We start from the raw sequence: 144179 nt of genomic DNA, 5'->3' as shown, positions 1-144179 counted from the left end.
AATTTCTCAATGAGTTTCCTTCAACAAAAAAAAAACACAAAAACATCAAATAAAACAAAAACTCTTGCAGTTCTAATTCTCATTTTAACCACCTAAGCCGTCGCGAAGATCCACTGATGCTGGGATTTAATGATGATATATCCACCAATCAGCCTTAACTTTCTGCTCAATACTGTGTAGCTCCACCTGTCTAGTACTGCCAAAACAGCTCTGACCCATCGTGGCACGGACTCCACAAGTGTCCCATGGGATCCGACCCCAACCATTTCTGATCGGTGTAAATCCATGTGGCTCTAGTCTGTGGTAAGAACACTCTGCATTACGTCAAGGCGAATGGGTAAACAATTTGAAGTGGGGGGGGGGGCATTTCATGGGGGCCATATCAACCCAACCATCACAAATCGCATCTAAAAGAATCAAAGGAAACATTTCGTAGTTACAAAATATCATTTAATCACATGGTACGCATTTTTGTTTTAAGTTAACTGTAGCAAAAGACAGAAAAGCTAGCCACAGCACGGAAAAGAAAAAAAGAAAATGTCCAGAAGAGAAGAAAGTAAAAGTGACCTGACTGGAACTGCTTGGGAAGTGTTAAAAGAGAGCAGAGAGCACAGTTTAGTGAGTGTATTTCCGTACATTAATTCAAATCGCAGAGGGAGTCTGGAGCCCACGTTCAAGACAGAAAGGAAAAAATAAAAAAAAACCCACTCAGTAAACAATCCCAAGATGTTCCTCCTAAATGTATCGCGAGGTCGTCCGAGCGGAAGCCGTGCGGTCTGTCTGTGTCTGGCCGAGTACACTCACTTATTCCTATAAGCGAATAATCACTCTCAGCTGTTAATCGTCTGAAACCACCACCACCCCCCATAACCTCCGCCATCCCCCTCCCCCCAAACCTCCCAACCTCCAGCATCCCTTCCAAACGAACTAAACACAAACAAATGTGGTGGAGCCTAAATAGTTACAAGCGCAGCGAGGCTGCCCGAGGCTGCCTGAGGCTTTAAAAGCAGGGCAGGAGAGATATTGCCTGGTAGCACCTTCTACCATCTCAGTATGACTGCCCCTAGCAGGCTGACCTCTGACTCACCTAGCTTCCACTCTGAAGATTACGCTGCACTCCTATGATGGACAGACGGGCTGAAACTGAGCTAACCGCAGCGAATCGAGCAAAGGTTACTGACGTCCAGAAGACGGAGACGTTCCTCATCCACCTCAGTGCTTTTTCTGCGATGAATAAAATTAATAAATAAATAAACAACAACAAAAGAGAGAGAGAGAGAGAGAGAGAGAGACAGAGACAGACAACTATTAGGACGTTAGAATCCACACACTGTCGTTAGAAGAGTTAAGAGTTATTCATTTATTTCCATTTTAATAGAGTTCTCAGCTTAACCTCAACGCAGTCGATCAACAAAGACAGGTCTGGTGTTTAACCTGCGCTGCATGCAGCCAAGAAGCTCTACTAGACTTTCTTATGTGGGTTCTGACACGACATGAGACTGTCAACTCATGGCTACAGCTACTGCCTTGACTGATCAACCACATAAAGGGTAAAACTGTGAGAACTGGATTATGGAGCGGAAGCTAATGAAAGGGGAACTCCACCCAAATTAATAATAATAATAATAACAATATAAATAAATATATAAACATATATTTATAAAAAAAAGTCTGACAATGAATGCATTTGGCTTCTTTGAGCTGCGCCTGTTGCTGACCCATATGTGCAAAAAGCACACAACCGCAGCTCGTCTAGTCTCTGTAGAGAACTACTGCCAAAAGATTAGGGGACTCTGGAGCCGATCTGGGATGAGTTGGGGTGGTGATGATTATCATCATGACCATCATCATCATCATCATCCAGCATCCTGACCTCCCTGAACGCTTTGGTCGCCGAATGCAAATCAAACCCTCACAGCAACGCTTCCCTGGACAGTAGCCACAGTTACTCCAACAGCAGCAGGATCTAGACTGCGAACAACGACACATGAATGAGCAGGTGTCCCAATACTTTTGTCCGTATAGTGTACATACAGGGTGCTCGAAGGCAAAACTCATACTCATAACCCCTTAAGTCAATGTGTTGGGTTCACTGGTGGTTCGTATAGTAAATAAATATTTTTAGATTAGACCTAGATGGACACAGTCATGGACACAGTCATGGACATAGCGTCCCCTGGTCCAATTCCGGTTTCTCTACTAAGGAACCATTCCCACACCAACCCCTACATTCTAAAAGTATTAACATCTCTTACACTGAATTAGGCAGAAATTTGGAAATACGGTGGAGTTCCCCTTTGAAATAAACAGAGAGCTGGAGCGTGGGGGGTGTTTGGGTGTGGGGGGGGGGGGGTGTCCTGGACGACGCTTCTTGTAACCAGACAGAACCCGCAAGACTTCCCAAGGGGCCTCTGCTGACTCTTCCCATGCAGGCTGCAGTCACGTAGTCTGACACATGGATCTGTGTGTGTATGTGTGTGAGGTCATCATGCCGCCTAGAGTCCAAAGTTCTGGTACCTCCTGGTCTCTCCTTTGCTTTTCTTCGTTTTCCTGGTATGACAGTTGCTGCCAGAGACAAGACATAATTCCTTTCCTACTTTTCACGCCTCCTTCAACGCATTCCCCCCCCCCACCACCACCCCTTTTCATACGTGCCTGTAAACTGTGTCGGTAATGACCCCCCGCCCAGGGGAGGCTTGGCAGAGTACAGCAGTTTAGTGGTCTCATTTAACGACAAACAGGATTGGAACTGATAATTAACACAGCGCCGAGAGAAGATCTAAGAGCATCGGCGGCACGTTAGTCATGATGAGAGAGACGGAAGGAGAGAGAGAGGTTGAAAGATATACGAGGCTCTGTAATACTGTGACGGCGGCACGGGCGCGGTGGCAGACAGTATGAAACCTAGGTACGCAATGTAAGGCAACACGTAGAGGGCATGCAGGCCGAACTCTGAGGTCAGACGGCAGAGTGACAGCAGATGGGAGAGATGCATACCAGGGATGTAAACGTCTTAAAGGAGCAGTTTGGTGAAAAGTCAAATGTATGCGATTGATCACTGAGCTGGTCAGTGCCAGACAGTCAGTCTGGACATGTTTAATATCTGAAATGTGTTTATTTACTTCACTTTACAACAAGAGACGCTAGGCTAGCGTTGCTAACAAACACTGGATTCAGACAGTCACCAATCTCATTGTTGTAGACAAGCCTAAAAACGGCCCTCAACAGTCTCTCGAAAAGCATCTAGATCAGGCAGCAGCTAAAGGTTATCAACATTGTTTTACTAAACTGCAAAATTAGAGATAAAACTGCTAACAGTCCAAGTCCAGCGTTTGTTAGCAACCTCCGCCTAGCATCCCCCGCTCTAAACTAAAGCAACATCTATCAGATATTTAACATGTCTTGCTTAATCAGCTACTTCAGGGGAAAGTCAGCAATCCTGCCAACTCACTCCCTCCGCCCCCAGATTACTCCTTTAACAGCTGGTGTAACGTTGTGTTCATTAAACTCCAGTAGCAACAAATAACTGAACTCTGGTTACATCTGTTACGTATAAAGTATTTAAAAATGCCGCTCCGTCGTTCCTGTCGAACGTTTCCTCTCAAACGGATACAGAGGTGACAGGTTTTCCAAGCAGTGACGTGCACGTTACTGTTACTACTAGGCTAATGTGTTACGTGACGGATACTCCGGTAGCTGCTGGATATTGACAGTGATGACCAGCAAACAGTATGTTGTTTACATCCCTACGGCATGCATAATAAATCGGTCAGGTGGTTTCCCATCATTCCGATGATTCGGAGGAGCTTTGCGTCCGAGATTTTCGCCTACTCGGAGAGACGGACAAATGAATATTGACCCCCAAAAAATGGGGAAAAAAACAAAAACAAAACAAAACCAAAGTTTTTCTTCCGGAAAATTCCCTCAGGGACAAGGCGGAGAGAGGCAAAGCCACGTTCGAGCCATCTGTTGATTGTCCACAGCTCCCGACTCTGGGGACACCGGAGCTCGCGGCTCAGTCGCTCGGTGCCGGGACGATGCAGATGTGGAGGAAGTTGTCCGGGTGGCTCAGGTGTTCGCTCAGCCACTGGACGGGCGTCTCCAACAGCGGCTCGATCCCGTGAATCACCACTTGGTACTTCTTTGGCTCGTCTGATGGCGAGAGAGAGATAAAGAAAAAAAGAAAAACAAACATTAAAGTTCACTGGGAGACCACTGGAGGAACGACGGGTGACTTTTATTGACCTGTCACTCAGGGAGGTGTCCATTCCCCCCTTTTGTCCCCCCCAACTATCTCTGCAAGACCTCTATCCATCATCTTGTCTGGGAGACATGAGGGACAGCCAGGAGTTCAAATGGTCACAGACAAGGACTAATGAGTCTCCTTCGGCCTGAAGCGTCCACTACAGCTTGTCGTGTGTGTGTGTGTGCGCGTGTGTCAGCGAATAAGACGTGCAACACTTTCTAGGAAATAAAAACAAACGTTATTATATATATATATATATATATATATATATATATATATATATATATATATATATATATATATATATATATATATAGCTGCAACTTCCTTCTTTCATCACTTTCCCAACTTTCACGCACGTTCCTCGGACAGACCAAATCTCAGCGAGCTGGCAGGCTTGATCTGGTATGAGGTCATGAATGGCTCCACTGTTTGTTGTCTGCTGGCAAGAGCAGAACGTCCACATCGTCCAGCGTCTCTCCATCATCTTTTAGTCATCGCTACCCGTGCTGACCTCATGGAGTGGCGCTCAGCACTCTGGAAAGTGGAGGGAACCGCTGGGAGCAGTAACATTAGCCTCCTGACCTATGAAGAGGAGGCGAGGTTAAACAGCTAAGTGAGGGGTGTGAGGGGGGTTTTGGGGTCCAGTCAAAGAGACGTAAATGCTGGCTCATCCGCCAGCGCACACACGGGTTCACTTTCGGTATTACTGAGCGTGGAACTAGCCAGGTGGGTCCTAGTTTTCTGTATGGCCAGACTGATATGAATATTTAATGGAAATGGAGATGATGTTTGGGGCCAAAAGGGTCCATATAGTGATAACCAACTACACCTGCTAGAACTGTAGTGTTTATTTCCCCAAGTCTAATTTAACAAGATCCTACATGTTAAATCTAGATGCAACAGACATATCAGTTCAGTATGTACTTCTGTGGTGGGTGGTGTTTTCACACTTTCAGGTGGTCTCAGACAATCGACTCATGTTTTTTCTTCCCCTGAGCATCTGTGAACATGGTCCCTTTAAACGGAACCAAAAATTAACCACAAATGAATGCTCAGCTCTCTTTTAAGCTTTGTGCTTAAAGAACCTCAAGGCTTACCGCACACATACAGCCTTAATCTTCCAGCAATTAGCCAGAAAAAAAAAAAAGTCCCAAAAAACTCCTCAATCAGAAGAGCAGCTTTAGGTGGGGTAGGTAGAGCGATCTCACAAAGAGACTGCCGGCATATTAAAGCAATAAGCCGCACAAATTATTCGTGGTCAAATCGGTGGTTCTTTCTACAGCTACAAATGACCTCCAGTAAACCACAAGGTTATAACTGCAGTAAGCAATTCCTCTGACAACTGTGTTGTTTGGAAGCAACGTTATTTCATGATCAACAGCTTAAAAAGTGCTTCATACACTGTATGTCCGAATATTTATGGACACCCCTTCTAATAAAGAATTCAGCTTCACCCGTTGCTGACACAGACGTGCAAATACACACACACAGCTTGTCTAATCCCTGTAGAGACGTACTGGCAATAGAATAGAGTAGGACTATTCTCTGGGGCAGATAAACATGAACCTGTTGGCACCATGCTGTCTAATGCCAGGCAGGCGTGGGCTAGAGGGGGCTGTGGAGCAGTGGAACTACTGTGTTTGCTGGATGAAGCACCACCATCATTCCAGCTCTTTTAGAAGGAGTTGGGGGGGGGATGAGGTGAGGTGGGGTGGTGATAGTCCACATGACCATCCAGAGCTCTGCCACTGTTCCCGTTACAATTCCCACAACCTGCAACAGTGAGCAATACTTACTGACTTAGCTGAGGGCCATACGCAGGGTCAGGGGTTAACACTAGGGCAAAGACAGTGTGAGAGGAGCGAGGGAGGGACAAGGATAGGGACAGGAACACACACACACACACCTGTCAAAGGAATCAGCATCACCACCACCACCACCACCACCACTTTTTCTTACAAAAGCCACGCCCCTCTCATCCACTCATACCAAATCTCATTCTGGCAGAGCGGGCGGGGAGAGAGATGCAACTGGGCGGAGCTCGAATCGTGCGGCTCAATATGACTAACTGCCTTGACCGTTAAAATCCACAAAACAAGATGCATGCGTACACGTAATAACAGGATAACCGTTACCAGGGCGGTTTCCCCATTTAAACAGGGCACAGCAGAGAGGTTACACAGAGGCAAGACAACGGACAAAACCCAGCTGCAGCACAACATAAACCTAAGCTAATCTACAGAGATGACGTCCTCTTCTAAGAAAGCTTCAGGCGGGATGATGTGCTCGAGAACCTCTCAACAGTCCACTAGCCTGAGGCCTGGGACTGACACAGGGGCCCTCATCACGTTCTGCAGGGACCAAATCACGACACTCCTGAGGACCGCACCTGGCTGTGATGCACAAACACACAGAAAGTAACAGGTGAAGAGCGGCTGTGAGGGCTGAGCACGTCCCTGGAAGCCAGGGTTCATTCTCTTGCGCTCATGGAGGGTGGGTGCATCCCCTTGATCACTCTCATTATGACACGAGGGGGATTTCACCGAGCGCAGAAACAACATGGCCGTACAGTGGATCTTCAGAAGTTAGCTCAGACGTCCACAAGAGTCTCCTCATACACACACTGATCACAGGGGTGAGCTTAGGAGCAAGAAGCACCATCACTTTTAAAGGGCTAGCTTCCCCTGCTTCTTTTAGTACGGCAGGCAATGCTCAGGCCTTTAGGCTTCAGGCTGGTTTTAGCTGTACGGTGCCCTCTTGTCCAGTTTCACAGGTGTACAGTACTGTGTGGAGGGTTAAGGGACCTGCATACATTGTTTATCTTGCTTGACTGTCATTAGGACAGACGCCAGACTTCCGGTTCGCCGCCGGCCACCGCATGGATCTGCTGGATTCCAGCACCGGCTCGCCTGATTCAACATAATAAAATACAGATTAGCCGAATTAGTTACATATACTAAACTCTTACATCTCAATCACTCAAAACATTAAAACCACCAGCCTAATATTGTGTAGGTTTCCCTCAAGTCACCAAAATCGTCGCTCGGACGAGACTCCAAAGGAGCTAAGCTGTGGTGTACGGCCCAAAGACATTAGCAGCAGATCCTTAAAGTCCTGTATGTTGTAAAGTGGGGCGTCCATAAGTACCAATGAGCTTTAGGTGCCCATCACCCAGTCACAAGCTGGTTCACAGGCGGTCATGGGATATTAGAACACCTCACAAGACCTGCCTGATGTTTTGGAGATGCTCTGACCCAGTCATCAATTTGGTTCTTGTCAAAGAGCCTCAGATTCTTAGGTTTGGTCAGTTTGACCAAACAGTTTGACTGTTCACTTGATTCCAACCCCCTGACATTGATGGCACTGAAACCAATCAATCAGCGTTATTCACTTTACCTGCCGAGGAAACCATTCTGAATAGTCTGTCCGTTTTCGTGAACAAAAGTTGTTTGACGTAAGTAATTGGACAGGCAAGTAACAAGCATTAGTGAGGTTAGGATGTTGAATGATCAGCACTGCACCTCATCATCCCCAACGTATTGGATGGAGCACAGTTCTTCCACTGCTCCACAGCTCAATGCTGAGGGGGCTTTGTACTCCTCTAGCCTACACCTGGCATTAGGGCAAGGTACCAACATCTTCCAATAAAAGGGCCCATATTTTTCCAATAGAAATTCCACCCAGCACTGCAATTTGGTCAAAGACTAAGCTTAATCCATGGCTAGAAAACCAGCCCTTAGTGTGGTACCTTCACTAAGAGTCTTCTCAAAGCTTCAGGTTTGCTAAAGCAGCATGAAACTCCTAACATTCAACTGGTAAACGAAACTGCTAAGAAATGAAACCAGTAACATTCACCTTGGTGGGGGACCGGGTTTCTGCTCATTCTGAAGCCCACACACTTACCTCACGTGGGTGGGCTAGGGTGAAGTTTGAATTCAGTAAGCACCAGAGACACCACTGGTGGCACTCTCGCATCAAGACATTGGTGAGATTGACGGTACTCTAAACCAAAACAGGAAAGCTTCAAGCCTTAACAGGAAGCCCTAAAAACCATCTCTGAAAGAAGGGGGATGTTGTGGCATCGGTGCACTATTTACAGCATGTTCAGGTAGTTTCACAGCAGAGTGCTTCCACTTGGGCTGAACCATCAGGACCTGGTTCCCTTTTGGGCATTTTCCGTGTGATGCAACCAAAACCTTTCAAGGATGACAACAATCATCTACCGCGAGGTCTTCTAGCACAGGCATGACTGAAAACGGAAAATTAGAAGATGAGCTGATAGCAAAGGACTGATAACCTGGAAATTAATAGGTCAACTCATCGCTGTGGGTCTGAAAAAGATGTGGAGCTGATCACGAAGCCCTTACTGAGAAAAGCAAACCAAAGACGACAAAAAAAAGAAAGAAGAAGAAGAAGAAGAAGAATGAAACAACTGCAGCTGTTCTCAACAATGCAGTGAACGCCCTAGAGTCCAGACCTCATCATCACTGAATGTGTCCTCACAAATGAATGGAAATACAGTTGTCCTGATAGACGTCCGGAATGGGGTTCGTAACCTCAATGCAGACCATATTTCAAGTAAAAATGACGGGTTTCAAGTTATTTCCATTTAAATATTATATCGAAACTAGCTACACTACATGGACAAAAGTATTGGGACACCCGTGTATTCACCAACAATACTGGGGGTACTGTGGTACTGTGTTCTCCTTATTGACTTATGTTTAATTGAGTCTAAGATTAGAGGATCTTTACATTTTTAGTCTATTCAAACTAGCTGAGGTTCTTCTTGAGAGAACAGTGAAGCACTTTTGCAAGCTGCTCTGGAGAAGAGCGTCTGCTAAATGCCTTAAATGTAAAGGTGCGTTGATCTTTACTTCTTGTTTAAAAGTCAAGGCTGGAATCACAGGGGACCAGGCCAGTTTCATCCTTTTCAATACTTCCGCAGAGAGAGCGCGACTGATTCACAGTCTCGATTTAACAGCACCTTTCACTGTCGCCTACTTACTACAACACCTCTGACTGACAGGGGGGCATGGGGGAAGAAGCCCCCCTTAACAAAAGGAGCCCATTTACTGTAAAGCTAAACTGTATTCGTGTAAGACTCCAGCACGTACAGTAAGACGAAGCCTACACCAACATACGGTACAGGAAACAGACCGGAACAGCAGCCAACCTTGCCAGGGTAGGATGCATCCATACCTCCTAAAACGTACACTTACACATACGTTCTTCACTGGCTGAAGCTTGTTTAGATGAGTGTTAAAAATACGTCCAAAGCAACAGCATTAGAACATGTCGTGGTTTAAAGTCTCAGTGCAAATCACCAGCTGAACAGCTGCTAAACATGATTCACAATAATTCAAACATGAAATAATAGGTCAGGGCAACCTTCTGCCTCTTGACAGACGAGATTTCCTGTCCCCAAAGGTCTAAAGGTCTAACATTTAATGATATTTCGCCCCCCCACCCCACAACCAAACATACTGCCTATCCAAGAATCCCAGCATGTTGTCATCCACATGACATTTCAAAATTAGTTAGTGTACAGCCTTTCTGTAAGCTTACTGAGATTAGATTTGGCCCAACCATTCCATCAGGAGAGAAAGCGTGGAAAGTTAAGGTAAAGGTGCATGTATTTGTCACTGTGCAGCGAAATGTGTCCTCCGCATTTAACCCATCTGTGGTAGTGAACACACACACACACACACACACACACACACTAGTGAACTAGGGGCAGTGAGTACACACACACCCAGAGCGGTGGGCAGCCAACTCCAGCGCCCGGGGAGCAGAGAGGGTAAAGGGCCTTGCTCAAGGGCCCAACAGTGGCAGCTTGCCGAGCCCGGGAATCGAACCCACAACCCTGTTATCGACAGCCACCACTGCCCCACTTCATTACCACTTTAAGTTACATGGCTCAGGTACAGGTAAAGCATACTTCAGATAGACCCCATGGAATCAAGGTAAGCAAATAAACACATCATTTCAGGTATATTCTAACATATGCCTCAATACTTGGGTCCAACTGAACAGCTGTAAACTACCCATATAAATAAATAAATTCCTGAAGTGCCACCATTCAAAACCACTAACTCACAATTCCATCATATACACGCAGACATATACATACATATATGTATACACACACATACATATAATAATATATGATATATGTATATGATAGAAACTAACTATGTACCTTTATTATGGTTATTATACTTATATAAAGCACATCTCAGCTTAGAAAGCTGGGGTCCGCTGTGCTAGGGCACCCATGGAGCAGATACAGTAAAGGTACTTGATCAAGTGCCAAACAGTGGTAGCTCAGCTCAGTAAAAATGATACACTAGAGATGCGATGGTCATGAATTATTATTATGTCCGATTCCAAAAAAATTAAAAATTCAAATTGGCCGATTATGGATTATTTAGGCCAATTCTTCTTAGTCTTTATTATTATTACTTGTTAATCCAAAGCTCAAACACACAAAACCCCAGCACGTTCTATTAGACAAATTCATAATTATATTTGTTATTTAATGGGATAACTGGGCCTTTTAAATACTTAAGAAGAAAATAAACACTTTAAATATTGAAATAAACTATTTAAATAAAAGGAAATCAAGTGAACTGTAAGCAACTGTACACAGATCTGCCCGAAGCAAAAATAAATTGGATGATAACTAATTTTGAACAAATACTGTCGGATTCTGACTGTGGTTTCGACTACTTCTACTTAAAGTCTTCACTGTTAGAGATCATATGTGATTAAGGTGATTTGGTTGTTACTGCTTGTTCTTATGATGTTTCTGATGGACATGAACGAATAAATGAAGAACTACAATAACTACAATTTTTCCTTTATTTTAATCCATTTAAATGTTTACGGTATCACAGTGTACAGTGTTTCACTATTCTGTCTCTTCTTCTCTAGATACAACTACAAAATATAAAGTTTTTTGGATTTCGATTTTTTTTTAAACTGAACAAACGCTTTACTGTAGCTAAAATGATTTTATAATGGAAGATTACGTAAAAATCTTCCTTTGATATTAAAATAAATAAATAAGAAAGCTGCACATGAAGCATAGCTTTTTTAAACCATTCTGTCTCCAGGTAATGATAATTTTATTACAGATTAATCTGATGATCATTTTCCTCCATTAATTAACTGACTGGTTTTTACCGGTATTGTAGACGGTGTGATAACCATCACTTTTAATCCTACGGTATACTTAAAACTGCATGTGTAAAACTGCAAAATATACTGCATGTGGCATCCAGTCCCGCCCTCGATTAGTATCGGTCATAGACCAATTGTACTGAAAAATGATTGGCGATTGGCTCCAAAAATAAAGAAAAATTATATTAAATATAAAATTATATTATATAATATATTAATTATTATGTTATATAATAATTGTATTATATAAAATTATATTATATTAAATTTTAAATTATAATAAAGTCAAAATATAAAATATATAAACAATTAAATGGAATAAATTAATTAAAGGAAAAGCCTTAAAATGTAGTTGTTCATTCATTCATATCCATTAAAAACATGATAAGAACAACTCTAGTCTTCTAAAATGAAAACTTAAGTACACAAAAACTAGAGGGACAGACATTTACATTTTTATTATTACTGAAGGGGTACGCAGTCGGAATCGGACAGCATTTGTTCCATATGAGTTATCGTCCAATTTATTACTTTGGTTTGGGCAGATCTACGTTCCAGTTGTTCCAATTATTCCATAAAATAACAAACATTGTTATAAATTTGTTTAATAGAGCTTGCTGGTGTATGTATTATATATATATATATATATATATATATATATATATATATATATATATATATATATATATATATATATATATATATATATATATATTAAAATCTAAAAACTGTACAAGAGAGGGGAAGATGTCTTAATTTTCAATGGAAAAAATAACTATTTGTAACTAACAGATGAAATTTTAAATAACTAACAGATGTGCTATCTTTGGAGCACAAACCAGGTTCTAACCCCCAACCATAAATCAAAGATGAATTCGGTGCTACGACTGCTCGTCTGGAGCGACAGCAGAGCACAGACACCGCCAACAGCTCGTGTTCAGGTTGTGCCTGGGCCCAGGCCACATTTCCAGTGGAACGAATTGGGCAAGTGGGCAACAGGGGAGAACTCAACATTTCCTAGAAGTCTCCAGGGCAGGCCTCCTCTTTCTACAGAAACGCTAATCAAAAAAATCCAGAGGAAAAAGATAGCCCTCGGTGGAGGAGAACTCGTAGGCTGGCGTGGTAGTGCTTTGAGGTTGCTGACAACACACAAAATAGCTTACACCGCGGTCGAGCACAGCAACGGCAGCGGCAGCAGCAGCAGCAGCAGCAGCAGCAGCGAGATTCCGAACATTAAGTGTTCTTGCTGAAGCATGGCCAACACTTTATTTATTCAAACCGCAACCGCTCATTTCTGCCCAATTACACGGGCAGAGAGAGGCCAAAAGTTGGGTCATAGGAGAAGAACAGAGGCGTAGCTCTGAATGCTCAGAGGTTCTGAATAAATCTGACTTGATTGTTCCAGTGACTCGGGCAGTGATTCTTCTGAAAGTGACCCCTTTCCACTGCTATGGTCTGAGGCAGTGGCTGAAACGCTCTGAGAAGTGAAATGGAATGCCCCGATCTGCACACACACACACATACACATACACACACACACACACACACACACACACACACACACACTCAATCAGTCAGTCACTCAGTCACAAACGCAGCCTCATCTGAGAGCTGCGCTCAGTAGTGATACTGCGTTTGTGGATAGGTGGGTGGGCCAGCTGTAGGTTTCCCCACTACGAGCGTGGGCTGATGTGAAGGTTTGATGGGCGGGGGCTTTTTTTGAGCAATTCATTTATTTGAAATAATACCACCGCAAAAGCTCTTAGAAGAGGACTAAAAAAAAAAACACAAAAAATAAAGAAAAAAAAAAAGGACAAATCTTGTCTTTCTGACTGACTGACTTCTAAAGCCGAGCGCGGGGATTTCTCAAAAAGATGGGCTCTCTGCTGTTTCGAAATCTCGCTCTGGAAGATACGTAGGGGAGACGGTACACATATGCACACGCACACACACACTCACACTCACACTCACACACTCTGCTGCATGTCTCTGCGTATCCACTTTAACTGCTTACAGCCAATGAACAGAGTGTTCTTTTGTGTCTGAGGCCAGATGCTAATTAACAGGAGATGTTGATGTTAGCCTTGGTGGGCAAAGAGCATTCTTGGCCCTGTCTTGCTTTTTTCATGGGAATCCCCCGGTTAAATAAACCCAGTGTGTTGTAGTAAGTCACTCCTGCGGCTTTGTCTACTTCAAAGCTTTTCTATGAACTACAGACATATGAACAGTACTGTGCGACGGTTTTAGGCACATTAGAGGAAAACTAGTAGTAAAAGCTCCTTATCTGGACGGGAAGTGTTTGTTACCTCAGTTAAACATTAATATTAGAATAGAGACTAATACGATTCCTACAGAAAGTCGAAGATCTCCATCACTGTGTTCATTAGAACATCTCCAAAGCTCTCCTCCTGGAGCCTAGTATTATTTATCAACACCTGGTTTGGTAGATCAGGGCTTAATGATGGTAACCCTCTAGATTTGTACATATCTTCTTTATTCCGCCTTTAAAGGCACTTACCTATAAGTTAATACCCACATGGTTTATAACTAAACTGTTTCCAGCAATCTCAGCTCTCTCCATAATGAGAGCCATGTGAGCGGGAGCACTGTGTGGAGAGATGATCTGACCCTAAACGTTACAAACTCAAGTCCGATTGATACCTTTGCTCACGCAGGCGAACTGTCTTGGTGCTGGAAACGGCTTTACCAGAGCGGTGGACTGCATGAATGAAGTAGCATAAATACGGCGAGAGGCGGACGATGAGTTTCTGAGTGTTGGCTGGTCAGTTTCACACAAACCTAGGGCTGGGCGATGTGGTAAAAACATTGCATCATGATATCATCACGATACCCAATATTTATTGCGATATTTTGTAATGAGCGTAAAATTGACCAGTAGTTGCAGATTTTAAAATGGCTATTAAATATCTTCCCCAACGCAGTATAGTGATTTTTATAAAAAAAAAAAATAAATAAATAAAAAAATATATATATATTTATTATTATTATTATTATTATTATGATATATATCTCCAGTAGTAGTCGACTCATCACATGGGCCATCACTGTGTATTTATACAGTTATTGGCGAGACCTGAAAAGACAGGAAATGGAATCAAAAACTGTGGCTCTTCTATTCTGTTTAAATTTCAAATGACAAAGCCACCCTACACTTCCTGTTAATCAGGCTCCTTTTTCTCGGATATTTGAGATTATCCTACGGCACAAGAAAAGAAGTGGTCAAGGAAAAAACAAGTGGAAAAGACTTTCCAAAACTGGAGCGTCAAAACTGATTCAGAAATACAGAGCGAGAACGGGACCCCTAACTCAGCCCGGGCACGATAATTATGTTATTACCTTCTCATACAATAACAAAAACATCTGTGCTGAACTCAATGTTGCCTATTGTGTTTACTAAGCGAGGTGAGCATGAACGAGCAGGTACTTTGACCTTTATTAATTATGCTTAATTATTTATTATTATTATATAATGGTGTAGAACAGTGGTCTTAAAACGGCAATAATATTGTTTATCGCGGTTATATGAAATAAATGAAGGGGGATCTTTTTTGACTTTTTCTGACTGAGCCAAACACACTTACAGCCTCCTATCAGTGCACATCTCAGAGCCGGAAGTGAGGGAATCCAAACGAATGCCAGGATGGAACAAAGTGGCACTTTCACCTGAACGCCACCACCAGGCCCCTCAGATGGAGAGTGCGAGAGATAAAGCATGCACAAGAGAGAGAGAGAGAGAGTGTGTGTGTGTGTGTGTCTACACACGTGCGCGGTACCACTTTCATGTGCCATGCGACGATGAGCTCCACCATGCAGGCTGTTCCACCTGCGGGTTCTGTGTTCCTCACTGCCATTGTCTGCTTATCTGACTTCCTCCGAGGAGAAATCCCAGACAGCTCCTGTTTTGGCTGTGGATTTCTTTCTGCCTTTGCTCCTCCGTTCCCCTTTCACCCGGTTCATCCTCTTAGTCACGCATATCTCTAATCTCTAGATAGAATCAGGGTGGTCTATTTGTGTGCTATAAAAACCATGATCATATTCCTTCAAACTTCCTGCAAAACAAAACCTGCCTTAGCAAAATAAGCTTCACCTATCATCAGATGTTTGCGTCTCTCTCTCTCGGTGTGTGTGTGTGTGTGTGTAAGTTTAATTGTTATGACCTACCATCCTGGCAAATGGCAGCAGGGAACATCTCCTTCAGCAGGTCTCCCAGGGTGAGCACATGGCCGTCAGGAGAGACGGGCCGGAACAGCTTCTGGATGAACGGCCTGTCGCTCAGCGTCTACAGTAGAGAGGCAGGAAGGAGACTGTAAATACACTCTCTGACAACAGTCCATAAAAACCATAAAAATCTTAATTGTGATTTTGTGAAATGTGATTTCCTCAGATGTCAATATTCATAACTTGTAAACGCTTGTAAACAGTTGTTCAGAGCATCAGAGCGGACAGACTTTCCGAACCGCTAAAGAAAGAATGAATCACAAAGACAAACCTAGTCTTATCTTCTTCACACGGTTCGCACCACAGCAGCACCAGCAGCTTTTCTTCAAGAAGGCTAGCTTCACCTCAGATAAGACAAAACACCAGCAATAGGACCGCATCTCCCCAGGGGAGCGTCTAGGGTGTACTTTGAGCTTTTCTGGCAATACGCAAGTCAACCCCGCCCAAAACCGTGCCATTTGGCTTAGCAATAATAAGCTAAACAGTGGAACCGTTGAGAAAGTGAGAGCCAAGTCTGTTCGAAGTCATGGCCGACTGCCCGAACATCATCTAACACGAACAACATGTCAAATGAAAAGAACAGAACACCACAGCCCAATCTAAACAAGCCATATCAGGACTAGAACACCACCATCCTTCAGTACAAAGTAACACCACCCAGCAATTGATTTGGAATTTATCAACAGTATTCATATTTAACCTGATTTCCTTCAATACCGCACCAATACTGAATTTTAATCAATACCTCCCAGCACCGACTCAGTCCTGTCTTCACAGTTTTCCCGTTAAGACCGACCCCCCCCCCCCCCCACACACACACACACACACACACACACCCACCCACCCTCCGGACGTTGCTAGTAGAAGAGAGACCTGTTTGCTTTCCAAAACACCGAATGGCATCGGGATGACCCCGCGCTGCCTGTACATGATGGCATCCTGAGCCGTAATTTGAAAAGTCATAGGGGAAAAAGATCAACTATTAGTGGATTCACATCGTGCTGATGTGCCAAATCCGCCCACACCCGCAGGCTGAGCGGGAAGATGGGGATCCCCACAGCTGCTGCGCCTGCATGTTGTCCAGCTTCGAGCTGCAGCAATGACTAAACAATGCTGAACGCTGCGTATATCGGGCCTTGATTCACAGCGTGTTGGAAAATGTAAAAGGAAAAAGGGGAGAGAAGAGGGGGAAAAAGGACTCGTGAAACAGTGAAACAAAAGCTGACGTAAGTGTAGTTTCATAGACAAATATCACAGAGGAGTCCTGTCCCCTTCATAAGCATTCATGTCACTAGTGGAAGAGGTACTTACATGGCAAAAAAAAATAAAAAAAAAAGGGGGGGGGGGGGTGATATACTTTCAAGTTGACAAGTTTCTCAGTTACAGTGACAAATTACAGCACTTGCCGGTCGCTCCTACGACTCAGCACATCACCCATATTCTTTAACAAGCTCTCACAAACATATATAACTGTATACAACAGTGCACAAGGGTGGTGTAGCTGTCTAAGCGTTGGCTGCCTTACGAAGAGATCGCAGGTTCAGCCCCCACTAATCCCTCGGCCGTCCATGGAGAGCCGTCCGCTCTCTAGGTGGACTTCTCTAAGGACATCCCCCAATTGTACTGTACGATTCTGCTCTTAGCCGATGCCAGCCTAGAAAGCCAGAGCCAGCCATGCTATGGCACCCCTGGAGCAAGACTCTCTCGTAACCCTCTCTGCTTCAGAGGTGCCATAGCGTGTAGTAAAATACAGATACCCAGATATCCGCCAAGACGCCCCTCGTGTACTTCAAAAAGCCAAGGCCAGCTGGCATAGCAGAGCTTAGCGGATACCTGGGTTGGATACACCTATCCAACCCACAACCCTGTGATCAATAGCCATATAACAGTTTAGAAAGCCAGGAATGGCCCCTGGAGCAGAGAGGGTGGCTGGCATAGCATGGCTGGCTCTGGCTTTCTAAGCTGGTTTACAGAATGGCAGCTTAGTGGATATTTGGCTATCGAACAAACACTGATCAATAACCCAGTGCTCCAACCACTGAGCCAGCACGGTCTGTAACTGCTGGCGGACATACAAACAGAAATAGACAGTGTGGACTGCTGTCGAAGGAAGTTAGCATATGGCTACAAGTAAGCAAGCTAGCTAATAAGTTCCTGAAGAAGGTTTATGCTGGTCTACCAAAGCTACTTCACCCATGATGGAACATGAAGTTGTGAACTCGGAGCACTAAGTTAGCAGTGGTAGCTAATCTACAGACTATGAAAGCACATTGCCAAAGGCACTGGCACTAAGGACGGGCTTTCGGTCACTGTACAGGCCAGCCCCACAAATGACCGCACTGTCAACAAGCATTGCTCTTTTGACAGCTGTGCCAGACTGTAGACTACAGACTATATATCTGCCACTGGATGCCATTCAACATGAAACGGAGAAGGCTGGCCGTAAATAGCCCCGGGCGGGCAATCGGCGCAAGGTGTCGAGTGTTGGCCAAGGTCCAGTTTTTCACACGGCTTCGCATGCGGTCAGCGACCGACCATGTCTGATTCTCCCGGATCAGGGTCCTGGGTGACAAATGAGAGGCCTGGCGAACAATAGGGGCCAATCGCCGAGCTCTGAAAAGGAAACCGGTGACATGGGCGACTCGAGTGTCGGAGCTGTAACTAACACCGCCAGGCTCCAGGAAGCGAAGGTGGCTCAGGCTGCTTCGCCGCCCGATCGGTTTACCAGAAAAGCTGACTCACCGGGCAAGGAAGCGGCCACTCGCGTGCGATTAGCCCCGGAGCCGGAGCGGAGAGAGTGCGATAAGTGACAGCTACTTTGATGCATTTTTAAATGCAGCCATCAATTATTGAGGGCGGCATCGTTGAAAAGGCCCATTAATACTGATGAGGAGCGCGATACTCTGGACGCCGACACTTTCTTTTCAGTTCGCCTGACACCTAAGCTGGCAGCTGACCACATGGCAACGAGGCATCGCTAGCCTTTCTCCGAACCCTGCGGGCAGTGAAAAGACGCAGGGCGTGTCTCGGATTGACCCCTTGTGTTGTATGGAGAAAAGTAACAGGCAGTTCAGCCTTTTTTTTTTTTTTTTTACGGGTGTCCCAATGAGAGATGGGCAGTATAAGGGACCTGTGAGCATTCTCCTGATAAATTGTGATGATCCTGTCAGAGTAAATATTGGGTTTTGTAAATACGTGTACAACACTGAATAACTGATTTTAAAGTCTGTAAACAAACAGTAAACAACAGTATATAGTCAAGTACTGTGTTTTACAGTTTTACAGTAATCACTAGTTGTCTTGACTGGCTGTGTGCACTCCAAGTCTATTTTTGATTATTTCAATGCGTTCTGGCTAGAAAAACTAAATTCAGTCATCATACCCAACTGTCTAATCTAGCTTCATAATCAAAACCACAAACACCTACAGACAGCTGGCCACTGGCATGCAAAAATCCTTGTATCTCCAAAATATTTATTAAAATGAAGAGGGGGGCTTGACTTTCAATGGAAGTCAACGTAAAAAGATCATAAGTAAAAGTTGTAAAAGTTCATTTTAAAGCATTTCTATTGGTCCTTTTATCATGACATTATAATAACATGTAAAGAACAGCTGCCAGATTCACATCATATCCAAAACTGAAAATCAGCAAAAATGCAGGTTATATGAACTTAATAATCATAAAAAAAAACAAATGTGGAGAGAGAAATCTCCTCACTTTGCTACAGCACGCCCTGCAGTATCCAAAATACAACTTTGGCCTCTCTGCAGAACTTCACTGTGGCCTCTTTGTAGATATACAGATAGACACACAGGCAGATATCGATATATAGCTCCGGGCTATTGATGACAGGGTTGTGGGTTCAATGGCCCTTAAGCAAGCCCCTTCACCCTGGGCACCGCAACAATGGCTGCCCACTGCTCTGGGCATGTGTGCTAAGTCACTATGTGTGTTTCACTGGTGTGGGTGGGTGGGTGCGTGTGCACGGATGCCAAAAGTCCAACACTAATGGTGAATAACTACTAGTAAGACAACTAACGGTTGTCATGTCTTGCACCAACAGTATATATAGTGTGTTTGGATAGGATTTTTGTATTATATATATATATATATATATATATATTGCACTGTAAAGCAAATGAGCAGACCAAATACTGCCTGCCAAATACATGCCTGTCTTATTGACAATACATTAAATATTCAAATTCACATTTTTAGGGCTTTTTTATTGTTGAAATGAACAATATCTTGTGGCCATTAAGTCGTCTGTCGCACGTCTGCTAATGTCTGCGTAGACAGGCAGCCAGTTAGCTGCTGGCTTAATGCTGCGCTACTGAAGTTGAGCACGCAGGTTGTTTACATGTGACGTCAAGAGTTTTCCAGAAGGATTAAGTATCCCAACGTTCCAGTAAATCTAGTCCCTTTGTGACCTTTTCAGATCAAGTCCAACTCTTTCGGCTCGGAACAGGCAGCGGACCTTGCGCCACAATGGGAAGCAGTCACAAGGCGTTGAAAATCAATTAGGACAGTTGGGGAAAGTACAATTCATTCATGCAGGAAATAAATCCAGTTTACTACAAGAACGTATCAATTAAGTTTTGCGATACAGTTTTACTGACGCAGCGTTTAAGAATATCGGAAACAGCAACACAAACAAAACAAAACAAAAAAAGCTACAAGTGTAACTAATTAGTATTAGCTAGTTTACGGGCTTTTTTGGCGTGTGTAAACATGCATCACCCCAAACAGATTAGAGTCAGCTTCCACTAAACTTACTCATTGCCAATCACCACTGAGCAAACGCCGTAGTCATGTCTGATGGGATCCGGCACAGTGTAATTTTCCCTTTCTGCCATTATGCCTCCAGCATTTTAGGAAATTTAAGGGCTGTAAGCTGGCCAAATACCATTGTGTTAAACACTTCACAGCACACTCCATGTTGAGCCCCTCCACCCCTTTATCTTTACATCTGTCGTAAATTTTTGGCTTCTGGCAGGTACAAGCAGAGCCTAAAGGTAAATAAACGGTAAATATGAAGCGTCTCACAGTAAAGACACTGTATCTGGACTGCTGCTCATTTTTGAGCTTAGCCTAATTAAAACACCAGAACTTACTGGCAAAGTTCCTAATCGATAAACAGGAAGTTTACTAAATGCTAAAAAAAAGTGTTCCATGGCGTGCAAACTGCATACATTTCTCATAAACCTAAGACCTGAACTCGGTTTCACCATCACACAAACGCTGGATGGCAAAATGACTTTGTAACTTTAACGAAGCACAACTTTCAAAACACGCTGTACGAGCGAGCAAACCCGCACAAAGGAAACTGCATCTGCTGGCCAGCAGTGAGCACTTCTATAGAACTGCTCAGGTTTCAAAGATGTCATCAAAATTTACATTTACATTTTCAATTACAGTCAAAAATAAACATTATGGTTAAGCAATATTTTCCACCTACAGTGCATTTAAAAGAGATAGCAAAAACTAGCATACATGGTAAACCTTAACATAGTTTACCAAGTACAGTTTATTATTTATATATAGTTAATTTGTATAAATAATATATATTTATAGTCAAAATTAAAGTAAAATAAGAATTTATTCCAAGTAATAGGAATTAGATTTATATTGATCTATTCATCCAGAATTATTTTCACAGGGTACAGAAGCAGCTACAAGGTTCAAATGGCAGAGAACCTAAAAATGGAGATTTATGTTTGGACAGCAGCTATATATATATCTATGAAGACCCACATGGTAGAGAGCTCAGAGAATACAACTAATACTTGACCAATGACCAACTGGGTTAGATTCTATTATTTAAATTCATTAAATCATTAAATAATAATAACAATATCATGTAAATTAATGTAGTTAATTGTAATGAATTAAATGCAATTTCTTTTAACCAACCATAAATGTCTTATGAAAATGTTGGGTCACATTACAAAATGTTTTCTGCTCTAAAATGTGCAGAACATTGTTCAAGTTTGTTTCCTGCAAAGAAACAAACTTTTATGTCAACTTAGAAAATCAATAAAATATCACTTGACAGAGTGTGAATTCCAAGTCTGAAGATGTAAATGCAAAGAAAATATTTAAATAAAGGAGAAATAAATCTGCGACATGTGTAACTTGCATGATATCAGCACTTATTTAAATATTCACAATACTTGATCAAAAGGTTAGTAAACTTTTCAATTGTCAAGAAAACTGCTACCACATGCAGGGCAAGTCATTTTTGAAAGACAATAATTTGTTATAATTTGTAATTATTAATAATTTGAAAGACAAAGTACCAAAATTAGATATTTCAAAGGCTATTTGAAAGCCTTCTACTGTTGTGAAACTCTTAAATGAATAAACTCGCATTATTTAGATAATCAAATACACTAAAGGAATTAAGTACAAACAAAACCTAATATTTAAAAATGTCAGAGACCAGCATTTTAAACATGCTGAATCCACCACTGGACGAAACCATTTCATTTATAGCCAAACTTCATCTAAAGTGTACTTTAGGAACAAGCTTAAGCTGTGTTAGGACGACTAATCCCAAGTGCGCAAGTTACAAGATTCCCCTCCTCTTCAATAAAAGTCATCCGTTCATGCCAACAGAACCAAATTCCGACTACGACCCCCTCTACTGCCAATTCATTTACTGCTGTGCGTACATCCCGTGCTAATCATTCATAAAAGGCATCCAAACTTTCCAATACCTGATATATCCTGAAAGGAATGTAGCGGAAGCCGCCTTCTTCAGTTGGATACTCCATCAGTTTGCGGTTCATGGCCCAAAACTGGTCGAATTTGTCTGCAGAAAAGAGACAAGTGAGTGAGGAGACCCAGTCAGTGCCGTCAGTTAGATACAAAGTTCATTTGTACTTCGTATAACTACACGAACTTTCAGCAAAGCAAATTAGCGGAAAGATTATTCTTAAAAGGTTGAGCAAGCTTCGCTCTGAATATCTCTCTCTCTCTCTCTCTGGTAAATACAGTGAGTCCAAGAAGTATTTGATCCCTTGCTGATTTTCTTTGTTTGCCCACTAATAAAGACACTATCCTTCTGCACTTTTAATGGTAGATATATTCTAACATGGAGAGACAGAATATCAAGACAAAAATCCAGAATATAATTTTAAAGAATATATTTTAATTAATTTGTATTTCAATGAGGAAAATAAGTATTTGATCCCTCTTGCCAAACACACTCAATACTTAGTGGCAAAGCCTTTGTTTGCAAGCACAGCGGTGAGACGTTTGTTGTAGTTAACCACAAGTTTAGCACACACACCAGGGGGAATTTTGGCCCACTCTTCTTTGCAGATCCTCTCTAAATCATGAAGGTTGGTGGGCTGTCGCTTGGCAACTCTGACCTTCAGCTCCCTCCATAGATTTTCGATCGGATTGAGGTCTGGCGACTGGCTGGGCCACTCCATGACCTTAATGTGATTTTTCTTGAGCCAATCCTTTGTTGCCTTTGCTGTATGTTTAGGGTCGTTATCATGTTGGAAGACCCAACCACGGCCCATTTTCAGATCCCTGGCAGAGGGGAGGAGGTTGTCCCTCAGGATTGTGCGGTACATGGCTCCATCCATCTTCCCAGTGATGCGGTGAAGTAGCCCTGTACCCTTGGCAGAGAAACACCCCCAAAACATTATGCTTCCACCTCCATGCTTGACGGTGGGCACAGTGTTCTTGGGGTCATAGGCAGCATTTTTCTTCCTCCACACATGGCGGGTGGAGTTGAGGCCAAAAAGTTCAATTTTGGTCTCGTCTGACCACAAAACCTTCTCCCAATAACTTGGTTCATCTTTCAAATGATCATTGGCATACTTGAGGCGTGCCTCCACATGTGCTCTCTTCAGCAGGGGTACCTTTCGGGCACTGCAGGATGTGAATCCATTGTTGCGCAAAGTGTTGCCAATTGTTTCCTTGCAAACTGTGGTCCCAGCTGCCTTCAGGTCATTTGCTAACTCCTGCCGAGTGGTTGCAGGACGATTTCTGACTGTTCTCAGCATCATTGCCACCCCACGAGGCGAAATCTTCTTTGGAGCACCGGGCCGAGGTCTGTTGATTGTCATGTTATACTCTTTAAACTTTCTGATAATTGCACCAATAGTTGTTACTTTCACATCCAACACCTTACTAATCTTTTTGTAGCCCATTCCAGCTTTGTGAAGGTCAACAATTCTGACTCTGAGGTCCTGTGACAGCTCTTTGGTTTTACCCATGTTGGAGACTTGAAATCTGTGTGATCTGTCTGATTCTGTGGACAGGTGTTTTTCACACAAGTGATTAGTGAGAACAGGTGGCTTCAGGTCAGGTAACAAGTTGATTGGGAGTGTCTAACTGGTCTGTAAAAGCCAGAACTGCTAATGAATACTAAGGGATCAAATACTTATTTCACTCCATGAAATACAAATCAATTAATATATATTCCTTAGATTTATTTTCTGGATTTTCTTTTTAATATTCTGTCTCTCCATGTAAGAATACATCTACCATTAAAAGTATAGAATGATCATGTCTTTATTAGTGGGCCAACGAAGAAAATCAGCAAGGGATCAAATACTTCTTGGACTCACTGTATAGATTAAAAAAACAGCTAAAATAAAATAAAGAAACAGTTTAGATGAAAATTAATCATTTAGTGATGTCCAAATTAGTCATTATTGAACAAACAATGGGATCTTAAACTAAAAAAATAATAAAATAGAGTTATCAAAGTCAAAATTCTGCATCCAATTATAAACCCTGACAGAATTACAGTGTAGAATTGATCAATTATGTTTTTTGCTCCCAAAACAAGTACAACCCATCTAAAATAACCAAACTACTATGACAAATAACCTTAAATCTTTGAACAGCTGTGTATAAACTACAGTAATGGAAACCTCCACAGTGGAAAGCACTCGACCCAAATGTCAAAAACTCCGGTTCTTATTTCTTGTAATACTCGCTCTGCTCTACTGACACTATTCATACTGGCACAAAACTCTGTGGTGTTCACTACCGGGCCATCAAGTTCCATTACATCTGAACGTGTGTCTCCAGAAACATGCATGTTGTTTATCACTCGTGCACTTGTCAAACTGCTAAAGCATTCGGTTAGTGCAGGAAGTAGATCAGAGACGGAGCTCTGAGATTTGTGCAGCAAAGATCACAGCATCTCCAGGGTGTCAGAATTCAGGACCAAACAACTGTTACTTTCTCTCTGGCTCCCCCACCCTACCCCACCCTGACCTCCACCTCCACAGGGTCAACACCGCGGGCTCCCTCAGCCTCGCCGTCATGCAGACAGTTGGATACTGAAACTGAGTATTCAAAGCTGTCGCTCGTCTTCTCCTCACGGCTTTTCATTTTCACCTTTAATTAGAAACGAAGACTTTTCTGTTTTCTCGCTTCAGCTGCCTCACTCTCACATTGGAGTTTCAGCTGTGCACGCCTTCTGGTTTCCTCGTTTCTAGCTTAAAAACACTCTCTGCACTAAAGAGCAAACCTCGGCCTCGTGCAGAGTGCGTGACTTGTGCTGAACGCCAGCAGCTGGGCCATCAGTGGCGTTAATGCTTGCTGGACGGACTGAATGACTGAGAGGCTGCTGAACGTACACCAGTCAGCATCCAGTCAGAATCCTCACTGGGGTACTGCTGGTAATGGGACGCCCCAATTCCAAAAATCAATATTGTAATATTTCATATTTTAGTGTCAGCATGCACAGAGTTTCTCTTCCAACTTGGAAATGGTATTAGGTCACCGTTACAAATGTTATGGCAGCATTTATTGTGTATTTGGTACCAATGTTATTATGATGGGAACCGTTATTATAGAATTAACACAAATGGCAGGAACTGTTATTATGTAGTTGTTACACATGTTATTGCAGTAATTATGTGACAATGTGTGACAAAACTGTGACAATTGTTTTTATATCAGTAATTCTTACAAATGTTATTATGGCAGGAATTATGTAATTGATTTAAATGTTATTATAACAGGAATTATGTAATAGTTACAAATGTTATTATGGCAAGGACTGTTATGTAGTTGTTAAAAATGTTATTATAACAGGGATTATGTAATAGTTACAGATGTTATGGCAGGAACTTTTCTGTAAATGTTACACATATTATGGCAGTAATTTTGATGTAATTGTTATTATGTAGTTGTTATGTGTTTTTATGGCAGTAATTCTTACAAATGTTATAATGGCAGGAATTGATATGTAACTGGTTTAAATGTTATGGAATAATAATTCCTGTTACAATAACTGTTACAAATGTTATTATGGCAGAAAGTGTTTTGTAATTGTTACAAATGTTACAGCAAAAAGTGTTATTATGCAATTGTTATAAATGTTATGGCAGAAATTGTTTTTCTGTAATTGTTATGAATGTTATGGCATAAATTTGTTTTTGTAATTGTTACAAATGTTACAGCAGAGAGTGTTATTACATAATTGTTATAAATGTTATGGCAGAAATTGTTTTGTAATTGTTACAAATGCTAACACGGCAGAAATAGTTATGTAATTGTTATAAATGTTATTATGGCAGGAATTGTTATTATGTAGTTGTTACACATGGTTTAGCAGTAATTGTTACATAATTGTAACAAATCTTATGGCAGTGATTCTTTCAAATATTATGGCAGGAATTATGCAAATGTTACAAATCTTATGACTGGAATTACGTAATTGTTACAATTATTATGGCGGTGTTTGTAATTTTTTTGTTACAAATGTTATTACAGCGGTAACGTTATTATGGACGTAAAAGCCTTTGTTTATTTGGGAGCTCTGGGCCTGTTTTTTTGTTTACTTCTCTACAGGGACTACACAAGCTGTGTGTGCATTTGCATGCCTGTGTCAATCAGCAATGGGTGCAACTTGAAGTAGCTGAATGCGTTCAATTAAAGGGGTGTCCACAAACATTTGGACATCTAGTGTATGTACTACTATATTTATTGGTCAAGTCTCAAAGCAATATTGCGCTGGTGGACGTTGCCATAGGTCTGCCGGTACATACACTTAGATTCTTTTGGAATCCCATCAAGTAGTTAAGTGGGTAAACTCTAAAAACAAGCAAGTCGGGGAAGGAAAATCCCATGTTTAGTGAATTCAGTGCAGTTTTTGAGAGCAGTTTGTAAATCTGGCACCACATGATAGACCACAGCTGCCAAATTTCATGAAAATGTTTTTAAGGATCATGGTATCCTATTCCTTAAGCCCTAAATCAGCCCCAGAACTAAGCTACTTCCTCCTGCAGTCAGGTGACCCTTACCGTTCTGCAGGCCCATCCACAGCTGCTTGTGATCTTTCTTCTGCATGTCGTTGATGACCTGGCCCTTGTGTTTAAGTGCATCTGCTTCTTTAATGCTGGACATGAAATGGGCCTCGATCACAGAGCTGGAGGAGCAGTGGAGAAGGTCTCTCTCAGGAAAAGTCTGCAAAACAAATCCTGTTTTAAAGCTGTGATCAAAGACGAAGCCACTTAATGAATTAACAAATTAGTCCACATACCTTAAAGTGCACAGTGACACTCCAGGGGAGAGCAGTATTTGAGGCGTGTAGGTCAAACAACACTCCGATGGGGTAGTGCCTTAAAAAAAATACAAATAAATAAATAAATAACATGAACAATCTACAATGAACACATACAGCTGCAGGCTTCTCCAGGCACTGTTAGAGTTCGATCATTAGGCTTAGCTTGCACCGCCACCTAGTGGTAGTTTTTAGGAACTGTATTAATCCTGAGGATGACACGACTTGTCACAACAGTGAGCCATGTGCCATAAAATATGATTCAAAATCTTCAGTAAACTGAAGTTTTCCAGCAGCCTACGCACTGCTCAGCCCTTTCTGCACCTACATGTAATGTTTCCCTAATACAGTTAGATAATTCATTAATCCTCAGCAGTTCAATATGTTTTAGTAGAAGTTTTATCCTATTGTACTTTATTTAAGTATTAAAATGAAGCAAAGTCCAGCTCTAAATCTGCAGATCAGGTTTTCAATTAAATTCCCCAGGCTCCTTCCTCATTTCAACTGTATTCACATTCTAGTTCTGCTGTAGAAGAATTTCCATACTGAGAAAATGCTTAGCTTAGTAAAAGAATATTTACTTACAACTTAGTAAAGGTGTAATATATATATATATATATATATATATATATATATATATATATATATATATACACACACACACACACACACACACGTAGATATACACACACATAGCCTGACAAAAGTGTAGCCTACCCAGTTTAATTCATTTTAATTTAGTTAAATTAAGCAAGTCATTTATAAAGTAAATAAACAATGTTATCATGCTTTAAAACAACATCCAGGCATATTTCAAAAGATTAGGGTTTTGGCCATTTGAGTCCTAATCCAGTTTCTGGTCTTTGCTTTAATCATGTGTGTTCAGAGCGCCATCTGGTGGCCTCAAGGCACCATTAACGCATATTACTGCCACAAGTGATTTTGACTGCAGTGTGTTAAAAGAGCTGATTGGTCAGGGAGGAGAGTCAGACTGGATTATAAGATATTAAAACAGTCACTCAGAAAAGTCTCGACTAAACTAAATCAATCAGTCCAGAAAGTCTGATTATAGAAACTGATACTGAAAATAAAGGATTTTACAGAACCAATTAATCAGCAGCTCGTCTGATCTAAACTGTGGAGCTGGATTATTTATACAAACTCAAAGATCTGATCAGTATCAGCTGATACTCAGCATTAAGAGACAAGGATTAGATCGGGGGGGGGGCTTGATCGGGACGTCAGTACCAGATCCACCTCAAAACTCTTTGTTTCACATAAAATGCATGTAAGGGTTTTTAAGACTTGATCATCAATTTTTTGAATGTTTCTCAAAGTCATTTGTAGCTGGTTTTGTTCTGCGTGGACTATTAGAGGGACACACGTAGAAACAAACAAAAATAAAGATCATACAAAATACTTTCCAGCAAGTCGAAAATTGTGCAGTCACTTACCATTTAAGAGGCGTCCCTTCATATTCAAACCACATCTCCTCGACATCCTCTGCCTTCACCACTTTCAAAAAGTGCTTCTTAACCTTGTCGGTCACCAGCGTCAAATAGCTGACCCTTGGAAGGAGGAGCTGAAGAAATGGAAGCAGAAATCATGATGTAATATAGCTCAAACTATAACAGTTGACAAATCTAAAGCAAAAGCAAGTCAGAGAAACATTGCGACTAACGATCACTGAAAGACTAGGCCTAAACCATTCATATGAAATGAACTGGTTTCCTATTGGATTCATTACTAAAGAGCCTAAATCCTACATGTGACTTTCCCCATTTACAACGTTTGTGTGGTTTATGCACCAACAGCAGCTTTCATTCAATTTCACATGACCACTAAACATCCTCTCTTTATCCCTTAAGATTACCGACTGATCCGATCCAAGTCTCTTAATGTTTGGCATCAGCCGGTACCGATCCGAACGAACCCTTGCATTTGTTTAAATAATATACTCACACAGTTTAGATCAGACGAGCTGCTGATTAATCCGTTCAGTAAAATCCCTTTATTTTCAGTATCAGTTTCTATAATCAGACTTTATTGATTATTTATTTTAGTCGACTCTCCTCCCTCCTGACCAATCAGCTCCCAGCTCCTTTACAACACTGCAGCATAATCACTTCCTGTGTGTGTATGTGTGTGTGTGTGTGTGTGTGTGTGTGTGTAGTGATACACACTCTGGATTGATATCTGGGGTTGTTGGTCTACTGGTGTGTAATCCCTGGTTTAGTGGGTGAATGTGCTGTGTGTGATTGGGGTTTCTATAGTTTGTGTGTGTGTGCGTGTGTGTGTGTGTGTTAGCATCAGCCTGATTGGGCTCTTCAGTGCTGGTTTATAAACAGAGGTAGGCGGGTGAGCGGTTCTCCGGTTCTCCCGCTGGTAAAACAGAGCGTTTCAGTGGGAGTTTTATAAAGGGTCAGATATTATGCTCTGTTTTCAAGTTCCACACTACAGAACCTCAACTCCTTTATTTACCTTCTGAGACCTCCACACCACTGCTGTAGTGTCTGTTAATGGTGCCTTGAGGACACCAGAGCTCTGAACAGCATGGTTAAAACTAAGAATCTGAACTGGATTGGGATTAAGCTAGCCGATACCCGCTCCATTAAAATATGCCTGGATCGGGACGGGACGGAACATCCTCAGTGATAGTTTAGGTGGTTTTATCAGTTCTGTTTCTATGTAAGGATTGTACGGATGTGTGAGAATGTTATGCTTGAATCTGTGCATGAATTAGTTTAGACCCATTGTTGGTTCACGGTTCTCACATAAAATGGTTCTGCCTCCCTCTCGGTGACCTCGTCCGGGTACAGCATGAAGCATGCTGGTATCCGTCCGAACCAAACGTCTCGCAGCACATCCTTGTCATCTGCCATTATCTCGATCCTCCAGGTGACACATATGATGCTTTCAGTTCGCACACTGTCCAAGAGAAAAGACTGGCTTTAATTTTCTATTACAGAACAGTTTTATAAGACGATTCATAGAAATCTGACGGCTTCACGTGACTAAGCTGTAACACAGACACACATCTCACAAATACTTGGTTACAGAGGTTTCATATCTGTTAGTTCTGATATAATGGCACTGATTACAGAGAAAGGCTCTCCATGCCCCAAATTATTTCTGATGTCTGAAAAACGCGTCCTTCCGCAACACACCGGTCATCTATCTGGCTGTACTTTACGTTGCCCCGAGAGCCACGTACAGTTTAGTTAGCCTCTGCTAATGTAAAGGGTTGGGAACTGGTAAGCTTCTCAGCATTGCTTAACCCCTTAAAGAGCCTATGTCCCGCGGGCAGGCCGAACGTGTTATTACCCTTATAACTTCTATAACCAAAGATAAGCACCACCAGTTTGTACAGAAGTCCCTGTAGTTGCTGAGTAATACACCCTAGTGTGTAATAAGCCTTTCTGCATTTAGGGGTTTTAAGGCTATAATTCTCAAGCCTGGTCCTGGAGAACCAGCATGGACCAAAACTTAGAACCAGTCTTACTGCTTAAGCCAGGGGTGAGCAACAGGAGCCAGGTCCTGGCAATTAACAGGCGAGTTGATTTAAGTGTGCTTGACCAGGAAAAGCACAAAACCGTGCAGAAATCCAACCCCCTCCGAGACCGGACCTGCCCACCCCTGGCTCGCAGCAGTGGCCCGCAATCTTTTTGAGGAAATTTCTTCAGCTAAGTAAAAGGAATCAAGCAGGGTTGATTCTGCAGCTGGGTGGATCTCCGATAGGAGGGCTGGTGACAAGGGAAGACACATCCCCAAAAAGTGTCAGAGTTGAAGATGTTGTCAGATTAGAGCCTCATACACTGGCCTGCGCCCCCGTTTTACCGCTGCTGCTGCTGTCAGGACTGACACTCTCTTGTAACTGACATAAGACAAGACAAGACAAGCATATTCACCATTAGAGTTAGACACAGATTCAGGAATTAGGCCTCCACCTTTAACCCATCCATTTACATTTACACTTATGGCATTTAGCAGACGCTCTTATCCAGAGCGACTTACAAAGTGCTTTGCTATTTACCCAAGAAAGAAACCTTAGCTAGTTAGAATAGACTAATAATTCAAAGATACCTTTAAGCTTAGACCTTACTAAACACAATACAATAAGGCGACCATAGTACTCTATTCGCCCAAGTGCTCTCGGAAGAGGTGCGTCTTCAGTTTGCGTTTGAAGACAGCGAGCGACTCGGCTGTTCGGACACCCAGAGGAAGCTCGTTCCACCACTTTGGTGCAGGACAGACAAAAGCCTGGACGCTTGTCTTCCGTGCAGTAAACACACACACACACACACACACAGTGACAGTGAGCATACGTGCCCGAAGTGGTGGGCAACCACTGCTGCAGCGCCCAGGGAGCAGAGCAGGTGAAGGGCCTTGCTCAAGGACCCAACAGTGGCCTGGGTATCGAACCCACAACCCTGTCACCAATAGCCCGGTGCTCTGGACTCTCTGGAGAAGATAAACACGAATCTATTGGCACCATGCTGCCTAATGCCAGGTGTGGGCTAGAGGGGTATAAAGCCCCCCAGCATTGAGGAACTGTTCTCTAGCATGATGATGATGATGATGATGATGGTGCTCCACCCAATATGTAGCTAGCTTTATGTAGATATTATATTCAGGCACATATATGCTTTTAAAATGTGAGGTTTTACAAACCTAATAACCCTATTTGGGATTTCATATTTTCTCACTATGAGAAGCACTCTATATAGAATATTATTATAGATTATAGCTAGACTTCATTTCTCTTATCTGGCTTAAATTAGATGAAGATTTAGCTACAAGTTTACAAACAGGTAAACAGGTTGGCTAAGGAACTAGCTATCTAGCTAAGCTAACCTGCTAGCTAGCTGTGCCTAATTGTTAGGACTTCTACAACAATACTGACCAAACTGAACGTTACTACACAATTTACACCAGCTTATGAATATTAAACTACTGAAATATCAGATTAGACGACGTTAAGTGTTATTCTCGACACATTAACCTGTTAAAAACAAAGCTAGCTAGTGCTACCGTTAGCTAGCTAGCTACAGTAGTCAGCGCTAGTAGATAGCTTAGCTACCTAGCTAGCGCTACCGCTGTGGTTTTAGCTATGCTAGCTAGCTAGCTAACAGCTTATTTCCCCACAGAGCCACACCAGAAGGCCTTTAGGTCAATATTTCTCAATTCCGAACGAGTAATGAAGGCTAGCTATGTAGCTAGATAGGCACCCTAAGTTTAAGTTAGCTAGATAGGCGCCCTACGTTTACGTTAGCTAGCTAGGCTAGGCTAGGCTAGCAGCGCAGCGTCAACCCCCAGACAGACCAGCGGGTTTGCGGCGCAGCCTGGGTTCATACCTCCAGCTCTCCTCCTCCACCTCCTCCTCCACCTCCTCCAGCACCTCCTTCTCCTTCTGTGAGCTCCTCAATCACCGGCTGGCACAGAAACCACGCAGCCAAGTCCGAGACTTTTAATGGAGGGTGAAAAACGTCCTGGTTGTAGGAGATAAGAGTCACATGTCAGAGGGAGCCGCTGCCTGGGCCGGGCAGCAGAAGCGGAGGGAAGGCAGTGTCAGCTAATGCAGCTACAGTTAAACAGCTGTTTATTTCTGCTGCCTACATTTTCTCAGCAGTCTCTCTTCATATGCCTCTTCTTCCTAGTCTCCGTCTCCTTCCTCTTCTTCTTCATCACAGTTCAGTTTCAGTTCGGTTGCCAAAGTCGCCACCTAGGAACCGTAGAGCGCACAGGCATGCCCGGGTTGCCAGGTCCGTGAGAAAGGTTCACGGCAGTGATGGCTGAGGCCTAAATGTAGTGAGGTGGAAGATAATAATTGCTCATATTTCGCTCAGATATGCATATTTAAGCAAGTTTGTGTGGTGAAATGTCTTAGTTAAAATTTGTTGTATTTTTTAACCCCTATTTTTTAACACCTTATACATAAAATCATGAAATTATGAACTTTTAAAATGACCAAATGTGTTCTTCGGTTGAAGAAAATACAAAATAAAAGTCCTATTAAACCTACAGACACAGTTTCCCTGTCAAACTGATCAAATCAGCCCTAACACTAATTTCCACACACACACAGAATTATGAAGATTATTCATATTTGAAATTAATGACATGCTCATTTTGTGCTGGACAGTTTTTATTATTATTATTAATGGAGAATTAAAAATGTCCTGGTGATTAAAGATTATTTGAAGAGTCGCATGTCAGAAGCAGGGGTTCGAGCAGGGGTAGCAGAAGCTGAGGGAAGGCAAAAAAAATGACAAAAAAAAAAATTATATGAAATTAATGATATGCTAATTTGTGTCTTATGTATGTTAAATACCACATTCATGGACACTGACAATAATCCCCAAGTTTAGTACAGTGTTATAGTATTAATTGCTGCTCACTGTAACAGAGACAGCATACCAAATGTAAACCCATGGACCTCCCAATGTGGTACTGCCGCCAAATTGCCCACCTGATTGGATCCCTGCTGTTATGTCTACTGGTCCACACGCATAATGATTTGAGGCAGACCTCAGTGCTTCAGAAGGCTGCCTGCCCTTGCGGGTCAAGCCAGTGAAAGCAGGAGCGGCAGCAGTAGGAAACTTTATTGGTATTTTATTTATTTAATATTTTATTAGTATTTAGTATTAAGTCACTGGACTTTTTAGGGGTCATTAAACATTTGTGAGAAATGTGATCTGGAGATGTGATGACCTTCAATAAGTGCAGCAGAGGGAATGGTGAGGGAAATTCTTGTATTTATTGAATATTTTAAATAACGGAGCCTGTTAACGTAGCATTCAGCATGCATGTGATATTTTATGACCAGCTGAGTTCTCACTGGCCTGCTTTCTCTGCGGCACCACTTGGGTAGCTTGGTGTTCCAGTTTCTTCAGGCTTTAGCTGATACTAGGTTTGCTTGCGACGGGCATAAACACCCCCTGTCCACTAGATGGCACCCCAAGCTTGTGAACCTGGGCATTGAGGAAAGTGACCTCTCACTGTTTTATCCAGTCAGAGACACGTGAGGGGGCAGATGAGCAGGTGTTAGTATGTCAGCCCATCATGACATGAAAATTAGGCCTCATGCAGTAGATTAAAATGACCGCTTGTGCAGCTGTTAGGGGATGCCGGCTGAGAAACACCATGGGCGTAAAACCAGAGGTGGAATGAGTACTGATTCCATACTTAGTACTCTGGTTAAAAATACTGTGGTAAAAGTTGAAGAAGGGGTTAGTTTTTAGACCAAAATAAAAATATAAACATATTAAATGAAAAGTAATTTAAAACATTTACTATGTTTATATTATTTTTTTTATAATTTATAGTTTCACTGTAAGTGTGTTTGTGTAATTATTTGTATGTAATTAAAGTAAATACAGCCTTACTAATGTATTTACCCCCCCCCCCCCCTGCTTTCTAAGTAGTTATAATACTACAGTAGTAGTACTGGATAGCTCATAGTGAATACTCAGTTATTCACAGAAGTTATTGAATATTCCAATGTATTAACTGAGTCATTTGTAGGAGTAGTTTGTTCATAATAAATTATACATAATAAATAATAAATCCTAGTAAATGCACAATAATTTGTTGTGGGTACTAAATAATTCATAGTGGATATGCAATAATGTTTAGAAATGATTAAATACATGTAATTATATTATCAGTAATTCATAGTGGTTAGTGAGTAAATCCTAGTGGATATTTAATAATCTTTTGTGGTTACTAAATAATTCATAGTGGATATTCAATAATTCATCGTAGTTATTGAATAATTCTTACTGTGTACTCAGAAATTCATAGTGGTTAGTAAATACATCCTAGTGGGTGCTCAATATTTCATTGTGGGTACTGAGTAATTCATAGTGGATACTTAATTATTTATTGTAGTTCATAGTAGCTATTCAATAATTCATTATGGTGAAAGTCCTATACTTACTAAGTACAAGTCATTGGCATTCTTGCTTCCTTGTAGATATAGAATTAGCTATAGAATAATTCCTAAGAGTTACTCAGTACCATCTTCTGATCTACTCTGGGCCGTTTTTCTTCCAGACACTATGAGGAGCTGTTCTTGAACAAATCGTCCCATTTCCTCCAGTGTGAGGCAGCTGTATCACTCTGGAGTATTTCCTCTGGTTGATGGTGTCATGTCTGCTGCATCTCTCCAGAGACCTTTTCACTCTCTCTGGTTCTGTGTTTCACCTCCAACCCTCAGCACTGCAAAGGTCAGCGTGCTAACCACCTGATTCACTGTGTGATGACTGTAACCCTCAGAACACATTGGCAGTGGTGGTTTAGCGAAGTGGCTCACACTTTAATTATGCACGGGTGCCTGTGTGTGTGTGTGTGTTTGTGTGTGTGTGTGTGTGTGTGTGTGTGTGCATGCTTAAGTAGCTTGAAATGTGGTGTCAAGTGTAGAGAAAGTGAGAAGGAAAGGCAAGAACAGCACAAGTGAGCAAGTTAACCCCCTAAATCCCACATTTTATAGGACTGTACTTACTGAATCATTTATTGTAGATACTGAATCATTTATAGTACATACTGAATCATTCATTGTAGTTACTGAATCATTCATTGTAGTTACTAAATCATTTATAGTACATACTGAATCATTTATTGTAGATACTGAATCATTTATAGTAGATACTGAATCATTCATTGTAGATACTGAATCATTTTTTGTAGATACTGAATCATTTATTGTAGATACTGAATCATTTTTAAACAGATATAACAATAATTTACAGTAGATGCTCTATAAAGTATAGTAAATATTACTTAATTTAGAATAGATTTTAAAGAATTTATAGAAAATATTAAATAAATTAGGGCAAAAACTTGGTTAATTTTGGTAGATATTACATAATTTCTTATAGATACTAAATAATTTGTATAGTTACTAAATATGTTTATAGTATGTTGATCCTTTTGAATAATTAATAACATTTACTGAATCATTTATAGTAGATACTGTATAATGTATATAGTTACTGAATCATTTATTGTGGATACTACATAGTTATAATAGTCAATAGTAGTTAATTAATATTTGGTAGTAATTTAGTAGTTAATGTATCATTTATTGTAGCTACTGAATATTTTTATAATTTATCATAGTACCTTTATAGTTGCCCTTCAGTAATGAATAGGTGATACTGAATAAGTAAAGTATAACAATATTTATAGTGTTCTTTTTCAATAATTATATATAGTAGATATTCATTCATTTATAGAAGTTACTGAGTATTTATTCATAGTAGTTTCTGAACAGATTAATTTATATTAGTTCTCCTGAATAATTCATAATGGATACTCAATATTTAATAATAATTACTGATTAATTGAAAGAGGATACTTAATAATGCATAATATTAATGTAATAATTTATAGTAGTTTCTGATCAATTCATAGTAGTTGTTAAATGATCCATAGTAGTTCCTGAATAATTCATAGTGGATAATCAATAATTATGAATAATTACTAATTACTAATTCATAGAGGATCCTTAATACTTGTAAAAACCTGAATCATTTATTTAGTATCAGTATTTATGGATTCATTCATAATAGTTCTAGTAAAATAATCCATAGTAGTTCCTGAATCATTCATAGCAGAGACTCAATAGTAGTGAGTGAATGCGTGTGTGAGTGAGTTACAGGCAGGTACTCTGAATCTAACACAGCTGCAGCTTAAGGGGTTAAATCTGTGTACGGCGGACTGAGCGTAATTTCGATTTAAAACATATGAGGGAAATCCAACCTCTTTAATGGAGCAGGCCGGTGCTAGGGAACGCTCAGGCCGAGCGAAGTTTGTACAGGGGCCAGAAACCATCAGGCCTGCTGTTACGCAACCACCCCCCTTATGCCCCCCTCCCCTCCCATTCAACCTCTGAGGCGTCTGCGAAAACCTTGAGAGGCCTGGAAATATTATGTCAACATCTGAGACAGACGGAGGCTCAAATCTCTCTGCCTCTCTCTCTCTCGCTCCCTCTCTCGCTCCCTCTCTCGCTCCCTCTCTTTATCCCACTCGGCTAATTTACTATTTAAATAGGCAGGAATGTGAAGCTACAGAAGCATTTTATTAGGGGCTTGGAAAGCAGCACGGAGAGAGTGAAGCGCATTAGCGATTCCTTTTTAGATTACGAGGCTTCCTATAGACTCTGACAGACGGAAACATATGAAAGCAATAGGAGGCTGTCACGCTGTAGTAATACACCGTTATGTCATGTCTGTCTGTCTGTCCCTGCTCTCCATCTCTGACTCTTTAGAGCTGTTCCGATTACGCTATTTATGTCTGAGCCATTTAATATCGAATATCTGCTCTGGCCTGATTTCTGGGGGAGGAATCAGTCATGATCAATTCCACACACTTGCTAGAGATCTCTATAGATCCCCCCCACCCTCACTTGATGCCACCAAGCTGGGGAGGGCCAGCGCTAGCACGCCAGTTCTGCTACATCAAGTCACAGACAGCCTGTCTAGCTAGCATTGGACTGAGGGATTGGGAGAGGGCCCTTCATCATAGAGAGTCATGCTCTCTTGGGCTCCTGGCCATGGGTGGCTATTGCATCTCCAGGGGATCCAACTCACAATCAAGCAATGATAGGGCCATCACATCTCATAATACTGTAGACAACGCAACTGGACAGTGGACTAGCCAGGACTCTCCATCACACAACGCTAACCAAAGCCAGGGCTGGGAGGGTAAATGCTAGCATGCGCTTTCCTTGAGAAGAGTGAAGTGCCAAATGTTTGTGGACACCCCTTCTAATGAATGCATTCAGCTACTTTAGGTGCACCCATTGCTGACACAGATGTGCAAATGCACACACACACACACACACACATACACACAGCTTGTCTGGTCCTTGTGTCTAGAGCAGAGTGTAGACTGCCAGGACTCTATGAAGCAGATAAACATCATGAAGCTATTGACACCATGCTGCCTAATGCCAGGTGTGGGCTAGTAGAGGGGTCTAAAGCCCCCCAGCATTGAGCTGTGGAGCTGTGGAACTACTGTGTTCTCTGGAATGATGGCTGGCGGTGCTCCTTCCAGTACTTTTCGGATGAGTTGGTGGTGGTGATCATCCAAAATTGCTGAGGGCAATCAAATCCTTACAGCAATACTCATCCAAAATCTAGTAGAAAGCCTTCAACAAGAGCAGGATGAGCTCTTTTTAATACCTTTACATTTAAGAAGAAACAAGTAATGAGAAGGTGTCCCAATACTTTTGTCCATGTAGTATACAGCTTTTTAAAATATCTGTGTTACCGTGTCCCAAATTCCATCATTTCTCAATGCCAAAGTCAGATCAAGACACCCCCCCCCATCCACCCTCCACTTAAAAGTAACAATGAGCTCATGGTCTGACCCCTGACCCCCAAGGCCCTGCCACTCATCCTCGCATTCTCCTGGCCGGTTCTCGGATCGATAGGCTGAGATGCCTAATGTTCTCTGTTTTTCATTGCGCTGGAAGAGCAGCAGGACCTGCTTTTAAAGCCTGTAATGTGGGTCACCTGGGCATTCTTTAACGCAAGAGGTCCATGTGCAGAGTTCACTTCCTCGAGTCCCGTCCGGAGCACAGGTACAGGACGAGCCGCATCGACGGCAGGATGCTTTTTGCGGTTTTGGCTCCGACGGAGAGCCTGACTAGCTCGCTTCCTTCAGCCACAGGGACAGAACCTTCTGCACTGAGAGAAACGACCTGAGTAGAGCTGGAGACGAGTGGAGCTGGTGACATCATCATCAGCATATACAAAGCAGGGGTCTCGACCAGGCAAACTGCAGACGGACCCTGTGTTATATAAGTAGTAGTGAAATGCTTTGGTAACTGTCTGGTCAGATGAAACAAGAAGATAAAAGACAGAATGGATCAAATATAAAGATCAAAAGTTACAAAATTAATAAATAAAAGGAAAAAACATGTATGTATTATTAATACTAATATTAGTAATTATTAATATCATGTATTAGTAATTATTATTATTAAAAGTATCAAAATGATATAGTAAAAAACATGAGAAATTAAAATTACACTATGTCTATATATAATATTATTGCTATCCATGGACAAAAGTATTGGGACACCCGATAATTAATTGATTCTTCTAAAATCAGGGCTATTAAAAAGAGTGTACCCTGCTTTTGTAGGTGTAACTGTCTCAACTGTCCAGGGAAGAAAGCCTTCAACTAGATTTTTAGGTGCATTGCTGTGAGGATTTGATTGCATGCAGCAATGTTGCCATGATCACCACCACAAACCTCATCCCCTCAACTCCACACCTCATCCCAAAAGTACTGGATGGAGCACCAACCACCATCATTCCAGAGAACCCAGTTCTTCCACTGCTCCACAGCTCAATCCTGGGGGTCTTTATACCCCTCTAGCCCACGCCTGGTATTATTAGGCAGCACGGTGCTGATAGGGTCATGTTTATTTGTCTGCTCCAGGGAGTCCTAATCTATTGGCAGTACTTCTCTACAGGGACTAGACAAGCTTTGTGTGCATGTGTGTGCCTTTGCACATCTGTCTCATCAATGCTGAATGCATTCCTTAGAAGGGGTGTCCACATATATTTGGACATATAATGTAGATACAGTGTATTATTGATCATTTGGCCAAACTAATCAGTCTATGAGCTCTGAAGTCCCGCTGAATCTGTTCGAACAGTCGGTCGTACAGCGGCTCTTTCCCGGTTGTGAGCTTTAGCGGCGTTCACACTGAATGCTAACGCTGCCACTTAGTCATGTTAGCATTCAGTGTGAACACCGCTAAAGCTCACAACCGGGAAAGAGCCGTTGTACGACCGACTGTTCAAACAGATTCAGCGGGACTTCTGAACTTCTCTTTAAAGACTTTTACAGATGGGAAAAACCAAGTTCACTGTAGTTGCGAATTTAGCGACATGCTAAGTTGGATTAACAGTGAAGGCTAGCAATACCTGGATTAGCGAGTCTACTAAACAAGCCTCTAAACTGGGTGAAATGAACGAGGGGCTTTAATAAAAGGGTCGTAATCCAAAAGCGAAGTCAATAGACAGCCTTGTCCAGTAGCTTTACCACCACGGAAGCCCCCAACACCTCAAGGCGAATGTTCTTGGAGATCTTCAGGGGCTCGCTGTCTCCTAATATGTCAAAACTATGACTTCTGGTCATAGAGAGAAGCCGGCTGCACCTTCAGCAGCATGGACGGGGCAAAGATATCACCCTGTATACATTTTTAAGGGCCCCTGTCAATCACAGGCCCTTAGAATCAAGACCCACCCCAAGTTTAGCATCTAGCCTAGCAACCACTTGCTTCATGTGCTTCCTCATGGTGTGCGGCCCTCACGCCCATCTCCATCCCTCACGCCCATTCTCCGTCCTCAACAGCTGATGTTCGTTGCAGCTCTCCGCCAATCGGCTCTTCGTTGAGTGATGCTTCACCTGATCGACCTAGCGCTAGCTTTTAGCCTTTTAAGCCTCGCTTGCATGTTCTCCCGAAGTAGCCATCATGTTCAGGCTCCAGCTTTCTCTCCTGCTGGAAAACACCCAGCTTGAGCTGGAAGCTGGTATCAGGTGGTTTAGCGACATGCTAAGTTGGATTAACAGTGAAGGCTAGCAGTACCTGGATGAGCCAGTCTACTAAACGAGCCTCTAAACTGTAACGTTCCACACAAGGTGAAATGAACGAGGGGCTTTAATAAAAGGGTCGTAATCCAAAAGTGAAGTCAATAAACAGGTAAGGATCAGTTCCGGAAGGCAAAAGAAGGGAATCGTCACACCTGAACACGGATTAATGCCCAGTAAGTCGCCAAAAAGGTACAATACTTCGCAAGTGTCTACGTCTAAACCCGGGCTTAAATACTAAACTAATCAGAGGTACGACAGGTGGTACAGATTAGGATTCAGGTGACTGAGAGCATGAATGGCTGGTAGGAGTCATAAGATCACTCATAGTGTCTCCCAGAGGAGTCTGGGAAACGTAGTCCGGAACAAAAACACTCCTAAGACCGTTTACTCGACTCTGTGCCATCAGATTTGAGAGGCTTCAGAGGCTTTTGAGCCTCAGTTAGCTGTTAGACGTTCCTGGCTGCACGCTGCCGTCCATGGGCCTGGATGGATCGCTGTCGAGTCCAACTGCCTTCAACTTCTAAGTGGCTTGTGTCAGTCCCGGTTTGGCCGTTTTGCCAGGCAGTCCGACTGAAGGGGGCGTATTCCAGCGGGAACATGGCACGTCAATGCATCCCCTCTATTCTATACCGAGGAGGGCGGAGTTAAGGCCGGGTTTCACAGCCCAAACAGCTCATTCTACGATTAGGCAATAGAAACCTAACCTATATTAAATACGTGCAGCTCACTAAGAACACTTTCCTTCACTGACCACACACACAACACACACACACACATGCGCACACACTCACACACTTACAGACCAGGTTTCTGTTAACATAATAAGCTGCTGTTCTGAATGTGCAGCGTGCTACATGAAAACTTGGGGGATTTATATAAAACAGAATGTCCGAGCTGTGGTCAGGGTAGGAAATTCCTCGGTGTTTACTGCGCCGCAAACTGCGGAGGCACTTCCTTGTGGGCCCGCTGCGATTTGTACGGAGAAGGCCAGAAGTGAAGGGTATTCCGAAACGATTTGTAATGGGTCACAAAATGTTTCTTATGGTAGCGCTGAGCGGAGATGGCGGCCGTTTAGTGTGGAGAGCGAGAAGCAGACAAGGCAAGATGAGTTTATTCGTGAAGAACCACGGCCAGTCGTGATTCGTAGCGCTTCCCGTTATTCCCATGGACGGTCCAAACGCTGGGTCGCAGTCCAGCAGGCCTGCGCATGGAAAGGTTTGACCGCAGGGCTGCTCGCTACGAGCTCAGGAGCCGACCCGGGTTCGGTCCCGGCGGAAAAAGCTAGCGTTCTCAGTGCTGTAGGTTCCAGCGAGGCCTTTGCCTCTCTGGCCGTCCATTACAGGAACTGTTGAGTGTATTCTGTCAGCGTGAATGACAGGCAAAAGAGGATAAAGGGTCATTACTCCAGCCCGCCCCGCCTCCCTGCCTGCTAATCAATAAGGACGGATCATTAGAATGAATAGATGGACACTGGCTTCACTCCGGGTTCTCTCAGGGGGAAGCGAGGAGCGAGCGAGGGAGTGTGGAACAGCTGAAAGGCTCCTGGAACGCTCCACCACTCATATCTAACGCTGAGCGCCCCCGCGCTAGTCTATGGCTGATGGTGCGCGGTCAAGCCGAGGCCACTCCACTGCTGCTTTTAAACCATTAAGAGAGAAGCTGGCTGTAATCAAATACTCACAGGCTCCCGCAGCCTGTAAAACGCTGTTAGCAACACGCAGGTGAGAGGACAGCAGAAGTTTGTAGACGTATTGTTGTCAAAGTACGGCTGGGACTAGCTCCCATCAACGGTTTTCCTGCTAATGGCTGAACACCACTACGGAGCTCCACTGTGGAAGTATCTACACTGGACTTTAGGTCTTCAGACAGAGTTTGGGAGCCAGGGAAACTACTGAGACCATGCTAACTGGTCACCACTGGCCTCATCCAGTAGCTTTACCACCACGGAAGCCCCCAACACCTCAAGACAAATGTTCTTGGAGATCTTCAGGGGCTCGCTGTCTCCTAATATGTCAAAACTATGACTTCTGGTCATAGAGAGAAGCCGGCTGCAATCAACCACGCTTCAGCACCTTCAGCAGCAAGGGCAGGGGTGAAGATATCACCCTGGATACATTTTTAGGGCCCCTGTCAATCACAGGCGCTTAGAATCAAGACCCACCCCAAGGTTAGCACTTAGCCTAGCAACCACTTGCTTCATGTGCTTCCTCAGCGTCCTCAACAGCTGATGTTCATTGCAGCTCTCCTTCGATCGGCTCTTCGTTGAGTGGTGCTTCACCTGATCGACCTAGCGCTAGCTTTTAGCCTTTTAAGCCTCGCTTGCATGTTCTCCCGAAGTAGCCATCGTGTTCAGGCTCCAGAGGCTTTCTCTCCTGCTGGAAAACACCCAGCGTGTGCTGGAAGCTGGTGTCTGGTGGTTTAAGCTGGTCTATGATGTTCAAGGTGGATGGTCAAGGAAAAGCTGGTCATCCAGGCGTAAGCCAGCTAATGACCAGCATAGTGTAATGTTGCCTGACCATCATGACAACCAAGCTTGTTGACCAGGAAGACCATCTTGGTACATACCGGCACGACCAAGATGGTTGATCATGCTGGTGCTGCTGGTCGACCAGCTTAATCCAGCTTGGTCAGGTTGGTCATGCTTGTAGACCAACCCGGGCAGTAGGGTCTGGGTGGAGGTCAAATTTGGGGGTGTAAACAAACTTTAAACCCCCTTATGAAGGAGGAAGAACACTGCCGGAGGTTCAGGGTTCATCACTTCCATGTACTGACCACGTACTGCTAACTGCCCGGCACTGCTAGCTTCAGCGCTCTGATTGCCGCTAGCTCCTCTTTCTTCTCAGGAATTTCTTCATACCCTTGAAGCCTCCTCATCCGAGGCCGAAGAGCAGAGCGCAGATGGAAAAGTCATTGTAGTTGGGATATTTCCGAGACATCTGGATGACTTTTAATTTTTAAGTGTCTTTTAATATGTCTTTTAAATGTGATTTGTGCGAGTGACTTAACGGATGTCGAACGGGCTAAAGATCATTTCGCAGGGGCGAGAGAGCAGCTATTGCACGTGCCAGACAGATGGGTCAGCTTTACCCACACCGGAGAGCGACTCCAGGGCCTCGGACTGAAGAGGTTAGCGGTGTGTCTCCTGTGTGGGGAGCTCAGCTTGTGAAATTGAAATCAGGAGCTGATTGGGAAAGTGTTTGAGCAGTACAGTAAACACACATGGCGACATGGCTGTGCTTACCTGTGAGTGAGCTGGCGTGCTAATTAGAGAGCGAGCTGGCGCGCTAATCTATTCCCTTTATTTATAAACCGGCAGCGTTGGAAGGAAGTCGGACGGATTTTTTTAAACAGCCGAAGCCGGGGGATAAGCTGGAGCTATAAACAGGCGTCAGCGTCTTTCCAGACTTAGGTTTGGGGTGGGCTTGGGGTGGGATTTACACTAAATTTGGAACAGTGTAGGAATATGGTATTAGATTAAAATTGCAAAATACAAATATGAAAAATGATACATTTAGTATTAACTAGTATGACTTGATGTATGATTGTCTTACAGTGCTTAGCAGTCATATATATGCGTATACATACATATTGTTTTTTTTTGCTTTAAAACGTAAATATATATATATATATATACACACTATATAGTTTGGGCACCACTGTATAAACACACACACACACACACACACACACACACATTGGGGGAATCGGGGGTTGGTGTGTCCCGCAACGGGTAACTCCAATACCTCCCAGTGAGCTGCCACACTGGGGTTCGATTCCCAGTCCCAGTAATATACTTAAATTCATTGTCATATTAAACGATATATAATACATTTTATTTTTTTCATACAGTTTTATTTTTCCAACACATTAAATAAATAAATAAATAAATAAAAACAAAACAAAAATACAAAAATAACAAAAAATAAGAAATATATATATATATACACACACACACACACTATATAGTTTGGACACCACTGTATAAACACACACACACACACACACACACATATATATATATATATATATATATATATGTTTATATATATTTATATATATGTTTATACGTATATCTAACCATTCTCATGGTATGCACTGTAGACATATAGAGCAAATTTGGGAAAGAAGCCCCACAGAAAGCTTCCCTCCTCTGTTTTTCTACTGATTAAGTAATTAATACAAGTCTAAAGACTTTTACAGTCATGTGACATAAATTATGCACGGAAAATATACATTTATTTTACATCGCTAGTTATTTTATATATATATATATATATATATATATATATATATATATATATATATATATATATATATATATATATATATCATTTATATATAATATGATAAATACTAACTATTAGTACTAATAACAAATTGAATCGGGGGTTGGTGTGTCCCACAACGGGTAACTCCAATACCTCCCAGTGAGCTGCCACACTGGGGTTCGATTCCCAGTCGGGGTGACTGTGCTGCGCTATACCAATAAGGGTCCTTGGTCAAGACTCATGAGACTACGCTGGCCCACCTCTGTAATACGAGTAACCCTGTGAGCTGCTCTGGATAAGAGCATCAAGTAAATGCCAGTAATGTCAATTAAATAGTAATAATACAATTACATTAAACTGGTGACAGTCCAAGTCCTCTGTTTGTTAGCAACGTTAGCCTAGCATCTCTTGTTCTAAACTAAAGAAGCCAGAAGTCAGAGCTCCAACATGTCTGGTCTGATCGACTGCATCTCAGCTCAGCCACACTCATGTTCGTTTGATTTTCCACCAAACTGCTCCTTTAATGCTACCACCCCCCCCGGCATTAGGGTGGTCCGGACTGTGCGGGTCATGGGAGTGAGTTCAGGCTGATACTCTGGAATAGAGGACGTCAAAAAGCAAAATAAATAAATAAATAAATAAATAAATAAACGGGCGCCCGGAAAAAGAGGCGTGACTGAATATTGAAGTAGACGTTATTTTTGGAATGTCATGGGCGAGCGAGAGGAGCACCGCCCAGGCCTGCCTTCTGTCACCATGGCGATGGCTGTTTTAGAATGCAGCTGGATGGAAAAAGTCTGCAGGACAGACAGGTGGTACACAGGAGAGTCCCGTGGCACAGCGCCGGCGGTTTTTCCCATGATCACCCCCCTTCACTCCCTGCTGGCATTTCAAATGCTCAGATACATACACCACCCCATCTACACCATCTACACCATCTACACCGCCCCCTGCACCCACCCCCACCCATGCCTGCCAAACAACACCCTCAACTTACACACATGGAACAAGGAGTCAAACAGGAATTATAGGACCTGACTGTTGATGCTTTCATCCGTCCACTACCTGCACTTGTTTGTGTATATGTGTGTGTATATATGTGTGTGTGTGTGTGTGTGTGTGTGCTTAATAAAAGGAAAGTTCAGTACTGTAGTCCGTTAACAGGAAAGTTTGAAGCAAAGCCCTGAAGCGAAGTGACAGAAAAGTAAAAAAAGAGGGGGGGAGGAATATTTTCAGAATTAATTAAAAATTAATAAATAATAATAATAAAAAACCACTGTTGAATCTCTGCTGCTCTTTTAATGGTGGAAATTCAGCTTTCAAGTTGTTTCCAGTCAGATCACTCCTAAATCTAGGTCATCAAAGGCGAGTTGGAGGGTTTTAGATGAATCATATCAGGAGGAAAGAGAGTGTGGTATGAATGCTGAATACTGAATCACTGAGAAGGTCACATAGAGAACCGCTCTGTTCAAGAAGCACAATCTGGCCTTTGGTTATTTCCATTAATAGCGGCCTATTTTTGTGTCATTTTTAATATTTGTGACATTTTTTATATTGCCCTCTGAGACAACATTGGCTTTTCTAATGAAGGGGTCAATAGAAATGACCCCAAATTGGCCTAAATTTAGAAATCTGGTTTCACTGACTTACATTAGCATAAGCAGGGTTTTTGCTTCTCCTGTAAACATGCTTATTTTAATTCATTTATTATATACAGTGAGTCCAAGAAGTATTTGATCCCTTGCTGATTTTCTTTGTTTGCCCACTAATAAAGACACTATCCTTCTGCACTTTTAATGGTAGATATATTCTAACATGGAGAGACAGAATATCAAGACAAAAATCCAGAATATAATTTTAAAGAATATATTTTAATTAATTTGTATTTCAATGAGGAAAATAAGTATTTGATCCCTCTTGCCAAACACACTCAATACTTAGTGGCAAAGCCTTTGTTTGCAAGCACAGCGGTGAGACGTTTGTTGTAGTTAACCACAAGTTTAGCACACACACCAGGGGGAATTTTGGCCCACTCTTCTTTGCAGATCCTCTCTAAATCATGAAGGTTGGTGGGCTGTCGCTTGGCAACTCTGACCTTCAGCTCCCTCCATAGATTTTCGATCGGATTGAGGTCTGGCGACTGGCTGGGCCACTCCATGACCTTAATGTGATTTTTCTTGAGCCAATCCTTTGTTGCCTTTGCTGTATGTTTAGGGTCGTTATCATGTTGGAAGACCCAACCACGGCCCATTTTCAGATCCCTGGCAGAGGGGAGGAGGTTGTCCCTCAGGATTGTGCGGTACATGGCTCCATCCATCTTCCCAGTGATGCGGTGAAGTAGCCCTGTACCCTTGGCAGAGAAACACCCCCAAAACATTATGCTTCCACCTCCATGCTTGACGGTGGGCACAGTGTTCTTGGGGTCATAGGCAGCATTTTTCTTCCTCCACACATGGCGGGTGGAGTTGAGGCCAAAAAGTTCAATTTTGGTCTCGTCTGACCACAAAACCTTCTCCCAATAACTTGGTTCATCTTTCAAATGATCATTGGCATACTTGAGGCGCGCCTCCACATGTGCTCTCTTCAGCAGGGGTACCTTTCGGGCACTGCAGGATGTGAATCCATTGTTGCGCAAAGTGTTGCCAATTGTTTCCTTGCAAACTGTGGTCCCAGCTGCCTTCAGGTCATTTGCTAACTCCTGCCGAGTGGTTGCAGGACGATTTCTGACTGTTCTCAGCATCATTGCCACCCCACGAGGCGAAATCTTCTTTGGAGCACCGGGCCGAGGTCTGTTGATTGTCATGTTATACTCTTTAAACTTTCTGATAATTGCACCAATAGTTGTTACTTTCACATCCAACACCTTACTAATCTTTTTGTAGCCCATTCCAGCTTTGTGAAGGTCAACAATTCTGACTCTGAGGTCCTGTGACAGCTCTTTGGTTTTACCCATGTTGGAGACTTGAAATCTGTGTGATCTGTCTGATTCTGTGGACAGGTGTTTTTCACACAAGTGATTAGTGAGAACAGGTGGCTTCAGGTCAGGTAACAAGTTGATTGGGAGTGTCTAACTGGTCTGTAAAAGCCAGAACTGCTAATGAATACTAAGGGATCAAATACTTATTTCACTCCATGAAATACAAATCAATTAATATATATTCCTTAGATTTATTTTCTGGATTTTCTTTTTAATATTCTGTCTCTCCATGTAAGAATACATCTACCATTAAAAGTATAGAATGATCATGTCTTTATTAGTGGGCCAACGAAGAAAATCAGCAAGGGATCAAATACTTCTTGGACTCACTGTATATTCATATTTTATTTATAATTCAAGTTGTTTCACTTAAAAAAAATTAATTCTTCACTATCAGCTGTGTGCACGAACTGATTCAGTGTCTCGCAGTGATTCAGTTGATTCAGTTGGGAACTGTAGGTTATTATATGGAACTGGTGGCAACCCTTGTGTGTTTATGTTTGGCAATTAGCCTAATTTGGCCAAAAGGTTAGAAGGTGGACATTGGGACTTTAAGACTTTACCTCAAGTCTTAATTGCTAATGTGTAGAGTCAACAATAATGCTAATATAATAATAATAATAATAATAATGGTGGTACAGGGATGGCCAAAGCCGGACTCCTGCACAGTGTTTTGCTTTTGCTGCTCAAGCTCACCTGAATCAACTCACCTGCTAATTGCCAGGTTTGGTAGGCCTGATAGAGCTGGGAAACTGCTCTGCAAACTGTGCTGCACTCCAGCCCTGGTGGTGGAGGGTCACGGGTCAAAGGATGACTTGTGAACCTACACTCTTGATCCCAGCTTAGAAAGCCAGGGTCAGAACGCAGGGTCAGCCATACTACAGCACCCCGGAGAAGGTAGGGTTAATGGCCTTGCTCAAGCGGCCAGCAGGGGCAGTGATGCTGTTGAACTCCAGACCCTGAATCCAGTCGCCAGTCCCAGATTTTGTGGTAGGCAGTAGACTGCCTTGAAACCTGATACTTCTTTAAGGAAGATATTTATTAGTGAAGTTAATTAAAGCTCCAGGAAGCTCTAGATAATGGAATGATTCCCAAAACAACCCAAAACAACATCAGTATGGAACCTTTCCAATATGTGCACGTCCACAAAAGCTGTCAAGGGAACCAACAATGGCATTGCTTGAAGGTTCGGTTGTGGCACCTTTACTTTTCAGGACTCCCTTTCAGTGTTTCTCCAGAAGCAATGTTCTGCTTCTCGCCAGAAGTCCTCCCAGTGATGCTGAGGTCTGAGGACTCTCACGGCTCTGGACGACCGCAGTTAAGAAGTAGAGGGACGTCTTTCTTTAGATGTTGTTTAGACGGCATGCAAAGGCGACTTTTTCAACAACGAAACAAGGTTTTGCTGGGTGGGTAAGCTCTCGAGCTCCACCATGGCCCTGAGCTTGGAGAAGCCCATGAGAAGGTGGATGGATGAGTGGATGGATGTCTATGTTGGCCTACAAATGAATTGAGACACAAATATCTTTTAAATAGTTGTTTTTTTATTCATTTCATTAGCAGAAAGCATACTGTATACATAAAATACCCTTGAGATTTCTATAAATATTTCATATTAGAGAAGATAGGAGATTGAATTCACCGTGTGCCTGGACTGAGGGGTTGGGGGTGTTGGGGTTTTAGTGGGAGGGAAGAGAATACAATCAGCCTGTTTAGCAGAGCCAATGCAAAATAAGGCACAGGGGACAAGGTCTCTTACACACGATCATGCATTCATATACAAGAAGGAGGAAACATCCCAAGGTATCCATGTCACAATAATGAACGAAACGTCGGACAGCGATAGTAGGTGCATGCGTTAGAAAGTCGTTGTTTTCATTCAACGAGAAGAGAAGTGAGCCTCTCAGTTTTGGTCTTCCGTGGAGCGTTTGCACAGTCTTGCATGTCTGAGTATTAGTTTCCTACTTCTACTCCTGAAGAAGTCCTTCATAGGCTTGGTCGGCCGCTCTGAAATGGCGAAAACACAAAACTGTACACAGACTGGAATTAGGAAGCAACTACGAGGGGTTAGAGGAAGAGGCTAGTGCGCTCCTCGATTGCTGAGAGAATCTCTACACTATAGAAAACGTATTGATTACATGGTAAAATTCCTTTGGTGTCGTTGTGTCACTTATTGCTGGTCTTTGTCTCCGTCAAACCCCCCATTTATGAGCAAATATGAGCTTCGATGGATTCTTGTTGGTCATGTTTGTGAGCCAAGAAATGAGTCCCAGGATAGAACTGGACGCACGATATGGGAATTCTGGGCCGGCCCCACAGCCAGATTAGCATAAACTTGTAGATGGTTACAAGTGCAGGGATAGCCTAGCGCTGCTCCAACATTCGCTAATCTGGAGTGTCCGCAAATATCGGTTGGAATAATCGGTCAAATCGACACGTCCGATATTCGGATATCACTCTGCACCCCTAATTCGAACAATCTGTGGTACTGTTCCCAGAGGCAACCATAAAGTGTCCAGCCTCAGTGGTGGTGTGAAGCCCCAGGCTTGGGTGGCTGTGAAAGGGTTAAAATTAGGATTAGCGTCGCTAATCAAATTAGCAAGCATTAATAGCTTCTTCTAAATGAAGGGGGTAAAGTTAGTGCTAGGTTCCCCAACCGAGTTAACAAGAGTAAACAGTGTGCTCAAAATTAAAGGGTTAACGTTAGGGTTAGCATCTCCAACCGAGTTAGCAAGCATAAAATAGCTTCATCTAAATTAAAGGGTTAAGGTTAGTGCTAGCTTCCATAACCGAGTTAGCAAACATTAATAGCTTCTTCTAAATGAAGGGGGTAAAGTTAGCGCTAGCTTCCCCCAACCGAGTTAACAAGAGTAAAACAGTGTGCTCAAAATTAAAGGGTTAATGTTAGGGTTAGCATCTCCAACCGAGTTATGCAAGCATAAAATAGCTTCATCTAAATGAAGGGGTTAAAGTTAGCGCTAGCTTTACTCAGCAAGTTAGCAAGAGTAATCAGAGTGCTCAAAATGAAAGGGTTAAGGTCCGGATTAGCATCCTAAACCAAGTTAGCAAGTGTGGACAGCATGCTCAAAATAAAAGGGCTAAAGTTAGAGTTAGCTTCCCCAACAAAGTTAGTGGGCATAATCAGCTTCTTCAAAATAATGGCTGGGGTTAGCTTCCCCAACCTAAGCAAGCTAGCGTAAACAGCGTGCTAAAAAAGAAAGGGTTATGGTTTGGATTAGCGCTAATAAACCAAGTTAGCGAGAGTAAAACAGCTTCTTTACAATAAAAAGGTAACGGTCAGGACGAGCTTCTTCACCCTCACATTAGCTTGCTAACACAGTTAACCAGATGGCTAACTTCATGCTCAAGCTGGGGCTTCTCTTGTCCAGGCCGAGGATTAGCCCAGCCTGGGGCTTGGCCTGTGGGCTGTGGCTAGACGTCACTCAAGCAATCTGAGCGTGGTCAATCACAGAGCCTTTTCTGACCCTTAGGGCTGAGTGCCATTTCCAGCGCGATTCTAGTCAAAGCTCTTAAACCATTGGACTCCTATGGAGCGGACTGGGGTGCGAGGGCGTTGGGGAGGTAGAGGTGGTCCAACGTCACTGAGAAGACTACACGCTATACAAGGGACGACGACAGATAATTAAGGCATATTTACAGCGGATTTAACATAGATATTCAAACAAGAAGCACTAGAGACATCGTATATGTGTATGCCATGGTATAAAAAATGGAAGAAAATAATAATAATAATCATCATCATCATCATCAGCATCATAAAACATGGTCTAAACACTGCTCTAATTATTCACACATTCCTACACATTTCCAGCCTTTCATATTTACTGTAAACAAATGAGTGACTGAATGAAAAAAGGTATAAAAACAAACAAACAAACAAACAAACAAAAAAACAAAAAAGAAGAAGAAGAAGTAAATAAAAAGAATGGAATTGCATCCTGGGTTGTGCTCGCAGCAAGGCACTGCAGTGTCCGTCCCGCGTGATGAACAGGTTGGGACGCTTCCGCTACTCTACGTCATTCTGACCCTGTCAAACAGCCTTGGTCCTAAATGCCAATACACACACACACACACACACACACACACACATACACACACACACATACACATACACACACACATCACATATCAAGAAGAGACGGGAGGAGAAAGTCTCTGGGAGATCTTGGTCCACGAAGGATCAAAAGTTCTGTTTAAGGCAAGAGCAAAAAAAATATAAAATAAAAAAAAATAAAAAAATAAACCCAAATAAACGTAAAGGAACAGTCACTGGTGGCGCTTTCCGACACCTCGTTGAGTTTAAGGCCTTTCATGTGAAACATTCAGTCAGGTTGTTGCTGCTGTGGAGTTTCTTTTGAATTGTCAGGACTCAGGACTTTTCGGGGGTGGGGGTGGCGGGTGGGGGTGAGTTTGGTGGGCGGGATCAGAGGGAAGACGTCTTGGTCCCTTCTCTCGTCAGGCATCTCGGTGGCCATCTATGAGTGGCCGTGAGCCGAAGTGCTTGACAGGTCATTCCTGATAATCTCATTAACTGTGAAAACAAGGAGAGACAAAGATAAACATTAACGTGTTAATTATGCGTAACATTTTGGAGCATTTCTATTGGTCGGCCCATCACAAGTGCCTCAGTCTACATGCTTGTTTCACTTTCTAGGACAGTTCTCTTTATCCCAGCTTGCCCAGAAATGCATGTGTAAAGCGTGTCCTTTGTTTGTGGTGGCTCAAAACGCAAATTGCACTTCCCGACTGTAGGGGGAGCCCAGGAACAAGAAACGGCAATTCTCGCATACTGCTGCTTTAAATATATTTAATTTAGGAGGCACCTTTTCAGGGACTCCTGAAAGTTAGAAGTCAATTTGGAGGCTTTCTATTGGTCGATTGATCACAATCGCCTCAGTCCATGTTGCCTTCTTTCACTTTCAGGGCCGGTTCTGGATCTCTCAGCTTGTCCAGAAATGCATGTGCGTAAAGCTGTGACTCAAAGCGCAAATTACACTTCCTAAATATAGGGGAAGCCCAGGAGTACGGAAACGCCAATTCTCGCATACTGCTGCTTTAAATATATTATATTTAGAAGATTAATTTCGATCTTTTCAGGGACTCGATTTTCCATTTATGCTAAATGTAAAATCATCTTTTGCGTCAAACGGCGATTGGAAATGTTTTTATTTGACTAATCCATTACTACAGACGAAGCTGTGTGTGAGTCAACACCACAGTGGCAGGTTTCTCCTAGTGTGTGTTAAGCGCCCGCGCGTTTCCCACACTGCTTTAGCCAGACTTCAGAGTGTCTTTTATCAGCTGTGTTCTTTGGCTGGGTCTGGGGAAGTGACTACAGAGAACCTCTGCAGGGTGACCTCAGGAATGTGACTGCCCCTAAAAGTCATCAACTGATAACCATTAGCAGGAACACCAGAAGCCAAGGCCCTGGCCAGTGGAGATGCTAACCGCCCACCACCACCACACCCACCACGAAACTCCAACAGGATGTACTGTATATAAACATCTACTGATCATCTAAAACATTAAAACCACCAGTCTAATATCGTTTAAATCCTCCTTGTGCCTCCAAAACAGCTCCGGAGGTGTCTGGCACCAAGACTTTAGGTCCAGTAGGTTGTGAGGTATCCAATGAGCCCTGGATACCTATGACCTTGTCAGGTGTCGTTCTTTAGAGCACTTTTGGTAGCTACTGACCACTGCATAACGGAACCCCACCCCCCCACAAGAGCTGCCGGATGTGTTGGAGATGTCCCGACCCAGTCAGTCAGATCCGTATGCTTTAATATTTGTCCCACTTCCAATAGTTCCTTCAAGAACTGACTGCTCACTTGCTGCCTAATATGTGCACCATCAGGACAAAAGTATTGGGACACCTGCTCATTCTTTGTTTCTTCTGAAATCAAGGGTTTATCCTGCTTTTGTTGGAGTATCTGGGAAGGAAGCCTTTCTACTAGATTTTGGAGGAGCATTGCTGTGAGGATTTGATTGCCTTCAGCGACCACAGCGATAGTGAGGTCAGGATGTTGGACGATCACCACCCCACCTCACCTCCAACAGTATTGGATGAAGCCAGCATGCTCATGTGGGGCTCACGCGGGTGCGGCGTTACTGGGACCCAGTTGGGCTTCCCAAAACAACCCATCCCATTCAGGCCCTTGCAGTGGACAACCAAAATGGTCCCATCACTGACCCTGCTGGGACCCTGGTCTGATCATCCAGATGTGGGTGGGGCCAATGTGGAACCTACAGACAAAAGTTTCCATTTCCCAGTTGGACTGCCCACACAGGCCCAACATGGGTCTGATATCTGGGCAGATAATCAACATTACTCACCTCACAACTGGTCAGTGGTTTTAATGTTATAGCTGATCAGAGTATATAATCAGTGATATGTTTGCTGGCTTTTACATTACTGGAGCGCCAGCAATCATGCCTTATCAGCTTCACCAGCCACACATACAGACACACACCCACACACACACTCTTAGCATGTACGCACAGAGCTCTCAGTCCGTTTTCCTACATTAGGGTAGTCCCAGTGGAAAAGTGCAGGCTGAGCCAACACTGCTGGCTGTTTGTACCTGCTGCTGCCGCTCGGAGCAAAACAGGCATTTACACGCCAGGCTCATTTCGCTCATCCCCTCTGCATCACACAAAACAAACCACAAAACCAGGGTCATAATTACATGATCAAACTTTAATGCGCCTCTGGAAAGGAGAAGTGCAAAGAGCCTCAGGTAACACACACACACACACACACACACACACATACATACATACAAAAAAATCACCACTTCAGCAATAACAAAACACACCAAGGTTTTTGTTTCAAAGGAAAGGCGCTCGCTTCCTTTTCACCCCAGTCAGTCGCGGTAACGGTCGGGCCTTCTCCGAAATATTCACACCTACGCGGCGACCGCAACACTGCGCTGTTTTGCTTTATCAACTAATAGTTTCCATTTCCAGGCCCTCAGCTTTTCCACTGATACCAAAAAGCATGAGAGCTGGAAAGAAAGCGAGAAGAGAACGAGAGATTTACACCAGCGAGGTGTCCAGAGGTCTCTCATCAGGCCCCTGTTGACGTTCAGAAAAGCCACCGAAACAGGATGTTGTAAACTGTTAAACCTCAAAGCTGCACTGCAGGTCTAATTATAGCCCTCTATTAATATTATCGGCTTGTTCGGCGAGGCGGTCGCGCGTGGCACAAAGGAAGAAGAGGGGGGGTGGTGATATTGTGAGGGCACAGAAAGGATTGTTATGGCAAAAGAAGATGAAACTGTCAGAGCTTGAAGTGTTACAGGAGCTGACTGCAGTCACTCGGGGTCAAGTCGAGTCTTGCTGCCATGCTAAGCTCACCTGACGCAATCCATTGTAACAATCTCTTGCATTAATAAGTAATAGGAACAGGTTCATTCTTACGGTGGGCCTGGACAAACTGCTCTTAAAGGGCACATATCGGGGAAAAAAATGGAAAAGAGGGTCTGCAGGGTTGGTGGCTCGTCGCTGATGAAATACTGTATGTGTAAAGGGATCCAAAGAAATCGTTCACAAAAAGCTCGTCAGGCGGCGCAGTTTCACTGTATTTCAGCTCGGCTGTCGTATTCACTCATTTTAGTACTGTTGCACATGCGTCTCTCTGGGTGGGATTTGCGGACGGGGGTCGGGGGTGTCTGATGCCAAGCTTGTAAGCTTCCGGCTGCAAAGAAAACACACATTCTGTATCTCCACCTATGAAACCTACAGCAGTTTAGCCCCGCCCCTCCACAATGATGTCATAAAGAGATACCGCAGATACCACAGGACCCCTTCTAAAGTCTTGATGAGTCCAGGGTTTGAATGGTCATAGCCAACAGCCAACCACTGCACTGCCGAGCAGTCGACACGGGTCCCCAGTTCCACCTGGGCCGGCCAACGTTGCTTAAGGGGAGAGACGAGGGGAGAGAGCGCCATCTAACCACTCGGAAAGAGCACGGCACATTGCACATTGTGTGCTCTCAGACTCTGGCTGCTGATGGCAAAGTGGCATGGCTCGGGACCCCCAGCCAAAGTGCACTGAACCATCGGAGCCCCAATATGACTACGGTGTGTAGAGATTTTACCGGAGGTTCCCCACTTTCTGTTTCATCCTAATGTTTCCTATTAATAATAAATCAATGCAAGTTGATGCCCTGCTTTGTTAATTAAGTACTTAATTTATTAAATTCATAATTTAATTGGCTGATTTTTGAAGTCAAAAAAGGACAAAAAGTCTTTAAACCTTAACAAACAAACAACTGGGAAGACAATCTGCATTTTTTACTTGTAGGAAAAAAAACAGTAAATATGAGATTTTTCATCTTTTAGGGTTACTTGCTGTTAGACAACAGCATAAATTCACACCTACGCCCACACGCCTACACACACATACACACACACATGCAAGCCTGGCTACAGCCTGAGCATCTCTGAGTGTGACAGAACACAGAAGGTTTGCTTTATTAAAACATGCTTCATCCCTGCAGTGTAGCAGTCTGTGATAATGTCACTGCCAACACACACACACACACACACACACACACGTGAGTACAGGGAGTACAGCCAACCCCTCCCAGCCAGTTTTCCCTTTGGGTGTGGTCCACCAAACCTGTGCCCGTCCAAGGCATCTTTAATCTCCTCCTCCACGCAGGGAGCCGTGACTGGCGACTGACGTTCGCCCCTCTAAAAATACACCGCGCGGGAATTCCGCTTCTGCTCCATCTGACCTAGGCGACTCTGCAGCGCTGGGGCACTGGTGTTGGCGCTGATGTCACTTTCCTCAGTTTCCATTGCAGTTTATCACCTGGGTACCAGCAGGAGGGCCAGCTTTCAAAGCACCGGAAACACTGAGAACAGCACCAGCAATTAGCGACCAGGAACTGTTCCTCTTACTACTACTGCAGCTCCGATCCTACAGCGGGGTCTCTGTCGTCGTGTGGTCTGGTTACACAGCAGCTCTTTGTAATAGTCCGACCCAACGCAATATCAGACCTACGGCTGCAGAGATCAGAGTGTGATTACAACATGGCTTGAGACTGGCTGGACCCCCAGCAGGCCCCCACCCACCACCAGCGGCACACCCTCCCACCACTGCTACCTGTCTAATGACCATGTTAAAACCTAAATGAACTCTTAACTATCTGCCACTATTAATATCACCAATATTAAATATCTACACCATGATTATTATATTATGATTATAATCAGAGCAGTTTAACAGTATAGATGGTTTGGTTACTTTTATCAATAATTTATTAATAGTTCTGATCAGAGGAGGATGGGTCGGGTCCTCCTTGTGAGTCTTGGTTCCTCCCAAGATTTCCTTGCCACTGTCGCTGTTGGCTGCTCACAGGGGGTCTTTGATCCTTCATGTCTTCTTACGTTATTTCTTTTTAGTCTTTTACTAATTACTAATCATGTAAAGCTGCTTTGTGACGACAACAGTTGTAAAAAGCTATACTAATAAATTTGACTTGACTTGACTGGCTTTAGGATCAGTACGGCTTATTTTACACCTCCCCCTGCCAACAACTCCGGAGTCTGAGAAAGAAAGAAGGTGAGAGGGGAGTGAGGGGAGAGCCTGTGGTTTGGAGGAGATGGATGGTCATCATGCCTGGACAATCCTTAGCATGAAACCTGATTCTGATGATGAGGGACAGGGGGAGCTAACTGAGGCCTTTTAAATGAAGCAGGATGAGATCAGCAGCTAAGACACAAATCACCAGGTCCATCCCAGTGTGAGGGGGATGGATTTTACGGCTTGAGTGAGAGTGCGCGGCTACCATTTTTTTTTTTACGCTTAGCTTCTATTTCCTTTGTAATAAATAATAAACAAGAAAGATGCCTCGGAATAAGCAGGAGGTGGAAAACACAAGAGTAACTGCACTTGGTTACTGTACCTACTGTACTTATTATTTTGGAAAGTTTCGTACTTCCATCTGTCCTAAGAAATCATGATCAGCTGTGTATCACGTCATCCGTTAAACATGGTGGAGGTAGTGTTATAGCATAGGCATGTATTTAGGCATATTTTGGCTATGAGTTCCTATAATCTCTGCAGAGTACTTTTTTGAGGTACACTCTAAGCAAAAGCGGTTCTATACAGGACTGAAAATGGGTTCTTTAAGGGTATCACAACAGTGGAACCCTTTTTGCCGAGATATAGAACCTATAGGAACACTTGATTTGAATGGTCTCTTGATCTTAACCCTCGTACACGTAAGGTTTAGGGTTGGGTTTTAGGCTTTATTATTAAAGCTTAAGTTTAGTGTTAGGGTTAGGTCCCATAGAGAATTATTTACATTGCCTGTACTGAAGAACCCCAGAGGAACTTGAGGGGCACACTATATGGACAAATGTATTGGGACACCTGCTCATCCACTGTTTCCTTTAAAATCAAGGGGGGTATTAAAAAGAGTTTATCCTGCTGTTGTTGTTTTTGTAACTCCCAACTCATCCCAAAAGTATTGGGTGGAGCTCCATCATCCATCATTCCATAGAACACAGTTCTTCCACTGCTCCACAGCTCAATGCATTCTCTACAGGGACTAGGTGCTGGCACTGGGTGCAACTTAAAGTAGCTGAATGCATACATTAGAAGGGGTGTCCACATATTTTTGCCTGTGGTGGTGCTGAGTGGAGGTTACTAGAGTGGTCAGAATTCTAATCACAGCATTATCCAAGTGTTATCATTCTAACTGATCTTCTCAATGATTTCATTCTAATTACTCATTAATTTAGTCAGGAATCGCAGAGAGAATCCGTCGAGTTCTCAAACATCTCCCGAAATGCAGCAGCATGCTTCCAGCATCGCTGGAGATCACATCGCAGTATCCCACCAAGGTTTTGCCCTGAAATCGTATATATGTTCAATGGAAGGGCAGCTTTCACAGAAATGCTTTAACCTTGTTTGAACTGCCCGTGAAATTGATTTGGCAAAGGAAGCTTAACTCTGAATTTGATGCTGTAGGAGAAGGGCAATTGAATTTCCTGCTACATATTACTTATTGTTTCCCCACAATATCAAATCTGCTCTCGCTTTCAGCTGAAACGCTAATGGGCTATTCACAGCCTCCCACGCGCTGAACCGCGGCAGGGAGGCGGCCCCGGGAGCCTGCATGCCAACTCTTGCCTTAACCCCGTAGAGACGAAGAAACGAAGTAAGGGTTAAGGAAGCATACACACACACACACACACACACACACTCATATACACTCACACATGCATGCACGGCTGCCGCAAATTCTCCAGGATCAGTCAGCTAATCTACTGCGGCGATACGTTTCAACAGAAACAGACGTCCGACAGACATGTGTGTGTGTGTGTGTGTGTGGACAGCGGGTCACGTTCAGGAAAACTGTCGATGCGGAAAAGCCTGTGCTGCCCATGTGGAAGCATTCAGCCTGGAGGCTGACAGCATGGAGTAAGGGACGAGGGGACGGGGGGACGGGAGGGTTATGGGGGGTGTTTTAAAATGGCTTTAAATAAACTGAGTGTGTGAGAGAGAGAGAGAGAGAGAGAGAGGGAGAGAGAGTGAGAGTGAGGGAAAGGGGTGTGAGCCACGCTGGCAGGCATTAAAACTCCTGGATCTTGGAGGAGTTTCCTCAGGCCTCGGCTACTACTAATGCTCCTTATCAGACAGCTGAGGAGGGAGCGAGGTAGAGAAGTCTCCAGCAGCTCTGAAGGCCAGGGCGAATTGACCCAGTCAGTAGAAAAGCATGGGTTGCCTCTATGTCGATGTTCTACAGCATTCCCGCTGATCTAGACGGAGATCAGTATGGAGCAGGAGAAGGTCAACCCAAAGCTGCTTCTGAGAAAGTCCCTTACTCCATGGCACACTGGCCCAACACACACACACACCCCAGATATTTATGAGCCTGTTTACACCTGACCTTACGTTTCCAACCTGGATAACATCTGGATCGACTCTGTCCGAATTCTGTTTACACTTTGCACTAAATTGAAAATCGGATTTTGCTTTCTGCAATGGGGGGCTTCTCTTTAAGCTGGCCTGACTCCCAAGAGGGGTTCTGCAGCGCAGTGGAGCAATAGGTGGTTCTTCTCCCAGGTGGGCAAGTGAAATCCGAATGTGGTCCGATCACCAAATCCGAGTGTAATTGCAAGGTGTAAACAAGCTCCTTGTGGTGTGTTTACGTTGCGATGGCAGACAGATGCTGGTAAACTGAACCGGATATTCCAACAAGATTCTTAACAGAGCAGCGGCGCACAGGTCAGGAGCTGAAACTGGTGCTGATTACGGAAACACAGGCCCTAAATGCTTAGAGTCGAGGGCTAGGAGTGCTCGTTTACACACAGAAAACCAAAAACACATGACAGAGGCATTAACCGGATAAAATAGCAGCTCACATAGCCAATAGTACCTCGAGCAGAGCCCAGAGCCGCACTCTTACATCAGCAATTCTACCGCCACGGCCGTATCATTATCCGCATACCACACAGCATGACTGCAGTTTGAGAAGTGTAGCAAGCTAGCTAGCTAGCAAACCCAGCTAAAGGTAATGGGTGTGTCCCAATTGCGTACTAATGTATGTAGTATGGATGAAAGCGTCAAAGTGGAGGGCAACGGCAACAGAGGCAGGAGAACTTGCAGTGATGTATGTTGGCATAGCGACGCTTCATCACTTCCTGTTAGTACAAAACAGGTCAGTACGTTAATATTTCGTGCACTAAACTGCCATGCGATGAAGATTAGCATCTTATTAGCTTATAAAATTAGTGTGTAAAACTATGTGGTCGGTGTGCCGCAACAGATAACCCCACTATCGGCCTCTGCGCTACCACATCATGTGGGAGACTGGGGTTCGATTCCCAGTGACTATGCTGCGCTACACCAATAAGAGTCCTTGGGCAAGACTCCTAACACTGCATTGGCCCTCCATCGTAATATGAGCTACCTTGTAAGTCGCTCTGGATAAGAGCGTCAGCTAAATGCTGTAAATAAAAATATAATATAAATATATGCAATTGGGACACGGCCTCTATGATGTTGCTAACATTAGCGTTAGCCGGAAATAATAACCAAACAATGAAATACACCTAAAAATAAAAATAAAAACTTGCTAGTTAACATGGTTTAGGAAGCATCCTAACCTCAACCCCTTTAACGTCAGCAGTAGCTATCGTGATTGAGGAGGTACCCAATTAAAACCCGACCTCTAAAATGAACTGTAGATTTTGCTAATGGCTAGTGAAGCTAACCCTGACCTGAACTCTAACCATAGCCTTTCCATTTGATGAGCCAGTTTTTGTCCACCTGAGTACCGCCCATCCTGGAGCTCCACATTCACCGGTCTGTGGTGTTGCAGGATGGTACTTCTGGTCAGCTGGTAAATGCTTAGGTAAAGGTAAGTGTGCTTTAGCCTTACGGGATGAGCTCTGGTGCTCCACCTGTTTGAGTCAGGCTGATGCTGAAGTGGTGTACCGTACGAGGTGACTAAGAGCACTGTGGGTCCCCTGAGCCTGATCAATTACAACTGTTGCCAGGGTGAGCGAGGAAACCCAGGAGACACCGGAGTCTGCCCGACCCAGACAAGAAAGAAAGAAAAACAAACCCCCACACAACCCACACACACACACACACACACGCACACACACCCAAACACAGACTCTGCGAATTAGACTCTAAACCGCTGAGAATGGAAGAACACTAGAAAGACCAGGCGGCCAAAATTAGACGCCCAATCTAACAACAACAGTTTCCCCCTTTGCGCCGCCGCAAAGCCCGACCTGTTTAGGTTGGCTGGGTTTGAAACAGGCCAGCCTTTTCCTTTGATCGGCCGAGCTTTTGCCGGGTCTCCCTATCGCACTCGTCGCTCCCTCCCTCCCTCCCTCCCTCTCTCCGTCTCACTGCTATCTCAACTTGCCTCCGCTGCTCTGCTCACTTCCTCTCTGTCCCGAGGGACGGTGGGGTGTGTGTGCGCAGGGCGGCCTCCTTGGGAGGGTGTGTGTGGTGGAGAGGGTGTTTACATGGTAAGGCCTAGTCTCGTGTGCCCTAATCAGAGATGTGCAGAAATGATTCACAATTTTCAGAGTCAGAAGTTGGCTCCTTTGTTTTCGCTCGGGCTAATGAAGCTAACCAACTATGGAAGCTGATTCCCTTGGGCTCTTTGAGCCTGAATCGTTGGCTTTGGTTGATGGTTAATGGTGGGCTTAATCTGAAGTGTAGTGTGGCCGTGCTGGGCGGTTGACCTAGTATAAATAGTATTAACTAAGAAAGGCTATAACCCAGTATAACCCAGAAAGGCTTATCACACACTAAGGCGCATTACTCAGTAACTACAGGGACTTCTGTACAAGCTGATGGGGCTGTTCTCTGGTAATAGAGGATTGGATGGACCTGCTGGCAGGACATAGAATTTTTTGAGGGGTTATTATACGATTAGATAAGCTGGTCGAGTTGCTCTGACGGCTCGGTCGGTGTTGCTTCCGTGTCTCAGACTGGTTCTGAACGTCGGTTTCGATACATTTATGGTAAATTGCCCAGCTCTAGTGTGTGGTGGTTCATTCTGCATGGGGGCTAAAAAGTGGTGGACGGCTTTCGTGGCTCCGCTGCCTCGTTCAGATGGGCCTAACGGCATGTCTGGGTGATGAGATATGGGTTAAAGATTAAAAACGTCTGCGCTGCCTCAGTCAGTGAAGGTTCACGGCAAAAAAACACTGCGGCCATCAGATAAGCGGCGTTTGATGAATACTGACCTGGAAAGCTGTTCGGCAACAGCAGCCGCAAGAAGAGGATAGTCATCTCACGTTCAAATATGGTGGAGAAGCAGGAGCATATTGAAGCAATCAGGTTTTGGTACGCTATAAATGTCTGAGTGAGAACCTGGCAATGCACCTGCGTTTAAATGGGATTTATGACATCAGCATTTGTACTCTGCCTCTTTAAATCACCTGTAGCCTGTCAGTCCTAATGTCAGATTTCAGATCATACCTTCTTTCCACCTTGTATATAACACTTATATACGCTGCAACTTCTGCATCCAAAAGGGCTTACATCAGAGTGGGCTTTATTGGTCTCTATCCATCACAGGGGGAGTGCTCGGAGGTGCCTTAGCCGTCTCGCTGAGCAGGAACCCTTGGCTGGGAGCCTCATGCCTGACCGCCTCTCTCTTTTTTTCCGTGCTGGCCTGTGAGAGAGGGGGCGCTACAGGGGCCGGGTTTTATCACATCAGACCTGGGGGACTCTGTGAGATCTCCTCCTTGGTTGGGGTCGCGGCTTCTCGATGAGGCCACAAGGCTGTGGTAGCGCTACGAGCTTGCGGTGCCCTGAGTGACCGCAAAGACACTGCATATAAGAGGGGCTTCAGTGGAGGGCTGATGTTTATTTGCATTCATAGCCGATCATTACAGGTTGATAATTGGTGGAGGAAACGTTTCGAATGGTCAGGACAACCCAAGACCGCCACAGACAGCCCTGCCATGAACTGGAGGCTGCTGAAACACCGGTGTCACTGTCTGCAGTCAGGCCAGCTGTACATGGCCCTGAACTGAGAGGCTGTCGTCCAATAAAGAAGCTCCTGCTCCAGAATTGACACCTTCAAGTTGGGCTAAAGTTTGCAGCTGACCACATGGACAAAGTAAAAGCCGTGTTATGGTCAGATAAAGACCATACAGAGACCGAGGTGACTAGAGGTACAGTATGTTTGAAAGAGTAAAGGTCCAGGAACTAAACTGTACCAACTGTTAAGCACGGTGGTGGTAGCACCAGCTCCAGGTCCAGGAACTTAACTGTACCAACTGTTAAGCACGGTGGTGGTAGCACTAGCTCTGGGGCTTTATGGAGTGGATGGAATAATGAAGAAGCAGGACATAAGCCCAAAAGCAACAGCTAGGTGGATCAGTATTGATCAGCTATCGTAGCTCCTACTATGGCCCTGGGCCATGCTGCTTTGCCATCAGCAGCCAGAGTCTGAAAGAGCACAATTAGCTATGCTCTATACGTGCTCTCACTCGTTGGCCGGCACAGTCGTCTGTTGGCTGTTGGAGCTGGGGACCCGGCGCTATCCACAAGTCTGTACCTCCAAGTGTCATAGTGGGTTCACTGGCAGTACCAAACGGCAACCCCTAGCTCTTGCGACGGATATTTCTAAGCGCATGGCAGATCAATCAACGCTACAGAAAGACGTTTAACCGAAGCTGTGCTTAATGGCTTAAAAAGCCAGGCTACAGTCGTGGATGATGAGATAGAGGCTGGGATATTTTAAGGCCATCTGCTGGTGTTCCCCCATAGTTTTCATACCACTGCTCTTGGATGGGCTTTTTCCACTGCTCTCATCAGCCTCTTTTTAGGATTGCTTTTAAATGCCTATATCAGTCCTACATCTGGCCCCTCTGAAATACCCATTCAGCATTGCACAAGCGTTGGAATCCACGAGAGACTACTGAGCATCTGCTCCAACTCCTGCACACACAATCACATGCCTAGATAAAAACTAGGGATAGACGTATCCCTGCCTATCACGGCTCCTAACGGAGACAACAGACAACTGCCTTTTTTTTTAGTTTTCTTTCTTTTTTTATTGAACGCTCTCGCAGATACGCGCACATCTGCATCGATATGGCACTGTCGTGTGTAAATCACAGCCCTGCCTTCACCAGGTTATGGCCATACGATTTCATCACCTGCAGATTTAATACTGATTCTGGCTCTGCGCGCTCTCAGTCTGAGTGCCTTAGCAGAGGTAGGAACCACGACTCCAGTATAAATCTTGCAGATTTAACATAAACACCAATGACAAGGCTCCACGCTCCCAGATTTCCCCACTGGCCCTATTCTGAAAAAAAACTACGTGCTCAAACTCTTGCCGCGATTTCAAGCATTCCATTTGGGAAGATGGATGATTGGACTGTATGTCAACTAACTGTCTCTAACGACCCGGAGAAGCAAAGAAGTTGTGGATTAAGAAGTCAAAAGTTGCCGTTGGCTTAAATGCTGCAGAGATTGCAAGAACATAGTGTAGAAGTAAAAATCACTTCCTTTTTCAACATTCAAGACCAAGTCTGGATTTCCCAGCTCTGTTGGTTTCTATTAATTACTCCAGTACTCGGGTGACGTCTCAAGGTTACAGTATTCGAAAGCTGAAGCCACCACTTTGAACATAACACGCCTTTATGTTTTCTCCAGGTAGGACTTCGTAAACACAAGGTAAAGAGGTATAGCTTTACTCTAAGGTAATGTGGCTGAAATCCTAGTTTCTCTCCAAATCTGATTGTTTTGGATCTTTATAATCTTTTTAATGTGACTGATATCCAGCATTCGTCGACATTTGTAATCACTTTTTGAGTTGGGATATGAGACATATTTCACTGGACGCTTTGGTCTCAACACAAGCACTATCATTAAAAATAAGCTTACAGCTTCATGTTAATTTATCAAGCTGGAAGTCTGACTTTCCCCCCGTTGTTTTTGGCCATCGGCAACCGATAACCTGTTCTTTTACAGGGTAATGTGGCCGAAATCTGAGTTTCTCTCCAAATCAGAAGGTTTTGGATCTTTTTAATGTGACTGATATTCAACATTCGTCTGAACGGTTCACGATCCTTTTGCGTACGAATCAACAAAGTTGTCCGATCTATTGAGACTCGAATCGGATATGTATTGGATTAAAGTGGCCCAAATCGGACGGGAAAGTAGTTCTGCCATTCCCGATGCCCGGACGGCAAAGACAAAGAAGTGGAACTGGATTGGGATTAAAATAGCCAATACCTGATCCATTAAAAATAGCCTGGATTTGCCCTGATCCTGATCCACTGGATAGGATCGAGACTAGTAAATAAGCTGGTTAAATAGTTAGCTGGGTTTAGGAACAGTTAATATGTATGTAGAGTCCTCATTAGCATCCATTACTGTACTGGTTAGTTGTGTTAATATAAACCTAACCTGGTCATGGCCTGATTTTTAAAAAACGAGAGGAAGTGGAGGCTCAGTGGTTGGAGCACTGGGTTATTAATCACTTTTTGAGTTGGGATATGAGACATATTTCACTGGACGATTTGGTCTCAACACAAGCACTATCATTACAAATAAACTTACAGCCTCATCTTAATTTATTAAGCTGGAGGTCTGATTTTTCCCTAACCTGTTCTTTTATAAAATTTAGAATGCCTGAAAAATCCCTGAATTTATCATTAATACAAAAAATAAAAAATAAATCAAACCATTCAAGCCAGGAAAAGCCATTAATTTCATCTTCTCGCAGTTCTATAGGCCTCCTTTCTATCTGAACTTCAGTACAGACACACCAGCAATTATCCAGCCTTGAAGCAATTCATATTAGCCAGTAGTTACAGAACTGGAAGCAAGACGAAGCCGAGCATATGTGGACGGGACACTTTTATGAGCCTAAAGACTGATTGGGATTTGAAACATGCCTGATTCATGAGCAAGCCATCATACATTAAACCACCGCTGTTAGGAGCTGTCCCGCAAAGACAAGCCCGCTGAACTGAAGCCCACCAACTCCCTATGCTACAGATGGTCCAAAAAAGTGTAAGAAGGAAATGAGTGTAATCATGTCTCTCATTTGGAGAGTTTCTGCTTCAGTAGCTTTAATGGAGTTAGTAGCTCACCCTGCATGCACATAGATGGGTGAGGATCAAAATGGCTCTAATACAATAAAAACACTGGGTTATGTCGCATGAAAATACAGACAACTGATGTCCAGATGTAGTTTTTACAGAGTGATAAAAATAGACCTCACTTGATCTCTGCTCATTTCTGACTGACTGCTTCAATTCTGCATCAGTATCAATCAGGCTGCCCATGCCTGGTCCTGTCAGGCTATCAGAAACACCTTCCTTGGTCAAGGCTGAAAGCTGAGAAATTGCCATTCGCTATTTCTCATCTGCCAGATTTAGCAGCAGCAGCAGATTGTGCTGCAAGAATGATATGAGTGTCTGCAAGGAGCTGAACGTCTCTATATTCACCCCTGTTAAAACAGGCAGATGATGTGGGCAGCACAGCACTGCCCTGTCCTGAGAATAGCATGCTCTGATGGCAAAGTCCCATCCCATGGACTATCAATCAGGGTGTCATTACAACACTGGTCCTGAACACACAAGTTCGCACCCAGGGCTGATTCTGGCTTTGTTTTGGTTCCATTCGACTGCGGATCGATTGATTGCGCAATTCAGTGAAAATAGTGGGCCCTAGGTTCCTCGGTTTATTACTTTACCTTATTTTCCTTGGATTTAAACACTCTTTCTGCAGTCACGGCACTTCACTGTGCAGGAACACCTGCAAACGAGGAGACGCTCATGTGGTAGATGGCTTTTTAAGCCATGCAGGCGATAAGTCAAAGCAGTTACATTAAGAAAATAACAATTAACCAATCACACAGTGCAGACAGCGGATAGTTTCCACACAGAGTTCACTGGAAGCCAACCAGAGGACCAGTATTGACCACCCATATCTAGCGCCCCCTAGTGCTGCCAATCCTGCCCACTCTACACTAAAGACATATGATTCCAGCCACCGCCTCTTTTCAAACATTGCCAGGCAGCTGGCACACTCCACCACACCAGTGCTGGCCAGAGTGGTGAGGGGAGAGAGCGCCATCTACCCACCTGGAGAGAGGTGGGACAGCATGGCCAAATGTGCCCTCTGACTCCACCGATTCTGGCCCGGCTCGGATTGGGAGTGGTATCTCATTAGACAGCTGAGCCACTGGGAGCCCTGACCCACCACATAGTGTTTAAGAACTGTAGGAGTGCAACAGGAACCAGAACCAGTCCTGGGGAGCCTGCTGGAGAACGAACCATCATCTCAGCACATTAAACTGGCAAATGTTTTACTGTGTAAATCTTGTGTGACTTTTGGAGGCTCTGCGCCACTCCTGATTGGTCCACACCAAATCAGGTAGGTGTGAAAGTCCACAAACCAAGCTTCTAACTTGAATCAAGCTGAATCAAGCTGAATCAAATCCATCCATGGTCTCCCATAACAAACAGACGTAGATAATAAAAGAATGGTCATTTGTCATTGACAGGATCCAGGGATCCATTTAGATGTGACCAGCACAGACGCTGGTAGATTTCAACCAGACAACATCCAGCCATCTTTAATATATTATGTCTAAACGACATCAGATGGCAAGAATAAGGTCCTATTTTCCCCAACTGTTTCCTCGGTTGCTCCAACTTCTTCAAAATCGCTCAAAAAGAACTTCTAGGCCTGGCCAGTACAGCCAATCCGACTGCGAGTCGTATAATGAAACCCAAGCTGAAGCTAAGATTTCCTCTTCCTCCTCACTTTTTCCTATCAGTCTGCCGGTCTTTGCGTATATTGCCGTCTGGGAGTCTCCTCGACATCTCTGACGCAAGCTCCCTCCGAATCTAGAGGCTCAACTGTGCGTCTCTGGAGTTGGGGTCGACTGAACCGAGGCCATGGGCTCATTCCACTCTCTTTTAGCATGAATGGGAAGGAAAGGCCGAAGGGAAAAAGACAGTAAATCGATCTGTGAAAACTCTTTCGGCCTCATTCCTGCAGCGATCTAGGTCAAGGCGGCCTGTGTGTGGTTTTGCTCTGCGGAAATCAGGAATGCGCAATCACAGGCGGCTTGCCTGTGACGGGAGCTACCGGCAAAAGTTCTTGTCCTTTAAGACTCTTTCTTTCTTTCCCCTCCCTCCCTTCCTTTCCTTTCGGTGAGGTCTAAACGGAGGCGGAAGGTGAGCCAAGAGCAGCAGTCCTTGGCTTCCGGGAGTCTGGGACTTCGCCTGTTGACAACCGTCACTACGGGATACTTTTTCCCTGCGATTATAAATGGGAAAAAAATGTCAGGCGAGCTGAAGACGACGTAGTTCCTCGACAGGTTAAGCAATAATCTTCACGTAGATAAACAGAGCCTTGCGACGACGTGTGAAGCTGTGTGATCAGGTGTTGAAGGAACCTCCAGAGGAGCTTTCAACTGGAAGGAGCTCGAAAAAACAAAGTACTCCTCCTCAGTCCAGAGGAAATAGTCACGGGGGTCTTGCGAAACGCTGGGCGATATACAACGTCAAGCAAGCCAAGGACGCATTCATCATATTTAGGTTGTGGGTACCAGAACGGCTCAGGGGCATTGTACCCAATTCAGGCCAAACTCAGGCCAGTCCAGGGCCAAGCCACAGAATGCACCCAGGAGCACATTCAAGTCGCCATACCACAAACCCAAACCCCCCGCCTCCCCCTCAGCACATAAACGCAAGGCACATGCTGCTATCCCCACACAGTCCAAGAACTCCCGCTTCCTCAATCTGATGTTGTTTTTCTCCACAATGGGAGCCACCACTCCATCATTCCTCCAACAGGCATGTGCTCCTGGATGCCATGGAATGGTTTTGAACATTTGTACCGAATAACGCGGACAGCATGGATTAATCAGGGTACAAAAAACAAAATATGCTTCGGTTCTTGGGGCCAGAGCGTGGCAGACGAGCTATTTCGACCACTATCTTGGCAGAGAAAAAAAAGAACACCGGGACGACCTTTTTTTTCCCCCTCTTAGGAAAGAAAATCTGGTTTCCGATCTTAAGGCATCGAGGTTCAGACATGAAGAAACCCAATTTGTTTAGACAGCGACGTAGTTACGCACCAGACGGATTCCATTGCAGTGACTGCAGATATAATGACGGAGTGGCTGAAATTGGACGAGGCTGAATGAAATGGCCAAGGAACGGAGCCCCACATGAGAGGAGACGGCTATGCAGCACTCTGCATCTCCTCCAGGAAAACAGCCTGTACCCAATTAAAAGGACGCAGCGCCGTTGCGACACTGATAACATCATCATGAAATACTTTAGCACCACTCGGTGTCCTTTCATTCTTCAAAGGATCGTAATCCCCTCGCTGCCTTTCACTGTTCCATGTGATGCAACTTCGAAGTCATTACCATATGTAATTAATAGGCACTGCTGAGCTGATGCGTACGGTCCTGGCTAACTTCGGCCGATAAATCAAGATTAGCTCGACTTCGCGGCTGGCTTCTGCTTAGCGTCCGGAGTTCCCTCTCGCAGAGACCACCGTTGCGCTGACCTGCAGTCTTCCACTTACTGATCCAACACAATGACGTCTGTTCCGAATTACCACCAATTTCCAGATTTATCATCGTAGCATCATAGCTTCCTACCATTCCTACTCCAGACCAGTCTAACCATTCCTATCTAGCACCATTGCTTCTTCTAAAGAACTTGTGAGGAACCTCGTTTGTGTAGGAATACACACATCAACCATATCAGTTCCCATAAGCACTTTCCTAATTTTGAGCAGGCCGCCCAAACAGCTCTGACCCACTGGTGTCCATGGAGGTGTCCTGCGGTCCAGCAGATCAGATCCTTCAATTCTAGGAGCTGGGGCCTCCATGGATCGCATCAATGAGCCTTGGGTTGTCCTTCCTTTAAGCACTTTTGGTAGGTACTGGCCACCACATACCAGGAACATCCCTGCCAGATGTTTCGGAGATGTTCCGCCTTGTTACAGGTGCCACTGTAAGCAGATCCTCAATGTTATTTCGTTTATAGCATCTCTCCCTCATCTCAGACTCAACCCTTGCATAACAGGAAATGAAAATCAGGTCAAAATGTAACGTCCAGAGCTGCTAATAACAAAAGCAGAAATGAAGAAGGAGTACCACTGGTGTTCTTGAGTGTTTCCAATAACGGCAACCCTGCAATGTGCTGCTGACATTAGCTGCCTGACATTCTGGTTGCCTTCATAGTCATCTAACCAACCCTAAGCCCTCTGAGGCCGCTGTTTCAGCCGTAGGTTATTTTTTCCAACAATTACAAAAGTTCCCAAAAGCCGACGTTCATTTATCCGCCGGCATTCGGAGGAGTGCCAGGAAAACAAGATTCCTTATACGAAAAGGTTGCAATAACAACAACAATAAAGAACCTCATGTTCTCTCTGGTCATAAATTATGAAGAAAACCATCACCCTTCTGTTTTGCCTGTCAATACAGACTGATGGCAGACCGATTCGGACTCTTGCACTTAACCAACAGAAAGCCCCTCACTTCCTGTTCGATTGGCTCCACCTTTTCACAGCAAGCCACAGGGGTTAAAGTTGAAGGCGGTAAAAGCCAAGACTGTAACCGCAGGGCTGTTTGGAGCTCCGGCTAGACGCTCTAGCGTCCAGCTCTAGGCGCTCTAGTCGTCCAGCTCTCTGCACGGGAGCAGGCTCTGATATTCCCTAAACGTCGGTGACCCCAACCCATTTAATACAGAGCACAGACCCCCCTTCACTAGAGACTCGCCCCATGCCCCGACCTCCACCCCCTCCCCAATTGCACCAGGCTTGCGGCGTGCGGCGATGTTAGCGACTCAGCATGTTTCAGCGCGGAGCGGACGCACTCTCAATCATCATTAGAGGTTTGAGCGGAGTCCTGCTGCCCGGGCCTCCTGCCAGCATGCGTAAAAGTTTCCATGAGAAAAGCCGCGAATCGCCCGGCGAGGCCAGGGGGTGGCGGGACGGAGGAGTGCGGGGGGATCCTCTGAAATTTAAGACCTTTGCTCCATTAGGAGAAAGAGAGAGAACGAGACGGCGGAGGGAGAACTGTCAGAAGTATGTGGAGGCGAAAAAATCCAGTGGAAGCGCCTCTGATTCGCTGAAAGACAAAAAGGCCTCATAAAAGGCCTGAGTGTTGTCCCATCAGAGCCAGAGGTTAGAGGTTCTCACAGTCCAAGGCTTTATGGCATGAACTCAGCGTCAAAGAAAATGAGACGCGTCCGGGCCTAGGAGTCGCCGAGCGCTCTGCTCGAGTCCTGTCAGTGTCAGGCTGCTCTGCGAGACTCTGGTGAATAGAGGCCCTGTGTGTTCAGGAGCACAGCTGGAGAGAATCTGCTGCCCTGATTAGTGAACCCAAACCTTCGCTTCATGATTTCACCCCTCATGCTGGTAGCTAATGGGAGAAGACAAACATCAGGGACTGCGAGGCAACCCGACGCATACACACTCACACAAACACACATTTGAATTAAGGCGAATTAAGGCGGTAAAACCCTGGACGGGGGTTAAAAAAAAAAAAAAAAAAAAAAAACCCACCCACATGGAGCTTTGCTAACATAGATCTGTATTGGTAAACGAACTGGAAGCACATCATTGCCAGTTGTGAAATGAAGGGAAACGGCCAGTGATTTAGCTCATACTCCCTCAAAAAACACACACACGCATATATATATATATATATATATATATATATATATATATATATATATACACACACACACACACACACACGCAAGGGAGCATGATGTCACCCTAGCGTCTCTCCTCAGCAACTGTGACCGAGTGCTCCAGCATCTCGAGCCTTCCAGCCGGCCTTTTATTGCTTAATTAGTGAGGAAAACGAGGCTGACGCGAATTCCGCACTCCTGTTTTCGAGCGCCGCGCTATTGTTCCCCCTGATGCCATGTGCATGCAATTGTTTTTTCTCGCTCTGTGCCATATGCATTGTAAACTGCTGTGGAATACAGAAGGGAACGACCCAAGAAAGGCTGCCATTGGACGCTGCCCAGTTAAGAGACCGCAGGCTGCATTACGCAAGTGCTAGACACAGGAACAATGACACAGAGCAATGCCATGTTATAAAAAAAGATATAAATTTATAAAAAAGAAGAAGGCATGCTTTTGATTTGCCAGCGACAGAATTCTCAACTGCATCCTTTCAATTCTTGGCCTCGGCCCCTACCAGCCTTCAGCACTCGACTGGATAAGAATCTGTTTACTTGGATCCTTTCAACAGAGACGCTACTACTGCTGCAGCGACAAGAGCAGGACCCACAGAGCCGCGAGAAGAAGAATTACAGGGCCAGTGAAAATGGAGAGCGGTGATGATAACCCGTACTCTCGCTCCATCACATCACAGCCTTTCCAGTAGTTAGCAACGCAATCGCTGGAGGCCTAAAGGCGGTGCTGAGTGGTGGGGAACCTTTTTTCAGGGGCTCAAATATATTTATATATATAACTGCATCCCCCCCCACCCCCCGTCCAACACACACACACACACACACACACACACACAGACACACATCATCCCCTCGCTGGTGCAGTAGCCAGCCGTTGAGAAGTTGAGTAATTTCTCATGTGGCTCTTTCTCTGAGCGAGGTTTTCCGCTGGCTGCGGTAAACGGGAGGCCCGCGAGTGCTCGCCTGGCCTCTCGAGTGTCCGGCAGCAGACGCCCACGGCAGCCTGGGGGCCACCCCGGCCCACGCCGTGACGCCAGGGGCCTCCCTCCCAGCAACCCCAGCCCAGAAGCAGTACCTTGGCAAAGGAAAACATCTGAAATGAAGGCTGTGTGTTTAATGTTTGTCAACATCAGACTGCTGAATTTACTGAAGACTGCTGGGCTCTGGATGTATGTATGAACTCGCTCGCCAGTTTACGCTGCACTTGGCCTGTGGCTTAATCGTGAAGTACTTCCTGAAGTTGTATATATAAAAAATATCATTTGTCTTATAAAATAATAATGAAATGATATATTTCTACTAAAACTACTACTAATAACAACTCTATATATATATATTTCAAACATTTTGAGGGTGAACTGCTGGTGTTCGGGGAGCTCCCTGCTGCAGCCATGTTGTTTATCCTGTTTCGTCGCTCATTTGAAAAAGTGCGGAGGCAAGAGGAGGAGGGGGGGGGGGGGGGGGTGAGGAGGGCTGAGGGGTTGGGGCGAACAGATGCCTTCGGAGGATGCAGTTACCACCGCACACTTACCGGGACTCCAGCAGCCGACCACAGACGCTTATTCAGGCATTAGAGAGCGAGAGATGGCAGCCTGATCGAGGTTTTACGAGACGCGCTCTGGAGGGCCCTGGCCAATCAATACGCATTCCTGCAGTTTGCTTAATGCAACTGTAATCACAGGCTGAATGCATTTGGCCACCGAGGTGGAGGTATGGAGAGAGGCACGGGGAGGGGGGTGGGGGGGGATGAGCTAAAATGACTGGAGATGAGGTACGAGGGGAAGCACGGAAACGAGGTTACTCCTGGTTTTTTTAAGTGCAGAGGAAATTCGGAATACTTTCACGTCGGGCCGAGGTACCAGGTAAACCGATCCAATAACAGGGCTTGGGTTTCAGCTCTATTCACTTACTACCGCCATAGTTCACGACACAAGAATAAACATGTCATTCGGCGTTGTGGAGTTTATGCTTGATGAAGTTCTACTCCATATCTGAGGGGTTTACCCGGTTCCTTTTGTTCCCCACTCAACGAGCAGATGATAAACGCTAGCAGAGCGAGTGCGAAGTGACACGGCTTTCAAAACGTCACATCTGACCAAATCTGAGGCTATTAACGGGCGGCTGGTGACAAACAGGTGACCCTGGATCCCTCCGTGTTGTTTATTTATGAGCTGAGGACACTAAGATGACGGATTTAGTGAACGCTACATTCTAACTCAATTTCTGCTCAGCCCTTAAATACCCTCCCACCCACGCAGGCAGACGTACACACACAGCATCATACAATGTCCTCTCAAGAGCACAACAGCCACCTCTAGCCTCTCTTTCATTGTTAGCAATAAAAGAGCCCTGTTTATAGCTGAGCTGTGTGAGGCAGAGCTGCGGGGAAGGGGATGCTGTCCTTATGTTGCTCTGCCTTGCCCTGCCCTGCCCTGCCTTTCCCTGCCCTTCCCTCCCTTTTAGCGCTTTATTCCTGACCTCATGCGCTTCCCCGGTCTGAGAGCCAGCAGCCAGGGGCAGGTGACCAGGGGACGAGGAGCTCAGGCAATTATTAGAGGAATCGCAGGAGGGCTCGGGGCTAAACATCCAACGCCCCCAAGGGTGTCGCTGGGCACACAGCCAGGGGAGACCTGGGTGACCCCCCAGGCTCCCTTGATGACGCCAGCTCAGCGCAGGAGGCTCCGCAGGGGAGGCCGAGGGAAAACAAAAAAGCCTCGCCCCCCTCTCCGCTCCTCGTGCCCCTCAAATCGAATTCTGGAAAAAAAGCCGGCGGCTCTCACCTCAGGAAAACCCTACCCATTGTTTTGCTTCCTTCATTAGGGCTGGTGTCAACAGGCTAGCCCGCCGTGCGTGTGCCACTGTTTTTCGGCCGGCCGCTCCCAGCCTGACCCGTGACCTCCTGCGCGCCCGCCGTGTTTGTACAGATTGCTGCAAATCCCGCTGTGCTGATGTGCCGCCGGTGCATAACAAGTGGATCCGTAATTCCCGCATCTACGCACAGCCAATGCGCCTGTGCACCTGCAACTGTTGGGGCTCAAACTGAGGGGGGGGTCCTAAAACCAACACATAGCCCAGAGGACACCCACAAAGCCCACAAGGCCCACACATCTGGGGAGGGCTTTTGAAAAAAAAAGCACTCCATTGAATGAATGCCACTGTGGAGCATCTTGGCTTGTTGTGTGAAAGATGTTGATGTGGGGAGGGGGTCCGGGGGGGGTTGGGGGGCCGTGTAATGTGAAAAAGTCGTAATGAATGGGAACATTCTGACAGCTGGGATTACACTGTGTAGAAACTAAAAGACAATAAGCCAGTGTGATGGAGGAAGAACATCCTAGGCTCTCCAAAAATCACAAACAGGTCTAGCACGCCAGCCGGATCTTTGGTTGTGTGTGTGTGTGTGTGTGTGTATGGGTGGGGGGGGTTCTGAGTTGGTCCGCTCTCACTCAGGGATTAACAGTATGTAACTTTGAAGCACTCAGCGTTGTGAACGCTGGATGAAACGACAGCGCTGGCTCTTCAAATTCATGACTGCTACCACAAATTCACACCAGACACGACACGTCAGCTGCATGGAAGTGTAGCATAAGTGAAGAGCAAAGGAGTATCCGACCGCTCCGCCTCCAGATGGGCGGCGCATCTGTCCAGTACAAAAAATGGATTGAAATGGAAAGCTGAGACATTTTTTTTTACTCTGACCAACCAGAAACATTTATGACATTAAGCAGACGCTCTTCTCCAGAGCGACTTACAAGGTTACTCATATTACAGAGGACCAGAGGGCCAATGCAGTGTTGGGAGTTTTGCCCAAGGACTCTTCCAAGGGACCCTTGGTTTTGCCCAAGGGTCACCCGGACGGGGAATCAAACCCCAGTCTCCCACACAGTGTGGTAGCTCAGTGGCAGGTAGTGGAGTTATCTGTTGCACCACACCAACCACCAAGGCTGAGACATGTGACTAATGAATTCGGTTAAAGCCAAACCCCGACAAACCCAAATGTTGGGTCAGGGGTACTCAGAGACTGCCGGCACTGATATCTCCTCCATTTAAACTGCCATCACCTGACTGGTCAGCAACTGGAACGAAGGCCCTCAGTCTACCAACAACCTCTTTTAATGTGAACCCCATACCAGTGTGTAATTTCTGGGAGCCTCGAGAGCAAAGCTGGCAAACATACGGACTGTAATGGGGGCTGGAACCAGCTTGCTAAACCCTCTAACCCGGCATCTGGCACATGTTCTTCACACAGGTTCACAGTTTTGGGCTTGTCAGTTTTTATACTGGAACAGCATCAACTACCACCATCAACCACCAACATCTACTACCACCCTCAGACCGTTGGGTGTTAATTATGGGGTGCTGGGTCAGGGTGCACTGGCATCAAGTCAGCAAAGTCGTAGTGACCTACCATCATCCAGGTACATCTGGTCGAGCTCCTGCGGTTCTTGTTTGATGGTGACGGACAGCGCAGGGGAGCTACTGTCCTCCGCCAACAGGCTGGATGGGCTTCCGCGTGGCTGGGCCGACCCGAAAGGGGGCAGGTAGGAGCTTTCTGACGCAGCGCCGGGCGTAGAGGGGTGAGAGGCAGGAGAGGAGGAAGGGCTACTGCTGGGGTAGAGAGGATGGTAGGAGGGGCTGCTGAGGTGTGGACTGCCCTGGGGGTGGGCCATGGCGAGGGAGGTGTGGTCTGGGGAGCTGGGCAGGGCCAGACTGGGGTGTGCAGGTGTGTCTTGTAGAGAGGCCACACCGCCGGGCACGGTGGGGTGAGTGGGGCTGCTGCTTAGGCACTTGGGATAGGGGACAGGTGACAGGTCGTGGAGCTTGGGGCTGGAGCCGGGGGAGGAGCAAGGCATGGTGGCGGGGCGGGGAGGGCAGGGGGAGTAGCTGCCCACCATGCAGGAGTCAGCGTCACCCAAAGGCATCATGGGAGGCAGTCTCTGTTGGCTGTAGAAGGGCTTCGAGTGCATGGGCATTCTCGGAGCTCCCTCATAGTCATCGGTTGGCTCCGTTTTGATCATAGGTACTGCAAAAAAAAAGAAAAGGCGAGAGTGGGAGAAGAGTGAGCGAGAAAGGGAGTTAGCAGTTACCGAGGGAGTAAGTAAGGGAATACGCTTTCTCATTATATTACTGAAGGCTTTTTCGTAAAGCTGGTGAGTCTGAGAGGCTTACAGGAATACACGTGAGGCACCGTGGCCGGGATACCCTCCTATACTGACTCAATCGACTCCAACCCCAACCAGTGTGTGTGTGTGTGTGTGTGTGTGTGTGTCAGCAGTACAACTCGGCTATCCCACCGAAGAGGGGAGGGGGGGGGAGAAAACAGAGAAGAAAATGACAAAAAAGGGAACGAAAAAGGGATGAGTCATCAGAGGAGAGCTCCACAGCTGGCTCTAATAATGAAAAGGCCTATTTTCTTTGGACTGGGCTCCAGCTCTAATATGCTGTAAAAAAAAAAAAAGCATTTTGAAAGAGGGAGCTGCTGCAGGAGCCTTAGACCCCAGGGGCTCAGTGCAGGAGAAGCAACTGTTGCTCTAACGGACATAAAAAAAGGAAAAACAGACGCAGAGAAAATGATTTGATTTTGATTAGGTACTTAGAGCTGGGTGATTGAGTCCGCCCAGCCTGAGGCCTCAGAGAAAGACAACGGCAGGAAGTCCGCTGACCACCCATCTGCTTTCAGAATTGTTCTCCCTAAAAAAATCCACCAAAACTGGCTCTCGGAGAGGGTCTGAACGAGCAGTTTCAGCTGAAACCTCGCCAGCGTCCGTCAAGATTGGGTTCCTGCTGTTCCCTCGCTGTTTGTCATTAGTTCTTTAACGAATCGGATCTTTCGCACCCTCGGTCCGCGAGTGCCGTCTCCGTGTCCCCAGCGCACCGCAGATTTACGTCATTGCTGTCTGCTCTAAGTGGCGTGGGAGTGCTCAGGGCGTCCCCCTGCGACCTGCCTGGTGCTAGTGAGTGGCTCCCTGGACCCAAGGCTGTCCCAAAGCCCTTCCACTGGAGCTCAGCGCTGGCGCCAGGAGACTACACCTACCAGCCTCGGCTGGGATGTTGTTTGGTGTGTCGGGAACGAGGCTCTTTGCCGAAATCACCTTGGAAATGATGTGGCCTGCTTACAGAAGACGGCTGGACGACTCAACAGCATGCAATACGCTGCGCTGCACCTGCAATGGCGAATGGAGTTGAGCTTATTCCGGCTGGTCTCTGCTCGATCTGCTCGTAAGCCCTCCTGTGGCGAGATCAGCCTGGGCCGCATGCTAAATCTTTAAATTTACACATCAACAAATACTCGGCTGAGCTGCGGCTCTGTTGATGTCCCGTTCTACCGACACCCTCTCGTATTTCTCCTGCAGCCTTCAGGCCGAGGGCCCTGGGCCAGGCTTGACGAACGCCTTCCAGCCTGCTCTAAACGCTGAGAGTCTGCAGCGTGGCGTGAAGATTCACCCTGTTAGCCTCATCCCCAGCTGCCTCTGATTTCCTCTCAACCCCCAGCCGGTTATGGCCTGCAGATAGTTCACACTGTGCTTTTTTACTGTGCACTTCTTCTCTCATTGTGTTCGGCCATCTTTCCACCCCCCCCCCCCTTCCGCCCCCCCTCGTCTGTCTCTATTAAGTGTATTCTGCATGGATTCCTTGTCATAAGAGCAGATATTTAATCATCTGTCTTGATCTGATCAGTAATTTGTACTCCCACCCAGCTCTATTCTAGCACAATACTTAGCTAGCTAAATAAACATCAATCAGCCATAACATTAAAACCACTGACAGCTAAAGTCAAGTGAATGATGATGGCAGCATCTGTCCATATATGGTGGGTTGATGTGTTGGAAGCATGAAAAATGAACCACATGAGTCCAGACTGGGATGTCTAGACTGTGTCAGAACATCTCCAAAAACATCTGGCGGGTCGTGTGGGACCTACGAAAAGTGCTCAAAGCAAGGACAATGAGTTAACTGAGTCAGTGACTAGAGTCGCTGATGCTCATGGGGGTCCCACCTCACAACTTACAGGACCTCAATTAACTGCTGGTGATGCTGGTCTTGGTGCCAGGTACCACAGGACACATTCAGAGGTGCTTTCACGGCTCAAGGCAGGTAGTTTAATGTTATGGCTAATCGATGTCTTTTTTAAGGTCATATTAAACAGGGATGCAGCGATGCCACTCTTTACGCTCCGATACCGATGCGATAACTGATCCTCACGTTGGTACCGATATCAACTCTAACGAACTGCTCGATAGGTGCTGCAAATTGTTCTGGATCCAGAAGGAGCCATATTTGATTAGAGATGTGAGTGTGAACGATATTTAAACTGGTAAAGAGGTTCTTTAGGACTTAAAGAGGTTCTTAAAAGGTCTTTAAAAAATGGTTCTGAGTGTTTTTATATTCGAGACAGAAGGAAAGGATCAAGGAGTCTCCATGTGACACAGGTGACTCTTAATTACGTCACTAGGGCCTAGCCATAATTACAAGCCCCCGGGCAGAAACAATCTGGCAGGCAGCTGGTGGCCAGTATGGACCAGTTGGTTGTGTCTGTCACTGGCCTAAACCTATGCCAACTCCCACCCTGCAAAAGATCAGCCCAGTTCTCTACAATCCCAAACCACTGTGCCAAGAAGCAGCACGCCCCTCCCCGGACTGGCAAACGGTCAGTTGCTAAAGCCGGACCGCCACCCTTGCCATCTTCGTCCAGTAAGAGATAAATGTCGTCACTGGAAAACCGTCGTGCTCTGTGGCGTGGGCTTGATACCTCACGTCGAGCCACACGTGGACGGTTTTATGATGCTTAGTCAGGTTTTTGGGTTTCGCTCGAAGTCTCGGCGAGTTGGAACATTACGCAGCAGGTGGTCATCCAGCCTTCGCTTACCGCTTATGCGCTATGTGTTGTTCTGCCCCTCCCAACACACACACACACACCCACACACAATAGCCCCAGCTTTCAGCTGAGGAGCTTCTGCCACTCGGGTTATTAATAGCGCTCGATATTGTGAAGGAATCTTCGAAGGGCTTGTAAAAATAAAGGGATTCCGAGAACCGACTTCAAGTGGGCTTTCCTCAGTGCCAGCAGTTCTAGCCTGTGCTGTTTTATGTGGTTTGAAGGAATGCTTCTCATTTGAAAGTGCCGAAAAAGACGCCGTGTCACGACTTCACACACGCAAGAGCTGCTGGAGGCTTGATTGGAAAAGCAACGCTCACATCGGGAGCGAGAAATGGAGAAGCGCTCTCGCTCACAGACGCCTCTCGGTGTCTACTGATTCAGATTATTAACCCTCAGATACAGAACAGCCCGTTTCTGCTGGTTCTTGATGCTTAGGTTTAACACTGAAGGTGGAAACCTGCTAGAAAGATCCAAATCTTTTATGTTTTTACGTCAGAGTTACTCTCTTAAAAACTGTTTTTTAAGTGATACCCCAGACAAATTCATTTTAGTTCCATAAAGAAGCATATTTGTAAACTTAAAAGACTTCTGATTGGTGTAAAGACTAAATAAAAGACTTCTGATTGGTGTAAAGACTAAATAAAAGACTTCTGATTGGTGTAAAGACTAAATAAAAGACTTCTGATTGGTGTAAAGACTAAATAAAAGGCCTCTGATTGGTGTAGAAACTAAATAAAAGACCTCTGATTGGTGTAAAAACTAAATAAAAGACCTCTGATTGGTGTAAAGACTAAATAAAAGACCTCTGATTGGTGTAAAAACTAAATAAAAGACTTCTGATTGGTGTAGAAACTAAATAAAAGACTTCTGATTGGTGTAAAGACTAAATAAAAGACCTCTGATTGGTGTAAAAACTAAATAAAAGACTTCTGATTGGTGTAGAAACTAAATAAAAGACTTCTGATTGGTGTAAAGACTAAATAAAAGACTTCTGATTGGTGTAGAAACTAAATAAAAGACTTCTGATTGGTGTAGAAACTAAATAAAAGACTTGTGATTGGTGTAAAGACTAAATAAAAGACCTCTGATTGGTGTAAAAACTAAATAAAAGACCTCTGATTGGTGTAAAAACTAAATAAAAGACTTCTGATTGGTGTAAAGACTAAATAAAAGACCTCTGATTGGTGTAAAAACTAAATAAAAGACTTCTGATTGGCGTAAAGACTAAATAAAAGACTTCTGATTGGTGTAGAGATTAAATAAAAGACCTCTGATTGGTGTAAAAACTAAATAAACAACTTCTGATTGATGTAAAACTAAATAAAAGACTTCTGATTGGTGTAAAAACTAAATAAACAACTTCTGATTGATGTAAAAACTAAATAAACAACTTCTGATTGGTGTAAAAACTAAATAAACAACTTCTGATTGGTGTAGAGACTAAATAAAAGACTTCAGATTGGTGTAGCGATTAAATAAAAGACTTCTGATTGGTGTAGAGACTAAATAAAAGACTTCTGATTGGTGTAGAGATTAAATAAAAGACTTCTGATTGGTGTAGAGACTAAATAAAAGACTTCTGATTGGTGTAAAAATAAATTAAAGACTTCTGATTGGTGTAGAGATTAAATAAAAGACTTCTGATTGGTGTAAAAATAAATTAAAGACTTCTGATTGGTATAAACTCAATAAAAAAAAACACATCAGATCCCTCTAGGAAGAATTTTCACTCTCTTGTTTCCTAAAGGAAGGGTCTCCTTGATAAATTGGCATTTACATCAAGTCTCTACACCATATGGGCTTAAAGTTATTAAACGACACGTAAGGCACAGTTTCAGACAAATCTCCCCTTCATCTGAGTTTAAGATTGTCTATAAATCTATACATCTTGAATCAATTACTTGCAAAACCCTCCCTCGTCAAGACACTGTGGCTAAAAAACTGGGGAGAAGGCTCACTAAAATCAAAGAACTGCCAAATAAAATAACAGTCATGTGTGACTAAAAAAACGACTTGGAAAAGCAGAGCTGTATTTCAGTGTGGATCGAGCTTATCTCAGTCTAGCTGAGTGGACAACGTCATTGCGTTGATGTGTGAGGGTTTACTGACTCACCACAGAAACTGCTTTAGATAGGATCATCAGTATTGCATATTCTGTACACCACCACACACCGATAAGAAACAACTGTGCTGACATGACAAACAATGCATCTCTTTGGAGATGAACAAGTTCAGATAAATAAATGTAGCTTAGGAAAAATTACAGCATGGAAACCAAATCCATTGGTGAGGCATATGGTGTGAATATGCAAGCAAAGCTGTAAGGAACACAAAAATCTGACATGGTCTATCACTTACCTCAGAGGCAATCAGACAAGACATGTCTGAAGTTTACTTCTTTAGCTTAGTACAGGAGGAGGAGAGGCTAGGCTTACACTGTTAAAAGAAATCCAATCTCAACTCTGTAAATACAAGCCTGTGAAAACATATTTCAAGCCACTCAAAACTCCTCCAGACCCTCATTTGTTTGACACAGACAAATTGGAGTGGTTTCGTAAACGGTATGACATTCTTTACTCTACAAAACCAACACTAAACTTCCCTGCCAAGCTGAGGTTTCAGCTGAAATGTCTGCCCATCCCAATAAATAAAGATCTGGATGTGTTTTGTGTTTGTGGACGGTGGAGAGATCGGATGCTAGTGTTTCAGATTGCTCCCGTGTCTGTGTTACCTTCTGGCTCTCTGCTTTTAGTTAGGCTATTCTAGTCAGATCTGCTGAAGTAGACATTCTTTAATAATGTTCAAACTCTCTGTCCTCTCTATAAATCCAAACAGAGCTAATTGGTCTACACGGGCAGACCATCTGCCCACCTTCTGGCTACTGCTATCTGCCCTGGTTGCCCTACCTCCATTACAGACTACGGTGAAGTTCATGAAAATGAATTTGATTTGATGATTTACGTAGATCAGATTGGTGATCTGTCCATCTCCAGTGGTTGTTAGCAACATTAGCCTAACATCTCGTGTTGTAAACTTGGGTTGCAGCGGTATAATGGTTTTAGGGATACCATGGTCTGAAAATTGATGGCTATTATACCGTGAACATTTGCTTAACCCTGGTTTCTTACTATTTTCAATTTAAAAAGCAAACAATCAAATAAGTAATCAAAAAAATAATGAGAAGATTAATCTAGAATGAAAATGATCACTAGCTGGAATCAAAATATTGCAAAAAAGCTTCACCTGATGTGCAGTTTTCTAATTTCTTTATTTTCTGAAGGGAGATATTTGACATATACTTTTATTAATCAACTGTTTTAAGCCTGTTTTTATTCTTTTAAGGCTCGGTGGATAATAATAATCATGATATTAATAATAATAATCAGAAGAAGAATTGTGATATACCATAACTGTGATACCATAAAACCGTGATATTATCTGAGACAGTTTTCATACCGTGACAATCTACTGTAACCTGGAGAAGCAGAGCCCAGGTCTCAAAACCTCTTCAATGAAGTTCTTGTAATTTTTTTAACCAAACTGCCCCTTCACGCTTGCTGTCCAGCTAACCAGAGCCAGACAAGGGCTTCATTGTCTGGTGGGTGCAAATAAAACTCAGTCAGTCAGTATTGAGTCTATTTGCATGCTGCCATTCTGACTACAGGGCATCAGCGCACGTCAGATGAATGGAAAGTGAGGGTTATTTTCAATACCTCCCACAGACCGCAACGTGTTTGTGTCGTCCTTCCGCTTTTTAAAGAAAGTGACGCTAAATTTAGAGGCGGTTTTCACAGCCAGTGGCTTTTAAGTGTGTGTGTGTGAGAGAGCGTGCTTTTGTCAGATGCTGGAGTGTGTGAGATGTTCTTTATGAGAAACATCAACAACCACAAGTTGTGCTTGAAGTGCTTGAAGTGGTCCGCAGCAAGCAGGCAGGACCGATTCACAGGAGTGAGGCAGGAAGTGACGGCAGCAACCTCACCGTGCCCCTCCCCCCCTCTCTCACTCTCTTGTGTGCATGTGCACACGCGCACATGCACACACCTACACCACAAGGCCAAAAGTTTGTGGACACCTGATCATCCCATGTTTCCTCTATAAAGCGAGTGTGCCAGCTGCCAGCCTCTGCCTTTCTGAGAAGGCTTTACACTAGACTGAAGAACATCACTAGAGCATCAGTGAGGTCAGATGCTGATGCTGGATGATTAGTTCTCTTACTCCAACTTATCCCAAGCGTATTAGATGGAGCACCATCTCTCCAGTGAACACAGTTCCACTGCTCCACGGCCCAGTGCTGAGTGGGCTATACACCCCTCCAGCTGATGTCTGGTATTGGGCATGGTGGCCCCAAGGCTTCTGTGTTGATGCTCCAGAGCTCACACAACAGGGTTGGCCAGTTTCACTTTCCAATATGTGGTGAATAGAGTTTTTGATTTATTTATTTTTGTGACTTGGTAGAAAAAAAGCTTATATTTTCTAGCAGAAATTAATAAATAAACCTTTTTTTTGCTTTTTAAGTTTTTATTTTCTAGAGAAAACTACTAAATAAACCTGTTTTTTTTGCTTTTTTAGTTTTTTTTTCTAGCAGAAACTAATAAATAAACCTTTTTTGCTTTTTAAGTTTTTTTATTTTCTGGCAGAAATTAATAAGTAGACCTTTTTTTGCTTTTTAAGTTTTCATTTTATAGCAGAAACTAATAAATAAACCTTTTTGTTTGCTTTTTAAGTTTTTATTTTCTAGCAGAATTTAAACAGTTTTTTTCTGCATTAAAAGGTTGTTTTGTTTGTTTTTAAGCTTTTTTGAAAGAATTGAAAAAATTTATTTTTTCTTATTTTAAGCTTTTATTTTCTGGGAGAATTTTAAACTGTACATTTTTCTACAGTTTAAAAAAAAACTTAGTTTTTAGTTTTATTTTCCAGCAGAATTTAACTGGTAGATTCTCTATTTTCTTACGGATAGATTATAAGGGGTCGCTTTTCTGTTTTTGACAGAATTTAAACAGCAAAATTTTAAACTAGTTAAGCTTTTGTTTTCTGGCAGAATTTGGACTTTGAAGCTGTGTGAGATATTGAATCATGAAGGTCTGCTGGCACATTCATCCGAGTGCAGTGTGTTTTTCCCCTCACTTTTTTGCTTACAAAAATCTTCTTGAGACATTTGTCTTGTAGGGGTATGTTAAAGTTACTCCAACAAGGTCATTCCAATTGTCATTTACTGTTGGCTGTGTTAGCACCTCTGGCTGAACTGATCTCGCACTGGACCAGAACCTGCAGCTGCTTGCTTCAACAGAATATTTGGCCCCTGGACCACCAACATGAGGCAGTGTAAAGCTCATATGGTGCATGGCTATAAAACTACACATGAGTTCAGATGATGCATCTGTTACGTAAACACTGTTCTGCTGGAGTCACACAGCTTTAGGAATACGTGGCCAAAATTCAAAGTTGCTAAGAATGACTGATGGAAACCTGGTGTGTCAAATCACTGCACTGGCACAAAGCGAACTGGTCCTCGTTTGCTGCCGTTCACTACAAGCAGCATTCAAGCTTTTTAGCTGGAGTATTCCTTTAACAGCTGTTCTACTAGTGTGTGGGCTCAGGGAGTGAGGAGTCACACTTCTTCAGGTTGTGGCTTGTCAGGAGGCGTGAGCAGAGCTGGACCTGCGGGAGATGTGTGGATGTGTGTGTGTATAAGCGAGAAAGCGACTCCCCTACATAAACACTGCCTGCAGGCTCCGGCAGTCAGCTGCTACACCTCATTGCCTCATTGCAGGAAAATGCAACACCGCAACAAAATAAACAGTGCTCGCACTGCACCCTCGCTCGAAGTTACGGCCCAGTTGCGCTAAGCTGTGTGTGCCCTGTGCTGGCTCCTGGCCTTACAGTGGGGAGAGTGGGGCAGCGTGGTTATGATATACCATATAGGTCAGAGGGTCCAGTCTTGAGATCTTCCACCACACAATAGAAAGGTTTGTTCATTTAGCATTGAGGGTAACATCCCTGGGTGCTTCATCATCACTGTCATGCATAAAACTTGTATCTCCTAAAATATTCCTCCCCAGTGGCGCAGTGAGAATTGACACATGCCTCCTCCAACACATGTGCAACCAGTCACCGCCTTTCCGAACTGCCGCCAATGCAACGTTGCATGCTCGGAGGAAAAGTGATGGGTACCCAGCTCCGATGCATGGACTAGCAGACGGCCATGTTGGCCAGCATCACATTAAAGTGATCTGGGGCGAGAGAGGAAGGCCATCTACCCACCCAGAGAGAGCAAGGCCAATTGTGCTCTCTCAGGCTCCGGCTGCTGATGGCGGGCAGCATAACCCGAGACTCGAACCAGCACTCTGAGCCCCCCAGAGATCAGAGTCATTTTGGAGCAATTCTACTGGTCCATTTATCATGGAATATTGCTTGAATGTACCGACCAACTGCCAGATTTGCATTACGTCAAAAAATTTGCATTACGTCCCAAATGGGCCCCATCATTACAGCCCAACCTTATGTCACAAGTGTCCCAACTAGCCCCCATTTCTGTAATGCAAGGAGAAAGGGAGGTGGAGTAAGGGGGAGTGAAGTGTTACCGTTCGGAGGCAGGTAAGTAAAGCGCTGGCACTGGCTCCTCTTCCTCTTGCCGTTGCACACGTAGAAGCTGACTGGTACGGCGCTGGCTATTCGCTGATTTCGATAGGGCGGGACCTCCACCACCAGCGAAGTCTGTTGTACATAAGAAAACACAGAGCATTAGTCGCATGGCGTGGGTGAGGTCATACGTCAATGGGTGGAACATCAACAGTGGGCCTAATCGCAAGGCTTGTGGGGGTTCCTCTTTAGCAGTGCTGAGAACCTACCAACAGCAGTTCGAGGGAGGGACCAAACACGAACCAGGGTGTTGTGCTGGGGCAATGAAGGATATCCTGTCTGGGACAAACAGGAAAAAATGGCTACTGTGGCACTGTGGTACATTTTTGAAGATAATGGTTATGGTGGGAATGTGTCACCACGTAAAAGACCTAAAGGTACCTGCTGCTAACGTCCTGCTACCAGATACCTCAGGGCACCTTCAGAGGAGGTGCAGTGAGCTGTTTTGGGTGGCAGGTTCCCGGCTCCCGGAGTACCAACCACATATTAGGCGGATGGCCATATCATTAAAACCACCTGCCTATATTGCGTAGGTCCCTCCTCGTTCTGACAAGTCAAGGCATGGACTTCACAAGACCTCTGAAGGTGTCCTCTGGTATCTGTCTGGCCCTGAGACATTAACAGTTGAATGAGGGAGGGGGCAATCCATGAGCATCAGTAAGCCTTGGACGACCTTCCTGGTGTCCTTTCTTTCGCTTTGGGTAGGCACTGACCACTGCATACCAGGAACACCCCAACAGACCTGTCTGATGTTTTGGAGATGTTCTAACCACTCGTCTAGCCTTCACAATTTGGTCTGGTTATGAGTGTGTTTGGACAAAGTTGGACGTAGAGCCCCCTCAGAGCAGGTCCTGGGGTGAGATGACCCCGGTGCTGCTTTTCCAGGTCGGGCTGGCGGGGGGTAAGGGGGCGCAGCGGTGACGTCAGTGGGTGTCTGGCTCACCAGAGAAGGATGGAGGGGAGCGAAGCTGCAGAGGAAACTCTTCCTGCTGACTAGACACTCTTTCAAACAGTGGGCCTGTCTGCAGGTCAAGGACATAAACCCTGCAACACCCGCCTAGGTGCTAACACTGTGCATATGTATGCATGTGTGTGTGTGTGTGTGTGTGTGTGCGCATTTGTGCTCTCTCTGATGGCCTCTGGGGAGGCGGAATGAGAGACGGTCATGTTTGTGTAAGCTCTAAATAGGTACACTGTTCTATTAGTCTTTAACCTTACACCCAAACCCCCCCCCCCCCCCCCCCCACCCCCCCAACACAAACCCACAGTCATTTTCCAGTGCGTGGGCCTGGTCCTAACACCAGCTTGCCCTAAAGGCCAATTAGTGTAAGGGGAAGGGTCATGTTTAACCGAGCTGATGCAACGGGTCTCATCACTATAATGAGAAAGACAAACCACACACACACACACACACACACACACACACAAAAAAAACAACAATGACAATAACTAATAACTAATGCGTGTGCTGCCCTCAGAGCTTATGTAAGCTCCTGAAAGAGCAAAGAGTAGCAGCTGCTTTATAGGATCAAAACTGGGAGGCTGCCTACGGAAACAGAGCAGGACTAGACAGGACCTGCACTGCACACAGACACACACACACACACACACACACACGCTGGTATATCATCCAAAATGCTAACTTCACAGGAGAAGGAATGGTAGTCAATGTACAATGAAGTACAGTAAATGTCAACTTGAGTTCTGGAAGACCAGGGAACCTTGTGAGACACCTGCTTTCTAGGATTGCTAGAAATGCTACTAAAAAAAAAGACCCTCAGGAAGATTTAGCAGACTCTGGAGCGATGGTGAACTGGTCTACAAAGCTGATCTGTACCAAGAGCCCTTCCAGCTTCAAGTACAGCTCGGCTTGACCCGCCATCCCCGCCAAGATCCACAGAAGACGAGAGTCCAGGCTTTTGTGGTGGAGCGAACTTCCCCTGGGTGTCCGAACAGCAGAGTCCAACGCTCGCTGTCTTCAAACCCAGACTGAAGATCCTCCTCTTGCAAGACTACTTGGGCGAAGTGTAGTGTTGAGTATTGTGGTCTCCATACTGACTAATATGACCTTCATGAAGGAGTTACTGGGGAAAACCTGTCCTGCCTAACCACAAATCCAGAACACTCTGTGGGCCTCAATAAGCAAAGGTGTGATAAAAGGGCATGAAAAGAACAAATACATACACCAATCAGCCATAACATTAGTACCACTGGCACTAATGGTAAGGAGAGAAATATTGATTATCCCCATCTACAGTGGCATCTGTCAAGGGGTGGGATCTACACATTAGGCAGCGAGTGGTGTTGGAAGCATGGGCAATGGGAAAATGGGCAAGCGTAAGAATCTGAGCCACTTTGTCAAGAACCAAACAGTAAACTGGGTCAGAACATCTCCAAAACATCAGGCAGGTCTTATGGGCTGTTCCCAACAATGCAGTGCTATGCAGCGGTCATTACCTACCAAAAGTGCTCCAAGAAAGGACAACCGGTGAACCAGCAACAGGGTCACAGGGGCCCAAGGCTCTTTGATGCTCATGGAGGCCCCACCTCCCAACTTTTACCGCTTACGCCGGTGCCTCTCTTGTCTTTTTTTGGAGTATGTCCATTATCACGACCTCCTCCATTGGTCTCCATCAACTGCCCTCTAGTGGATGCATTGCTTAACGTTCATGCCAACGAAAAAGGACACATAGAAGTATGTGGACAGCTGCGGTTACGTTGTTAAAGATGAAAATGCTCCTTTTGGGATGTAAAGGGAATACAAATCAGCCTAAATCTTCCACTAAAGTTCAGAATGTCTTCTAAAGATGCCGTTTGGACGCTACGAGGTTCTGTCCCGACGGTGGCGATATGTACAGCAGTGAGTATCCGTATGTAATAGTGATAATATGGCCTGCATGCGTTATAATGAAGGGGCTAAATTAATCCCACATTGAGGATGGGCGGAAAGGGCCCCGCCCCCACACCCTGCTGAAAACACAGGGGTTTTGCTTCAGTTAAACTGGAAAACAAAAACAGCTTTCTGGAACAAGAGGGCCGATATAAAGCCGTACGCAAAAGGCAGTAAAAAGCCAATCGGAGCTCGCCGCTCTCCTCTCTTTCTGAGTGTATGTGTGACAGAACCACGGAGAGCTTTATTTTCTCGTTATTTCCCTCATGAAAACGCAGCAGGTGAGAGCCGCGTGTGTAATCCGCTCCTGGCGTCCGCGCAAGCGGGAGCAATGCTTCAGGACCAATGTGTGTGTGTGTGTGTGCATGCATGAGATATGTGATGTGTGTGGAGCTGGAGGTGATGAGTAAAACAAAGGATTGAGGAGGAGGATTGTGTGTTGTATCTGTGTGTGTGTGTGTGCAAGTGTGTGTGTGTGTCTGTGTGATAGTCGTAGTAGGTGAGGAATAACCCAGAGGTCTTAATGTTGGACTGTAGTAAATGAGGCTGATGACACTATGTGCTGTATCTGTGTGTGTGTGTGTGTGTGTGTGTGTGTGTGCTCGGGGTATCTAATGGAAAAGGGGACTCAATCGGCATTCATTTGTGCTGTCTCAGGTGAGACTAGAGGCTAGTGTGAATTGGTGAAGAGATCACTTAGTGTTGCACAAGCTAATCATTAGGCTTTTTCACTCAGAGTAATGAGTGAGCAAAAGTTACATCAGAGAGAGAGAGAGCAAGAGAGAGAGAGAGAGAGAGAGAGAGAGAGAGAGACTGGTGGGGTATTAGAGAAGAGAAATTTGACTAAACCTTGCATCATCAAAAACTCAGAGCCTATCAGAGTTAACATACTTCAGTACTTCAACAGCAGAGTGTAAAGTTACTGCATGTGGTCTACAAGTATCACAATAAAAGTAAATATATTAATATTGTGCTCAGTATTTTTAACAGTGCAGTAATGTGTATGTGTGGTTTACTGACCTTTACACCTGTGGTAAAGTCATGTGACAATAAACCAGATTTGATTTGATGCAAAACATTAAAACACAAACAAATTCAGACCATCCCTGATCCATAATCTCTATCGCTGTTTCTATATTCTATATATATATATATATATATCTTATTAGGGCTGCACGAAAAACTGAAATTGCAATATATATTGAACTATGATATGATGTAATCTTTGATGTATCTCTCTCTCTCTCTCTCTCTCTCTCTATATATATATATATATATACATATATCAATATTAAACAATACAGATTTTTTTCCCAGAAGTTCAACATATATAATATTTGAATCTAATAAAGATATTTTATTTATATATTATTATGTATAATTTGTGTATAATTTTACTCACTTTTATACCTGTTTTAATGTGTGACAATAAACCTGATTTGATACCTCATCCATTTATATATATATATATATATATATATATATATATATATATATATATATATATATACACTTGCTTGTGTAAAATTTTCTTTTGTATCAAGTAGCAAAAGGTATGTGTGTATATATATATATATATATATATATTTCTTATATTTCTACCTGTCAAAAGATTTGTTGTATCCCCAATATAGCAACTTAGCAATATAGCAGGAGGAGGAAACAAACCTTGTTAACCTTACGTGGAAGTCAATGTAAAAATATTTCATTAATAAATAATTTTGGAGCATTTCTATTGGCCCGTTCATCATGAAATATTGGAGTTAATGTAAAGTCAACTGCTAGATTTACATTATGTCATTAGGTACCGGTTTGTAGATACAAGGTTTGATTTGATTTGTACTTACAGACTTGAGAGAGTCCTTGTCGACTTTAGCTTCTGTTTCCCACACATGATGCCCATCTGAAAAACACACACACATAAAGAAACGTTCGTCATACGGTACCGGCACTCCTGAGCAAATCACAAATGCAGAGTGATACACTACACACAAGCAACCTATCAACCTGTTATATCTATGGAGTATTATGGAGTTACATCCAGCAGGTTAAAAGCATGGTGCAAAAATGTCCAACCTCTATATTCTAAATTTGATACCAGATTAAGATGATAACCAGGAACAAGAAGTAAAGGCCTCTAAACTTTTCTAATTGTGATTTTTCTGAACAATATTGCTGTGAATATTAAATATAATACTAAAATGTCTGTATTAGTGGTTCACATATCTATCTAGTATGATTATAAACATATTTCTACATGAGCAGATTCCTGGAGTTTACTGATAAAATGCAGTTTAAAGTTTCATTTTTGAAAATATAAAAAAAAAAAAACAATAAATAACCAATTCAATTCAATGTTATTTAATTAGCATATATATATATATATATATATATATATATATATATATATATATATATATATATTTGTACAACAAATGTTGTTACAAAGCAGCTTTATAGAGATCCGGGTCCAAGCCTCTTTTGAGCAAGCTAGTAGCAACAGTGCCAAGGAAAAAAACTCTCTTGGGTCGAGAGAAAGAAACAACCAGATAAATTAAAAAACACTAGATTTATGATCAGATAGCTTATTTGCTAATAAATCTAGCATTATTTATCTGGTTGTAACATCAATAATAATGGGTGGTTTTTATTCTAGTAAAACTTGAAAGCTATTGGCTGATTAAACCGCAGCCCTTGTGTTTAGAAAATTGTCCGTTCAAACTGCGAATTTAATTAAAAAACGTTGAATCTCTTAAACTACTTTCAACACAGAATATTAACTAAATGTAAATATAATCGAACACACTTCTCGATGTGGAACTAAATATGTAACTATATGAACTATATATAAAACTTATATAACACTATAAAAATACATATTTATTCATTCACACCGAACCCCATAAAAACTCCCAACTTCTACGTTTATTTTCAAGCAGCTCCAAACACAAACAAAAACGAGGACGGCTCCCTGGTTTCATTTCATCATCCCCTCAGTCTCACTCACAGCACTTCTCTCTGCCGCCGTCCTCATTAGAATTATACACTTTAACTCTGGTCTGCTCTGCAAAACCACTCGCGTTATTTTTAAACTCCCTGCTTCTTTTTTTTCACCCCTGGGTTATTCTGAGATGTTGACGCTATTGCTTCATGAAGTGAAAGGCTAACAGGGAGCCAGTCAATGACATAATGCATTCTAATGTGTTCTCCCAGTCTGTCTGCAATGCCATACCACCCTGAACGCTCAGTTAAATTTATTTTTTTTAAACTCTGGTACTCAAATCAGCCCTGAAGCGCTGCTCTCGTACCGCCCCATTGATCAGCGCTGTAATGCAGAAATAGCAGGGACACCAGGCAGGCACCAGGTTTTAGAAGCCGTGACTCGGAGCGACTGTAAGGGCAGGCTCGATTTCGTAGACGTGAAGTAAAGGTTACAAGTTGAGGAACCAATTTCCTGTGGCGGGGCCTGATGACATTTCATAACTTTCAATGACTTGAAATGGTTTAAAAATTGTATTTTTTGAGTTGTCTTCTTACTATACCAAGAACAGAAGCTTCAATCCTCTGAGACCTCATGTTAATTATATATGTGGGCCAATCTAGAAAACTTTGCCCATAGTCTGTTGTTCTACTGGCTCCGAAATGATGCACGGTGCTTGGACCCCCGAAAATTGCCGCTTGCAATGTAATTTGCAGGCCATGGCTAAGCTCTCATAGCTGCTATGACTGGCCAAAGTAATGGATGTGTTCTGAGTCCACAGATTAGCATTAAAGGCAAGCAAGAAAGAGTCAAATCAATCATTTACTCAGGAAAGACTCAGGTAATGAATCGATTCAAAAGATTTGATTGATACATTTAGCTCTGTGGATGGACAATGAACAGTATTTATTTTATTCTCTGAATGATCATCCTCTATCATCTTCACCACTTGTATACATGTGATCTGGCTTCCATTAAACATTCAATTTCCTCCACTGAACTTAAGAAGGATGAGAATGTTAAGAGTTCATCAGCGCTAATTCTATGAAATCACTGGAAACAAAAGAAATCGATATATGGAGTTATAAAGGATGTGGTTAATCATCGTCAATACAGAGACTGAACCACCCTCTGAAACCGAGCCACGGCACAGTTTTCCACCGACCTGTTATTCTCATCAAATACTGTCAAGAGCAGCAATCTCATGCAGGTTTGTCCTATCAACGGCACATTGTGTGTGTGTGTGGGAGGTGGAAGAATAAGCTGCAACCCTGTGGTGAGAAAATGATTAACAGATATGGAGAGAGATGGGAATAGTAACTTAACCCCGTCTTTTAAAGAAGTCCTTCCACTCAAAATGCTTGTAGTGCAAGAATCAATGAAACTGAGTTAGCATGCTTCAGTAGCAACTCACCCACCTGTAAATGCATTTAGACAGCTGATGTTGCTAGATTGGACTAGAAGTTTTACAGAACTGAATCACATTCAACCTAATTTTGCAAAAATGATGAAATTTACATGGTTTGATTTCAAATAGTACTTATTTATAAACATTTAATTAAGCAGAATATTTCCGTTAAGCGGAAAATTCCCCAATTCTAGCAATTTCAGCTTGACCAACTGAACTTAGGGACTTGCCAACAGTATTTCCCCTGCTGTACCAGCGACATACTGTACATACACCAACATTCAGGTCATTGTCAACTGGAGAAAGCGTTGTTATTCAGCAAGTCTCCAGTGTTTTCAACCTCTGGGCCGTTTTCTGACACTGCCAATATTTATTTATTATTATTTTTTCCCACAAAACATCATTAGAAATTATAGACCCAAAACCCAACTGAAACACTACAAATATTCTTCTAATTGTTTTCATTTAATAAAAATAAAAAAAAGCTGTTTATTTATTTATTATTAGTTTATTTATTTTTGCCAGGGACAACGTACACTAACCGACATTTCAGGTTCCACGTCAAAGTAATTACTTATTTTTAAGTTATTAAGTAATTTGAGTTATTTAATGAGCTAAATTTCGAACGAGCTAATTTTCCTCTGTAGTCGCTGGGCAGGTTGGGCCATTTTTCTGTTCAAACCGACTTGTCATGGACAGACGGATAAACAAATATATATTTTTGACATTTTTTGATGTTTAGTGCATGATTATACAATCAATAATCAATACAGCTAACACTGGCTGCTGTGTTTTATGCATTTATTTATTTATGTATTTGTTTGTGTTGCATTTTGTGTTGCACTTTTTGACATCATGCAAATCAGGCAGTTGTTGTTTACATTGTGTCAAAAGTTCATAATGAATGGACCAATCGAAATGCTTCAAAATGACACTTTTATATTTTCAAAAATGGAAGAAAATGGAGGGAAATCTCCGACGGGCCTGAGACGGATACTAAGCCGATCGCTAAATGCAGATGAGATGCGCGGGAGTCACATGTTATAGCAGTGTAAACGCCTCCGTCTCTCAGAGCTCCTCCCACTACAACCGAAACACCACTAATAATTGCTGTGCAACACGTGAATTTGCATATTCCATCCCACACACCAGTTGACTAAAGTTCAGTCTGATTAACCGAGGACACGGCGTTCCACCAGGTGACCCTCAGTGCTCCATTCCACCACTTGATTGATGGCTCTGAATTATAACCACAAAAAACTGATGCCACGCCCCTTTTCCACACCACTGTACACAAGAGCTGCCAGCTATCCAGGCAGTGAAGAAGCAGCGAGGCTTCGTGGACATGCTAGTTCAGTAGCCGGTGGGCCGATTCCTGACGTGCTCCGCTCACGTCCTGGTCAGTGAGCCGTGAGGGAATCTCGAGTGCCTCCGTGCCGGGAGCTACTCCAGCGGGGAAACCTTAGACGTCCCGCCAGCCCACCGCTAGTAAACATGTTTTTCAGCTTCTGCTCTCTCGCTCTCACTTTCCTCTCTCTCTCTCTCTCTCCCTCAGTCCTTCAGTCCCCGTCCCCCCCCGCCACACACACTTTCCCACCCTGTCCCTCAGTCTCTCATCCACGGGGATCCACGCATGCTTAAACACAGTCATTTAAGCGGGGACCCCTGTAGTCAGGAAAATTGCTTTGCGGGATGAAGACGAAAAAAACAACGTTTTAATCGCTCCTTTCCTGTCCTTTGTTTTCCTCCCCCAGATGAGCTGGCCATGAGCCAGATATGTGGCATACCTTCTCATGTCAGGCAGAGCAGCCGTAGGTCTGATAACCGCGAAAACTTTCCGTACGCTGTGAAAAAACTTCTGTTCCTGCCTACACCCCTGACATCCCCAGGTCACACGCCCACACACACACACACACACATACAAAACACACCTATCGAAAGCTCTCCGCAGGGACACAGCATGCAGACGTACACTCTGTAGTAAAGGGCCATAGACATGGTTCATAGGCCCTTTAACACACCAATGCCACCCTCTTATTGGATTAGCATCATCAAGCTTTTTATACACTATATGTCCAAATACTTGTGGACACCCCTTCTAATGAATGCATTCAGCTGCATACACTCACACACGCATATACACAGCTTGCCTAGTCTCTGTAGAGAAGCACTGTCAATAGATCAGGACTCTCTGGAGCGGATAAACTAGATGAACCTATTGGCACCATGCTGCTTCATGCCAGGCGTGGGCTAGAGGGGGGTATAAAGCCCCCCAGCAGCTTTGAGCTGTGGATGAACTGAATGATGGATGGTGGAGCTCCATCCAGTACTTTTGGGATGAGTTGGAGGGCTGGGGATGATGAGTCGGGGCAGCGATCATCCTGACCAACACCCTGTTCTCAGTACCGCTCTTGTTGCTGAATGCAATCGGATCCTCACAGCAATGTTTCTCCAAAATCCACCAGGGATCTCTCCTTCCCTGGACAGTAGGGACAGTTACTCCAACAAACGCAGGATCAACGCTTTCTAATACCCTTGTTTGGTTTTTTTTTCAGAAGAAGCAATGCATGAGCAGGTGTCCCAATACTTTTGTCCATTTGTGCACGCATGGAGTCTGTGGACTGGGGAACCGGCGAAGGCTACATTTGGAACATGTTAAAAACAACAACAAAAAAAAGGTCAGTGTGTCGCTTGCGTGTGTTTTGGGCTTTGAAACCTTTCACACTTCAGCCGAGGTGACCTCTTCTGACCGCCCACCGCATGCTGAAGGGGCCGAGAGGCCTCTGGTTATCAGAGGTGGGCAGGGCACTGACAGCAATAGCACAACAGTCACAGAAGACGGCCAGAGAATGTTCACACCAGCGGTTTGACGGGTGGAAAATATGATTCACAGCTTAATTGCGCACACACACACACACACACACACACATAAACACACACACACACATACACACACACACACTCAATGAAAATAATCCAGCCTTCTTTTCCTTCTGCCGTGGCGCTGCAGATTTCCCGCCGCTGTAAGAACTGGTGATCTTTAGTGTGGGCAGCTCTCTACTGGAACTGACTGAGGTGACAACTGCTGCGTACCTGTCCTGACGCACACACACACACACACACACACACACACACACACACACATACACACACACACACACTGTGTGGGTGCATGCATGTTTGTGTGTGAGTGAGAGAGAGAAAGAGAGAGCAGAGATGGATAGAGATCATGCAGGAAAAGGGGGGGGGAGAAAGAGAGAGAGAGAGAGAGAAATAGAGAGAGAGAGCAAGGGGGGAGAGAGACAGAGAGGGAGAGAGAGAAAGAGAGGGAGAGAAAGAGAGAGAGAGAGCAAGGTGGAGAGAGAATGACAGACAGAGAGAGAGAGAGAGAGAGCAAGGGGGGAGAGAGAGAGCAAGGTGGAGAGAGAGAGAGAGAGGGAGAGCAAGGTGGAGAGAGAATGACAGAGAAAGAGAGAGAGAGAGAGAGAGAGAGAGAGAGAGAGAGGGAGAGAGAGAGAGAGATGAATAGAGATCACGCAGAAAAAGAGGGGGGAGAAATAGAGAGAGAGAGAGTGAGAGTAAGGGGGAGAGAGAGAGAGGGGGAGAGAGAAAGAGCGAGAGCAGGATATATATATAGGATATATATATCTCTCTTTCTCTCTCTCTCTCTCTCTCTCTCTATATATATATATATATATATATATATAGAGAGAGAGAGAGAAAGAGAGAGAGAGCGTGAAAGAGAGAGAAAAGAGAAACAAAACAGATATCTATGCAGAGAGTGGAAAAATAAGAGAGAGAGAGAGAGAGAGAGAGACATAGAGTCAGACTTCGGGAGAGAGCGCGAGGCAGAGGTATCCCAGCAGTGCTGTGCAGATCCAGGCGCTGCTCCAATCGGACCAGATGTAAAAGCCATCACAGTCATGAGGGAATTCCCTCCCCTCTGAGTCAGAGCACAGGCTTTCCCCAACACACACACACACACACAAACACACCCGCATTCACTCCACGAGGTGTGCCAGGTATGCCTACTTGTTGATGTGCCAAAATTAAAAGGGAAAAAAACTCACTCACTCACACACACACACCCTCCTCTAACACACACTCTCTCACACACACACACACACACACACTCACACACACACACACACTCAAACGGTAAAAATAACAGAGAGATCATTAGAAAATATGAGCATTCAGCTCCACTAAAGACAGCGGAAAAGTTCCTGAACCTTCTAAAAGGTTACCCGTCAGAGAAAGAGGGATCTTCTGTAGAGATTACACACGCTGTGTGGCGACTGTTTTGACGAAAGTTTGACGAAAGTTTGAGGAACGTTCGTAGCTGACCACATGGACAAAGAAATGGCCTTTAGGAGGACTGTTTTAATGCTTAGATGGGACAAATGAGCAGAGGTACGTTTGGGGGAGTGATGCAGTCAACCCTAGGAATACTGTTCCGACTGTTAAGCATGGTGGTGAGAGCATCATGCTCTGGGGTTGTTCCGCTGCCAGTGGAACCAGAGCTACATTGAAGTCCTCCTTCTTCAGCAAAACCTCAAACCATCAGCTAGTCCAGTGGTTCCCAGAGTTCCCACATCCTGACCTCACTAACGTCCCTGTTGCTGAATGCAATCAAATCCTCACAGCAATGCTGTAGCAAAATCTAGTAGAAAGCCTTCCTCCGTGGACAAACTGGATAAGCTCTTTGTAATACCCTTGATTTCAGAAGAAACCATGAATGAGCAGGCGTCCCAATACTTTTGTCCATATAGTGCAATTTATATGGTGCGGCACAGCACTGGTGTGAGGGCACAAACAAGGGAGGTCTTTCTCATTATACCAGTCTGTTTTTGTCAGTGCGTGTGTGTATGTGCATGAGTGTGTGTGTGTGTATGTATATGTATGTGTGTGTGTGTGTGTGTGTGTGTGTCTATTCCTGAAAGACTGGTCTGTTCCTATTTGCCCCTCTGGAGGGAATCCCTTGCAGCTGAGTCACAGAAAACACTTCCTACTTAAGACACAAACAGGCCCGCAGGCCAGCCAGCCAGCCAGCCAGCCCTCGCATGCACACACACACACACACACACACACACACAAACACACACACACACACACAATACACACATACATGCACGTGCATGCATAGGTGAATAGGTACACACACACATATACACACAAACACAATGCATAGTATATTTACATGCCATTCAGCACAGCCCCCCAATATCCCACCCCCACCCAAACACAAACGCACACACACACTGAGCTTGCATCAGTCCTGCGACTGAGCCGACAGGGACGAGTGGCATTTCAGAAGCCAATGTAATTATTTTTCTGGGGACAATATTTCCCGAAGTGGTTCATCTGAGGAGCGTCCCGTCCTGCTCTCAGGGGAACACGCACACACACTCACTCACAAATAGCAAGCAAACAGCAAGAGAGAGAGAGAGCGAGAGAGAGAGAGAGAGAGAGAGAGAGAGAGAGAGAGAGAGAGAGAGAGAGAGCGAGCATTGTTATAAGCACGTTAATCAGGAAGGCTGCAGTCTTTTTCAGCCTGCTCCTTATCTGCTCTCTCGGTGGAACACAGTTGTCCTCTTGAGGGAACAGTCGAGTAAAAACCATTGATTATTGACTGCAAATGCAGTCGATCAGCTCAGGCATGTTGGGGGTCTGACGTGGGCTTCTTCAGTTTAGAACAGCAGAAAGAATCTAATAAGGCTAATACTGCCTTGAAAATATGATGGATACACAGTGTCACCAATTTCAATTTCCCCCTTCCTGTAAATCCACTCACGCTCCCAAATACTCCCAAGAAATGTCTTTTAACCCATAACAAGGTCTTTGATTTGAGTCAAACTGCACTGAATTAAATTCAATTGAACTGAATTGTGCTGCATTGAAGTAAACTGAACTGAATTACATTGTATTGCACTTAATTTAATTAAATAAATTGAACTGAACTGAATTTAATTGCTTTGCACTGAATGTAACTGAATAAACTGAACTGAACTGAATTGACAGAACTGAACTTAACTGAACTGTTTTGCACTGCACTGAATTTTATTGAATAGACTGAACTGAACTAAATTGACAGAACTGAACTGAATTGAATTGAATTGCTTTGCATTGCACTGAATTTAATTGAATGGACTGAACTGAACTGAACTGAACTGAACTGAACTGAACTGAACCGAACTGAACTGAACTGAACTGAATTGAATTGAATTGCTTTGCATTGCACTGAATTTAATTGAATTATCTTAACTGAACTGAACAGGACTGAACTGAACTGAATTGAATTGCTTTGCATTGCACTGAATTTAATTGAATTATCTTAACTGAACTGAACAGGACTGAACTGAACTGAATTGACGGAACTGAACTGAATTTAACTGCTTTGTATTGCACTGAATTTAATTGAATAAACTGAACTGAACTGAACTGAACTGAACTGAAGTGAAGTGAAGTGAACTGGACTGAACTGGACTGAACTGAACTGAACTGAACTAAACTGAACTGAACTGAAGTGAAGTGAACTGGACTGAACTGAACTGAACTGAACTGAACTGAACTGAACTGCTTTGCATTGCACTGAATTTAATTAAATAAACTGAACTAAATTGAACTGAATTGAACTGAATTGTGTTGTGTTGCATTGTATTGAACTGAATTGCATTGCATTAAACTGAACTGAACTGAATTAACTTGAATTGCATTAAACTGAACTGAACTGAACTGAATTAAATGAAATTGAATTGAATTAAACTGAACTAAATGAGCTTCAGGCCACTGAGTTTCGATCTTTTCAGAGGCCAGAGGAACAGACTGCCAGCAGATAAGGCTGAAGAAGAAACAGCTGGACAATCCCTCTCACACAGGTCCGCTCTGTGTGCTGCTGTTTACCCACATCTGTACAGGTTATGTAGCGGTTCTGAGTCAGGCTGAAGAGAGAGATCAGACCTACACCCAGAACTTCAGCGTCAGGGCTGCAGGGCTGCAGTGCTGCCTTTGGTGCGGGGAGGAGTATCTTGTGTTCTAATTGGTCTAACACGTGAGCGAAGAAGGCCATCTGCTGCTATTTAAAAAAGCCTGGAATTTTGAAGGAGGTGTTTATTGGAACCCGTCTTGGAAAGGCAGCGCGGCTCCTCGGCTTTTGATGGCGGCTGTGGTAAAGAGCCTCACACTTGCTGCGCAAGCAGCCGTGGCTAATCAGCGGCGTACAGCAAGGGAATGGCGGCCCGCCAGCGGTGTTGAAGGCCTTCGCGTGAGCTTAGGTACTTGACAGTTTGCGGTGTGTTTAATTAATGCACAGTAAACTGCATGTGAAGGTTGAATAAACCTCGTATCTCCTTTACGGATTATTCCGAATTCAGTAAAACAAACTGCATTCATGGATGGCTGCTGATGCCGAGCGATCCTCAGGGCACAGTGTTAGCGCTTGGACCGCTCGGAGCCCTGGATGCCATCAGTATTGGGCGTAATGAACACAGATCCAGAGCCACTGCTCTGCCTTTCTCTCCTGTGACCTGCCAAGACGACCACCTGATAGAGGGAACGTCCTCCAGCAGGCAGATGACTAGCTTTTGATGATGTGAGCAGAGATTTGGGATCAGCGTGAAATGCAGAAAAAGGCTGGACGGAGCTTACGTAAAGTTTGGAGAGACAGAGCAGACGGGGGGGACGAGGAGACAGAGATCCGACGGCCAGAGAGGCATGAGAGGAATCCTTCCCGTCCCGTGTGCACCGTCCCGGAAGCGTCTCTCAGGAGGCCACGGGGAGGGGAAACGCGCCATGTGCGCGATGGCAATAACAGACCGGCGAAGTGCTGTGGGCTTCACAGAAACAGCACAGACCACGGCAATCTGTTAAGCGGTCAGCGCGGGGAGCGAGAGAGTAAGGGAAAGAGCTGGATGGGCTTTCTCTTCTCTTGGGGATTCCCTCTGCTGCTCGTCCAATCAGGGCTGAGTTCACATGCAGAGCCTGCCGCCACATAAACAGCTCGCTGCGAGGTGGATGGCTAACGTGCCAGAGCGTACGAGGCACTGGTGTGTTTAATGGTAGCTCTGGGGGTGGTGTGTATGCGTGTGTGTGTGTGTGTGTGTGTGTATGTGTGTGTGTGTGTAATGTATTCATACAGCTTCTAGGAAAAACAGTCAATTTTGGTTACTTAACTTATGGTTAGTGAAGTTTGGCTTATATATAACATAAAAACAAACATGTGTGTGTAAATATGTGTGTGTGTGTGTGTGTGTGCGTGTGTGTGTGTGTGTAAGCTGCAGCAGGCTGCCCTGCTGTGGAATCCGAGGCTTGTACCAGGCGTGGGGAAGCCCTCATCAAAGCTCACCACTGGCCTGCCTGCATGTATAACTCCTTGCCTCAGGGTCCTAGAGCCTGACAAATACAAAACTCCCTACTCATATGAAGCTTAACACTCTTAACATATGGACAAAAGTACTGGGACACCTGCCCATTCATTGTTTCTTCTGAAATCAGGGGGGTTATTTCGTTGGAGTAACTGCCTCTACTGTCCAGGGAAGAAGGCTTTCTACTAGACTTTGGAGGAGCACTGATGGGGATTTGATTGCATTCAGCGATAAGAGCTTTAGTGAGGTCAGGACGTTGGATGATCACCACCTCAGAATGGTCCTGCATGTTTAGACCCTGCTTACAGACTGGAGGACAGCACACGGGGAAGGCATTCATGAAATCACTGGCAGGTGGTTTTCCCATTTGCCTCCGATGCAGCTGTCCTGAGAGGTCCTGGAGCAGGACAGATAGATGGCCCTATGGTACGTATACATCTTCCTTTGAGGAAGGATCATTGTTTTTTCGCTTCAATCCATCTTAATTCATTAGCGCTTAATGCAACGGTTCGCTACACCTCCTCTCTTAGGGATGGGCAGCCGTCCAAGTCAAGTAAAAGCGCTTAGCCCAAAAGACGGTGTAGCCCCCGTGGAGCGAGGAGCAGCAGACGCATTCATATTCATTAGGAAAAGCTTGGAGTCGCTGATGCCAAGGAAAATACCGTAAAATGCTGCGCGACTCGAGGCGGATTTCTCAGCGTAGTTCCAGTGGATCTACCTTGCTGTGAAATACTGGCCGGGGGAATTGCACAGTGCGGGCCCCTGAGCCTAGGCAAGGCGTAGCGGTAATTGTTTAATGCTGCTTGTCAGCCTCCCGTCCACTGATGGCTCTGATAAAAATGTAGCTGGTGAAAGATGGTGAAGTTTAGGGAAAATAAAGAAGGGGGATAGGTGTCCCAGGTGGATGCATATGTGTAAATACCCTCAACGCCAACCTTCTACACTCCTATTAAACAATAAAGGTGCTTCCATTGGTTCTTTGAACTAGTGGTTCCATAAAGAACCATGTTTGTAGCTGGTTTCGGATGCTTGAAGCTGGTCTTTGATGGTCAGGGCTGGTCATTTAGGTATAAACACACCCAATGCTGGTATACTAGCTGGTTAGACACCTGGTCTTGCTGGTCAAGCTGGTCAATCAGCGTGGTAATGTTGGTAAACCAGCTTTAGTGATACTGATCATGGTAGCCAACCAGCTTGGTCATGCTGGTCACCCATCTTGGTCATGTTGGTCAACCAGCTAAGTGATACTGGTCATAATAGCCGACCAGCTTGATGATGCTGGTGATTCAAGTCAACCAGCTTGGTTATGCTGGTCAACCAGCTTAGTGATACTGGTCATGGTAGCCAACCAGCTTGGTCATGCTGGTCAACTAGCTTGATGATGCTGGTGATTCAAGTCAACCAGCTTGGTTATGCTGGTCAACCAGCTTAGTGATACTGGTCATAATAGCCGACCAGCTTGATGATGCTGATGATTCAAGTCAACCAGCTTGGTTATGCTGGTCAACCAGCTTAGTGATAGTGGTCATAATAGCCGACCAGCTTGATGATGCTGATGATTCAAGTCAACCAGCTTGGTTATGCTGGTCAATCAGCTTAGTGATACTGGTCATAATAGCCCAACAGCTTGCTGATGCTGGTCAACCAGCGTGATCATGCTTTATCAGACTAGTTGTCTAGCCTGGTCTGGTTGATCATGCTTGTAGACCAGCTTAACCATCACTCAAATAAATACCCTATGCAGGCTGAAAACTAGGCTGGTCAGACCGTTTCTTTCCAGCAGGGACGGCATTGCTCGAAAAATCATCTGAGGCACCATTACTTTTAAGAGTGTATACTCGGCAAATATGGCTGAAACCTTCACCAAACCTCAATTTCGTCTTTGTGTATACATAGAAAATAGCTCAGGTATGGCCAGGAGGTTGGTTTCCAGGCTCAGTCACTGAAACGGCCGCTTGTAGATCTCAAATATCAACAGCTTTGCTGTAGACTGCTCTTTTCCATCCAGACAGGATATGTTTGAAAAATAACAGATTCCAGCAGACAGACGGGGTGATTGAAATAATAGAGATCTATTATTGCCATGGAAGAGAAGAAAGAGACGGAGGGAAAATGGTAAAAAGGGACTGCGAGGGAGAGAATGAGTCTGCAAGTCAGAGAGAAAGAGAGAGAGAGAGAGAAAGCGAGAGCAAAAGGAGGAGGAGAAAAGGGAGAGAGCTCGCGCATGCCCCCCCGTTTGTGATTCATTCCTTAACTTGCGGCTGAGCGTCAGAGAACAGGCAATGGAAACTTCTGCAAATGTAAATACGTTTTGGTTAAAAATATAGTGTCTTAATGCACACCACATGGGCTGCCTGGCAGGCCCGGCTGTATTTTGACGGGGAGGCTGAGGGAGCAGAAAGAGAGAGGGATGGAAAGGGAAGAGAGAGAGAGACTGAGAAAGAGTACTGGACAGTAATAAGGGATATTAAAAAGGAGGATGAAGGATGGGTCACGTGTCAGGCTCACCTTGGGCCTTCTCCACGAACATGACCTTGGATTCGGGCAGGAAGTTGTGGCCGCTCAGGAGCATCCTCTTGCCTCCTGTGGCGGGATAACTGTCCAGGCTTTGCTTCTCCACCAGGGGCAGCTCTTGGGCTGAGCGTTGGGCTGCAGGCAACAAGGTACAAGTCATTGTAGCCCCTTAGAGACTTGTGTGAATTGTTTTGCATAGATCAGAATAGGCTTAAACTATATGGACAAAAGTATTGGGACACCTGCTCATTCATAGCTTCTTCTGAAATCAAGGGAGTAACTGTCTCTACTGGCCAGAGAAGTAGGCTTTCTACTAAATTTTAGCTTGAGCACTGCTGTGAGGATTTGATTGCATTCAGCGACTAGAGCTCCTTAGTGAGGTTAGGATGTTGGATGATCACCACACCACCTCATCATGCTCAAAAGTACTGGATGGAGCACAACCATCACTCCAGATAACACAGTAGTTCCACTGCTGCAGGGGGCTTTATACCCTTCGAACCTGCATGGTGTCAAAAGGTTCACGTTTATTGGCTGCAGAGAGCCCTATTCTATTGGCAATGCTTCAACTTCTCTACAGGGACTAGAAAAGCCTTTGCGCATCTGGGTCAGCCATGGGTGCAGCTTAAAGTAGCTGAATGCATTCATTAGAAGGGGTGTCCACAAACTTACGGGCATTCATTTTGGGACTCAAACACTGAATTATGACGAGGTCAACCTGATCCCCATCTGACCTTGCGCCTCCAGGCCTCGCTTCAATATAGAAAAGCAACAGCTAACTCTGCTAGCTCTCTCTTTATCCTACTTAACTCACACTCACACACACACACACTCACCCTTTCGGCTTCTATTAGCGCACTGGCTATTAAAACCGCATTAAACCTTCTCTGACTATAAATACCAGCGCGGGGATCAATCTTAAACGCATTTGTCATATCAATATGTTTATAGTCACAATTTGCCCGTTAAGCAGTTCTGGCCTCCTTGTCTCGTCTCATCCTCGTCAACCGACGGACTGGATTTCGATGAGTCACTCTTTTAAGTACCAGCTGGATCTTCGTCTTTATGTAGAAGCTTGGGGGCTACTTGGTCGCAGCGGCGGCGGCTTTTTTACAGCCAGGAGTTGCAGTGGAAGTGTGGCCAACACCGAAGCCAGAGTCGAGCCCAGTTTATTAGTTTGTTATCGGAGTTTTGCTGTATTATTCGCTGCCTTGTAAGAGGTTTTAATAAGTGACAAAGGTGGGAGTACAGCCCATCTGTTTGCCCCGAATGCAGAATGAGCTTATCGCATTGGGTGTAGATTTACGGGAATGGCAAAGGGAAGTGCATAACATCATCGCACCTCAAGCGAGAAACGGACGCCCTCGCTCGTGCACTCTTTGCTGACCCTGTATAAAACGCTAAACGTTGACCTCATCATTTACTCTGATCCTCTCGAAATGTCTATATTCTCCTCGTAGCTTGAAGTAAATGATTAGTGTTGTAAGGGCGCAGCACTCACTGTGAAAGCATTAAGCTTGGAAAGTGAAGGAGAAGAGCAGGCCTCGTTGTGTGTGTAAGCCCGATGGGTGTATACTTACAGCACTCTATGGGGTTGGATGATGCTTGCAGAGACACCGTCCTGCCGTTGGGCTGGTTGATGTGGACGCGGAACACCATCCGGACGCGAGTGTTCTTCCGGCCGATGTCTGTCTCGCCCTTCCTCAGCTCGATGTCGGAGTTGCGGAGCTTCAGGATTCCAGCACAGTCAATTCTGTGGACCCAATAAAAAAAAATCACCAATAGATTCAGAGTATGTGATTTATTTCTACTGATGTTTATGTTATATATTCAAGGTCACACAGATCTCTACTGTTTCACTTTTCTATAAATGTGTTGGTCAAATATTTCCCTTCCTCCCCCAATTTGGTACTGCTAATCAACCCACCCACTGCTAATCAAACTGCCGCCGAATCGGCATCACCACGCAGCCGTCGCACTCCGAGGAAAGCGCCAAAGTGCCAATTGTGCTCTCTCTGATTCTGGCTGCTGATGGCAAAGCTGTTGCTTGAGTCGTTATCCAAATCCACACAAGTAAAACTGTTGTTTACACCCCCAAAATTTACATGAACCCCACCCACAAGTGAACGAATACCTCGGGAGAATATAGAGGTGCGGCTTAAAAGGCTACAAGCTAACACTGGGCCCAAACGCTAGAAGGGAGGCTGGCCGATTGGAGCGAGTGCTACTGCGGTTATCTGCACACTAGAGGGTCGTACTGCCAAGCCGAAGCTGAAAAGGCTGAAAGCTAACTCAACTGACCAGCTACAGTCTCTTCAGTTGGCCAAATGGACCTTGAGTTAACCCTAATAGGACAGCAACCGGTTCTCCATTAAGACTCCATTAAGGTATCCAGTAAGGACTCACCCACAGTGTTATCAAAGGCTAGGCTAGGCCAGTCTTTACTATGCTAAGTGGCTGTGGCTGTCGCGGTGACGTAAACCAACCAATAAAAGCATTTAAAAAAGAGTTTATCATTTTTTATTTTAGCATTTTATACAAACACACCATAAATATTAGGAAAATGTGTGTGTTTCATTCTGAGGCTAAATAACAGGGTGGTAAATAGGCTTGTTAAATCACATCCGAGCATTTTGAACCCAACTGAAGCCGCACACTTACTTATTTATACTTCAATAATGCACTGCCCGGCTTTTAAGGCACATATTTAGACACACTAAGCAACTGTTCTGCTGGTGGTGAGCGATGGAACCCCTCATTAGTCATGTGACTGAAATTACAAATGGCAAAAAAATGAGTTATGATACATTTTGTCACGCCTGATCAAAAGCTACAGAAAGCGCCTTTCGGTCGGGTTGCTTAAATTGGACACAGGCTATGGAAACACTGCCTGCAGTGTCTGTTTGTCATGACCAGCAAAGACTAGCAGCTCTAACTCTGACAATGCCGAGCTCTGTAAGGAGCGATGCATAACAGATCAAAGTTTCTATGCCACTCAGACCCTCGCGCCCTGGAACTGGGACTTCCCTCCCCTAGCCTAATTGCCTCCCTGGTGTCTGTGGAGCAGCGGGTCTCTGGTGGCCTCGTCTTTCCAGAGGAGATGAGCTCTGGACATCAACGAGCAGCCCGGGGTCTGAAACCGACCTGTTACAACTGCATTTCTAGCTTGAGCTCTGGTAACCGATGCCACATTTGGAGGCAAGACCTTTTTTCCCCCTTCTTAGCTCTTCGTTACTATTTCTCTCGCACACCCTCTCGCTCTTTTTCTGGGGGATTTTCCTTCGTGGGACTCCGGAGTGGAAAAAGGCATCACTTTTCAGACTGGCCTTTTTAAGAAATTGAATAAAACTTAAGCCTAGCTGGTAAAAAAGAAAGGAGAGAGTACAAATGGGATATGGCTTGGCATTCCAGTTATTTTACACTGGAGCTTTCGGGACGAATTCCTGGAACCGGGTAAATGTCAAGTTTTACACAAATCTATTTTTCCTTTTCTTCGGTCCGTTAAAATTTGAATAAATAGAAAACACTATTATAAGAGCACAAGAGCGAATGTCTGGTGTCAGTTTCAGGCAACACGCGTTTCAGCGAAATGTCTTACGAGAGCTCTGCTTCTTGGTTTATTGTTCCACGGCCAATTGAATCAAGTCATATGAACGTGTCAAACCTGCCACGTCCGTCTGTGTGCTCTGTGATACGGGCTCTGTAGAAAGCCAGCTCCATGGTGGTGTCTTAAAAGACAGAGCGGGTAGAGGAGGGAGAGAGAGTCACAGGCGATCCGTGTGGGCTGACAGACATTTCCGTGAAAAAGTGTCTGGTCTCCCAGTCATCCCGTTGCTCTTTCCGCTGTTAGGACTTGCTCTAAGCAATAGAATTAAGAAACAAAGGAAATAATGGGAAGGGAATGACCTCATCCGTCTCAGCAGTGGACACTGAACAATCAGGGACGCGCTTTCTACTGGCCATGTTCATTGGATAAACTGCGGCGCCCTCGAACCTCCCATAGGACACAAACGTGGCTTGTTTTCAGGTTTGTATTCTATAATCCTGAGAAATCAATACCGCCGTCTACAGCAGTCTCCAACCATGTCATAATGTATATAAATGCAGCACTTCCGCACTGCTCCCTGTTTTTTTCTTGCTTTTGCACATCTAGATCAACTCATAAAATGAACACCAATGAGCCAAAACATTATGACCAATCATAGATAACGTGGATGATGTTGATTAGCTCATAATAAAGGCCTGGGATGCATGCTAGATGGACAAGGCAGCCGTTTGTCATGGTCGATGTGTTGGATGTTGGAGAAATGGGCCTTCATCAAGACAAGAGCCAAATCATGGCTGGAGGATCTCGAAAACAGCAAGGCTTGTGTGGTGTGTTCTGATAACAGGGTGTTGGGCGCTGGAAGCTTATGCTAACGCCTGTCCACTGTTGGAAACGCCTATAGTGGATTCGCGAGCTGAAGTGAACCGACCCTTGGAGCAGTGGAAGAAGGTTGAATGAGTCCTGGTCAAATGAGTCCTCTTTTGCTGGAATAGCAGGTCCAATCTGCAAAAATTCTCTCCAAGTCACAACTTACTAGACTTGCGCCAAGTATCTGCAGTAGTGTCTTGGACAATCTTAAAAACTGAGGGTTTTGGCTGCCTTTTGGTCTTTCGTTCCCACAAAAATGGGGCCTTAAAGCTCTAGCAGAATAGCCTTTTTAATGGTACATCAAGGACCACTGGTATACATGTATGCAGTTTTATGCAAAGTTCTAGACCCCCCCCCCCCTCAATTATTTCCCACTTTATAAAATTACTGCTTTTCTTAATCAACAGACTAATCAACAGCTCACTTGATCACCAATGCTGTAGGCATTGACAGCAGCCTTATTTTAGGAATCTCAGTGCTGACTGAGCCCTGGACACTGCGGTCCCCAGCGTAGAGCTGGCCTGGGTCTTATCAGCACCCGTCTGTTTACGGCTGGATGGAAAGACCACATCAGCAAGCCTCCAAGCAGACCACGTGCTTAAAAAAAAAAACCTAGCCCACACCTTCCTGCCCAAGACTGGGTCCAGAGAAAACCGCACAGCTGCTCTGACGTACACACCACTTTGACATTTCAGTGATCGGGCTCCCCTAGACATAGCTGGTGGTTTCACACCTTGCCCTGTACTGGCTATAGTAGGGTTAACAAATAAAGGTGGTGCGGCATTAGGAGTGTGTGTGTGTGTGTGTGTGTAGATTCAGTGGAAATGTATGTGTTAGCCAAGATTCCTCCACAAAATGCAATTTCTGAAAAATGACTGAGAGAGGGAGTGCAACGTTTAGAGGTGAGGGTGGTTACGTAACCCTGTCTGGGTTCGACGCCTCAGTTCTTCTAGTCCGAGCTACTGGGACGTGTGCCATCAGAGCTGTTGAGGAGGGAAGTCAGGCCAGGAGCGCTGCAGGCTGGACGGCCTGCTGAGCACAAGCCCTGGGGATGCTGGAGGGCTGGAGGTGGGGGATAGGAGAGGGAGAGTCTATGGCTCCTGGAATTCACAAGTAGGAAACATACTGAAGCAAGTCTGCGAGAACGGCTGGAGAACAATGTGGGGTTGCGGGGATATCCTGTGGCGTCTGGGGATATCAGGCAAGGCACAATGCGTATCTATCAGGAGCTCTGGATGGACACAAGCAGCCACTCAGACGGCTTCACCCAGTGGGCTGATACCGGTGTGTTTACTTTGCTAAACTTCAGTCAGGTTCTGGCTAGGAATCTGGCCACTATCTATGGGCCTGTGACCTCATTTCCTAGCTCCATTTCAAGCCGCCCCCTCCCAAATATTCCAGAATTTGTCGTTTTGAACAAAAATACATCTGACAAAACTGCGCACATTTAAAAAACATAAAGGGTAGTACTGAGAAGGATACTCACATGGCCCGCATGTTGTTCTCCGGCAGCAGAGGTATCTCCAGCACCTTGGTGTTGGACTGCATGGCTTCGTGGCTGGCGGTGGAGACGGTCTTGCCAGTTATGCGGTGGACCTGGTAGAAGGCGTGCGGGCGCAGGAGTCGGTCGTCTGCCGTGCCGATGAACAGCTGGAGCGTCAAGGGCTCGCTCTCCATGTAACCGTAGAGCTGGCAGCACAACAAAGAAAACCAGGTGAGCCCCCCAAAAACCCTAGTCAAGAAGCCCACTCTTAAAACTCCATCTCCTTTGAGCTGTAATTACTTGAGTGCGCTGTGGCTAAGATTTCCTAATGATAGCTTTTAGCCTCAGAGCAGCTCACACACATGCTGGAGACTCGGGTTGGTCTGGCTAATCGTTAGAGGAGGGTTCCCTTCAGGGGCTGGGGATTCTCAAAGGCGGTTTTGATCTTCTTCAAGAGGTTCCACAGCAGACTTCTCCCGGCCACTGGGCTAGGAGGTTGGCTCCTGTCACTTCGCTGTTCATTAAAATGTTCAGAGTGGCCATAAAGAGGATGCCCAGGGAGATGCAGGCTTACAGCAGACACTGACTCAATGGAAAGTGACCATTATCGACATGCAAGGAGAGACCCGGGTGATTATTTTAAAGTCTGCCCGCAGGAACGTTGCGCAGGACTGCTGGCGATTACCCAACAAGCTTTTAAACGGGTTAAAGCTAATCATTCGGCATCATACAGAGATGCACAATTCCACCTAATAACATTTTAACTGTATTAGATGCAGTGTGTCGAGTCATTTATTGGGCCAGTGTTATGATGCTGTCGTCATCATTTCAAAAACAATAAATCTGAGGTCATATGAACTCAGCACATGCCCTATAAATTTCAGAGAAGCAATGTCGAACACTAGCTGATGTTCGTGAAAACAAAATGCCGACCTACAGTCAGAAAGACGCTCATTTATGGGAATATGGGAATGTTATACAAGGCATTATGGGAAGACTAAGACCCTTAGGCTTTCCTTATTCTGACATGCGTTATGATTTTCATTACAAGCTTGCGATGCTCTGGACCAGTGCCAGAGACGGTGCCACGCTGAGATGAAAGAGGCGTGAGAATCAGAACCCCCCCCACTTCAAACAGGTACCACTTCCTCTTTCGCCGGCTACCACTCAGCCCTTCTGCTCTCCAATAAAAACACTTCGACACAGACGGGGAGAAAAAATGGTCGTTATACACGCAGATAGAACCCATTAGTCAAGGGTACAGTAAGTGGGAGACACTTACAGGGCAATGAAGCTCCACTTGATCTGATGTGCAGAAATAGTGTAGTGCAGGGTCCATGAACGATTTTTAAGGGAAAAGGTTTGATGTTATATGAAAAAGTACTCGAGAAACCAGTTGCGGCTCTTTTCCTAAATCACGGTCCAAAACGAACCAGCAGACGACCAGATCCAGTGCCGCAACCAGAAGGGTGTCTCTGGGGTAGCCAGATCTAGACGCTTAGTCTGGATGTTCCCTGTTTCTCAGTGTGTGGGGGCATCTGGACTGCTACTCAAAGCAGTAAGCAGTTTAAAATGATTGAACCCCCCCCCCCCCCCAAAAAAAAAACAGACGCTCGCTCCGAGGGCTAAGACTGGCACCCAGAACTGAACACGGTTGGCTTTGCCGGCCTTGAAAGCAAATAGACCCGTACACGGGGCTGCTTGAACGCGTCGGGTATAATTTCAGGTCTCCGACTTGCGAAGTCTCAAGCAGTGACCGAGTCAAAATGGTAAGACTGTCAAGCTAAATAATAGAAGCCATGCTTATTTAAGCGGCTGAGTCATCCAACAGAATTCAGACCACATGTAACCTATGACATAATCTGATTAATGCTTTTATAATTACCTCTGTGATGGGGTGGAGGGCTTGGGGCGGTTGGGAGTGTTTTGGGGGAAGTGGAGGACCAGTGGAGGACAGTGAACTATAGGTAAAACCATTAAACTGAGTGTTATATGATAAGCGCTCAGACAGAAGCAGAAGTGAGGTCTGCAGAAGGAGGTGTGAGGTATACAGGGACAAGCGAGTATGCATTTTCAACTGCCAGGGTTCAGCAATACCGACTCCCCAAATGATGGGACAGCAGCACGTAAAATCCCTTGCCTGGTGGGCAAGTTCATGGATGTGAACACCATCTTCTCCACTCTGCGTCCAATGTTTTGGCAAAGCACGAATGCCACGCAAAGCGAGTGTCCGGCGCTTCACTGCTTCATTGAAAAATGAAGGCCAGGCTATGCTTCTACGTCGTTACGCCAAGCACAAGCACAAAAAAATCCCCCTCCTTCTGCCCCAATGACCACATGGGCTCTCCTCTCCTAAACAACTGTAAAATCTTCCTCTAACTCCAAAATTACTGCTGAGCTTCAGTCGCTGTCGTTTGTAATACGCCAATACAGTCAAAACAGTGCCGTTAAGCCCCCCTCCCCCACTCCCTCGCCGGACTAGTGTTTTGGCTGCAGATCGACGTAGACGCAACTACGCACAAGTTTAAATGCTGACAGCAGAACTTGCTACGATGTAGGATGCCTACGTCGACTCAACAATGCAGCAACAGAAGCAGAAATCTGCCATGAGTCAATTTTGATCACCTCCAATTTGTACCCATGAGATGTTCTGCAAAGTTTATCTGTAGATAATATCCTAACAAGGCACTAATTTTCGGAGACTTGTTTGTGGATCGTAGAAATTCCGAGACAGCAACAACACTCTTTTTTTTATTCCTGAATTCCTTAATCTCTCGAGCTTAGTGCACAGGAATGACCGAATTTCAGTCCAGTGAATGTTCCTGGCTTTTTTCCTCCCTATGGAGTCTTGCAGCTGTCCTGACCCTAAGTGCTAGTCACATATGCTTGTCATCAATGAGGCACGCCGGGGTCAGGGGCTTCTTGAAGTCCTGGTCTCTCCAGAGAGCACTTCATCTCCAAGGTGATCTCACCAGAGCGCTCGCTCCGCTTTATTATATTTTACTCGCTGTGTCACCGCAGCTAATTAGCTTCAGGCCCGTGCGCTACCAAGCGCTTATGGACAAATGGAAAAAAGGGGTTTCTTCTTTTAGTGCCTTGATCGTCCAAAAAAAAACCCCAGCCTGCTCAAGTCGTGCCGTGCAAGAGACCTTCTTGCTTTTGCGCTTTACTGTTCTACTTTTTAGGTCCGTTTATACCACAGCACCGTATCCTCTGCGCCTAGCTGTGATGTGGACAGCTTTCTTTCGACCAGGCATTACCTCAGCTTTCATATGTCTCGGGGAAGGTCATCGCAGGAGGCACGGAGCGGGCACCTTTATTTGCCCTTGCAGGCGACGAAGGTGGCCGGCTTTACTCGGCGCAAGAGCGACCTCCTGCACGAGAGGAAGTGATTAATGAGGTCAGGGAACTCGCGGTGACGCTGGTCTTCCCGGCGCTACAGGAACGTGGCTTGTTGTCCCCCCTTGGGCAACCTCGCTCAATTCCTTTACCATATGTGCTCCCCTGAAACCCCTTTCCCCCGTCTGTCTCCATCCGCACACATGGAGACGGCGTCCAAAACGGCAGACTTAAACAGCAGCCTAAACTTTCGCTTCTCTCCCGTCAAGGTTAGAGGAGTGGACAGCTCTTGGGCATGCTGACAGAGTTCTGCCTGCTGCCTGTTATTTTGCATAGGGCTGAAAGTGAGCTCTGAAGGCTGACGACTCTTTCGACTTTATAAATCAGCAGAATTAACATGGAAATGTAGCCTCATTCCTCCTAACCGGGATGACGTATGAACTATGTCACTCTAATGGCGTTCTGCAGTGGTGTGGTGTGATGTGCTGTGCTGTTCCAACGGTAGCAGGCCTTGTAGGTATTAGCGAATGTCCTCGTTGGAAGCACATCAGTCCTGCAGCTCTAGGATTTGCAATAGGCACATTTGTTTAGGGAAATGAGAGGCTGATGAGTGGTCTCATCTGAGAGTGCCTTGAGTAACACCTCAACCTGTTTTTGCTCTGTTCCCCCCGTCTTCCTTCCTTTCTTGTCGCACTTTATCTACATCGGTATCAGCCCGTCTCTCCGTTTCTTCCCTCTCCTGTTCTCTTTTTTCTGTATTTCTCCACTTCCAACTCTTCTCTGCGGTGAGCAGGAATGTCACGACTGGTCTGGTCCACGTGGCGTAGTGAAGGGGGGGCGGGGGGTGGCGAGAACGAGTGTGCGCGAGAGTGAGAGGGAAGCAAAGAAGTGCAGGGAGGAGGAGTAGACCTCAGCCCATTATCACATTCACTCCCAAGCGCTGACAGTCACCCGGCAAGGCCTCTCTGTACCAAATTAAATCTACACTCATCCAAGTCTCTCTTCTCTCTCCTTGCTCCAAATCCCCCCTTTATTAGCTCTCCATTTCTCCACACAGTGTTTGTTCCACACATGTGTGTTATTGTGCTTGGCTGCGGCGGTGACCAGAGGCACTTTTCTGGTGCTCGGCGGAGCGACTGCAGTCTGTGCTGGGTATTAAAACACAAATCGAATGTTATGTCATCGAGGGCCAACATTTGGAGAGCGGGGCCCGCGTCTAGACCAGTGATCACAGAGCTCTAAGCTCCGTAGAAATTGATGGCTTTAAAACAACGTCTTTCGAACTCCAGAGCGCCTTGCCAGAGGCTACGCTCTGACGTGTACAGGATTCCAGTGCCCCCGTGATCTAAACGGCGGTCACCGATGCCTTACCTCATAAATCTGTGGTCCTCGCCTCAAACCAGTGAAAATGTTGCTGTTGTGTAGCATTCTTCAACCTTCTCCATGGTTGCAATTAGTGGTTTCCCAATACCAAGGTCTTGAAAAAGGGGAGCCCCTCAAATGAGAAGTAGTGGTAGTCTGAGCAGGGGTGTTTAACACAGCTTTAGCTAATCAACAGGAGACGTTAATTACGTGCAAGACGATACCTCAACTCTCTACTCTTTTAAAAAGGGCAACTGCCTGTGAATATAGAACCTCAGAAGGGTTTCCAAGTTTTTCAGAAGTTAACCCGAGGTTCATCTTCTGCAGAGGGTGGCGGGAAGATGGCCCGCCCTGCCTCTGCTCCACCACGAGGAGATGGTCTAGGATTAAAGGAGCGAAACACTGGCGATTGTTGGCACCATTGGTGGCTGATCATGCAATCCATTTCCCACCATCAGAACAAAACCTTAGGCTTGAAGGCTCTCTGCAATGGGACTGGCACCCTGTCCAGGGGCTATTCCTGCCTTGCGCTCAAAGATTCTTTGGACTTCATCGCGACCCTGACCAGAAAAGGGGCAGATAGGAAGATGGATGGATGGAAGATCTTGACCGGCATTCACATTAGTAAGCAACTAGTGAAAAGGCATTTCTTATGGAAGCAGGCGATTTGCAGCAAGCGAGTAATTGGGAGGAGCTCAATGATTGGCCCCAACCAAAGTAAACAAAGGGGACCTCCACTCTGTAAACTTTCCAAACTGTTCCCAGCAGTGTCTCGCAAATATGAAGGAGAAGAAACTTTTAGGGTCGTTTTCCTTTTAAAGCAAACCCACCAGAGGTAAACTTGGCATGGCCTAGAACGTAAAGCAATGCCAGGCAATGCCAGACATACGTAGCTGTAAGACCCGTAAGGCATTACGGGTCATGTCCCAGGCCTTTACCCTCCACAAAACATAATTCCATGTTATTCCGCACTGGCAAATACACTGGATATCAGTTTCAAATTGAAGGAAAACCCATCAATCCTGACATGGTCTTGCACCCGAAGGTAGAACGTTTGACGTTCCCCCAGAATGGAAAACCACCGTGTACATGTTGGCCTGATCTGCGGTGCGGCGAAGTGCCTTTTCCGCAGACGACTGAGGTGGTGGGGGGGACACACACATCCCCCCCATAATGGCAGTGCGGTCGGCAGTAGCTAGTAAAGTGGAAAAATGGCTAGAGAGGTCAGCGTCCTCCATCGGCAGCCAGAATTAAGACGTTAAGTTACAGGACAGACAGAAAAAGTGAGGCAAATTCACCGACCACTGCAGCAAGGGGCATCCTTTTAACCCCTCACCCCACCCTCTGAGTAGACCTGGGCCCTAACCCACCAGTGTGGTGGTGTGGTGGAGAGGGAGAGTGATGTCAGCTCTACGAAAGGAACTTTCCTAAACAAAGGGGAGCCTGTGTGGAAGGGGTTAGAAAAACACCTCCGTTCATTACGGCAATGCTGCAGAAACTCACTGATAATTAATGAGCGCACTGGACCGGGCCAGGAGATGGGAGTCAACCTTTTCCTCCAAGCTCCAGCTGTCTATACCTACGCAAATCAGAAGGCTAACCACAGCTACACAGTGACTGCTTCTGGACTTGACGACTGACAGGGGACAGGAGCTACTCTCTGAGCACACTGTGCTGCTGCCCCAACAGTGCACAAGAGACAAACTGTGTGCTGTGTGTTGGGGAGAGCTGTCAGCATGCGGATTGAGCTGGGAGTGCTTTTGAGGGATGAGCGCTTCACCAGAAATGACATCAGCAATGAAGCGAGCTCCCCTGGAGCCCTGGCTTGGTGGCATCAGATGGGCTGTGGGACTCCTGCCCCTCCTCGCCCCTGCCCAGTTCCCCTGCGGTGCTCCACTGGGGCCCAGGGTCCTTAATCAGCAGGAAGCAGAGGGTCCCCGAGGGTGGCAACCCTGCTGAGCCCCAGCTGCCTGCATGATGACTCCCTGCACCCCATGCTACCATTATCCATGAAAGCACCCACCCACCCAGAGCTACTCGTTCTTACTACCTTTGTAGTTCAAACGGTTTGTAAATTCTTCGCTCAGATATGTGGACAAATCTTTGAACGGTCAGGAACATGGGAAGAAGCGGCCGAGGTCACTTCACAATTCCTGTCCACACCAAGTGCTGACAAGGATGTGTGACCGAGCTGAAACGGTCTTCCTCCGAGCGCCTCTCTCTCAGCTTTGCCCATCCCGAGCCGAGAAAAGGACCCGGGGTCGGGTTGCAAGGAGAGACCCTGCTGGGCTCCTTCTTCAAAAAGGTGCAGGCTGAAGTAAGCTTTTGGATATTTCACCTCACAGCTGAATGGTTAGGGCTTTAAATCAGAGTGAAGAAAAGTCAAAATATGCTAACAATGTGAGCGTGACAGAAGAAGTGCGTCATTGAAGTGGTGTTTTCGACTCACTTCCTATGAGGAACAACAGTTTTATTGGCACATGGGAATATGGTAAAAAATAGAAGCACATCACACTGGAACCAGGTGCAACACTGGCTCCATCAGAGGAAAACATCACACTAGGACTGTAGGACTGTGATTAGCTCCCACGCTCTAAACAAAGTGCCTTAAAACTAAGAGACAGTCGATGGAGCTCAGATCTGCGACTGCGTGTTTATTACACTGTCCTCTTCTACCCTGCCGCGGATGGCAAAGCAGTAACTAGTCTAGCTAATGTTAGATAGATGTTATCTACTCTAGCTGATGTTAGATAGATGTTAACTACTTTTGCAGATGTTAGCTAGAAGTTTCCTCCATTCAAGATTAACCAGATGTTAACAACTCTAGTCGATATAACATAGATGTTGACTACTCTGGCTGATGTTAGATAGATGTTAACTACTCTGGCTGATGTTAGATAGATGTTAACTACTCTGGCTGATGTTAGATAGATGTTAACTACTCTGGCTGATGTTAGATAGATGTTAACTACTGTAGCTGATGTTAGATAGATGTTAACTACTCTGGCTGATGTTAGATAGATGTTAACTACTCTGGCTGATGTTAGATCGATGTTATCTACTCAGCCTGATGTTAACTCTAGTCAAGGTTAGCCAGATGTTAACAATTTGAGCCAATGTTAGATAGATGTTAACAACTCTAGTCGATATAACATAGATGTTAACTACTCTGGCTGATGTTAGATAGATGTTAACTACTCTGGCTGATGTTAGATAGATAAATGTTAACTACTCTAGCTGATGTTAGATCAAGATGTTAGATAGATGTTAGCTACTCTGGCTGATGTTAGATAGATGTTAACTACTCTGGCTGATGTTAGATAGATGTTAACTACTCTAGCTGATGTTAGATAGATGTTAGCTACTCTGGCTGATGTTAGATAGATGTTAACTACTCTAGTCGATGTTAGATAGATGTTAACTACTCTAGCTGATGTTAGATAGATGTTAACTACTCTGGCTGATGTTAGATAGATGTTAACTACTCTAGCTGATGTTAGATCGATGTTATCTACTCAGCCTGATGTTAACTCTAGTCAAGGTTAGCCAGATGTTAACAATTTGAGCCAATGTTAGATAGATGTTAACAACTCTAGTCGATATAACATAGATGTTAACTACTCTGGCTGATGTTAGATAGATGTTAACTACTCTGGCTGATGTTAGATAGATGTTAACTACTCTGGCTGATGTTAGATAGATAAATGTTAACTACTCTAGCTGATGTTAGATCAAGATGTTAGATAGATGTTAGCTACTCTGGCTGATGTTAGATAGATGTTAACTACTCTGGCTGATGTTAGATAGATGTTAACTACTCTGGCTGATGTTAGATCGAGATGTTAGATAGATGTTAACTACTCTGGCTGATGTTAGATACACTTTAACTACTCTAGCAGATGTTGGACAGATGTTAACTACTTTTGCAGATGTTAGCTAGAAGTTTCCTCTATTCAGGGTTAACCAGATGTTAACAACTCTAGCCAATATAAGATAGCTTTTAACTACTCTAGTCGATGTTAGATAGATGTTAACTACTCTGGCTGATGTTAGCTAGATGTTAACTACTCTGGCTGATGTTAGCTAGATGTTATCTACTCTGGCTGATGTTAGCTAGATGTTATCTACTCTAGCTGATGTTAGTTAGATGTTAACAATTTGAGCCAAAAAATAAAGGGTCAAAAAGAGTTTTGACCCTTTATTAATATTTAACTCAACGTTTATTAACACCTTCCTGTGTCAAACATATCTGTCTGAACCCCAACCCAGCTGTAATTAAAGTGCAATGTGTCATTTTCTGCATCAGTCTGAACTGAGGGAACCAAATAAAAAACGTAATATAATATAAATGTCTTTGTCCTTATTCAACACAGCTTAGATTGCCAAGATTGCCCTGGCTGGACATCTCAGAGTGTTGTCTTTAAAACTGATTGACATGCTAAAGTAAAAATAAAACCATACAGATGATATCATGCTAAGTTGCCTCTACTACTTTTCATATTTTGGTCAACACCCCTATTTTTGCTGTCACAGACCACCGCTGAGCGCACCAGTGCAGAATGAGTGATGGAGTGGCACCAGCTCAGTCAGGTCCAGGTCAGAATGCCAAGTGCATGACAGGCCGGGCTGCTGAGCCTCGCCGCCTGTGCTAACAAATTCACCTTCAGCACTGAGACATGAGTTTTTGGTGGGGAGGAAATGGCTTATAAATAACACCTGAGAGTTGATGAATTGGGTTTGAAACTGGCTGGCCAGCAGCAGCTGTGCTGAGAAGTGAAAGTGCCCGTGTCTGATTGGAGAGAAAATAAGCGTTTGGAAAACAGCTGCAATACCTCCACTACTGCCTTTACCAAGAGACGGCAGCACCGCACCAGTGGTTCTGCGTCCATTCTGGATTTCGTGGTCACACACACACACACACACACACACACATATATATATACACAGAGCAGTGTACTTTCCACCTTGAATAAACCAAGAACAGAATTAAGGGGTGGGTTTGGTGGAGAGAGAGAAAGGGAGAGCGAAACAGAAAGAGAGTGTTCTGGTTTAGGTAATGCAGGTAGGCGAGAGTGACGTGGGACCTTTAAGGGCTGCCAAGCACAATACTGAGAGGTGGTGCTCTCGCGCCATGCTAATTGCGTCAATATGCGCCACTGCAATTCACTCTCACCACGTGCTGTAGACGATTGACTTCGGCCTTCATGGGCCATTAATAACACACACACAGCAGTGTGACACTTGGGCACACACACTGGCTTTTTTCCTAGATTTCTCTTTCTTCCTGTCACTCTCAAACACACACCTGCCCTTACTGAAAGCCCAAATGGCCGAGAAGCAAAAACAGACCTGCTTGACAAAGTCAAGACTTTTTTAGAAATATGAACAAGGTGGCAGCCAGACGCCGCAAATCTGCGTGTCCTCAGGGAACAGCCATTGCTAATAAGTCTGTAGAAATGCTATTGAACAAGCTGCAGAGCAATAAGAATCACACCGGTACTCCCTGAATGCTGCCTTTTAATTTAAACAGATTAACGCACTATATTGACAAAAGTATTGGGACACCTGCTCGTTCACTGTTATTCAAAAAATAGTTATCCTGCTTTTGTTGGAGTAACTGTCTCTACTGTCCAGGGAAGAAGACTTTCTACTAGATTTTGGAGCAGAGCATTGCTGTGAGCATTTGACTGCATCAGAGCGTTAGTGAGGTCAGGATGTCAGATGACCACCATCCTTCCCCGTCCCTAACTCCCCAACTGGATGGAGCACCATAATTCTAGAGAACACAGTAGTTTCACTGCTCCACAGTTCAATGCTGGGGGGCTTTATACCCCTCTAGCACACCCCTGACATTAGGCAGCTTGGTGCCAGTAGGTTCATGTTTATCTGCTCTATTGGCTCCATATTGCCACATACTGTTTGGACTGTGTGTGATGTAATTTTTGTTTTGCCACATGTATTTTTACCACAGTTTGGACAATTCTAGTGCACTCTGGGGTAGTTTAGAACAATTCTGGTGCACTCTGGGACAGTTTGGACAATTCAGGTGCACTTTGGGACAGTTTGGACAATTCTGTTGCACTCTGGGACTGTTTGGACATTTCTGGTGCACTCTGGGACTAAAATACAGGTGTGATTGCTCCATATTGAGTTCAGGAACTTACAGAAAGTCAAGTCATGTCCAGAAATCTCCTTTTTAGCCTCCCCTTTAATATAAATAATGTCAGTATGGAAAAAAATGGTTATCGTTTGTGCTCTATTGGCTCAGTTATGCCACAAAGTGCTTGGACCCTGATGATGGACGGTGCTATATGTGGATGGATGCTCAGCTTGCACAGAATTTTTGCGACAGTTTACAGAAATAACCATATTCTATATCAGTTTTAGATTAAAGCTACACATTTGTGCAAAGGTCTTGGTTGGAAAGATTGATCATTTACCTAATTACCCTTCCTTTTTACCCACTGTTAGGAAGTTATTACACGTAATGTGGCGTTTTTTTTACATTTTGGTGACGTTACTTAAGTTCTGATTGCCTAGAAAAATGAAAAACTGCAGCCATGGGTTGGCAAAGGGTGTAAATGTTTCATGTGTGAAATATTAATAAAAAATTATCCGTTTTAACCAGGATTTGTAAAACTTTACTGAAAAAATAAATACCAGCAAGCAGTGGGCATGAGCGTGGCTTACCTGCACCACAGGGTGTCCTCCCGACAAGGCCTTCACTGCTCCTCGGCTGCCTTCCGTCTCGTAGTGAGCGCGGTGGTGGGACTTGGGCTGCACTTCAATCTGCAGGCTGTAGGGGCCCGAACAGGACGGCAGCTGCCAATCAAGCGCCGGCAGGGACGGGCTGCCAATCAGAAGACAGAGCAGTTCTTCAAGATTTACGGATCACGCTCACACTCTCGCGCACATTAATTCTCTGAGCTCTGGAAAGCATTTGGATTTGAACCCTTTTATTTCATCATAGCCTCTAATCTAATCAGCTGAAGTCACAGCCTGACATACTTCGTTTCCAAAGCCTGGCTGCTAATTGCAGACCTTCCTTCAGAAGAATTAATGAAAGAGGCATGTGTTCCACTTGGACCTCTCCATGCTTTCTATCACGATCTGACAGCTCGTCAGAGCGCGTCTCTCTTGCTAGGCGTTAAAAGTCTATATTAAAAAAATGAGGGATGCACCGATACCAGCGATTTTTGACTCTGTCTAACATGACTCCTCAACAGGTGCCTATACATTATTTTATGCATCCACTAAACATACCATACACACACAACTTGTACACCGCTATTTGGACAAAAGTATTGGGACACCTTTTGAAATCAAGGCTATTAAAATAAGTTAATCCTGCTTTTGTTGGAGTAATTGTCTCTACTGTCCAAGGTAGAAGGCTTTCTACTAGATTTTGATGGAGCATTGCTATGAGGAATTGATTGCATTCATCAACAACAGCTTTAGTGAGGTAAGGATGTTGGATTGGAACTTATTCAACTCAAAAGAATTGGATGGAGCACCACCATTATTCCAGGTAACATATGCTGCAGGGGCACTTTGTACCCCTCTAGCCCACGCCTGGCATTAGGCATGGTGCCAAATATAGCTGCATGTTGATCTGCTCCAGAGAGTCCTATTCTATTGGCAGCACTTATCTACAGGGACTAGACAAGCTGCGTGTTTGTGCCTTGTGAATGTAAAAACGCATCGCAGGGCGGCCGACACCCGCTGAGGAAAGAGTCGGGTCCCCAGCTCCAGCACACCAGCTAACAGACGCCTGTGCCGGGAAAGAGAGCGCCATCTACCCACTCGGAGAGAGGACGGACAATTGTGCTCTCTGGGGCTCCAGCTGCCGATGGCAAAACAGCATGACCCTGGGCCAGAGTGGTCCAGCCGGCTCTGTAACGAATTTTGCTTGTAAAAGAGATGTGTGAGAGTCTGAAAAGTCTTTAAACTGGTACAGAACCCTTACAGCCTCTCAAAGACCCCTTGGTAGGACCCTTAATTTTAAGAGTGTAGTTTGACCAAACTAAGTACAAACCCAACCCGACCGCCGCGTCGAGTGTGTGCGGTGTTTTGTTTTGTTTGGATTTCGTCTCTGTCGCCACGGCCCTGCGAGAGCAGCCGGAGAGCGGATTCCCACGTGAGAGAGAGAGAGCGAGCGGCGCGGTTATCCAACCCTCTCGAGCTCCAGCGGAACGATATTTCACTGCTCCCGGATGCCTGCCTGACACGGAGCCCGCGACCTAGCGGCTCAAGTGGCTTCAATCTCAGGCATCCTCTCGGAGCGCTCTGCATGTTCTCTGACCCCACGCGAACCGGCTTCCCTCGCTCTTTTATCGGCCGCCTCAGAGCGGAGGGGGCGGTGGCGGGGTGGGTGGTGGGGGACCTGCAGCCAGCGCCATCAGCACTGACACCACCACTTCCTGTTCCCCACTATCACCATCAAACACTTGATTTCCGGCAGGAAAATGTGCCAGCAGAGGAAAGTGCACGCAAACACACACACACACACACACACACACACGTAGACATACACATAGACACAAATACACACTCAGTGAACACAGGGGGACCCTGAGGATTGTTAAAAATGGGAATCAAAACAAAATAATAAAATGATGTGTGTTAGTGGGTATGTTTGTGTGTACGTTGCTATGGGCACTGGGCTGGCCACATATATACACACACACACGCATGCATGTGTACGGACGCACACACACACACACACACACACACATAATCCAGCGCCACCCTTTGGAAGATGATTTATGAAACGTTACTGAACTTCAAAGAAAAGCTTTCTGTCTTCATACATTTGGCAAGAGGCCGTCTTAAGCTGTCTTAGGCTGCTCCCACCGCCGACTTTGAAGATACTGAGTAAACTTGCTTCAATGTTAAATAAACAAACGTTATAATAGAGGAAAGAGACGGCATGCACCGCCGAAAAGATGCAGCGCACGGTTTGCGTTTCTCGTTTTACATAGAAAGCCGTAATATGGGGGGCGTAAACACTCATGAATCAGCAGAAACACGGCAGAACCCCCCCTTTCATGCCCAAATCATCCCTGCAAACATCGCCCTGTGCTAAAATCCAACGAGGCCATAAATCAACACTACAGAAACTTTAGGTCTACTGTAGCTTTAGGGAGACAGAGTTGTACTTCAGCCTGCTTACATTACTCTGATATCATGGCGAGATGCTCGGGTTGTTGTGGTGAAGCCTCCTGAGATTCTGCACAGGAAATGCTCCCACAACGCTGGACCACGAGAGCGGAGCGCGCTTCATTCAGGGGCTGTAGACCAACTGTGGAGAGCAGCCTCCTTGTTTTGCTCCTGTTTCTAAAGGGTTGCATCCAATGAATTGGTCCAGTTTTCAGTCATGTCCGATTTCCACCCAATACATACACAACATGCCCAAATGTTTGTGGACGGCCCTTCTAATGACTGCATCCAGCTTCTTTAACTGACACGGATACCACACAGCTTGTCTGGACCCTGTAAAACATGAACCTATTGCACTATGCCGCGTAATGCCAAGGCCCCAGCATTGTGGAGCTGTATTCTGTGGAATTGTGATGGAATTATGAATATGGTGAACCTAGTAGAAAGCCTTCCTACCCTGGACAGTAGAGACAGTTACTTTTTAATACTCTTGATTTGGGAAGATATAATGAATGAGCAGGTGTCCCAATACTTTTGTCCATATCAAAAAACGTCCACTATTCTTTAGTCTTAAGGCTATATTTGACTGACGCTCCTAGCACTCAGGTACGAGAATGTTAGGAGTTAGGAGTCTTGCCTGTGGACTCTTACTGGTGTAGAGTGGTGGGCTTGCCCAGCCAGAGATATGAACCCTAGCTTGCCATGATGAAGGCGGTGTTGGTACCCACTACGCTACACCAACCACCCTATCGCATGATGCTACCAGCAATGGGAGGCAGAAGGCTAGCATTCTTCATACTGAACACTACAATATTATCTGCTGCATTGCGACATTTCTAATATATGTCATATATACAGTGAATTGTCATGCACAATATATATTATACGGCCACTGTCAAAGCCTCGTATCCCCTTTCCCCCCTTTTTGACATTACGTGAATCTGGACGTTGATCTTAGCGTCGTGTCATAATTCCATGATGAACGGACCAATAGAAAAGCTCCAAAATGTTTACATTGACATCCATGAAGTTTCAGTTTTTGGAGATACAAGGTTTTGGCATGATAGTGAAGATTTATCTCCAAAATAAATAAATAACTTTCATTGGAAATCAATGTAAAATGATTTTATTTGAATTAATTTTGGAACATTTGGATGAATGTTGGTCCATTCATCATAAACTTCTGACCCAATGTAAAGAACCACTGCCAGATTCCAATTATGTCCAAAACTGAAAAACGGCAAAAATTGAGCGATGATACACATTTTATACTTTGGCACTGTTGTTATAGCTGTCAGCAACTCTCTGAAAATTCCATAAAGTGCCTTAAAAGTGCTGCGATTTCTGACATATCGCCCTCCCCCCTTTCCGGCTCAAGCTATGAATCTGCTGCATCATTCATCTGCATACCTGATGTATGGCTTGGGTTTGGGCCAAGAGTATGGATGCGGGGGCACGTCCAGGAAGCCTGCGCAGTAGCTCTCCTTCTTGAAAGGTGTACGGCTGGTGCCGGAGTAGTCCTCCTGGCAGAGCTCCGTGCTCAAGGTCATCTCATCTCCACCCGGCTCCACCTTCAGGCTCATCCCGGCGCTGTGCTCCAGATTGGTTTTGCGGGATTTGAGGGGCACGCCTTCTCCGAGTTCAGCGAGGCCGTCTGTGCTCAGGGCATTGATTGCGGCTACGATGGCCGAGTTGGTGTACTGGTTGGTGGTGGTGCCTAGCCACGTCTCGTCAACCACGCTGAGCCTGGGCGAGCCCTGCGGTGAAGCGCCGGGAGACTGGTTGGGCGAATATGACGGCTGCCTGTAGGGGGCGCCATTGAAGCTGTATTTCCGCTTGCCATGGCTTCCAACATTGCAGATCGGCGAGCCGGGGCGGGAATTGCGAGGGGCGGCCCCGGTCCAGCTGTCATCATTGGGTATGGTGCCGTGCGGAGAAGTGGACGGCGAATGATGAGGGGAGGGGACGGAGCCGGGGGCATGAGGGCAGGAGAGCAGGGAGGAGGAGCCTTTGGGTGAGACGCACGGAGACTGCCAGGGCGAGTTTTGGGGCGAGTTGTCGTAGTTGTAGAAGCCCGACTCGTACGAGGCCTCCGAGTTGCAGCTGCGAGAGGACAGGCTGCTGGCTGGACTCAGACAGCTGGGGTCACGGTAGCCGTCGATGCTGGGGAGGGTCAAGGTCACGATGTTGACCCTCTTAGCCATGGGGTCGACGGTGCCGCTCTCCTCCACCTCCTCCTCAGACATCTGGCCGTAGGAGGTGATCTCGATGCGGGGGCTCTCCAGAGGCGGCGCCCCGTTAGGCCTGAGCCCGTGGGACAGGTAATAGCCAGAGGCCATGGCGTTTTCGTGGAGCCCGTAGCTCGCCTGGTGGCAGGAGGAGACGGAAATGACAGGGCTGGTCTGCAGGTTGTGGTACTGAGACGCCAGACAGGGGTTCCCCATCCCCAGAGGCAGAGACAGGCTTACGTTCGGCGTGTAGCTGAAAGCCTCTGCAAACACAAAAGAAGGAGACGTTGGTGAGCGCACCAAACCGTGAACCCCAATGTTTTGGAATTGGGCCTAATATATCCTAGACCCGGAAGTTTCACTGTTGATCCACCTTTAAATGTAGTGTATCAGATCAGGATTATCATTTATTTTATATATATATTTTTTAGTTATTATTAATTCTTTTTAATCATTGCGATTAAAAATGTATCTACTTTCAATCATAAAAAATAACTTTTATTTATTTTAACCACTGATATTAAAAAAAATAAACCTTTAACTGTAAATCAGTTCTGGACCAACTTATAAATAATTTTTATTTTATTAATTATACCGCTGTCATTTAAAAAATAGTCCACCTTTAACTGTACATGAGTTCAAGATTAAATTACCCTTTTTAAAAATATAATTTGTAATAATAATTATTATTATTATTACTATTATTATTAACCAATTTAATGAATAAATGTTCATTAAATCTTCATTTAACTGTACATCAAAATGAATGCCTTCAATTGTATTGATTTGAATTTTCATTCATTACTGGTTTTAATATTAATAATTTTTTTACAAAAAGTGGAGTGATATATATATATATATATATATATATATATATATATATATATATATATATATATATATTCCTTTGCATATGCATATGTATCTATTACATGAAAAATATTTTTGCATAAATATTTTTTTATCATATACTTGATGTATAATGTCATTTATTTTAAGCACCCAAAGCCACACATTCTAGGACCAATGACAACCAAGTCCTTTCATTGATTAGATGAGTACAATATGAGTACAATAACAATAACAATAAATATGGCAGTTATTATTATGAGTCGCAGTAGTAGTATTAGTACTAGCAGGAGCAATAGTAGTAGCAGCAGTATTACTATTATTATTAGTAGTAATAGTAGTATTGGTAGTAGTGGTAGTATTAGTAATGGTAGTAGTAGTAGTGGTAGTATCAGTAGTGGTAGTAGTAGTAATGGTAGTATTAGTAGTAACAGTAGTAGTAGTATTGGTATTAGTGGTAGTATTAGTAGTAATAGTAGTAGTAATGGTAGTATTAGTAGTAACAGTAGTAGTAGTATTGGTATTAGTAGTAGTAATAGTATTAGTAATGGTAGTAGTAGTAGTAGTAGTAGTATTGGTATTAGTGGTAGTATCAGTAGTGGTAGTATTAGTATTGGTATTAGTAGTAATAGTAGTAGTAATGGTAGTATTAGTAGTAGTAGTAGTAGTATTGGTATTAGTATTGGTATTAGTAGTAATAGTAGTAGTAATGGTAGTATTAGTAGTAACAGTAGTAGTAGTATTGGTATTAGTGGTAGTATTAGTAGTAATAGTAGTAGTAATGGTAGTATTAGTAGTAACAGTAGTAGTAGTATTGGTATTAGTGGTAGTATTAGTAGTAATAGTAGTAGTAATGGTAGTATTAGTAGTAACAGTAGTAGTAGTATTGGTATTAGTAGTAGTAGTAATAGTATTGGTATTAGTGGTAGTAGTATTAGTGGTAGTATTAGTAGTAATAGTAGTAGTAATGGTAGTATTAGTAGTAGTAGTAATAGTATTGGTATTAGTGGTAGTAGTAGTAGTGGTAGTATTAGTAGTAATAGTAGTAGTAATGGTAGTATTAGTAGTAGTAGTAATAGTATTGGTATTAGTGGTAGTATTAGTAGTGGTAGTATTAGTAGAAATAGTAGTAGTAATGGTAGTATTAGTAGTAACAGTAGTAGTAGTAGTACTATGCCTAACATATTCACTGTATCGCTTTACAGATGCAGTGCAGTGATCGCATAAACACAGCAGACTGAGAGAAAAACAAACACATGGAGCAGTAAGGGACTGTGGTGTAGGTGACTGTCTGGAAGGCGGGTGGTAATCCATGCCCCCTCATGACACTGTGAATTCATCTGTGCCCTGACATAATAATGTAACACAGCGTAATACATCAGGGATGCGTATAGCGCAAACAACACATGCCTACATCCAGATACACTCACACTTAGAGCTGGGCAATATGGAGAAATTGTCATTATCGTATCCTGATAAATTTTGTTATCGTGATAACAAATACTAATGAGGAGACTGTTATTACTGCTTAATAAACACTGATCAGCTGCAGGTTTCATCACCAACAGTGTGATTAGACTGGTTTAATTAGATAAGAAGTCTTTAAATATCCTGAAATAGTACTTTTACCATAACACCACCCCCTCCCACCACCACTATCACCCCCCTCCACCCTAGGCCAAAGAATTCACCCTGTCTCGCTGTCTTCCTTTAACCCTAAACTGATTCACGCCTCTAGAGAAACCCCTCGGGTCTGGATCTGAGCAGTGAAGCTTTGCGCTTGATTTTTTTTTCTGTGGCAGTCCCCTCCACCTCGCTCTGTATTTGCTAACCGCAGCGCTACGCAAACAGGACACCACGTGAAACGATGAACCTGTCTTGCACCGCTGAATGCGTGGGCAGACTGACTAAAATTAGTTCATGACAGACTATTTCCAGCAGCAGATGCTCCTGAGATACTAATCTGTAACTCTTGAATAGGTTTTGTGGTCGAACTGAACTTCTGCTTTTATGATTTTTTCAAATGGCAAAACCATTTTTAACAGGAGTCAAATTTGGAAGGGGTAAAGAAGACAATAGGTTTTACAACCTCTTATTTCACTCTCAGGCTCTTTTTCTGTGTGCTTGTAATTTCTAAAAAATTTAAATGATTCAAAAGGAAAATAAAATAAATAATAAAAAGCCCCAAAAAAACACATTCTTCACAAATTACACAAGTTAGAGTATAGAAAGTATTAAAATTACATTAAAAGTACATCACAATTGACCAGAATACTACTGCAGACTGGTGCAGAATACATGTCACTCTATATATGTATATATATGCTATCCTACAGTCCAGTCAGGCGTTCATTACAGTCAGCATTCCGTCCTTAGAAAGTTATGGGTGATCAATTTCATAAAGCTATAAACACAATAAGCCATTAAAAAGCGATAATATGCATAAAAATATGAGCACATACCTCACGTAAACACACACACACACACACACACACACACGCACTCCACCTGTCAACACACCTCTCTCCGTCTCCATCTCTCCTCCGCGGCTGCCGTACTCAAACAAAATGCTGAAATCAAACTCAAGCTCCTTTTGTCCTGACCCCATCTTCGTCTCCGGGACGGCTGGTGGAGCAAACTGCTGTCTACTAGCCGCTCTGTGAGCAGAGCAGCGGCTTTGACATCCTGTTCAGACACACACACCAGCTCTTATCTCTTCCTCGCTCACTCACCAAAAAAAAAAAGAAAAGAAAAGCACTTCAGTGAAGCTGCCGCCTCTTTTTTCAGAGGTTTTCTTCGAGGCTGATCCGCCCCTCTCTACTTTCTTTTTTTCCACTCTGTTGTGCGCCCTGTGATTCACTCGCTGGAGTGGCAGCGGCAGTGGCAGCGGCGGCGGCAGCGGCAGTTAGCTCTACTTATGCCGCGTAAACAAGCGCTCAGGGGCTTTTTCTCCCAGCCAACCTCACACTCGTTTGCATTTTCAGGCTCAGTGGAGCCAAGCTGGAGGGACGGCTGGAAGGGGAAGTGATCGTTTACCCGCCACCGCTCAGATCATCTTAACCGGGGTGAGAGTGATCGAGCGTGTGACGCTGGGGCCCGAAAAGTTGAGAAGTGACCCCTGCTTTTGAAATTTGGAGGTGATTGGGGAAGTGATCTGACCTTACGATACTCTATTACAGTACATAGCGTCAGGAATGGGGATGATATGATTGGAACTGGCCCAAGGTTCAAATTATGGTGCATTCCCAATCCTCAGGCTGGTCCTGAACTTAACCTTAAGCTTAACCCCAAAACCTAACCCTCACACTGGTCCTCAATGCAATCCCAACCTCAACCCAAACCCTAAACATAGTCCTCATGCTGGTCCGGAACCTAACTCTAAGCTCAACCCCAAACCTAATCCTTATCCTCATGCTTGTCACAAACCCAATCCTCACACTGGTCCTAGCTCTAAAGTCGACCTAAAACTTAAACCTCACCCTTATTAGACATATAGACATTAGTCTTAAACATAATTCTAACTCAAAACCTAACCCTCACACTGGTCCTAAACTTCACTAAACATCACTCTAACCCTAACTTAATCCTCACACTGGTCCTAAACTTCACTAAACATCACTCTAACCCTAACTTAATCCTCACACTGGTCCTAAGCTTCACTTTAACCCTAACATAATCTTCACACTGGTCCTAAACATCACTCTAACACTAACATAACCCACATGCTAAACTCTAATCCTAATCGTTACCCAAAACCTAATCCTTGTCCTCAGACTCGTCCTAACCTAATCCTCACACTGGTCCTAAACTTCACTCTAACCCTAACATAATCTTTACACTGGTCCTAAACTTTACTCTAACCCTAACCTAACCCTCTCACTGGTCCTAAACTTCACTCTAACCCTAACTTAGCCCACACTCTGGTCCTAAACCTCACTCTAACCCTAACCTAATCCTCACACTAGTCCTAAACTTCACTCTAACACTAACATAACCCACATGCTAATCTAATCCTAATCGTCACCCAAAACCTAAACCATGTCCTCACACTGGTCCTAAACCTCACTCTAACCCTAACTTAGCCCACACTCTGGTCCTAAACCTCACTCTAACCCTAACCTAATATTCACACTGGTCCTAAACCTCACTCTAACCCTAACCTAATCCTCACACTGGTCCTAAACTTCACTCTAACCCTAACATAACCCACATGCTAATCTAATCCTAATCGTCACCCAAAACCTAAACCATGTCCACACTCTGGTCCTAAACCTCACTCTAACCCTAACCTAATCCTCACACTGGTCCTAAACTTCACTCTAACCCTAACATAACCCACATGCTAATCTAATCCTAATCGTCACCCAAAACCTAAACCTTGTCCTCACACTGGTCCTAACCTAACCCTTACACTGGTCCTAAACTTCACCCTAACCTAACGCTCATGCTTGTCCTAAACCCAACCCTCACACTGGTATAGAACTATAACTATAACATCACTGTTCTCCACAGAGCACACTGCCATGCCCTGATCTTTCTAAAGTCTAAGTCTAACTCCTTTGACTAACTAAAGTTTGCTGAGATCTGAAAACTGAATCACTGCGTAACTGATTCACCATCATTAACAATAACATCATCATATCAGCCACCCCTAACGCACAGTAGCCCCAGTCCACATGTGCAGCTCTGGGTTCTACCCTCACCCGCAGGCACACAGGCCAGCCCGGCTAATTGTGTGTCTGGGAGCATTGTGGGTAGAAAGCACCACAGAGGGAGAGACAAGGGTTTGGGTAAAAAAAATAAGGAGGAAAGAGGGGTACCGAAAACTGCAACCGTCAGCAGCCTGAAGTCGTGCCGAGGCGACTCTCTCTCTCACACACACACACACACACACACACACATGCATAAAAGCTACTCCAACACCCATAAGTCTGCTATCAATTATGAGGCTTAAATGCCGCGGACTGAAATGAATAATAATGCTCCCCTCACCACAGTAATACACTCCCCGAAACCGCACAGACAGACAGAAGTCGACAGAAAGTCCATGACATCAGTGCTGGGGCCCGCTGCCTCCTGGATTAAAGGACTGAGGCGCACATTCGCTTGGTGATGCGGGATCACGGACAGCTTCGCTACGTGGACATTGGAGGTGGACGATACTATGATATGTTATTGGTATCGATTTAGGGGCAGTATCGGTATCGGTGGGTAATGGTGTCAAAGTGATATCAGCAGAGAAAAAGAGAAACGAATGAATACGATCCAATCTAGGGGTGTTAAAAAATATCGATGCACTTGAGTATCGTGATATTACGTCAATCGATTATGAAAAAAAACAGTATTGATATTTTATTCATTGTTGATATGTAAAGATTGGTGGTAAACAGTGGGATACTTTGTGTTGTGTTTAAAGTCTGACCACTAGAGAGCAGTATTGTCTTCAGATCCCATTGTTCTGATTGGATTAAAAGTCTTTAGATTTTATTATTATTTTTATTGTATTCTATTGTGTATTACACAATTCTATTCTATAATGACATTAATTTTGCTGTTTACTGATACTAATTTCATTCAGCTCCACTGTATTCTGCTTTATTCTATTGTAATTCTAACATAATCTCTTGCTTTTTGTCACTGCATTTCTATTCTATTCTATTCTATTTCCACTCTATTATTCTGCGTGTTTCAGTCCACTCAATTCCACTATAGTGTGTTCTGTTCTATTATGGCATACTCTGATGCTTATTACTGTACCCTATTATATTTCAAATCCAAATCCAAAGCTAATTAAGTTCAGAAACTCTGCCAAGTCCAAAAATCTTCTGACCCTAGTCCAGCATGAATAAGCCAGTCTATAAACATCAACTGCCCATCACTTCTGCTCTACTGGCTCTATAATTGTATTCAGTGCTTGGACCCCGATTGTTGCCGCTTGAGGTGCATCATGCTGTATTCTGTATTCTGGTGCACTGACTGTGGAATTGTTAAAGTTAGTTACATTAAAAAACCAAGTCCAAAAGTCCAAAAGTCCAAAAAAGATGTTTAACAACTTACATCTATTATAAATAAGCTAGTGTAGAGACACTGCCTCTATAATGGTAGATAGTGAGTGCTTGGACCCCGATTATTGCCACTGACGCTCAACTCTAACAGCAGTTAAACCATTCCTTAAAACATGTACTCACAATTTCTATCATATATTATTAATCAATAAAAAAATTATTCCATCATCCACTGATCGTCATAAAAATCGATTTTGAGAAATATTACGTCCCACTAAAAGTATTGTGATTTTATATTTACACTTTATTATCGCGCAGCCCTACCTGTAAACAACGATAACCAGTGTACAGTAACGGCAACAAGTGCCCTGACCATTCAAATATTATCGCCTTTTATTTTGTTGATGAACTTAATTTATGAATGGTATTTTTGCCTCTCCATACATTTTATCTTTCTATTTTCTGTGCAATAATAAAAAAATCCTATCCAGTGTTTGTTTGTTGTAACGTGTCATAAAACCACGCAAAAAACTGTGATGTGATGTAATATTTTGGAGATTTTTTGAGAAAATGATATGATCAAGTATGTCATCCCCGTCCCAACCAGGAGAAATATTTGAGAGAATCCAAAAAAAAATATCAAAATAAATAAAAAATTGAGGCAGCACTATTGCAGCATATTGATGCAACTACAGTGAAGCGTATGTCGGCTCTTCTATTTGTGGCGATGGCAGCTGCTCTACAACGCTCTAAACAAAAGAGAAGTGTTCAAATTGACTGCTTGTGGTTTCAGGGGGGAAATTTCAGTTTTCCATGACAGACAGTGAGAGCCTTCAAACTATTAACAATAGCAGACACCTGGGAGAGCGGCGTCGTCACCTAGTTACTGTTCTGCACTATTGTATTCTATTGTGTTCTACGCAATTCTATTCTATTATGACTATGTCTATTATTCATTTGGCTGTTTACTGATACTAATTTCATTCAGCTCCACTGTATTCTGCTTTATTCTATTGTAATTCTAACATAATCTCTTGTTTTTTTTCATTGCATTTCTATTCTATTCTATTTTATTCTATTTCCACTCTATTATTCTGCGTGTTTCAGTCCACTCAATTCCACTATAGTGTGTTCTGTTATATTATGGCATACTCTGATGCTTATTACTGTACCCTATTATATTTCATTCTGTTCTACAGTGTTCTGTTCTGTTTAATTCTATTCCATTGTATTCTGGTCTATTCTATTCCACTTTATTCCACTGTCATATTCCACTCCAATTCTATTCAATTCCATTTTATATTCTATTACACCATAATGTTTTGCTTTTTGTATTGTGTTCTAATCCATCTTATTTCATTCAATTCTAATATTTTCTATTTAATTCTAATAAGATTTTCTATTAACTATTTTCTTGCTTTTTATTACTTTTTCATTACTTACGCTTTTTTTTATTTTGTGTTCTACTCCATTCAATTTTATTCCATTCTTTTCTATAATGCCATATTTATTTTATATTCTATTCTATTCTAACATAATCTCGTGTTGTTTGTTTTAAATTTCTATTATATTCGACTGTATTCAGGTCTATTCCATTCCACGTTTTCTATTGTCACATAAGGTTCTGCTTAATATTGTGTTCTGTTCAATTCTATTCAATTCTATTACGGTATCATTTTTCTGCTTTATTTTTATTGCGCTCTAATCCATCCATTCTATTCAACTGTATTCTGTTCTGTTTAATTCCATCCTATTACTCTATTATGATGTTTTTAATTCTATTCTATTCTAACATAATCTCTTGCTATTTGTTTCCATTTCCATTATATTCGACTGTATTCAGCTCTATTCCATTGCGCCTTTTCTATTGTCACATAAGGTTCTGCTTAATATTGTGTTCTATTCAATTCTATTCAGTTCTATTACGGCATAATTTTTTGCTTCTTTTTTTTCTATTACACTCTAATCCATCCTATTCCATTCTACTGCATTCTGTTCTTATTACTCTGTTATGATGTTTTTAATTCTATTCTATTCTATTCTAACATAATCTCTTGCTATTTGTGTTCAATTTCCATTATATTCGGCTGTATTCTGGTCTATTCTACTCTGCTTTTTCTATTGTCACATAAGGTTCTGCTTAATATTGTGTTCTATTCAATTTAATTCAATTCAATTCTATTATGGTGTATTTTCTTGCTTTCTATTGTGTTCTACCCCATTAAATTCAATTCCACTGTATTGTACTGTGGTCTATTCTAGTTCATTATATATTATTATTATTATTATAACCCATTCTGCTCTATTTAATTCCATTCAATTCTATTATGGTGTATTTTCTTGCTTTCTATTGTGTTCTACCCCATTAAATTCAATTCCACTGTATTGCACTGTGGTCTATTCTAGTTATATATTACTAATCACTAATTATATATTATTATTATAACCCATTCTGCTCTATTTAATTCCATTCAACTCTATTATGGTGTATTTTCCTGCTTTCTATTGTGTTCTACCCCATTCAGTTCAATTCCACTGTATTGTACTGTGGTCTATTCTAGTTCATTATATATTATTATATATTATTATTATTATTATTATTGTAACCCATTCTGCTCTATTTAATTCCATTCAACTCTATTTAATTCAGATCTCCTCTTCTGTTTACTAACAGCAAAGCGAACCACTGAAGCTCCTCCTCGGTTCAGTTCAGTGCGCTGCACGCCGGGAGCCCCTCTTACCTTCTTCTGCGGACTTCATGCTCGCTTCAGCGGCGAAGTTCACCTCAAGCCCTCGGCGCGTCTCCAGCCCCGGCTCACACCACCGCCTCGAGTCGCCTCTTGAATCCGGCTGCAGGCAGCCAGTCGCGGGCATTCAACCCGTCACAGAGCGGGGTTTCGAGTAGCGAAGAAAGTCGGAATTTTCCACCGCGGTTTTTAAAAAAAGGAGCTAAAAAAAGTGTCCGAAGCTAAAAGTGAAAGAAAAGCGGCTTAAAATATAGATATTAATTAATGCAGATGATAAAAAGTAGTGGAGCCGCTAAGCTAGCCGAGCTATCGCCCAAACCGTCAGCGGCATCCCAGTTCGGTCGCGTGGCGGTTACTTGGCGACGCGCGCGCGCGAGGGCTTCGTCCCGCACTTCTTGCCTTTACGCCGTGTCCGCTCCGTCTCTCCTCCTCATCGCGGTCTCACAGTGGAGCTCCCGGCGCGAATGACGGGGCCGCAGCCCTCGCACTTTTTAAACCTGGAAAACACCTCCCGGTTCCCGCCCTCCGAGCCATCACGTGCGCCATCCCTGGCACGGCTGCACACAGGTCTCGCCGTGGAGGGATTCCGCGCGGCGAGGATTCATAGCGGTGGGGAATTCGATTCAGTTTGTGTGTGTTTTAGCGAACCGATTCTTTCAAACTCGGACGCGGTTCCAGTGATCTATGTATAATCAAGGGAGTTCGATTCATTTGGAGCGAACCGATTCTGTGCAAATGATTCAGCGTTCGATTCACAGATTTAGCTGTCATAAATATATTCAATTTAATGGTTAATTCAAATCTTTTTATTAACTGATTTAAAAGAAGCAGGCGTTCAAGTTAACACATACATCTGCCCATTCAGTTATTTCATAGTTAAATAAATTATTATTAGATATTATTTTTGTACACCATACAAAAAGACTTGAATTGGTTCTTTTAATGACTTTTTAATTGATAACTTATTTATTTTAAATAATGTAGTTATTAAGAAGCCCTGTTTACGATTCTGTGTTGCACTGAAGTGAGTTCTCTCTTTAAGATTTGCTTTTTGCGAACATTGGTTCCTATGTGCATCAAATCTAAACAAATGACTAGCATTAGCATTTCTGTGCTAAATTCAGTATATGTTAAGGTTGCCTGCATAAATATTGATAACCAATGCAAAAAGCAATGCAGCAAAACAGTTTGGCGCAATGATGAGCAAAATGTAGGGTTAGCCCAGGTCCAGATTTAGCACAATACCTTTTCTGTATCTTTTCTGATTGCAAAACAATAATCAAACCTTAATCTGATATCGGTTCTTTAAAACTAAGCTAAGCTTTAAAATGAGATCTTTTTTAACTAAATTTAGCATCTACAAGAAGGTTATCATGGTCATGATGGGTAGTGGTGGCTCAGCGGTTAGAGCGCCGGGTTATCGATAACATGGTTGTGGGTTGTGTTCACTACCACAGATGGGTTAAATGTGGAGGACACATTTCACTGTGCAGTGCACACTCTACAGTGACAAATATGTGCACCTTTACCTTTAAACTACCCCACATCAAAGGCCCAGCACATAGCTAACAGCACTGGTTCTGTAATGGCTCTTAATGGACCACGAAAACAGTCCACATTTCTGTTTGAACATTTGGGGTCTGGTTTATGCATAATAGTTTTGGTGTGGATATGAAGTCCAGTCAATCAGAAGAAACGTCACCTCCAGTCAACAGAATCACCACAGTCTTGTTTGAGGATTTCTGCTAATGTCAATTTTTACAAAGATTCATATGACATTTGGTCTTTTATTTGAAGTTATCAAGAGTTGAGAGGATGGAAGAAGAGCTCTCGCTGTGCTCCAAGAGCATTTGGCTTATGGGTTGGCTCTGGGTGATCCCACCACTGATATACCATTTAGGCCTTGTAACCTTCAAAAAAGATATTTAATTATGTTTCAATTTTCAATACTAATTAACAGAAATGTTTTAGCATTTATCCTTTCAAAAATGTCAACTTTACAATGTTTAGCATGGAATACACAACATCTATGCTAACTGCATGAGGACAGTAAGAACATATGCCACTTATGTCCACAAGTTAAACTAGTTCTCCGAGGTCCCCAAGAAAATGTCTGTGACAAGCCATGCTTAAAATATCCCCCAAAAAGCCCAAAGAGTGCATCTCCACAGTACCCACTTTCACCCTGTCTAAAACAGCCCTGTTCAGAACGGCCGGTTCGAGGGCCTGTCCCTTTAAATTAAAATGATCTACTGCTCACTCCACCCATCTACACGCCCCACCCTTTTCATTAGTCCTCTCCATGGCCACACCGATTCTTAGACTTCTCATTTGTTCCTGTTTGCACTACCTAGCTAACATTTACTTCACCTTGAGTTCACATCCCACTTTCCCCCCAGCTTTCCCTCTCTGTCCCAGCTGGAGTCTACTGTACCTGCCTTTCTGTCCTTAGGTTTCCAGCTACTCAAAATCAACCAAATACAGTTTTCATGTAGTGTGTTCATGTTCTGCTGTCCATAGTTTGTTAAGAGCCAAGGTAAATTTTACGTAGGCCGAATTACCGAAACCCCACAACCTGACAATCACAAAGGTAGTGGGTGAAGCTACTTATAATATCTCCATTTTAATTAATCATTTACTTACGGCATATGATTTACTTACGTATCATAGGTAACTGGGGTGTACTTACAAAGTGACCCTTATCAATCAAAATGAAAATATATAAAAAAAAAAAAAAATATATATATATATATATATATATATATATATATATATATATATATATATTCTTCTTGCAATCTTCAGAAAGCCAGGGAGCTCAGGAAGGGTTGAACATGCGACTTGTGGAATGTCCCAGATATCCAAATGGTGGAAATGTGTTCAAGTATTAAGATTGAGTGAACGTTGAGAGAACATGACTAAAAGAAATATGCAGTCTATTTTTCATAACCTATAATGGATGAGTCATTGAGTCATTAAAAAGATGTTTCCAGCATGAGCTGGGCTGAGACAGGCTAACATGCTGTCTTCTAAGTCTTAATGTCCTTTAGCTTTGCTTTACATGCATATTTGTGACTGTAATATCAATGGCACCCAAAATTGGCACCGCAGTTGTGGAATCACCCGTCTACGTCTTCTCAGACACGGCCAAAGACTCTATAACATTCCCCTCGCAGCAAAGGAAACTTTGGTTTCTTCAGACATTCCAAAAAGCAGCGGGCCCGGAGAACGGAAAAGAGCTGCGAACAGACCAATCTGAATTTTCCACCCACTTCGAAAAACCTCCGTCTTTATAAGAGTGGGCCTTGGGCCTGGGCTCGAGCCTATAGTTCAGCTGAGAAAACTCAGGGCCGCATTCACAAAGCACCTCTGTTCGGCTTCTGGACAATTAGTTTTCCTCTCTGTTGTACCTCAGGTCAGAAACCGATCCCAGATCAGCACGGTCCTATTCCAGCAATGCTTGTGTGAATATGGTCCTCAGTGCAGAGGAGGGAGTGTGCTGAAGAACGTTCTGCAATCGGGCCCCATGGGGGCGTAATTAGCGATGGCCCGAGTAATAGTCGGTGTCGTTCATTCAGAATGGGGGCACAATGCACAGCAAAGGCTTCTCTGAACCAGAAAGGAGCCCAGGCATGTAAGGCTGAAGGGAGTCATCTTATATAATTGCACATCCACAGCCATTAGGGAAGGAGTAAGTGCACTCCTAGAACATACACACACCCGGCCCGCATTTGCTCTTCGGAGGCAGCTGCATTCCACCGGATGATTTGCTTACAGTGAATGGGGCAGGCGATGCAAAATCTGCGTCCGTCTGATATGTTGCGGGATGCAGGCCTTGTGGAAGGGATGCCAACATTTTAACCCCTTACTGTCTGACCGACTGTACTGACACGTACCACATAGACCACCTCGGCGCTGCCTCAGTTACCATGCCTAAAAGAGCTCCTTAAATAGCAAGGTCATCATCCTGTTACTGATCTTAAGGCTTATTATTTAACACCTACAATGAATCTATGTGACAAGAGTAAGGAGCTGAATGGGTGGGCCACCTAAGGGGCTCTGAGGTTTAAGGGGTTAGGCCTTCACATGTGCAGCTGTGAAAGATTGAAGATACTGTCAGTGTTTTATAACACTAATAATAATAATAATAATAATAATATTAATAACAATAATAAACTCCTTATAGAGCACTTGTCATTCAAGTAGCAGCTCAAAGTCATTTGCAGATGAATGACAAAAATGTCATAAATAAAAGGTTTGCTTTGATAAAATTTCATAAATTAACAAAAATTCAATTTGGTTATTAATTAAAATATGTAAGAAAACGCACTTTCATGTAGCTGCTTGGCTGTTTCTGTGTGTGTTCCCTAGGGTTGCTATGGTATACCAGGTGGCTGTTGCTAGGTAGTTGCTATGGGGTTGCTATGGGGTTGCTATGGTGGTTGCTAGAGAATCCCAGATGGTTGCTGTGGTGTAGCTAAGTGGTCACTAGAAGATTGCTGTGATGTTTCTATGGTGGTTACCATGAAGTTGCTTAGTGGTTGCTAGGGTACTGCTAGAATTTTGCTATTGAGTTACTTAATGGTTGGTAGGATGCTGCTAGGTGCTTGCTAGGCAGTTGCTTTGGTAACCCCTGGTGATTGATATGGATTGGTAGGTAGTTGCAATGGGGCTGCTATGGTGGTTGCTATGGTATTACAGATGGTTGCTTTGGTTTTGTTAAATGCTTTCTAGGGGATTGCCATAGTCTTGCCAGGTGGTTGCTATGGAGTTGCACAGTGGTTGTTAGGATACTGCTAGCTTTTTGCTGTTGAGTTGCTTAATGTTTGCTTGGATCCTGCTTGGTGCTTGCTGGGTTGCTATGGTGTTTGCTATGGTATCCCAGATGAAAATGGAGTCTTTACTATCCAGGGAAGGAGGCTTTGCTGTGAGGATTTGATTGCATTAAGCAACAAAAGCGCTAGTGAAGTCAGGATGTTGGATGATCACCACTTTACCTCATCATCCCAAACTCCCCAACTCATCCCAAAAGCATTAGCTGGAGTTTTCTCCAACTATCATTCCAGAGAACGCAGCTCTTCCACTGCTCCACAGCTCAATGCTGGGGGGCTTATTACCCCTCTAGCCCATGCCTGGCATTAGGCATGTTCATTTATCTGCTCCAGAGAGTCCTATTCTATTGGCAGTACCTGTGTAAAGGACTAGACAAGCTGTGAGTGTATGCATTTGTACATCTGTGTCAGCAATGGGTGCACCTTTAAGTGGCTGAATGTATTTAGTAGAAGGGGTGTCCACAAACATTTGGACATATAGTGAATATAGAATTGTTTCTAAAGGGTAGTGGTATTAAGCAGCTGTTTGACGTGTCCTAGTTCTACGTAGAACCCTTAAAGAACTCTATTTTTTTAAGGGTGAGAGCCTTTTTGTTTTTTATTGGATTGTTTACGGGAACTTCACCGATATGGATACATGAGGAAGTGCAATGCTGGTGTTGCGTTCCTCCGTCATCTTCTAACAACTTATAGAAACACATACAGAAGTTCGACGATGGAAGCATGCAGTATTTCAGGATAATGACAAATTTCCTCCTGAGGACATAATTCAGAGACAAGCCACATCTCCTCACACACTCATTCGCGTAGACACACACACACACACATACACACACACACTCCCTGCAACCACAGCATGTCTGCGGAGAGCATGAATGACATGACTCATCCTTGCTATGATTTAAGAGCACAACATGATCACTGCTCGCTCTTGTAAACACACATCCAGCTCTTCACTTAGGCCCTCTGGGATATCTGTCGTGGTTTCTTTCATTCTAGCTTCCATACACACACATACAGACACAGACACACACATATATAAACACACACACACACACAGAGAGAAAGAAGGCTGAGCGCCATACTGCCCTTACGATAACTTGTTGCCTTGCCAGACGTTGGTTTAGGAAATGTGGACATCATATTATGACCACCTATATAATAGTGGGAATGACCTCCCTTAGCTTACATGACACTAGCGAGACATCATGACATGGACTGTATTAGGTGATGGCAGGTGTTCATTACAGAGGGTGACTGCTCGATTGCTCTGTACCACTCTCCACACTTGGTACACCTTCACTATGCTGGCTCTAGAACATCCCACTAAGTTAGAGGTTCCTGGGATACTACCACTCTTTACCTCATACCCTATTATCATGTCCTTCTGGACCCATGACAATGGTTCTGCGCTCTGCTACAGCTGACTGGTGTGCTCGCTTATTTATACGTGCAGCAAGCCCTGTCCTGTTCATTCCAAACCAGGGTGGTCATAATATTCTGATATGACTGTGCAGAAACAATATAATACATTAACAGGGTTGGAGGGGGTGGAGGTAGGATGATATTAAGGGCCTATGACTGACAGGGACCCTAAGTAATGTATTAATTGAGTATTTTGACAGTTGTGGGGCTCAGTGTTACATCTTTACAAGGGGCCCAAAATCCCCGGCAGCGCCCCTGAGGGCATCCATGGCCTAGTTTAGTCAACCGCAGGCCGCAACACACAGTCTACCTTTTTCATTTGTTCATCTTCTTTGCCATGGATCTGAGGCATACCTGCAATCATAACACCCCCCCCCCCCCCCCCCCCCTCGGAAAGACACCAGTCCATCGCAGGCTACCACACACAACCATTCCTTCACTCCTAGGGAAAATTTAGCATAGCAGATTGGAAGGAAGGAAGGAACCCGAAGAACCTGGAGGAAGCCCACTGGGACACGGTGAGAACACACCAAGCTCCTTGCAAACAGAGACTGGAGTGACCAGCATGAGGATCAGACCTACAAGTGAGACACATACAGTAGCCAGCGGTTTCAAATCCTGGTCGTAGAAGAGCTCCCTGCCCTGCACATTTTATTGTTTATCCTGCTCCCTATACTTAAAATCCAGCTATTCAGTTAATTAACCACCCTAAACCTTGCTGCATAGGCCTACATTTCAGTTCATAACTACATTACTTCCACAATTAGCAACAGCTTCACAAACCCTAAAACTAAACCCTGTGGGACGCCACCAAGTGTGCTAAACTACATGGTTCCCAAAAATGTCATTGTGATTTCTGCATTAGGACAAATAACTGAATAACAAACATAGGCTTCTTTGAGTTCTTTGAGAGAAGGTTGAAGGTGATGTTTTAGAGCAGGAAACCACTAAAATAAGCAGGGCAGAGGGCATTCATCCTTCTCCAGACATATCACCAGTCCCTAAACCCAGAAAGTTCCAATTTTGCTCCATCACTCAACAGAATTGAATCCCAAACTGTGTGGCTCTGCTGGGCCTAGACAGCTCAGTTGAGCATCAGTGGAGCATCAGACTTTTAAGCTGGGGGTCCAGGGTTCAAGTCCCTGTTCGGGTGAGATGGGATTTCGTCATAAGGGGCGGTTAGAGGTCCTATTGATGACTATTGATGATGGGTTGTGGGTTCAATTCCTGGGCTCTGCAAGCTGCCACTGTTGGGCCCTTGAGCAAGGCCCTTTACCCTCTCTGCTCTGGAGTTGGCTGCCCACGGCTCTGTGTGTGCGTTCAAAACCACAGATGGCTAAAATGTGGAGGACATGTTTTGCTGTGGATAGTACAC

General features: G+C 44.2%; 2 protein-coding genes across 2 annotated transcripts; both read right to left on the bottom strand.

Moving 5' to 3' along the window:
* Positions 1 to 895: 895 nt before the first annotated feature.
* Positions 896 to 32955, bottom strand: atg5 (ATG5 autophagy related 5 homolog (S. cerevisiae)). The gene is made up of 9 exons (XM_072669018.1): positions 32833 to 32955; positions 32571 to 32705; positions 29991 to 30144; positions 28671 to 28798; positions 27196 to 27274; positions 26957 to 27119; positions 22394 to 22488; positions 15617 to 15734; positions 896 to 4152 (listed from the first exon to the last, which is right to left on the bottom strand). Exons 3-9 carry the CDS (start codon positions 30096 to 30098, stop codon positions 4016 to 4018), a joined length of 828 nt encoding a protein of 275 aa, XP_072525119.1. The 5' UTR covers positions 30099 to 30144; positions 32571 to 32705; positions 32833 to 32955; the 3' UTR covers positions 896 to 4015.
* A 42327-nt stretch (positions 32956 to 75282) lies between these two features.
* On the bottom strand, positions 75283 to 136674 carry LOC140546247 (nuclear factor of activated T-cells, cytoplasmic 1-like). The gene is made up of 10 exons (XM_072669488.1): positions 136542 to 136674; positions 126129 to 127209; positions 122250 to 122409; positions 110862 to 111064; positions 106542 to 106714; positions 104956 to 105096; positions 91544 to 91599; positions 86749 to 86881; positions 76697 to 77311; positions 75283 to 75344 (listed from the first exon to the last, which is right to left on the bottom strand). Exons 1-10 carry the CDS (start codon positions 136672 to 136674, stop codon positions 75283 to 75285), a joined length of 2757 nt encoding a protein of 918 aa, XP_072525589.1.
* Between the last annotated feature and the right edge of the window lie 7505 nt (positions 136675 to 144179).

Source organism: Salminus brasiliensis, chromosome 23, assembly GCF_030463535.1.
Source record: "Salminus brasiliensis chromosome 23, fSalBra1.hap2, whole genome shotgun sequence".
Classification (NCBI taxonomy): domain Eukaryota; kingdom Metazoa; phylum Chordata; class Actinopteri; order Characiformes; family Bryconidae; genus Salminus; species Salminus brasiliensis.
Note: the sequence above shows the minus strand (reverse complement) of the source record. Positions and strands in the feature narration are given on the sequence as shown.

Excerpts from the sequence above, each read along its gene's own strand:
- atg5 (XM_072669018.1), bottom strand. The coding sequence starts at position 30,098 with ATGGCAGATGACAAGGATGTGCTGCGAGACGTTTGGTTCGGACGGATA. Across the intron at positions 22,489-26,956 it reads GTGGATGGGCCTGCAGAACG|ACAAATTCGACCAGTTTTGG; the intron begins GTAAGGGTCACC and ends TCTTTTCTGCAG. Across the intron at positions 4,153-15,616 it reads TGCTGCCATTTGCCAGGATG|ACGAGCCAAAGAAGTACCAA; the intron begins GTAGGTCATAAC and ends TCTCGCCATCAG.
- LOC140546247 (XM_072669488.1), bottom strand. The coding sequence starts at position 136,674 with ATGCCCGCGACTGGCTGCCTGCAGCCGGATTCAAGAGGCGACTCGAGG. Across the intron at positions 111,065-122,249 it reads GAGGACACCCTGTGGTGCAG|CTCTACGGTTACATGGAGAG; the intron begins GTAAGCCACGCT and ends TTGTGCTGCCAG. Across the intron at positions 86,882-91,543 it reads ACAAGGACTCTCTCAAGTCT|ACTTCGCTGGTGGTGGAGGT; the intron begins GTAAGTACAAAT and ends TATGTACAACAG.